The 118,637-nt window shown below is 41.6% G+C and overlaps 8 protein-coding genes and 2 non-coding genes across 13 annotated transcripts; 5 read left to right on the top strand and 5 right to left on the bottom strand.

The window, feature by feature from the left end:
* Positions 1-744: 744 nt before the first annotated feature.
* LOC117494343 lies at positions 745-3,700 on the top strand. Its single transcript, XM_034145208.1, has 5 exons — positions 745-886; positions 2,159-2,267; positions 2,820-2,939; positions 3,206-3,284; positions 3,392-3,700. The coding sequence occupies exons 1-5, from the start codon at positions 789-791 to the stop codon at positions 3,481-3,483; spliced, it is 498 nt and encodes a 165-aa protein (XP_034001099.1). The 5' UTR covers positions 745-788; the 3' UTR covers positions 3,484-3,700.
* An 11,701-nt stretch (positions 3,701-15,401) lies between these two features.
* On the bottom strand, positions 15,402-18,083 carry dtx3l1 (deltex E3 ubiquitin ligase 3L1). The gene is made up of 5 exons (XM_034148026.1): positions 17,951-18,083; positions 16,979-17,061; positions 16,732-16,883; positions 16,001-16,212; positions 15,402-15,900 (listed from the first exon to the last, which is right to left on the bottom strand). The coding sequence occupies exons 2-5, from the start codon at positions 17,058-17,060 to the stop codon at positions 15,831-15,833; spliced, it is 516 nt and encodes a 171-aa protein (XP_034003917.1). The 5' UTR covers position 17,061; positions 17,951-18,083; the 3' UTR covers positions 15,402-15,830.
* A 17,229-nt stretch (positions 18,084-35,312) lies between these two features.
* On the bottom strand, positions 35,313-41,632 carry c1ql3a (complement component 1, q subcomponent-like 3a). Its single transcript, XM_034149270.1, has 2 exons — positions 41,018-41,632; positions 35,313-35,776 (listed from the first exon to the last, which is right to left on the bottom strand). The coding sequence occupies exons 1-2, from the start codon at positions 41,606-41,608 to the stop codon at positions 35,597-35,599; spliced, it is 771 nt and encodes a 256-aa protein (XP_034005161.1). The 5' UTR covers positions 41,609-41,632; the 3' UTR covers positions 35,313-35,596.
* Positions 41,633-45,159: 3,527 nt separating this feature from the next.
* rsu1 (Ras suppressor protein 1) lies at positions 45,160-66,371 on the bottom strand. The gene is made up of 9 exons (XM_034148118.1): positions 66,264-66,371; positions 65,983-66,096; positions 65,051-65,101; positions 61,172-61,292; positions 59,329-59,447; positions 57,678-57,760; positions 57,147-57,261; positions 56,908-57,040; positions 45,160-47,079 (listed from the first exon to the last, which is right to left on the bottom strand). Exons 2-9 carry the CDS (start codon positions 66,089-66,091, stop codon positions 46,977-46,979), a joined length of 834 nt encoding a protein of 277 aa, XP_034004009.1. The 5' UTR covers positions 66,092-66,096; positions 66,264-66,371; the 3' UTR covers positions 45,160-46,976.
* Positions 66,372-66,991: 620 nt separating this feature from the next.
* Positions 66,992-70,871, top strand: trdmt1 (tRNA aspartic acid methyltransferase 1). The gene is made up of 11 exons (XM_034148271.1): positions 66,992-67,074; positions 67,588-67,697; positions 68,422-68,498; positions 68,665-68,736; positions 68,933-68,998; positions 69,187-69,256; positions 69,346-69,426; positions 69,625-69,926; positions 70,089-70,146; positions 70,256-70,385; positions 70,533-70,871. Exons 1-11 carry the CDS (start codon positions 67,011-67,013, stop codon positions 70,631-70,633), a joined length of 1,131 nt encoding a protein of 376 aa, XP_034004162.1. The 5' UTR covers positions 66,992-67,010; the 3' UTR covers positions 70,634-70,871.
* Positions 70,872-71,561: 690 nt separating this feature from the next.
* Positions 71,562-71,634, bottom strand: trnaa-agc. The gene has a single exon. It is a non-coding gene; the product is annotated as a tRNA-Ala (tRNA).
* A 221-nt stretch (positions 71,635-71,855) lies between these two features.
* Positions 71,856-71,941, top strand: trnay-gua. Its single transcript is given in 2 exon segments — positions 71,856-71,892; positions 71,906-71,941. It is a non-coding gene; the product is annotated as a tRNA-Tyr (tRNA).
* A 2,508-nt stretch (positions 71,942-74,449) lies between these two features.
* pde7a (phosphodiesterase 7A) lies at positions 74,450-92,386 on the top strand. Of its 2 annotated transcripts, none has more exons than XM_034150847.1 (12): positions 74,450-76,102; positions 84,325-84,385; positions 86,781-86,867; positions 87,420-87,583; positions 87,694-87,757; positions 88,115-88,311; positions 88,403-88,534; positions 88,625-88,716; positions 89,388-89,532; positions 89,714-89,810; positions 90,369-90,449; positions 90,638-92,386. In XM_034150847.1, the coding sequence occupies exons 1-12, from the start codon at positions 75,965-75,967 to the stop codon at positions 90,880-90,882; spliced, it is 1,503 nt and encodes a 500-aa protein (XP_034006738.1). In that variant the 5' UTR covers positions 74,450-75,964; the 3' UTR covers positions 90,883-92,386. The 2 variants fall into 2 exon arrangements, with proteins under 2 accessions (XP_034006738.1, XP_034006737.1); XM_034150846.1 differs by having other exon boundaries at positions 86,778-86,867.
* A 258-nt stretch (positions 92,387-92,644) lies between these two features.
* mtfr1 (mitochondrial fission regulator 1) lies at positions 92,645-97,047 on the bottom strand. Its single transcript, XM_034150845.1, has 8 exons — positions 96,966-97,047; positions 96,095-96,204; positions 95,889-95,987; positions 95,183-95,313; positions 94,856-95,088; positions 94,448-94,706; positions 94,060-94,243; positions 92,645-93,832 (listed from the first exon to the last, which is right to left on the bottom strand). Exons 2-8 carry the CDS (start codon positions 96,128-96,130, stop codon positions 93,791-93,793), a joined length of 984 nt encoding a protein of 327 aa, XP_034006736.1. The 5' UTR covers positions 96,131-96,204; positions 96,966-97,047; the 3' UTR covers positions 92,645-93,790.
* Positions 97,048-97,310: 263 nt separating this feature from the next.
* Positions 97,311-107,667, top strand: armc1 (armadillo repeat containing 1). 3 transcript variants are annotated; one of them, XM_034150844.1, is made up of 7 exons: positions 97,311-97,657; positions 98,229-98,437; positions 100,193-100,284; positions 102,228-102,420; positions 104,492-104,608; positions 105,126-105,200; positions 105,663-107,667. In XM_034150844.1, exons 2-7 carry the CDS (start codon positions 98,276-98,278, stop codon positions 105,852-105,854), a joined length of 831 nt encoding a protein of 276 aa, XP_034006735.1. In that variant the 5' UTR covers positions 97,311-97,657; positions 98,229-98,275; the 3' UTR covers positions 105,855-107,667. The 3 variants fall into 3 exon arrangements, with proteins under 3 accessions (XP_034006735.1, XP_034006734.1, XP_034006733.1); XM_034150843.1 differs by having other exon boundaries at positions 97,312-97,577; positions 98,226-98,437; XM_034150842.1 differs by having other exon boundaries at positions 97,314-97,577.
* Positions 107,668-118,637: the final 10,970 nt, after the last annotated feature.

Raw genomic sequence — 118,637 nt, 5'->3', positions numbered from 1 at the left:
TAGAAGACCACACCGTTAAATGAGAGCAGGGACATCTGATAGGGCTGGGAAGAATATGAGAAGCCTCCGAAGCTTGGACGTTAGAAGATGAGTGCAGCCCTTATGAGGGTTAATAAAGGATGCAATCTTATTATATTTCAATAGAGCAATAAGTCATTAGAACTGACTTGATAACAGTGTGCTTGGGTAGTTTTTAAAAAGTCGACTGATAGAGGAAAAAGACACTGGATGGATATATAATATTGTACGCTTTCTGTCAGTGCTCAGCCATGAGTGAAACACAGCAGACTGTTCAGAGCTGACAGGGTGGAGGAGTTTAACTGTGATCACTCCGCTTCATCATTACTCCTTCCAGTTACTGAGGTATAAAAGTGAGACGGGTTGTGACATACCGTCTTTTGTTGAGACACGGCTGTCAAGTGTTACACACACACATGCCATAACACACAAGGGTTGAGCAGCCAAGCAGAAATGAAGCAGAGTGTTCTCCTGGGAGCATAGCGGGTGGAAGAAGCTGAATAAAAAGTTCCTTCCTAATTTATTTGGTCAAGTAGGAGCTTTTTATTTCAAAGAAGTGGGAAGTGAAAAAGCAATAGAACAAATAGTTTCTGTGTAAAACAAGTATATCTGCAGCCTCTCTTCCTGGCTCGTCCTCTGAAGTTAATTGAATTTCCTTTTTAGAAAAGCACATGACCATCCTGTGATTTGATGTCTCTTGGTCATCTGAGCTGTTGTCAGTGTGAGGATTACATCCCGGCTGAACTTTACTGAGGAAGTTTGAAGCAAAAATGAATCCATCTCGGTGGTTGTTTGCAGTTTTCCTGACAGTTGGTGCCTCTGAGCTTTGCTGTGCCGGACCTTTCCATGCCCAGTGCAAAGTGGATTGGTATGCTTTTTTCTCTGTTGTACATACTTTATAGATGTGTTATGTTGAGTTTTCGTAACAAAAACTGACGAATATTGCATAATTTCTAATATTGTGGTGAATGTCTAGTTCATTTTGAAATTATTGCCATATTTCTGTCACAATTCTTTCAACTTAATGTGTTTTACTTCCATGAGAACATTTGTAATCATATGTAAAATTATGATAGGGTTAGGGTTAGGGTCAGAAAATCAAAAACAAGTCAAGGTAAAGCCCATCAGAATTCGCTAGAGTTCCTCAAACATACTGAGTGATAAACAGATCCAACTACATGGTGACTATAGTTACTTGTTGCTATTTGTGCAGCCAGTTTGTCCATTGGGTGGCACTACAGGGAAGGCCATGAGGTACAATCTAACTTAATTTAGGATGCAGCCAGCAATATTCACAGCAATCTGCCCATTAGTTGTTAATATTTCCTGTGTGCGGCTGGAAGTTGGGGCCTGCCAAAGGCATTTGAGAATTGCCAGGAAATTTCATCTGATGAGCAGAAAACACAAATAATGATATAATTATAAAGGAAAGACACAAACGGATTCAAGAAAATCAGTATGTCTACAATTCTTTCCTCAATCAACTCTCTGACACATTCTAAACTTCACTACGGTTGGATTTCTTATTGTGTTAGACAGTATTATATTTTAAGTGTATATCAATTTCTATACCAACTGAATATTCTTAGACAATTCTTGTTTTTGGAGTCAGAACAAATCTGTATGCATTTGGGAATATGTTGGAATTGGGAAAGAACATGTGATCTTCTTATCATCTTATTAGCTGTAATTAACTTAACCAGCCAGTCAAACCACAGAGCACGACACTGAGATGCCATTTCTATTGTGAGCGGAAAATCTCCTTCTTCTGAGCTCAATCACGTGACTGAACTACGACAGTTTCTTATTTTTCTCTGAATTTCTATCTTTATTTCAATTGTGTGTGTTTAATACAAATAAAATACAAATAATTACAAAAGAACAATGGAGACATTATGTTTAACACCAAAAAAGGTTAGTACTGTTTTCATCAAAAATAATGCTGTAAAATAAGTCTGCATTTCAAAGGCGTCATTATTAAAACAGCAAAAAGTGATATAATTGAGTCCAAAAACAACAGTGACAGATAGTTTCCACTAGATGGCACCATTTTGTTTACAACCGCAGCTTCAGTTGTTTCTCAGAACCAGAGCTCAGATGAAGGTAAATGCACATTTAGTGACTTGTTTTTCTCATACAGGTACTTTGGGATACCGTGTCTAAAGGTTTATGAGGCCTTGGTCTCACAGATTCAGACGTGGAGAACCATGGCCGGCTGCACCTTGGGAGGACAGAAGTGCCTGTATAAGGTGTGTGTGTGTGTGTGTGTGTGTGTGTGTGTGTGTGTGTGTGTGTGTGTGTGTGTGTGCGTGTGTATGTTTTACTGTACTTATGAGGACAACGTATTAAGAAACAACCTCTTTTGTCAGGACCTTTCTGACATTTGTGTTTTTGACTAAAATATCTGTACAACAAGTCACTAATGGATTTGAAATGGAATGACTTTGGTGATCCACTGACTCTTTCTCTTAATGTTAAAACATTTTGGGAAATATCTCAACATTTTGTGATGCTTTGAATTTTCCTCCAGTGCCAACAGCAAGTTTTTAAGTGATCAAAATAAATCCAAAACTTGATCCCAGTGAAATTAGGTACACATATGAGCAGGAGAATGTGATGCATAACGACTGTGACTCCCTCAGCGTTTGTAGATTGTTGGTCTTGTTGTATTCTTTAAACTTTGTACCCCACCATTTGGTAAATCAGATGTAGCAAATACTTTGTTCTGTGTTTGCTACACTAAAGAAAGTCAATTTAATGAAACAATTAAAGTCTTTAAATATGAATTGTTGTCTTTGCAGCTGCAGTCTGCCTCTGTCCACTTCATTGCAGCCAAACACATCACTCCCTTCAAGAGGTCTGTGGACGACATCAACTTCCGGCTGGTCCCCTTTCACTTCTTCACCTGCTGTCACGTTTCGGTAGGTTTTCTCTCTCAGATTATTTATTATCTTAACGTATCTGAAAACCAAACTAGCAAACTGTTTATCATGATTCCTATAGTCTTCACTTAAAGTTCACTTCTCTCTCCTCATATTCCTTTACCTCTCTTGGTTTGTATTCTCATCTGTTTCCTCTATGTCTCAGCCTGTTTTCCTTTCTTGGTATCTGTCCTTATTCCCATTCCTGCCTGAATCATGATTATGTGCAGCCTTGTTGTTTATTGTAGTTGTGACTTTGTTTGTAGGCTATGTCTGTTTCTGAGACCTGGTACGCCATGAAAGACCACGGCACCAACTACTGCAACCTCTACAACCTCATAGAAGGTAGGTCCATGCACTGGCCAGCAGTATTACTTATTATATATCGGAAAAGGACTTTACACAATATTAGACGCCTCTCGTAACTGTCTGTCTTGTCGTTGGCTGAACAGGAAGCGGTCTGACTGAAGCCAGAGGTTACAGGGAGGTCACCAGTGACTTCCTGTGTACCCAACGCTACTCTGCTAACTGCACGGTCTACTGACAAGAGTACTCACTTACAATTTAGAAGTTTTGATTACATTTTTAATTTTGGATGCCTTTCTTTTTCATTGCCTGCTTTAACTGTTGTATTTGGGGACACATTTTTCTGATAACCTTGTGAATTATACATAATCACTTGATTTAAGTATTATTCAGTTCAATCTAAAAGTATGAATAGAGTAACTAATGATTTATTAATTTGACTCTTTGAATTACAAAGTGCAGGCAGTTTATTCTTATGTAGCAGGAGCATGTAATAAACATAATAAAATGTAATGTTTAAGGGACATCCATTCAAGTTAGGTTTTCTGATTCCTGTACTTTTAAGGTTTTCTGATTCCTGTACTTTTATGAGTTTCTGAACTGTCAAAAACGTGTATCTCTTTTGCTTGTTCTTCAGCCAACTGGATTGGATTGTTATTTTCTAAGCTTTATTGTAGTATTCTCTATTTTGGCAATGTTTTAAACATTTATTTTGTAAAATAAATTGTTCTTATTATTTCCCACCAACGTGTTCAACAATCAAATCAGTCAGTTTTCCTGGTTCATGACCTCCAACTCACCAGATCATATTTCCAAGGCTGTGCTGTGGCTCCTGCCTGTCTAACAGCCAAATAAAGACGGAACCATCATTTTGGTTCTGAAGTCACCGGTTGAGATTTTGATGATGCCCTTTGTCTTTCTTGTTTGTTCTTGGCCTTTGGTAAAAACAAGAGCGAGAAAAGAAAACAGCGCACATCATCAGAGAGCCTCTCGGTGTGAATATAGCTGTGGATACCGCTCAGAGGTGAGTCACAGTCTGACGAGGGGCATCATTCTTTCTGACACCTAAACCAGTTTTCGCTCTTTAAAATGATGGTGGAGTGAGTAGGGCGGAGGGAGCCACCAGGAGAAAATACACCCTTAGCTGCGTGTGGATTGCAGGGCAGCTTTTATTAAGGGAGCAATATGCTCAGCTGGGCTTAGCCATCCATCACTAAGACCTGCACCCCCAACCCCCCCTCCTCACTTTGTGGCTGGAGCACGTGGACTTTGGTGTCTCTTTTCTCAGGGCTGAGCAACTGACTGGCAGGTGAAGTGAAGCAAAAGGGCTCGCAGTGCCTACTGACTTCCAAAAGGTTCTCAATGCATTCTGGAAACACTCTCTAAACATCCAGTCAAATTCTGGTACTGGATCATTCAGGAAATGGTCAGTTCGCTGCTCAGTGAAGCAGGGAACTGTCTGAGGCACACCCAGAGAGAGCAGAGAGAGCACGACTGTGTGGCATTTCACCCGTCTTGTCCCTCAAAATGTCGGCTGGCACCCAACATGAAATTTCAATCAGACGTTTTCTACATTTTCGGTCATTTACTGAGTTTGACTAATGTTCCTAAATTGTTTTGTTCCTCTACTTTAAAAGGTTCCTTTGATAAAACTGAGATCTTTGTCTAATAACTAACTCTGCTCATCAGACTTACATTGGGAGAGGGCAGAAGTAGGTCTGACTTCAAAATAGCTTTGGCTTTCAGAGATCATTTTTAATTGACAGTTTTCTGTCCGGCTGACACGTTTTATCTGCCCCTTCTGTCTCCGCATGTGAATGCATTTCACTCCACCCCAATCTGTCCAATTTGAGGGATACTTTGCATGCGACAGGCATTACTGCGCATGTCAATATTGTTTATTCAAGAGTAAAATGCATACTGTTTCAAAATGTCAGTGGTATTGCTGCATGTGTTTTGTTTGGTTTTTGAGGATGAGGACAGAGAACTGCCCAAAAACGACCCCCCCCCCCATCCACACAAACACTCCCTCCACCTCTCCCCTCTTTCTCTGTCTTTCCATCTCTCTGCCTCACTCTCCACTTCCCTCTGTCTCTCTTTAGTTCAAAGGCTGCCAAATCCTTCCCAAACCAATTAGAGTGTATGTAAGGTCCTCAGGGAGCCCCCGCGGTGACAGTGCAGGGTACGGAGTGGCAAGGGGTCTGAGGAGGCAATCACAGTCTGCAGTATTCAACAATATCAGGGAGGAACAACAATAGCAGGCCATAAATCAGCCCTGGAACAGTGAATAGACATTGACTGTTTGATATGGGAAGACGAGAATAGTGGCTGTTGAAGGAGCAGAACACACACAGAGAAACACAAAACCAGAGGCCACACAGGATGTATACAAGCATGCATGTTCACAAAAATCACTGTGATAAGAGTCTCCAAATTACTATATTCAAGTTTGATATATGTTCATAAGGAAGCTTATTTGCAGGCTTGATTTGTCTATCAGTCAAATGTTAGGGTAAGGGTTAGAGAAATGACTTACAATGAATGCAATGTTATATAATGCAATGGTACAAGAGGTAAAGGTGCTAAGTCACAACACAGCTTACTACATTTTCTTGATTTGAAAGGGTAACACATTTATCAAAGCACTTTGAACCAACTGACAGTCACCTGGCATTGTTAATAAGAAAATTGATGTGACTTAGTTTTACTATACCCAAATAATAATGTAGCGTTCAAAAGTTGTGGGAAGATTTAAATGCTGTTGTTGTCAGAATATCATATTTGTTGGATAGATAAGCGAGAATAGCTTACACTAGTCACTAACTAGGCAAGGCAGATGCTAAATGTTGACTAGCGATCCTTAATCTGTTGAGGGTTGAGTACCATTTTCACCTGTTTGGTTTTTATGCAACATACCAAAAAAAGAAATGGCAACAGAATAACATCTGGCAACAATGTTTACCCTACCCTACCATACCAACTGTGTGTAAGTTAAAAGATGATTAACTGTTGAACTTCCAAAGGTTCATTCCTCCAACAAGAACGCTTCTTCTGGAGGTGTGTTCAGTCAGCGTAAATATAGCTAAATTGTGAAATTGAATATCTGTTCATTATTCAGCGTCTGTTAAGCAGAGGATCTGGATCCAACAGGCTTCCTGCAGCACTGCTCTCTGATCCATCACTCAAGCCTCCACCAGCTCATTAATCCTGACAGAACATGAGCTCAGCAAGGAGGAAGAGAGGGGTGAAGTTCCACTTTGACCCACTGACTGCCTCACAGCAGGATCACTGTACTGTTGGTGTGTGTTCCTGAATGACAGTTCTCCTGTACTAAACATGGAGACGGCTGAAAGCGCTCATAACATGTTTGGAAACACCTAATTTAGTATGCAGATTCCACTAGTACATACATGCTGTGACAGTTTGATGAAGGGCTGTCTCCCTTGAATTAGTTTCATGTGCAACTTTTCCGCATCAGTGATTTATGCTCAGTGACAGCTTTAAGTGTCAATGGAGGATGTAGGGGGACATTAATAAGTAGCAGTGAGATGTGACTGGAGTGTGAATGATCATATAAAACGTTTTCTGTTATGATCATGTTTTATAGTGTTAGATGTCAACATGTTTTCATAATGAACCATGACATTGATCTTTACCTCACCTTAACCTTTTGAAGATGGACGTGGTCTCACCCACTGGTTTCTGGACTTCCGTTTTGAAGCCTTGAGTTTGGCATTTTTCAACGTCCATCTTGGTTTTTAGCTGTCGCCATCTTGGTTTATTGGAGTCAGAAGTCGAACAAAGGAGAGGGTTAAGAAAAGTACAACCAAACACGAACAAATTGTTCAATTTGACTTCCATGAACTAAAACAAAACATTGTGGGGAGGGCTCTAAAAAGAAAACCACATGCAACCCAACAGAAATGTTCAACAGAAAAGTACCTTCAATCAGTAGAGCAGGACAAGGCAAAACAAAAATAACAAAACTCTCTCTAGGAAAATCCAGACACTCCCACAAATGACAACAACTAACAGACGACCAGAACTTAAAAACATGCAAGACTAATCACAAAGACAAGGTGGGGAGGGAAGTGAAAACTCAAAGGCACCAGGTGATCATAATCAGGTAATCAAACAGGAGGGAAAACACAGAGACAGGAAGTAAAAACAGACACGGGGGTTGATGGCTTTTCAAAAATAAAACAGGAAACTGGTGTGACAGATGGTGATAATATAAGGATTGAGTATGAATAAAAAAAATGTATAGGATATACTTGGTTTAGTCATAATACAATGGATCAGACTCAGTTTGATACGTGAAATAAATATCAAGAGTAATCCCCTACTTATCCATATGTACATATGTTTTCAACAATTGCAACATATTTCTGGATGGATGGTCAAATTACATTTTCATCACACTTTCTAATCGTTTTGATTTGTTTTCAAGTTTAGAAAGTGATTGAAGTGATGGTATCAAATCCAATTCAATCACACAAAACAATCTCCCAGTGCCATTACTTTATGCCTCGTTTGATGTTCCCCAAATGACAGCAGAGTGGCCAAATGAATCACAGGCCGAGCACCTGCTCAGGATAATGACATTTGTCCTCATTAGGATGCTCCGTACCTCCTTATCCCCACCCGCTCCACATATCCAATCATTCTTTCATTTGGCAAGTAAGTGATACCACCTCCTCCAGTTCTGCTGAAGCTTTGATGAAATACCTGTGTTTTACTCAATCGCTCCCTTACACAGATGATTTAATTTAGTATGGTCAGTAATAGCCAGGGAAGTAATAATTACATTCAAATATTAATCTGTGTTGTCCAGACAAAGCGATGAATCAAAAGCCTTGACTTGTTCTCATCCCATAGTCCCTCCTCCTGTCTGATTGCCTCCACACACCCCCTGCCCCCTGCCCCCCCCCCCCCCCCCCCCCCCGCCTGAGCCGCCCAGCAGAACAATGACAAATTATTCTAATACCCTTTCACATCAAAGAGGGTTGGATTTGAGGCGGGGCTTCGAACAACAATGTCTAGCGGGTGTGGAAATTAGTGGAGGGAGGGGTGGCCGAAACCAATATAATCAGACGGTGTGTGTGTGTGTGTGTGTGTGTGTGTGTGTGTGTGTGTGTGTGTGTGTGTGTGTGTGTGTGTGTGTGTGTGTGTGTGTGTGTGTGTGTGTGTGTGTGTGTGTGTGTGTGTGAGACCTGATAGCAGTCCTCTCCATGGCGTCGGCAGAGTCAGGGACAGGCAGCTCGTCGGCCAGGATCTCCTCAGAGCTGCGCGGGTCGATCCCGATCCCTTTGGGTTCAGTGGAGCCGGCGTGTGTATGTGTGTGTGTGTGTGTGTGTGTGTGTGCCAATTACAAAGAGCTGCAATGTCAAATCATAGTGTTTAAAAAATTGCAAAAAAATCATCAAACATACATCAAACTTGATCAGGTGGCAAATCCGAACCTCAGTACATCCATCAGGAAATAGACGGCTCATGGTCACGGACAAATTGGTGTGATTTACATAGTTGTTGATGTCCCTTTGACCTCTAGTCACCCACACTGGGCTACAGCTCGCCCATTAATCAAACATAAATGGTTGTCACAGCTGGATTCTGTGCTCATCCAACATGGCCGGCCCCTGTCAGCGGGATGACAGCCGGAGAAAAGGGGGAGCAGACAGAAGGTGAGTGTGAGCTCAGGAGGGGGCTTCAGTCTGAATGATGCTCTGACAAAAGATGCAATGATCAGCCCTTACATTTGAATTTGAACGTTTACTGTATATCAACATGCATTATATTGATGCTTGTATGTAGTATCATCACATAGATAACATGTTAATATTGTTCCCACTTTCACTGTTCAGAAAAACAGTTTTTTAGTGTAGTATGAATATACTTGCATTCCAGTAAACCCATTTCGTTTTTTAACAAAACAGCATGGCATTAAATTAGCTGCTGATTTGGCCTTTTTGACTGCGTTTGGATTCTATTATTGTTTTTAATTCTATTATTCGGATAATACCTGTTGATGTGCATAAGGATTATTCCCGCCTTGTTAATTTAAACAATCTACTGTGTACTGCTTTGCAATAAAACAATCATTTTCTTTTCCTGGCGATACAGATTTAATTCTAACTGACTGAAATCTTGCTTTTTTTTAATTAAAGCTTTCATTTTCAAGCAAACATAATAAATGACTCTTCTGATTTGATACAAGGCGACTCCCTCCGTCACCACAAGTTAATGTAAATTGCTGGATGAGGTACACATGCCCTTATACTACAGCATTTTGTGAATTACCATTGCTGTTCCCTGTAGATGATAAACCATTTCAATGGGTAAATATTGCAATGCCACAAGGGGCTCAGACATATTGCCTATATAGACTGCCAACATCTAATATAGTCTGTTTGTCGACTAAACATCTGACGTAAAAATTGCATTTCCTCTGGGAAGGTGGCCACCGCTGTGATTCTCCCATTGGACTTTCTATACGTATTTGGTCATCCAAGCAAATTGCTATTTGAGCCTTGAGTATAAATACATCAGGTTTTTTGCTTTTTTTTTATAGAACCTACTTCAAGTATTTTAAAAGTCTTCACTATTAACTTAATACAATTTATTTCCCTCAACTGGCATTACACATCGAAAGCACCGTTAACAGATTGGGCATAATGTGAACAGAAACTTCCTTGGCATATCAAAAACTCTTACAATATTTTGAGACTATTTATTGGATACAAAAAATGTAATGTGAGTGTTCGCACCTTGCACAACATCTGTGAGGCCAATGGGTTACGTGGATGAACGTGAGTCCTGCCATTTCTGTGGGACTACTTGGTCAAACATCTAGCCATGGTATTCGAGTCGCAAGAGGTATGCACTTAACAGAAACCGTGCAACAATCCAACAACTTAAAATCCCAAACAAACTGTGGTGGGTGTATCAAACCATGTGCCATCGAGAGGGGAGAGTGTGCAGGTTCTTTGTCCGGCCGACTCCAACTTTTGGTCTTCCATGGCAAACGGTTTAAGTGACCTGCAAAAGCACCATTTGTCTCTTTTATTTTGTCCATCATCATTTGTTGAATGTAATAAACATTGCAGCCTCAAGGAGCCGCTAACACAAGACATTTAGTCTTTCCGTAGACTTGCGTTTATCGCCACAAACAGTGGACAGCATCAACCAACCTGATGATAGATGGTGATGTATGAAAGGCAATTTAAAAGCCAAAGGCATCTTCACTCTTTCCGTAAACCATCACCCTCAAAGCCCCAGGAGAAACTCTTCCACATTTCCCAGTGATTCATTCATTAAGTCTCTCACACATGCTAGAAATATTACCTTTACTCCTACCCAGAGTAAACCCCCCAGACAAAAGTGCTTAGAAAAGGGACACCACTGCTTTAAATGCAAGCTATATAGAACTGACACTTAGAAAGGGGGAAATGAAAGAATGATGTGGTGATTAGCTACTGTAAGGGAGAGACACTGAGAAGAAGAAAAAAGGTGAGTATCATGGAGGACGGTGGATAGAAAGACCATGATGGAAACAGTGAGGGTCTAGGTAGGATGGATTGCCTCTTACCATAGGCCATATCTGAGGCGTCTGGATTCGGAATTGGCCGCCGGTCAGGGTGAATGATGCTGGGTGACATTTATTGGAGCCTAGAGACCAGAATGTGCAGATAGACAGAAGCTATGAGAGAAAGGAGGTGAAAAGAGTAGCAAATGGGTGGAAGAGACCAAATGAAAGCAAAGGGAAGTGTGGAAAAATGTCCGACTTATATCATCTTAAAGAAAGACTGCTACAGAATATAACCCTCCAAATGTTTCCATCTGTATTCTATGTTCTCACTGCCACTCCACTAAGCAGAAGAGAAAAGGTAAATATATTTAAGGTGGTGAGGTGAAATACTTTCCTTATAAAGTGAGTGCAGGAAATAATCTTTAAGTGCCACATTATCCATTTGTGACCTCCCCGGACACCAGAGTTCACCAGATATGGATCCTTCTTTTGGGTTTCTTTAGGCGAGTATAATTGAGCAGGTCACCCACATAACGTCTTTCAACATTTCGATGCCTGAAGGCTTTGGGTTGACGTCTAAGAGTCGAAAAGTCTAAGAAGCTTGATTGCACACTGTCAATTCAACAACTCACCTTCAAAACTGAATTCAATATCTAACGTCCGGTTTATCCCCGTGAGACTGATGCATTATGACTAGAGCCTGCCCTAGAGCTCTCTCGGTCCCAATACCGGCAACCCCCTTGTGAAATGACTCTCCCCAGACCCCCCTCTGTTGAGAATGACCTCATGTTGATCATTGGTATTGTTAGTCTCGGATTAATCAGCTCGCCCTGTTTGTTTAACCTGAAAAACACCCTCACAGAGAGGATGGTCGCATTTATTATTCAATATGGAGGAACCAATCTTCTCCAGGATTTGACCTTTGTGTGTGTGTGTGTGTGTGTGTGTGATGTGTGAAATGTAATATACTAATAGCGTTATTGGCAAAATACAAATGATGTAGTTGTAAGTTGTAGTTCTATCTAAGGTTATACCACAGTGTTGCATGTTACAATCTCAGTTAAAACACAATTACTGCCAAACGTGTTCAGCAGGTCTTTTGTTAGACCCTCATAATGGCTTCAATTGTCCTTATTCAAACAAGGACAAAGCAAAATATATGACAGAGAATAAGGAACTCTTGGTTTTCATTGCTGTCACATGATTTGTATGTTGAAACTCTCATAATGTTTGACCTTAAAACATTTTCTTCAAAAATAACCCGTGATGGGTAAATGAAAGCATTAAGAACTACTTTATGTTAACTGAAAGTAAAGTTAGGACACAGATACTTAAAATGAAAATGAATGAAAGTGCAAAAAAACACAGCTCTGGCTCAAAGGAGGGAAAGAGAAACCTTGTGGCATTGATTGTCTGGCAACCATTGTCTGTCTAGCTTCCCCGCTTCTCAGGGGTGATTTGTCAGCTAAAAGACCATTAATCACTGAATGGGAGGGCGGAGGAGTGCTGTTTAGAGGCAGAGCATGACCACCCATCCATCTACACCGAGATCCAGACACACACACTGACCCAGAGGTGCAGGTTCAGGGCCGAGGTGGAGGACCATCCTCAGGTGGTTACAGTGTTAGAGGCAAAGCAGAACAAAACTCTACAGCCACGAACTGTAACCTCCAAGATAAAAGTCCTGTGCCGTGTTGGGCTGTCAAACAACACAAGTTTAGACTTCCAGAACAATTAATCAAACGCTTTCATACAGTTGTCAATCTAACTGAATCTCATCGGTTGATTGTAAGAACTACACTGGATAAAATGCTGCTCCAAAAACAAGTTAAGCAATAATGAAATCAAGCTGTTTTCACTTGAAATAAGTACAAGAATCTGCCAATAGAACAAGTGGAAATTAGCTTGGTAAGATTTCTTGAAATAAGAAGGGATATTTAGATAAATCAGATCTTGTAATTAGCTGGGAGAACACATTTTGAACTATATTTCACCAGAATCAGGAAATGTTGTGTAAGCCGCAAATGCTCAACAGTTTTCTGATTTCTGATGGTTGGTGATTTTCCAATAAAAATGTAAAAGAATATATGTTTCATCTGAGATACGACTCAAAATAAGATTCTTTGACTTAACAAGATGATGTCTTAAAACAAGACCCGATATCTCACTGCCGTGTTACTTCTGAAGTTATTATGTCTTATATCAGGTGTAAAGACATTCTGACTAGATATTAGACAAATATACTTGGCAAGATTTCCAGTTTTTGTAGTGTAACCCCAACTATTTATCTCGATTTGAACAGGTTCTCCCATGCATATCCAGGCATATCCATCTCTGACATTCACTCACTCTTAACCACATTAAGATTCATGATTTTTTTTCTTCCGACAGTCAAAGGCCTCCATCTCCCTCCCTTAACTCCACAAAGACCGAATGCAGCTCCTTCACCCGGGATGAATAAATGTGTCCAGAGGGAATCAGCATTCAAAAAAGTCCTTCTATTCTCTCTGAATAGCGAGCAAGTCGGCGGAGAGTGTAGACATTAAGACATTCTCATGTATATGCTATCACACTTCTCCATCTGCAGTGGGGAGAATTCTTGAGCAGAAAAGGAAAAAGGGTGAAGATATCATCACATAACGGAAGATCTGGAAGCCTCTGCAAGGGCCAACACACACACACACACACACACACACACACACACACACACACACACACACACACACACACACACACACACACACACACACACACACACACACACACACACACACACACACACACACACACACACACACACACAGTTTCACTTAGCATGGCTGGAGTTAACCTCACTGTACAATGTGTCTACACAGGTCATTGTTGAGTCTTTGTGAAGGGATAAAGTGAGGGCACAGGGGAAGGTGAGTGTCTGTGGCCTTGGCTCTGATAGCATTGTGATGAGCGAGTGGGCCGGGTTGGAAAGAGCTGCTTATTGAGGGATAAAGGGTGAGAAGATAAATGTAGGCAGCGTTATGGTGACTCCTTTGAAAGATTGCCCCTCTAAAAGGTCCACAGCCTTTGAAATAGCTTTGCTTGCTATCTTATCCCAAAGATTTTAGATATAAAATACATAAGCTGGTCTTGGTCTTTGAATTCTTTAGGTTAAATTAGGGTTAGGGTTAGGGTCTGGAAATGAGTGACAGGAGTCAACAAAGTCACATGCTATCGATCCATCTTTCTGATTGCTAAATGTTATGTTGGCTTTCTTTGGGAACAAAAGCTGGATATCTAGATTACATCCATCTTAAACACCCACCATCGTCCAGTCTTGTAATTACCAGCCGCACAATCGGCTTTGTCTTCCAAAAAGGGAGGGTCTCTAATTGTGGGCCAAATTAAAGAGCTTAATGAAACACTGCTGTGAACCATTCATCACCACTAACAAAAGGACAGTGATGACAGAGGAGGAAGGAGAGCGGCGATACATAACATATCTTTGTAGTGTTGCTTCGTTTGAACTTCACACACCCCATGCACTTGGTATTTATTTTAAACGCTGACTTAAAGGAAATATTTAAAGGAAACTAAACAATTCTGATGTAGCAAAAAAATATTTTGTGAGCTTCCTCTTCCCTCAGTTCAATAGCCTGGGATTGGGTAGCTGCCCCTCGAGCTACAAACAATACTACCTCCTTGTGTGTCCCTGATGTGTGTGTTTTGACAGATTTGACAGACTGTGTGACCTGCCAGTGGTGGACAGATGAGTGTGTGTGTGTGTGTGTGTGTGTGTGTGTGTGTGTGTGTGTGTGTGTGTGTGTGTGTGTGTGTGTGTGTGTGTGTGTGTGTGTGTGTGTGTGTGTGGAGAAAGTGGTTTAAGAGGCTCCGGGATGACAGAGGCCTCCCAAATGAGATTATACTTTATTGTGAGTGCTAGGACCTGGCTGTAATTCAGTTTGAAGAGAACATCAGGCCTGCATTAAACCGGGAAAGTTCACACTCTGCAATATGGACCAATAAGGGAGCAGTAAGGCTTCAGGTGGGGTATAGAGGTAAAAGAGAAAAATAGAACCAATAAATAGCAGAGTCCTTGCCGCCGCCATACTGTAACAGTTGTGCAGTGGAATCCATCTTATTCCATAATGTGAAGCTTTGTGGTAAAGATACCAGATTAACAAAGAACGATATTTCAAAAAATGTAATGAAATCATTTGGAAAACAGCAACTCTCTACAATGGACATCTCAAGGTTAAACACAATGCAATATCTTCTTCCGAAATAACAATAATAGTGATTTTGGAATAGTGGCTGCATCTTCCAAAGTACTGACGTAACAATGGCCCATTAAGTGTTTTCCCTATGCACAATCATTTGAAAAGGAGGTGTCGTAAAATTGTGAATCAGTATTTTTCTAAGCAACACAAGCCTCCCGAAGTAACTCAACAGATTTTGAATAACTCCAATAACAATAAGGAAGTATTTCAGCAATTAATTTGTCTGTAAAGCTAGAAGGAAGTCAGCAGTTCGGCCAACAGAGCCTGAAACTAGATAGTGGCTGAGCACAGTTAAATATGAACAGATAAACAAAATAATGTTCTAAATTTGGATCTGTTAGACAGAAATGTAAAAAGACAAGATCGCAACTGAAGTATTAGTTAAATAATCGTTTAATAGCACATTATACTTTCAACGCATCAATGACGTGAAACATCTGTCATAATACAGGATCAAATCTTATAAAACAACTGGTGGAGTTTGGATTTCACCCTCATCAGGAATATGAGCCTTAGAACAAATACAATATGACTCCATATTCTGAGGTTTAAAAGTATGCTTTGTAATGATACAATAAAATAATGTCATGTCATTAGACACCATCAAAAGATGGATTTAATACATTAATAATAATATTTATAAAAAAGTATAGGAACTGTATTAATCTACACAGACTGCACTAAACACAATACATGACAAACATGGTTGATCTTTTTTTAAAGTACATTTCCTAGTTATTTTTTATCACAGGTTCATTTAGAGATACAATTGTAGTTTGAAGCCCTCACAGTGTGTGCTGAGGGTTATTCAATGCCTTTATCCTTCAGTATCTTTCTCACATTCTTCAGGTAGTCAGGATCTGGGTAGCCATCACTGGAAGAACACACATTACACAGAGTGAATAACTATAGTGCAGAGTGTATATGTTATATAAACCAACTTGTAAAGACTGTGGTTGTACATTTTTACTCACACTTTGATTCCTCCTTCTGCTTGTGTTTTTAAGGGGATGGAAGCAGGGGTGACGACGTCCTGCCCCACATTATTGGTGACCACAGAGAACAGCAGCTCCGTGTGGAAGGCCTTGTCCAGCAGCTTGAGGACCCTCCGGCCGTCGCGGCTGTCCGGCAGGTATGCACAGAGCCGCAGCCCTGCGTAAGGCTGGCCCGGGTGAGGGTGTTTGTCCTGGAGGAAGAGAAGTGAGGTTTCAGTGGCTTCTCAAATAACATTTACAGTACTTGCATTGTTTTTCTTCTCCCTCAGTTGAACTATATGTGTTGCTTCCTTGTCAGATTCCATTTTCCCGTAGCGCTGATAACCAGACCAACCAGATCATCAACTTCTTCCATTGAAAGAATGCTTCCTTTAAAACCTGTGCTGAGCTAGTTCAGTGTCTTTATTCAAATCTAATTATGCTATACATTACTGTGTCAAGTCTTTTAAGACAGGTTACTGATCCTGTTTGTTTATTTTAAGGTGTTAATTCATTAATTGAGAATGATGCTTTTAAATACTTGTATGTACAGTTTAACGACATCATCTATCATTCAAAAATATGTTACGTAACTCGATGCTAAGATTTGTGTTATGAAATAATGCAAGCCTCATCAAGACCTCCACATATTTCAAGGGAATAAACAAACCTGGAGCATAACAAATCCTTTATACAGTTGATGGTTGAAAGTTGGTTGAAGCCTAGCTTACTGTCTGTATTCCATCGGGGAATATGTAGTTGATCTGCAGGGTGTTGTCAATGGGGTGCCCTGGCAGGTCTCTGTGGAGGATCACCCAGGTCATCTGGCCCGGTGGCTGGGTGCCACTCAGGACTTTGTAGATCCCATTCACCTCTGCATTAGCTGCAAAGACAGGAGGCCAGGTTCAGTCAAATCATCCAGAAGAAGTTAAAGCTCAACAGAATCAGACAATTGGTTTGCATGTGTGTGGGAAGGACCTTGTTGTACCAGTGATGGAGGACCATTTCCATCCAGGTAGCGGTTGCAGTAGAGTTTTTCGCTGCTCTGGTTAGAGCCCATTCTGGGAGACAAACACACAGAGATTAACATCACCGATTAAAAATAACATTTCATATGTTCAAATCTAGTTTTAAGACCTTTTATTTGTAATGCTATTTGAGCTCATCTGTTCCATGCAGGTGTAGGCCATTTTCTATAAAAACATGACAACAAAACTGCATCGTCAATAACGTTTTGATGTATCATAAGTAAGTCTTGTCCTTACCAAGGTCATGTAAAAAAGGCGGTTGGGTGGGTTTAAAAAAAACACTGGATTTGTACCCAGGAGACAATTGGTTGTGTCCTATGTGAAACCTAAAGTAAATGTTTACTATTTTTAGATTAATGTCCCTAACATCAATCATTCATGAATCTTTTACTGAACCGTAAAACTTGCAAGTTGCACCACTTGTAATTTCCAGTAATGCTAGGTATGTTAAACAGTCTGACAAAGAATTCAGACCTATCCTCTGCCTGCTGAAACACCTGAAGTGAAGGTATTCACTCTGCTGCCTTTTCTTTCAAAGCTAAATTGGAGCACAAGGGCAGAAATCAAGTTTGTCAACACACACTTCTCTGACATTAAACTGCCATTAAGATGTTTGATGACACAAAGAAATCTGATGGTCTGACTCACTGTTGACATGCGTCTTTTACTTTGACTTAATAATGTGACTACATGTTCAGTAAATATTCCAGTAAAGCAAGGAACGCTTGAGTCCTGAAAATGCAATGGATACAAGTATCATGAAATCATGTAAATGAAAACGACATCAGAAGTTTTGCTGAAATCGTGTTTTTATAAATCTGCCAAACATCATGCTTGCCCCATGTACCCAACACACAGGTTTGGCACAGGCAAAGAAACATACAAACTATCATTACAGTGAAAGTTGTACTGTCATCCATACCTTTTGAAGTGCTTTTCTCCTCCACACTTTGGTTACGTTTCTCTGCTTCACTTCTGTCTCTCTTCTGTGCAGTCCCGTAGTTCAGATGTCTTTCCCATTCATGATGCCCACGAGAAAGAAACCGAGAGACAGAGGCAGGAAGAGGGAGACAGAGAGGGGCGTGTCAGGTGTTGTGGGTAGATACTGCGTGAGTGATCCGTTCAACTGGTGTAGCAGCTTTGACAAGGAATGTGTGTGTGTGTGTGTGTGTGTGTGTGTGTGTGTGTGTGTGTGTGTGTGTGTGTGTGTGTGTGGCAAGAGAGTAGAGTAGTAAGTATGCAGGAGTTGCAAGTAAGAGGCAAGTGAACATCACACCAACACGTTAGCACAGGTTTGATATGTCATTGTCTTTTTTAAGAATTGATTGACAAAATTACATTACAAAATACGGCAGTCATTTTATAATTTCAACGAGGAAATGAAAGGCATTCAGGGACATTAGCACAACAATAGCCTGACTTTGTGGCTGCTGAGCATCCAAGCCCAAAGAAAGCAGATCAGCGGCTCCATTAGTTTTGGTTTCAGCGGAAAGTTTGGCACAAACCTACATTTTGTGAAGACCGTTGTTCTCCTCTGCCTCTGGACTATTGATCGCTCTGTGGTAACTAACCCTAACCCCAACCCCAACTCTAATTCTCGCAAAAGGAAAGCAAAACCCTAATCATTTTTACAATACAATTATTAACATCTCAGAGTTTTTTTATTTTGGAGCCAGTGGTTCAGCTCTCACCCCTGATGACATTCAGCTCTTTATTCCTTGTTTGAATGCACTTGTTGGGAGACACGTTGGTAAAAAGTCACTGCCAGATTAATGTAATGGCGCTTTTCTATTCTGACACCAATCATTCTGGTATTTCATTGAACTTTGAGCACATTTTAAAACATTTCAATCTTACAATTTACCATGCCGATATCGGCCGTCTTGCGTTGTTTGGCGACAACGGGTTCCTTGTCGCCCAAAGTCCATTTGGTGTGTCCCGAACCCTCGGCCGTGACACGCCTTATTTGGCCTTTCACCGTCGGACACAAGCTATCGGGCCAAGAAACCACTCTGATCAGCTGTTCAGCTAGCAAATGAGAAGCGAAACGGAAGTGAGGGACGTAAACAAACGATTTAAGGCACAGGACAGCAAACCCTTAAATGTCCTCTCTTACCTCCCACACATAGCAGGGACATCTCTGATATCGGCGGGAGCGTCCCCGGCTGTCCTCTGCTGAGAGCTCCGTGATTTGTTTGGTCAAGTCCGGTTTTTCATCTCATCGTAAATGTAGCAAGAAGTGGCCATTATTACATTGCTGACTCAATAAACTACACACCCGCCACAACACTGCGATCATCAGATGCAGGTCTATTAACTGTGATTTTATAGTATGTCTGCACTTTATGTGCTCATTTCATCATTCATGTATTTTTTATATTCTAAAACATGTTTTCGATGGACGAGAGTGAAAATGGAACGCACACGCTATTTGTTTGTTTATATCAGTCTGTTCTTCTTCTCTGTCTTCCGGTTGTTGCCTATTTTGAATGACGAATACACACTACCGCCGCCTGCTGGTAAGGAGAGTTATTGCCACTCACGCATGCGCAGTTCGTACGTGCTCGGCTGAAGTCTTTGCGGTGATTTCCAGTGCGACACACGGCCAATACGCAGGAGAACTCGTCGATGGAACTGTCGGTGTTGGGTGTCGGCGAGTTCTCTGGTGACTGCCTGGTGTGTCAGGGCCTTACACCCTATGACACTAGAGTGTTAGGGTCCAAGAAGAAATTAAGGAATTCTAGTAGTATGGCGGACATTGTCCTGAGGGTTAGTTACTTTACGAAAAGCTAAATAATCCAGTCAGTTTCAGTACTACTGTGTGCTTGAATCCGTTTTGATAGCTATAATTGCTTATTACAAATCAATGTAGTTGCATGGTAAGTCAAATGAAAAAATCTTACAAAGCCGGTGTAGCTGTATTGATTAAAACATAAGCGCATCTGTTCCATCAGATCAGCGGGATAAGGACGACTTACTAAAACACATCCTTAGGAGACAGAGGAGCTCGTGACATTCATATTAAGATGATTCAGCTATCTCAGTTAATCTGTGTGGGGAAATACTGCTCTTTTTTAGGCAGTTTTAAGAAAGTGTGTTGCTGTGTAAGTGCTGAAATAATAAAGATTTACAGTACACCGGTAAAGCGGGGTTAACTGGATAGAGTAAGGCTTTCCTCTTGGGATTTGTGCAGCTCAACATGTGGATCTATCTGAGTCAGAGCAGACATCCAGTCAGTATTTTAGGTGCAGGAAAAAGATTTTGTGTTTGGGCTTCTCGTCTTATCTGTACTTGGTGTTTTTATCTTTTCCATCTTGATCCTGTTGTCTTCATCTGTGTGATATCTTGGTGGGTTTTGAACATGATGCTGTCAGAAAGTTCAGCTTCACACTCAATTAAGTTTAGTTTTCTACGATGCTCTCGGAAGCAGAGGATTCAACTGGACTCTCTCTCTCCGTCTCCCTCTCAGAGTGCATGCTGGGAGGGGTTGTTGTGAGGGCCGCTGAGAGTACGAGGGAGTTTTCTATCTTTTTGATGTCTTACTTTGTCTCCGTTTCTGGGTCTTTAGCACTCTAACAGTGTTCAGTTTGCTGTGTTTTGATCAGTCTGACTGCAGGCGGTGGTGACAAACTGACACCGACGTGTGATTAAACTTTCTCCAGCTGTCAGTGGTTTAGCAGTGGGTGAAAAGGTTGGATATGGCAGTGTTAACTCTGCTGATATTGTGATCTTATTTGGCATCATTAAAACAGTTAATCAAGTGCTTGAAAGAGGTCTAGCTGGGTGTTTCACCCCCATATTGCTGTTGGGTTAAGCTGAGAAAAGGAATAAACTGTTTGGAGAAATAGTGATCCCCATTATGAATCATAAAGTCAGTTTTAAGACTCCACAAGAAGCTGGACCAATTCACTTCTTAGGTCGCATTCACATCTAATAGTCCGTTTTCAGGTGCGCACCAGACGACAGTTTGTTACATTTTTCAGAAGGTTCGGCCTGACCAGCCAGTCAATATTAGGCTGGATTAGTTTGCTGGTTTAGAGGGGTTTTGGACACTTAGGATAGCTGGTTTGGTCACAGTGGTCTAGCTGGTCACCATTAGCTGGTCGGGATAGCTGGTTTAGCTGGTAAAAGCTGTTGGTCACAGTGGTCTAGCTGGTCACCATTAGCTGGTCAGACTGGTATGATCTTGAGTAGAACTTTAGCTGGGATTACTTGATGGTTAAGCTGGTCATATATGATGATGAAACACTCTCACCCAATTGCAGTAGCTCAATGAACATCTATCATTTCAGATCAGAGCACCTACCTTACCAGAAAGGTACCAGAATGTATAGAATGTATTGTCTGTAAATAAATACTCATATATCAAATGATTAGAAGCTGGAAAATAATTTATAACGCACAATGAACATTTGAAAACATTTTCAAAACAGCCATTACTTCATATTTTTAAGCAGTTTCCTTCAACTGTTTCTAAATACCAGCTTCACCAGCATAGACCAGTTTAACTACCAGCTAAAACCAGCATAGACCAGCATGACATCTATGCTGGTTTAGCTGACCAGGCTGGTCTTGAACCAGCAAGAACAGCCTGGCCAGCTTGTCCAGCCTGGTAAACCAACTAAACCAGCCTAACACCAGCTAAAACCAGCTAACACCATTAGGCTAAAATACTAGGCTGGATTAGTTTGCTGGTTTAGAGGGGTTTTGGACACTTTAGCTGGTCAGGATAGCAAGTGCTCCGAGACCACCTCTTTTAGGCGGACCAGAGTCCGGTTGTTTAGTTCACTTCAGAGGTATCGGACTGCGTTCACATCAACCCAAACTAACCGCACCAAGCAGCTAAACGCACCAGGGTTCGATTCAACCGGACTATACAAGGCTGGTGTGAATACGACCATTCTATTTTAAGCACCATATCTTGCCTTCGATTCCCCCCCCTCCGCCGAGTTGACGGACACATCCGACACCATGACATGAGACAGTGGTATCCCGCTTTAAAGAGAAATCGATCCATTCAAGTGTACCTTTTGTGCTGCTGAATAACACCTCTTGAATTTCTTATGACCCCCTTGGCTAACATATATTTGCCATAGATGGTATATCTTCTTAATAACACCTGACATTGTAGATGTTAGATTCAGGCATATACGATGGTCTCTAGTGATTGGTTAGGGAAAATCAAATCCATGTTCCCCATGGAAATCAATTACAGTGGAAGCAATGTCGGACTGAAGATGGAAACGGACTGTAACAGGTAGACAAGTCTGATATCAGGCAAGACCATACTGGTGTGTTTTAGCTCAATTGGAAATTCGATAAATGTAGCATTGTACAGTGTGTTGTGCATTTCCTGCCTACATTCATTTATATACAGTATAAAAGTCAATTTGTAGATTGAAACTTGCTTTTGTAAGCAATTCGTCACAATGTCAGATGTTGTTTGTTTCCACAATTATAAGACAAACGTGAACTTTTAACAGGTACATAACACCAAGACCAAGCAAGAAAATGGGTGAAAAAAACACCTCTAACACTTTCTTCTTCACTTTCTATTTCACAACACTCCGCTATATCTGTAAAGGTGACTTCCCTGGAAAGTTACAGAAGAAACCTTTATAGTCTTGGAGATAGAGTTCACTTTGCTCTAATGAGATTAGTCTTGCGATGCTTCTTTCAGTGCGAGCGTGAGCTTGATACTCTATCACGGTGAATGGCACAATTAGCTGCAGAGCTGCTGTCAGGTATTAGCGGCATCTGCAGTGAGAAATCAGGCTAAACTGCAAAATAAATGGACAGCGGCCGTGTTCTCCCACACAGAACTCATCCCCCCCCCCCCCTCACCTCCCCCTCCCCGTCTTACTCCCCTTCTCCCGTCCCTCTTTTCCTCATTGCCTCCACTTTCACTCCCTCACCTCGTCTTCTCCTCTCTCCTATTTCTCTTCACCTCTCACTTGCCTCCCCTTTACCTCCCCGCTGCCTTCCTATTACCTCCCATTTGCTCCCCCACACCCCCATCCTTTCGCCCTCGCCTAACCAACCCGTGTCTCCTCCTCAGTTATTGGATAATTTGGCTTTCTCCCACGTGTCTCCGTGCTAATTAAATGTGGTGTACACCGTCTGGAGAATGTCACAATTGATTTTTCTTTCTACAAGGAAGTGGGGAGCCATTTAATTTTGAAAAAAACACCACCCACAAACACACACACACACATATTCCTTGTACTAGAATACTAAAATGAACATCTACAGATTTACTCAGTATATACAATCCTACTTCCACTATACTACCCCTCTGTCTGTGCTGAAATGATCCACTTTCACACATGAACTGCATCCCTGCAAGCATGTAGACATTGACCGTAGTGTGTGAGAAAAACAAAAACATCTGAACAGACATCAAATGAACTTTACCATGCCAGGTCCCGAGTTCAAACTCTTGTAAAATCTCATCGAGATTCGCTCATTACCCAGAAGATTAAGAGCTATGTGTAGATTGAAATTGGCAGATAAGATTCAAAGAACTCAATACATTTGTATACGTCCAAATTACAAAACGACTGCGTGATTGCAATAAAATCCACATTTTGTCCTTCGTCGTGCAGGGGCCAACCTTTGCCAAAACAAAACGAAGTATTTCCAGCAAATGTTTGACCATGGGAAGCTGCTGAGGCTTTTCTCCTGCTGGGTGTTTGAGCTACTGACAAAGAGCTGCTGAAATACTTAACTGCAATATGTGTATATTACAAAACAAACCTGTTGACAGAACATGCATATATGTTTCCAGGGATTGTAAGGTCCTTTATCAGGAGCTTTTTCAGTCACAGATATAAACATAGGCAGTGCATTGATTTCACTGTCACTGAAGGAACATCTCTCAGTTCACAGACACATCAACTGCGAGGACACTTAGCCCCAAAGAATCCATGATGAACAGCTCTGTCAGCCCTCAAGCCACATCTGTTTTATTTGGCTTCGTGCCATATTGACCTTGCACGTACAGACTCAATCTTAATGTGTTATGCACCTTACACATACAGCTTCTTGATTGTATTGATTAGTGGATGCTGTTGGACTTCCAAAAGAACAAATACATGTGAAGAAATAACTAATATACAACTTTAAAAATACACAATTTAAGGATTTTATGAACACATGTAGCCATCACCAACAGACATTAAGACTCGTTCCTGCTCTTATTGATTGTCTTTCAGCTATAAAAAGTGTTCCACTCTTATCTTGTGAGACTACAATAAGGTCATGGTGGAATAAGAAGTACACTTGTGTATTGTACTGAAGCACTTATTATATTTCTGGTTGACATCCTTGATTTTAAATGTGAAAAGCCTTGAGAGAACGAGAAAAATAGTTACTTCTTCAGAGTTGAACAAATCTGCTCGTCCATAAAATGTGATGCATAATGACAAAATGACATGATTTGATCGGTGGAATAGAGAGAGAGAGAGAGAGAAACAGACTGTGACAAATGTGCTTTTGCTATCTAAGCGAGATGAGTCCTTTTACACCCTGACAACAAATGGAGATATCAGTGATATTAAAACCGACAAGGCCCCCTTTAACCTACTTGGCACAATTTGCTTGGAGTTAATAGTCTGTTGTTGGAGATTTGATCAGCACAGAGCCGAGTGTATCACATTCAGTCCAAACAGTCTGCAGAAGCTGTCACTTCTCATCACGTCAGCCCGCTGCGAAACCCAGGCTAACTAAGAGAGGAAAAACTGCTGCTAAAGGAGGGGCGTGTGTGTGTGTGTGTGTGTGTGTGTGTGTGTGTGTGTGTGTGTGTGTGTGTGTGTGTGTGTGTGTGTGTGTGGTTGTAGGGTGTGTGTTTGCAGCAAGGGTGCACTAAGACAGAAAATACCATTCTTATACACTTATATATGTATCTTTTATCTCATTTTAAAATGATTTATAGTTGTCTGATATACTTCACTGATACTTTTAACTCGTATATAATTGAGCTATTGGTTGCATTACATTAAAGGGGCCCTATTGTGCTCATTTTCAGGTTCATATTTGTAATTTGTAACATGTTTACATGGTTTAATGTTCAAAAAGCTCTTTATTTTTCTCATACTCTTTTCACCCTCTGTCTGAAACCAGAGCCCAGTCTGCTCTGATTGGTTAGCTGGCCGGCTCTGTTGTGATTGGCCAACCGCTTAGAGATTATTTATACATATCTATCAGTTACAGTGGGCCCCGACAATATATATCATTCATCTTCATTCTAATGTATATGAATGTGTCATGCAAAGAATATGTGAGAATGTACTTGTTTACACTCTACTTATTGTGTTTCTTCTGTGTTTATCTCCTGCATCAAGTTGTTTACAAGAGATTTAGCAGATTGGCGCCACTCTGTGTGTTTGAAGGCGATGTGCTGTGACAGCGCTGTCACCTTCCTGCGGGGCCTGAACACATCTCAGCTCGACCTTATCTCCCGCACCGCTCACTCATGTGCAGCTATTTTAAATTAGCAAAAGGATCTCTTGGGAGGAACATAATATTGTAAAGCCAACTTTTCAATTGAATATTGCTTGGATATTAGTGTTCCTGCTTAAATGGTTAAGGCTCATTGTAAATATGGTACATTTTGGTCGATTTGTACTGATTTCCAACAAAAGATACCAAATAAATCAACTTCAGACTCAATGAACCCACTGAGGTTTTCAGTGGCCTCATTGCACTCTTTCTAGGCCGATGTTGCATACCACTTGAAGAAGCGTTGTGTTTCTTCCTCATTCCAGGTATACACACAATACACACAGAGGAAGGCCTATTGTTAGCAGTACATCATCCATCACAGAAAAAATCACTATGTGGACCACCATCTGAAACCGTTAGACCGGGTTTATGAGCATTTTAGAAGTTTGTCTCAGAGGGTCAGAGAGGCCCGTCTGTTGGGGGGCCCACAAAGTTCCTGATCAAGTGTTTTTAGCAAATATCCAGATTGAAGTACTTCAAACTGATTTGTTGGTTTAATGTGCATCTGATACAAAGAAATGCTACAGTATGTTGCCTGAACTTTTGCCTGTTATCAAATAACTCACTGAATGAACAGTAATTAGCAAAAGGTGTTTTGTTCTGCCACTGACAACAAGGTCCTTTTAACAAGTGAGAGTGCGAGGGAACAAGTGCCAGCTAAAGAAGAGAAACTGCAACTTGAATATTTTTTATTTAGATTTGTTTTATTTGTACACATGAAAAGGTCCTTCTGAAAATCAAAATCAATCCTATTTTCCTGATTTTTGGGTTGCCATGGTTGTTACGTAATAAGACATGCAGCACAATTGCCAATGGCAGAATTCAGGCTCAGAAAATGTCCGTCTCTTAATAGAGGTGGAAGCCATTTAGCTGATTCAAATAATTTTGTCCACTTTCATTTGAAGATTGATAATCAATAACTATGTTGTTCCTTTCCCAAGCAATCATCCTAAATGGACTTCAATACGTAGAGCAGTAAGTGAATGCATCACCACTCCTACAGCTGGTTAAACCCTGCGTGAGGGTTGGACGGTGGTATAAGAGGAGAGTGGTGGCTGGAAACAGAGAAGGAAAGGTTACAAAGAAAGGGAAGTTCAGAACATAATTGGACTTTCCTCTGTGTTTCCTCCTCCTGTCTGGATTAGAGGAGGGAGTCAGGCAGGATTTGGGACACATGGTAATTATCCAATCTGAGATCCCATCTGCGACCCCTCCTGTCCCCAGCCTGTTTTCTAAACCCTCCCTAGCCCTCTCAGCTTAAGCAGGATTGTCTTTCTCTGCTCCACAGTCTCTGAGGTCGCTAAAAACAAGCCGGGCTTTTGAGTCACAACAACAAAGGATTTCAAATGAAGAAGCAGATACCTTTTAACTCCCTCTGAGAGGAGCCAGCACTTGTTTTGCTGCCTTAACAATTTCAACAATGCTTGAGTTTTGTGTGGGTCGTGTTGCGCGTCGGACATACTTTACAAAAAAATAAATGTCTAGTTTGAGATCTAAACACTCATTGACCAACGTGTTTGTCACGTTTCTCAGCCAAGTCAGCAAGAATGTCATGTAGGGTGAATTAACTACAATTATGTCAATAACAGCTTTTGTACAAATGTGTGTAAAGTTTAGAAATTCAAAGTATTAAAGGTACAGCCACACAGCTGTGCCAGGTGGGAAGAAGAAGCCCTGTTTTTTTTTCTTCACGTTGCTGTTATTTATCCATCTGACAAACCAGAGCAAGCCGGATGCTTTCTGGGACATAGAAGCTGGAAACCAGGCTACTGGAGTCTGTTGGAAATATGAAGTTCATGCATCAACCAGAAAACACCAAAATAGAACATGTCACATGTTCTCTGTCAATATTGAGGTCTTTGTCCACATCACACATAGTAGTCTCCCCTCAATGTCCTCAAACATACAACTCTGCTTGTGATAATCAGCTTGTTTTTTCTTCGAGTTAAATTGCTTTTGTCCTTCACCAAATTACTCCAAAACACCTTTAATTGTGTAAGACATTGATTGTATGTGTGTACTTGTTTACTTAGCTAACAGTGGACTGCCCACATACAGGGGACTTGGAGGCAAACAATGGACATTTCGGAGGTCCCCGGACATGCACATGTAACGGCTAATATATGAATAATACTAAATAATAGTATTGAAAAATGTCATGAATGTATGAACACTTTACCATAAAGCTAGTCTTTTATAACAAGAGGGCCACAGTCAATGGCCATAGTTTAATTGGCTCCATATGGCTCAAATATGCCATCTCTGAATTGGTTACTGGGAAGAGTCCACTCAGCTGAAACATGAATTCACACATGGATGTTGGAAACCATGCACATTATTATACGTGCACTGTGGTAATGGCATGACTTGTGTGAGTGTGTGTGTGTGTGTGTGTGTGTGTGTGTTTTCTGTGCTGCTTCTCCCTCCTTTGCACAGCCACACACCTGCTCTGATTCAGCCTCGTTAGTCTCCCCCCCCCCCCCCCCCAGGTGTCTCACATGCTAATCAGCTCCCTGCCTCTCCTCCTTTTAATCACCTCATTCCCCTCTCCTGAGTTCCTCCACCCATTTCCACACCTGCACTGCATCCCCTCGTAGATTAGCTTGTGTTTAATGCCGTGGTGAAGCCTGGGAACTCTTCTAGTTGAAATGTCAAAAAATAAAAACTTGGATGACCGTGACAAACTGATGTTTCTTCTGCAAATGTATACACAATAGTCCCTTTTCACAGCGGGCAAATTGACTTGTTTATGGATTAGTTGGAGGGGTTGAAATTGGGAAAGCTAACAGGTTGGAGGGGGGGAAAGAGACAGAGAGAGAGAGAAAACTTTCTTATGTGATAGTGACGGAGACAGACAGACGGGTTGAAAGGGGGAGAGAGGGGTCAGCCTGTGAGTGAAAGAGAGACAGCTTGTTGGGTGAAGCGTGTCCTGTGGAGAGACAGTCTCAATAATATTGTACTACATGAGGTGCACTACTGTTCTCTGTTTTTGTTTCAAGTTTGGTCACAATTCATTAGTCCAATTTTCCAGGGTCTCTTTGGTTTAGTTGCCAAATAAAGCTAAAATATCCCTGCTTCATAAAGCAAGCTTGTGACGAAACAAAACTATTTTGTTTCGTCTGGAAGTTGTTTTAATTAAATGTGCAAAATTAACCCTAAAAAATGTGTTAAAAACTATTCTTTGCATGATGATAAGCCAACAGTGTGTCAGATACAACGTGGGTGCACTGCACATTTGAGGATGAAAGTAAATGTTTGCAAATTTAAAAAGTATTATTTACCTGCCTATACCAAATTCACCGCATTTTTCTCTGGTATTTCACACTTTTATTAAAATAACCTTCACTGATTTAATCCAATTTTTTAAAGAAGACAGTTGTATTTTGTCAAACATATTTTGTGTGTTTGTGAGACATGCCACGGTAGAATAACCCACTACATGTTTATTGGGTTTAGCAGAGACTTGCCTCGAGTCTTTTTCTGGTGTTTCTCAGCAGTTCTGCCGTTATAAACCTGTGTTCTGGGAGATGACGGGTGTTAGAGGGGGGGTGGGCTGTATATTTTAGCACAATGAGTTGTTGGACTATAAGCAGGCCCCGGTGCTGATGTGCTGTCAGCCTGGCCCCAGCCTCCATCTGGAGCTCCACTGGAGGTGTGAACGTCTCCTTCACTGCCCTTCACCACTGGATGCACAACATGCAAAGATATGAATATGGCAAGTTTACTCCATCCTTTCCTAGGCCATAAAGAGTTATGATGTTATCTGTCGACATAGCTACAAATAAGAGAACAATTTTAACGTGTCAGATCTGGCAGCTAAAAGCATAAAGAAGATTTCAATGATAATCAGACCACATTGGACTATCAGTGAATTCGAACCAAGTCATATGTTCAAAAGCCTCAGAACAGAGAAGATTGACCTTGAGTTAAGAATTAAATACATTTCATATTTACTGCTTAATCTATCTCATTTTGAACATTTTGGTGGTTCATAATCAAAAGTAGGCATTCCTGTAAATAGGAAATAGTCAACTGTACCACTGTACTATTTTTTTAAGTAAGCCTTAGCAATATACAGGTTTTTGGCAAGAACTGGGATATTTTAACCCACAAGAACCCGGACCCATTTCTACTTTTGAGAAAATTAAGGGGAACATAATTTAGACTAAATGGACCACCTAGAACACATTTCTGACAAGTAACCCCCCCTAGTGTCAAATATCTGAAATGTGACATATGTCACATTGGGCTTTAATGGTAAAATAACTATTTATAACTTAATTAATGAGGATGATTTTCTGGTTTAAATTAGCTTGAACATTCTTTGAATTGAAGAATAAAGAATATATTAACTAAATATAATTGAATCAGCTAAATTAACTGAGCAGATCATAATCATATTTCTAATTGTGCATATATGTCACTTTGGGTTTACTGTGAAAGTTTAGGGTTAAAGTCCCGATGTGACATCAGTGTCACAGCGATGTTTGTCTCATTTGTTTCATATCATTTTGATCAATAAATGTTTCCACAACAGGTTAAATGTAATAAAGGACATGTTATGTAAGCATTTTAATTCTTAAATGGCTTGAATTTTACCTTTTACAGTAGCAACAACAAAAAAAGCTTCTGAAATGTATCTAGTTCTGTCACATGTGTTAGCCTGGCACATGGACATCTTGGACATGTTGTTATGGGAACACAAAGTCACATGACCTGGCCCAGGACCCACCAGATTGTTCAGTGTGTGTCACTTAGGGACTTCATGAGATCAAATAAAGGCTAAAGCTGTATAAGGAACTTTCCAGAACATTTAAAGGTCATGTGACACCCGTGTCACGGTGGGTCCTTATGGGTTAAAAATGACATATCCTCACCACGTTAAAAGTAAACCAATGATAACATCGTGCAAATAATCCAGAAGCAACTAAATCATATCAGTTTCCTTTTTATGTTCTGCTTTTGTTATCGTGGGAGGCGTGTGGTGCAGTGGGTTGTGCGTTGATGTTCGGATCAGGGGGGCACAGGTTCAAACCCCACTGCAGTCAGCATGTCGTTGTGTCCCTGCCAAGACACTTCACCCCAAATTGCTCCTGTGGGGATTGCCCACAGTATTGAGTATGTAAGTCACTTTGGATAAAAGCGTCTAACAAGTGACATGTAATGTAATCATTAATCATTTGGCCATGATAATCGTTTACCGTAAACCTTGACAGACCTTTTCCAAAGTCATCTGGTCATCTAAAAGCAAATTAAAAACCTATCTTTTGAATATGGCTTTTCATTTGGGTTAACTTTCAATTGTCACTAGTATCAGTGTCCATGTTTTACTGTATTTGTTTTCTGTTTTTCTTTGATTATACTTTTTTAATTTTGTTTTTTAAATTGTTTTATTTTAACATTTTATCACTGTAGAAGTTTTATCTTGTTCTGTATTAATTTTAATATTATTTTAATATTGTTATGTTTTCTGTAAAGCACTTTGGGCTGCTTAGTATGGGCTCAGAACAGTCTCATAATACACACATGCACACAGAAGGATTCACACTTGTATTTCACGATCCGCAAAAGCATTCACACTTGTATTTCCGGATCCACACTTGTGTTTTTCAATGCACACACAAATGTGTTCCGTTTCATATACATGTAAATAAAATCCAAATACAGAAAAAAGTTTTACATATGTATTTTTGATCCTCACATATTTGTTTTCCGTTTAAATCCCCTGAACCTGCAAACACAAACCGCTTTCTGTGCATGGATCGCTGTGCATTCGTGTGTGGGTTTTTTGAGACTCCCCTGACGGTCACCCGATTCGTACTTGTAATTTGTTCTATCTATAGCCAATCAGATGTCTCCTCAATTCTAAGCCAATCACATGAGCGCGCCCCCACGAGGGTAGATTTCTTGCGTTCATGTCACTTCATATACACATTTTGCGTAGCTAAAACTTCACTCGCGTTTATGTCCATATCGATCAGATCCAGCTCTCCTGATCGGCCTTTATAGAGAGCACCGATCAAACTATTAAGAGTGAATATCGGCCGATAATGACCGGCGGGGCTCCCCCCGTTGACAGTTCACTGTCTAGCACTGGCTTCGTAGTGCACTGATCGATTAGGCTAAGCTAACCTGTAGCTGCTCCCTCCACACTCACAACAACTTCATACAGACATAAATAAAGCAGCTGTAATCGCCATACAGGAAACACACATTTAAAACAGTTTTGCCTGCCGTTTTTGTGTACACAAGCATTCATTAATGGTTCGGAAAGTGGCACTGTACCTTAATAATATAAAGGCTTGTATTTGCGTGCATTTCCTGCTCGGAAAGTGGCAATGTACTGAGAGTGGAAGTGTCCTGAGATTAGCGCCTGCAGGCAGGCTCCATGGACCTGTCAGCTCCGGACAGCGCAAAATGCGTACATGAAGCGCTACGTCATGAACGCAAGAAATCTACCCTCGTGGGGGCGCGCTCATGTGATTGGCTTAGAATTGAGGAGACATCTGATTGGCTATAGATAGAAAAAATTACAAGTACGAATCGGGTCACCGTCAGGGGAGTCTCAAAAAACCCACACACGAATGCACAGCGATCCATGCACAGAAAGCGGTTTGTGTTTGCAGGTTCAGAGGATTTAACAGAAAACAAATATGTGAGGATCAAAAATACATATGTAAAACTTTTTTCTGTATTTGGATTTTATTTACATGTATATGAAACGGAACACATTTGTGTGTGCATTGACAAACACAAGTGTGGATCCGGAAATACAAGTGTGAATCCTTTTGCGGATCGTGAAATACAAGTGTGAATCCTTCTGTGTGCATGTGTGTATTATGAGACTGTTCTGAGCCCATAGCTTTGTGCATGAAAGGTGCTATACAAATAAAGTTTATTATTATTATCTGAGTACTTGCATCTTCTTGAGTACACATTGGGAACTAAGGCTATATAATACATGTATATATTTATTTTAATATAATGTAGATCTGGTTACTTGGACATAGTTTTAAGTATGTCTCGAGGAATACTGTTAGAAGGTAATCTGTACTTTGGAGACTCATGGTAAAAACACGGAAGTCCTCCTATGTCCCCCCCATTTGAACAACAAATAAATCAGTCAACACATGTTACATTAGTCCATTTAATGGAGACATTTTTGAGGTAACAGTACACAGGTGACTGTTGTCAGACAGAAGAGAAGTGCAACATGTTTTATAGTATTGCACACACCTGACACTGTATCTACCATACATATGCCTTTCACACCAATACACTGGTGAGGCTGGAACTTCAAGACAATCAGTGGTTACTGAATAATGAGTTGATTAATCAAGTATTTAAAATCATTATACACTCTTCTAGCATTCTGTACATGGGGTAGGCAGAAAAAATAAGAACAGTTTATATCACTACAGTATTTACACATGATTCCCATTACAGTGATGCACACTTTCTATCCTTAAGATACATGTACATTGATACATTGTTATTCTCTACTTCTGCATAGTGCTTTCAGTTCACAAATTTGGTCAGGGCGAAGGAGTGCGATCACACACCGGGGCTGAACCACAGCCAATCAAGCAACACTATTTCAATACACATCCTCAGAAAGGGTACCAGGACACACATCAGAGGAACACACACATTGGAGCCACTCAGTGTGGGTGGCTCCTGCCTGGTAAACAACTTTTTCATTTGCCATATCTGTTTCGATGCCAGGTGAAGAAACTCAATTTGGAGTTTCCAAATGTTGCAGTCAGTTCACAGCCATATCAAAGCAGCACTGATTCCAATACGAGCATCCTTTCAGTCCAAAACACCCAAAAATGATCAACTGTGTTTAGGTCAGAGCTGTATTTGAATAAACTTTATATTTTGTTGTATTATAATTCAAATCAAAACATAAATCTCTATTTCTTTTGAAGCCAAACTGTGATAAATACTGAAATGTCATGTATGGTGAGAGTTAGGTGGTTAGCAATTTATGTAGCATCTAACACGCTAACATTTGTCAAGTCACCATTCAGTCTGCTCCTCTGCGAAGCTCTGCAAGTTTGATGCTTTCTCAAGGGTTCAACCTTTACTATCATTTACCAACAGCAATAGTAAGATACTGGTTCATTCGAATAAGCCTTTCTGTCAGCACACATTTAGATTGTGTCACGGCAGGAGAAGCACAGGTGTTGCTAATGACGCTAACGATGTTGGCATGTACGATACCAGGCACCTAAAATCAAAGCAGCTAAATGGGATCCAGCCATCGTTAGTTTTATCATTAACACCTGTGCTTTTACATTTGGGACAAGTCAAATTGTACTCTGCAAAAAAAGTCACATTTAGATGACTTAATAATCAAAGGGGTGTCAGTTTTTGTGTCCTAAACAACACACGTGTCTTCTGACAACTCAATCAGCACGGAGTTTACAAACTAATATCATTCAGTATACATGAAATATTGTTAAGAAAGGAACAAGTCTTAAATCTCGTGAAATACACTTGTTTCCTTCCAGCAATTTCCTTAATTGAATGTTAAGTGTAATTCAGCACAAAGACTTGAAAAGCTGTGGGTGTTTCTCAATGTCGAGTAAAGCTGCTCCAGAGCCACTATTTCAAGCACACTACGTCATCGAGTGCCGCCGAAGGACTGTTCCAATGTCCAGCTAGCATACTTGGAATTCTACCGAGCCCGGCGTACTTCGTAGCGAGAAATTTCGAGGCTGGACATGTGTAGACTCCGCGGTCTTAAAATCCCCACAATGCTTTGCGCACGGACCAATTTCCCAAAATCTGTGGCGGAAAATGTAAGAGGCGGGGCCTCTTGTATGACGCACACCTGCACACTTGCTCGCCTGTTCCACTCTTCGTTTTCCGCTTGCCAGGAAGGATTCTTGCCTCGCTTCTGAAGCAAGTGACTCGGAAGACATGTGCTACCAAGCAAGCGTCCTCGACATTGAGAAACACCCAGTGTGTAGTCAGCCTGGATTTTTGGACAAACTAAGGTCATGTGTCCAAAGTATTCCAATGAATTCCACCTTTCCTTATTTTATCTCCCAATATATTTGTAATATAGTTTGAGAGAAAATACTTAATCCCTCCATTTAGATCAATATAATTATAATACTATGATTTATAAATATATATTGAATTAAAATACATACAGAAAAAAATAAAGACATGAGATCTCCGTCCTCAATGGTAGCTACTTTGGGTAAAACATATATGTGTATCTCTAGCCTGTAGCTTTTATATCACAAAAATATGTATTTATATCTGTATTTGCAGAGGGCCACTGTGAAATGTAAACAAATAAAATAAAATAAAAAGAAAGCCTTTGAATAACACTTGCTGGAAGTGGTGCTACAAAGCCATGCTAAGATATCAGCACATTATTAAATCATCATGATATAGATTGATTGTATAAAATTGTATTACATGAAAAATAATAAATATGAGAAGATATTTCATTTGTTTTCTAATCTATGAAAGACGTGATTATGTTTATGATGGACGTGAGAGGCTGTTGATAGTGTTTCAAAATGTGCTTCAAGTGTTACCAGCTTTTCCTTAATATAATGCATGATATCTGGGGGCTTTCTTATAAATAATCACCATGAATATAGTTTATAAATTAGATATTGCACACAATCATCCCACTGTCAATTTTCAGATATACTCATTAGCTCCACCATTTCTATCCGATGTTCTCTTTCGACCAATCAAATGTAAGGGTGATGACACACCAGTGTGACTCATTTCTCTTAATGTTGCCTATTAACACCTAATGTAAGACCATCACCTCATCATAAGCTACAGCTAACTGATGCTTCGTGCACTCCTCCCCATGTGACAGCATTCCACACTTTGATAATCCGATCGTTTCATTAATGCGTTTGTCCGAAGTCACTCGGACAGTGATGTTGTCAAAATGAAATAATATGCAGGTGATGACGGCGAAAGTATACTGGTTAGTCCACATTTTAAAGAGGAAGTCTGAGGAAGATTCGGTGAAGGACTTGGCCACGCGGTCTGCATTATCTGAGGTCAGAGCGTGTCGTTGCGTCTAGTCAGCGTAGATGATGAACCCAGAGAAGGTGCTGTACTTGTTGTTGTTTCCTCCGTGAGCTTTGCCCCCGTCGAGTTTGATGTACACCTCGTCTCCTGGCTCCAGGTGCAGCACGGCGCTGTTACTGGCATAGTCATAGTTCTGGTCCGCATCCTGGGCGATGGCACTGGCACGCACCTGCAGGGATGCACACACACACACACACACACACACACACACACACACACACACACACACACACACACACACACACACACACACACACACACACACACGCACACACACACACACACACACACACACACACACACACACACACACACACACACACACACACACACACACAGTTACACATTAACACTCAAAAGCACAACTGAAATCACACATCTTGGAGGGTGGTGCACCTTGTCTACACTGGACACTTTCAGACACTAACCAAAGACCGAAAAACTAACTACACAAATAGTATTCGATATAATTTGCTTGTGATTTAAGTGTTGGATTAAGAAATAGAATATAACAGAGTTTTTAGTTCGATTCTCAAAATAATAACAAGCTTCAGAGATTTTTTCGTTCCAGTAAATACCCCACTGTTGAATGTCTGAAGCTTCATTACGACGAACATTAGCCGCCTTTAGCTTTGCGGAGTTTGACGCAAAGTCATGTGACCGCGTTTTATAGCCTAACATTAGCTTACTGCTGGCCATTGCATTTATGCTTTAACTAACAAAGGTGGTGTTAATGTGTGGAGATTATCCTGCTGAACAAAACGTGGAAGTATCATAAAAGTTTGTTTGCCACAGATCTTATTTTCTGTATTCAGCCCTACCATGCTAACTTCCGGGTTCGCCTACAAATATACGTAATCACTGCTCCACTCTATAGAATGAGAGTAAAAGGGACTTGTTTGCAATGATCTCTCGATTGGTTTTAAAGAAAAATGGCCATTGTGTTAGTTGGGCTTTACATCAAAACCAACTCAGAGAAAGTTGTGTCAAAGGAAAGCAGAACAGAAAATATTAGCAGAGATTTAACTTAATGGTAGTGCACATGTTTCGCCTCTATGAGGTCGCAGGGTTCCTTCTCCAACATCTCCAAGAGTTTGGTTGTCCTGTTGCTCACGTCCATCAAGGCTACCCTCTGTTGTGGCTCCACAGTGGCTCTAATGAACTCTGCACCAAGGTCAAGACAGCAGTCACTGCAACACCCTCAACCACACGCTGAAAACCAAGCCTACATTTATTATAGTTTCTTAAAACCACCTTTTCAGACAATGCCTACACACAAAATATACAAATATTGTGAACACATGTTTAGCTGTACATGTATGTGGGTTGCTTCTGATATATGATGACAGCTAGCTCTTGTTCAATGAATGGACAAAGGCCATTAGGGATATATTGACCTCTCTAGCAGGGTTACATTACCTTAAAGTAATCAAATAATATAACCATATGATATTGTTAAGATAACTCATTGTCTAATAACGGCCTTTGTCTTACTTTTGGCCTGCATACCACCCTCTTTAACACAATCTAATTAGGACCATAATGTCAACTGAAGCAGCTGGAATAAGCAGAGCTGAAAATATGTTCATGAACATTCGGAAAATACTGTAGCAGCAATTCACATGAGCCCGTTTTATCGTCTTAATGGCTGATCACTGTGCTTTGCCTTGAAGAGGGAACAGAGGGAGACTGTAAATACATCCCTGGTGACGATTTAATTGCATCACTTAAGGTCAGGTCCCTGGGTTACAAAGGGATACAGCATAGTGATACTATACAGGGCTTGGAATCTATGGTAAAACGACAGAATATGACTGACATGACATGATTTTTAAATTGGATTAATCTGATTTAAATCTGACAAATCCTAATCTTATCATTTAGTCTTCTGCTCTCATGTTGGATAATCCTTTCAGTAAAATGCTCGATATCCTGAGAGCCTGATCTTTACCAGGTTCCCCTCTTAATAACGCACACAGGAAGCATAAAGCATCTTTCCTGAGAAGCTAGTTATTTTTTTATCTGGTGTACCAATCCAATAAATCTGCACTTATTTTTACCAGCAGTTTATAACAATATCCCAGGGTTGGCAGGCACAGAGGTGTTAATCTCAAGTTGTTTTTAAACGGCAGACTTTCCCATTTGTCCGTTAGACACACATTCGTTTTACTGACAGCAGGTACCATCTTCTTTAAATGTCTCACATTGTCAAAAGGTGGGTTTCCATGTCTATTTTTTCCCATAAAGCAGGACTAGGTGCTATATAAATACTGTGGAAATGATCAAAATGCTCAATCCACAGGGAGATATAAACAGCCTGTGCCTTCAAATGTGCTTTCATGACTTCTGTAAGGTTGTGATGTCCCATCTATAGATAGAAAGACACGCTAGAGTGCCATTACAGTCATTTCGCTGGCAAACAGTGATTACAATTTTTGACAAATAGCCAAAATAAACAAATGAAAAATAGCCATCAAATTGAGGTAGGGCAACATGCAACCACTTGGCATCGAATCCGTGCAATCTGCTTTCATTGCCAAAGACTTTGGGCATGATTGATGTTGTTTTCCCACACTTGTTGCACTTGAAATTGCGAGTATAGGCTAATCCTACGTAGCAGAATATCATTTGATGATTTGGTCCCTGGCCAGAAATTGTGGGCATTGCCAAATGGCCCATAACTATTTGGCTATTGGGCCATCTGCACATCCCAACATTTTTTAACAGTCATTCAGCTCAGCCGGACTCCAGCTGACTTTATTTCAGATTCTACAGCCCTCGGTTTGGTCCAGAACAGAGGAGCTCGACTCCCTGACCTCCTCTTGTAAAAGTAATATGACCTTCGCTGTGGGAACCCTGGCCGCCCAGCTGAATTCATTCATATTCTCTCCTGTTGGACACTGTGACTCCCAATTGTGAGAGGATATATACTTCAGCAAGCTTTGAGATCTTATAGTGAGTTAAAACAACATGATTTTAGCCCTGACTTTCCAATAAACAACAACATTTATTATAGATTGCCAACAAAAGCCCCACACCAGACGCATGTCAGCGCTTGCTCCTTCTTGTTGAATGAATATTTGCCTAATTACCATCTTGGGTATTGTTTTTTTTTTTTAAATGCGTAGTGCTGGTGGAAGAAGTCCTGCATTAAATGTATTTGTATTAAGTTTAAAGAGCCTCGTATGCTTAGCAAGTACTCATTATGCAGCTGAATTGACTGTGTCCAATTTATATTTTAAAAACGTATATGATTGGGATATTATTTTAGATTTGGCGGCGCCTGCATACAGAGGACGGGACAAAGACAAAGATGGCTTCAGCACATCTGTTGACAGAATCTGGGGAAATAAGAGGCTGCTCAGCTTCACCTTCATCTGGCAGCCTGCGCCTCCACGCTGAGTTTGTCATCAATCCTAGTCTAATAACAGCACATTATTATTGGTGCCTATTAAAATACAATCTGATAGTATAGCTTTTACACACATTCTGATTTATTATTTGTCTTGTATGCAATGACTGCCAGATGTCTCCAGATGTTATTCAAAAGGGAGAGAGTCAGAGTGTCTTCGTAAAGCATGTTACCATCACCGGTTCAATTCCTGCCACGGGTCCTTTGTTGCATGTCAAACCCCCCAATTTGCAGTCTGTCTCAACACTGTCAAACAAAGTCAGGAAAGAGTGAACAACTCTAGTTTCAATATTTGAATCTCCATGTGAATTCATCACTCTGGGGGTTTCCTTAAAATAAGTCAAAACTATGCCAGTGACTAATTAAAGTGTATGATCATTTTAGAAAAGTGTAAACAAGTAGGATGTTTACACCAGGACAAAAAAATGTGGGTAAAATTGAACTATTTAAATAAAAAGCAAATGCATTGATTTTAATATGGATCATATTCCAAGGCACTGGGGAGTTCCTTCATGTGTTGATGATGTTCACAGTGTTTTCCCTCTCTGACCAAAAGCCACATAGTTCTTATTGAAACCTGTGTTGGAGCAGCATCTGATTTGTCACGGTGTGTGGCTCCACTGGTTTAATCCCAGACATGTTTGCAGTGTTCTGTCTGCAGCAGCGTTTCAGCAGCGGGCTGACAGCGGGGGGATCTGCTTGGTGGAGCGACGCTGGAAACTCTGGTTTGCCCCGCGGATTAGATCTGCTGCTGACAGGCTGATCACTGAGAGCAGGACACTGTGAGGGAACACACAGCCGAGCACACAGGCAGCAAAGGGCCCCTCCCCCCCAGGCCTTATTATTGTTTTATTTATCAATTACTTCTTGCACTAAATAAATTATTCTACTATTTTATCATGACTTTATAGTGTCAGCCAGCAAACAATTAGTGGCTGCAGGTTTTTTTCTGAAATCCTCCAAGGAACACTTTCCAGATATTGCGCAGGTATTTAAAAAAGCTGACTGCACATTTTACATGAATGCCTTAACATAACAATATTTTATAAACTAATGAACTAAACTGGAAAGGAGCTGGAAAACACTTGACATTTTTAACAGGATGCTTTGGGGAGTCATACAGATACAAAAAAAAAAGTGTACATTTTTGTCTTGTATATATTAGAATATAATGCATGCATGGTGTTTGATATAATTAACATATTTTATTACAATTCTTTAGGTCCTATTAACTTTACCATTTTTAATGCATGACTAAGTTGAGTGTTTTTAAATTGTGGCCTTTCTATTTTACCTTTACAAAATAAGGTCACCATGATTATTGGGCGAGATGGAAAAGATTGAGAAATGTTGAGATCACAGAGAAACCGCCCCTTTTGTTCTGATTTAATGAAAATTGAAAATGGCTAAAGAGAAACCAGATGAAATGAAGATCATATATCAGATGTGCAAAAGGCCACAGGGCTCCGCAGCACTGCTGTCCTGTGGATTCATTTTACACTCTTACAGAGAGTTCAGGGACACTTAATCTTCAGTTCATTTACCAAATGTTAGACAGCCTCTGCACAGAGAGAAGTCTGAGCACTCTGTTCAGACTCAGTGACGGAGAAAGGCTACCCTGACTCATAAGGGCCACAGTAACAGTAATTACCCATCTCCTCTTCAGACCCTGACCTCAGACTCTCTGTCCTATTAAGACCATTGACCTATGGTCCATTACCTACCACACACACACACACACACACACACACACACACACACACACACACACACACACACACACACACACACACACACACAAAATAATAACAGCTGCTCTTAGATGCCTGAACTGCAGTCAATAGTTCACTTTATATCAGGCCGTATCTGAGATATGAAGGCTATAGGTGAATTAAATAAAGTGGTAACTCCATTAGCTCGTGCATAACAGGTTTATAAAACAAAAACAATAACCTCTTACAACTATAACTATGGTAGATTGTGAGCTCAGTTTGTTACCTGGTTGTTTTTGCACAGATCTGCCCACATGCTGGTTCCGTCTCCTCCGCGCATCAGGACGTGGTAAGTGAAGAAATAAATCCCGGGGATGGAGCATGTGAACTTCCCCGCGTTGGGGTCGTAATGGTTTCCCAGGTTGGTCACCACGTCGTCAAACTTGAGCACTTCGTAGCCCTCGTGCTGCTTTTTGAGCCCTGCGTAAAAGGCGATCTTTGGCACGGTGCTGTAGGTGGCCGCGCTGATCGCCCCTGCAGCTCCCCCGGACCCCGGAGGTCCCGGTAACCCGGGTCTGCCCGGCTCCCCTCGGTCTCCAGATGGCCCCGCTGGACCGGGATGCCCCGGCTCACCGGGAGGTCCCCTCGGTCCTGCCTTACCCGGACGACCCGGTTCCCCTTTTGGACCTTGGATAAAAGTGGGTAAAGACTGCACGAGACCGTTGTCTCGGGCCGGGTCCGACGAGGCAGTGCTGGTGGGGGGTTTGGTTCCGTACGGGTCGCACACCATCCTGCAGGTGCCGAGCATCTCATAGTGCGCCGCCGTCCCCGCTGAGTTGACCAGAACCGGGATGAGGATGACTAGAACCAGGACCATCACGACCCCCAGGACCCCCGCCGCTACTAGCCGTTTCCTGCCGACCAGCCGCGTCAGCGCAGGACGATCCGGCTGTCTGCTTTTGGGTGAAATGTTGCTGGCTGGAGAGGTACCCTTTAAAGAGAAAAAATGTGTAGCGACGCTACACTTAGTATGTTTAATTAACTTTTTAAAGCACAGCCCCCCTCCCCTCGCGTCCTCGTCCCTCTCCTCTCCTCTCCACACTTTTTCTGCTGATGTGCGGAGTCTCTCTCAAAGTTCTCACTGGTCGCTGATTTTCAAAAGCTCTGGATTCAGCATCTCTGAAATCCAGACTCGGGGTCTGGCCCCTCTTTGATCCACAGGTCCCCCAACAAAGTGTTTATACAGCAGCTGCACTCTTAAGGTGGATCAGTCTGTCTGATACAGAGCTGAGAGGGAGTCAAAGCACATAAACACAGGAGGAGAGAGAGAGAGAGAGAGAGAGAGAGAGAGAGAGAGGAGAGAGAGGAGAGAGAGAGAGAGAGAGAGAGAGAGAGAGAGAGAGAGAGAGAGAGAGAGAGAGAGAGATAACAGAGAAGATCCTGATGCTCTGTCCTCCAATAGAAAGAGGGCAGCAGGGTATCACATAGAGTAATACACAGGGTTAGGTAATTTTATCTGACTCCAGATATACTTTAGGCAGATAAGATTCCTCACAATTTATAGTGTTTATTGAGGACTCCCACACATTAGCCACTGCTCTATGACATCTGTTAAATCTGTCTTTTGAAATGACTGTATTGGTACTTTTACTTCTGTAAAGGTAAATTGTCTGTCCCCAGTATTCCCCTGATAAAATGACGCTTCACTACCAAACTTATTAGACAAGCTGTGGCTGTCAAATTCTATAAAATGCCAATGCTCAATAAACAATGACCCTACTGATGTCAAAGCTGATAAATATTTGGACAGACCCCTCTGTCACTGACGCTCTGGTTCTTGCTCTGATCATGATTTTATTGCTTTGTAAAGCACTTTGAAACTTTTGTGTTGAAAACTGCTCTGAATAAAGTTCATGAATATTATCGTTATTATTACTGTGTCCACTCTCAGTCCCTGGACTTGTTGTGGCTCGTATAAGCCCTCCACAGCAATTCATCATTCAGCGTGCAGATATTGAGTGAAGTGCCAATGCAATGATCCTCCGTTACCTTCACAGCTCATTTTCAGGGACTCTCGATAAGTGGACGTTTGGAAGCCTAATGAAGCCAGAGGAACGAGGTTTGATTTTAGTCACATCGATACCGCCTCTCATTGCCTCTGTGTTCTCCTGTTCCACAAGACAAATGACTCTGTTCATATCTGTAGATTCAGGTATGGATGGTATGGACATGTCCCTATAGGAAAGTCAAAACACTGCCAAATTGTCCCGATATTCCACCAGATATGAAATCATTTGCCATTTTAAGTCCGCACAGTGTATCGCATTTACCTCTGATGCACAGATTTTGATCCTGATCATTTTTTAAAGCTGATTCTTGCGAGTCACCCACATTTTTTAAGTGCAATACTAAATCACTAGAGTTCAGGTGTGTTGTTCCGCTTTCATTTCCCATGACAATGGCAACAATCCAATACTGACAACAACAAGATCAGTGCTGCTGTTAACAAAATGTTTTTATGCTTTTCTGTATTTTTCTAAAGGTACATGTACGAATAGATTGTTTCGGACGAGTTTAGGCTAAACATGCAGTGGTTTGTTGTATTGGGGTATCCAGTAAATGAACACGTTATCAAACACCAACTGTAAATCTGCTCAAAGACTGTAGGTCAACCTTTTGAGAAAACAGGGTATATGAATTGTTACCATACAATTAGAGATACAACGTCCCACGAATAGATACGTTTAAAATCATTAAAGGGGCCCTATTCTGCTCATCTTCAGGTGTATATCAGTATGTTGTGTCGCTGATGCACATGTGTCAAACTCAAGGCCCGGGGGCCAAATCAGGCCCGTGGTGGATTTAATTTTGGCCCGCAGGATAATTTTTAATTACTATTAGATCTGGCCCGCCGGTATATTGCACGCACACCTTCACTCCATCCTGAGGGTCTCCTCAGCTCAGAGCCTGAGCCCAAACATTGATGACCTTGCACCCAAGATGAGATGCCAAGTATCTGGCTTGAACTAGCATCACAGAGCAGCAAACTGAGTTTCAATGGATGTTTCCTTCTGCACTTTTTCTCTCACGACAACAGGGCATGTTTGGTTTTTTCTTTGAGGGAAATAGTTTTTTTGAAGCTGTTGTTGGCCTGTGGGAAAATGTAATCATAAGAAATGACTCTGGAAAAGCTGCAGATAGATCCATAAGAAATGAATGCAACTGATTATTTAATGTTTAATGTTGTTTTTATAGGCAATCATTTAAGCTTTGTTAGTTCCAGGTTTAATATGTGCAATAAGTTCATTTCAATAAGTTCTGCAATAAACATTGAACCAGTCCGGCCCTCGACTAGCACCCATTTTTTTATTTTGGCCCACTGTGTATTTGAGTTTGACACCCCTGCTCTAATGTGACATGTCTCCATGCTTTAATGTTCAAAAAGCTCTTTATTTTTCTCATACTGCCTGTGCTGCAGCACCTCTTTTCACCCTCTGTCTGAAACCAGAGCTCTGATTGGTTAGCTGGCCGGCTCTGTTGTGATTGATCAACCGCTTAGAGATGTCCTGCCCCTTAGCCTATCACGTACAATGAGTTGGAGCGCTAGCCAAAAGAAGCGCAAGTGTTACATAGTGATGCTGCTATGTTACAGGAGCAACAAGACAGCAAAACCTGTGGAAATATGAAAAGGAATTGGACACAATATGAAATAAAACATTTGAAATTAATTAATGTTTAACGACAGATGTTTGCCTTTGCTCTGTGTAAATGCTGCGGTCATTAAAGCAGCAGCTGTATATCAGCGGCTCATCCTCTGGTGGGCGGGGGCTTGTTTCTCTGCCCTGTGTCACCACCCTCATTAAAGTGGCACTGTGCAGCCCACCTTAGACAATCGAGCCTGCCCTAACACACACGCCACCTATAAATCACCTCGTGAAAATCAATGGGCTTTAGTTAGCCTGGGACTCATTGTGTCCTTGGAAAGGTGTGAGATGAATTGAGATGAAGTGAAGACAAAACAGGAACAACATCCACAGAAAAGGGACGGAGTGCAGGAGTGAATGTTTTACACTTCAGGGTGGAGGTAATACTTGGTTACATATAGGTCACCTTTATTTGATCAAAGCTGACATGTTTCATTTTACATTTATTTACAGCCTGTGCTTTTAAACTGGTGAAACAGTTGAAAGTCAACAGAGGATGAGTCAGGCTGCCATTATGACTTTCTCTCAGAGATGGATGGAGGTCTTAAACTAAGGCTACCGTATCGAATGTTGTTTTAATTCAGGAAACTTTGGAAACCCCGCCTTCTTATCAGCCAATTACATTAAAACCCCAAGCATGACTGCATTTAGACACATCTTACAATTCTTATGGCTTATATTGTACCGTATTATGGTTCTGAAATAGATGACACAAGAGAAAACATTGATTTTCATTGTTTAATATAATATTTTGTAAGTGTTCAATACAGTGAGCATGATGTACTTTCAGTATATTTTTGGCCTGTGATAGAAGCACAATGACTTTAAAACATGATTACAATAAATCAGCTTCGGTACAGGCTGAAATGTGACGGACACTTGGTGAAGCTTTCAAAGTAACACAAAGAGAAAGTGAAATTGAAGGCAGAGAGACTCTCAGGGACCAATTCACCAAAGGATTGTTCAGCAGCATCAATCGTACAAAAAGAGACGGCAGGTAACTTTCAAAGCACCCGCAAAAACGGTGACATGCACCCCTTATTACACAGCCAATTTAAATCAGATGATATGCATTCATTTGGCGCAAAACTCACCTCTTTCTATGCAAATGAGCCTAATTACGAAAACAGTCCAATTTACAAAGATGCCGCTAATAGCCTCACGGAGTTAAAGTGAAATATTAGCATCTGCAGAGAGGTTTCGGAAGCTGGAGCACTTAAAAGAGTCCAGTGATCGTATTAGACCCGAATCTGGTTTCTTCCGTTTGCGTTTAAACTCCTCGACTTAGGTTTTGAAGAATGCGTGGGCATTCTTGTTCTGCCTTCAGTGTTCTTGGTGCAAAGGCAACATTTACTCTTAATGATAATTGCAGTCAGACGCAAAAAAGGGCAAATTGCAATCAGCTGCGAGAGGTTTTCATCATGCGGACGCAATCCATTCTGTGTGAATCGGCCCCTCAGTGCTCTCAGAGATTGAACACAGTTAATGGCAGGTATCACTGAGTCAGACTGCTTCTTCAATCTTACAGACAATAGTACAAAATTATTTGAATAGATCGTCAAATACAATAAGCTGTCTTTCCATCTGGCATTGATTCGGAACTTGCTGCTCTTTTCTCAGTCATATCTTTACATCAAAAACAATCATAACTGTAACCACGTCTAAATGACCCGCACATGTGTTAGTAGAAAATGCATTTCCTGTAGAGAATGTGTGTGAATACTGAAAGCTAAAAATAAAGTGCACAGCATTGGTGAAAAGGCAGTAATGTGAAAGAAATGTGTTTTCATTGGTGAAATAAAGGTTGAAGTGTGAAACTGGCAGAATTTGAAGCTAACGGCATTACCTAAAGAAGAGCTAACATATATACTTTTTCATGTGACGCGTTTTTAAATAAAGCCTGCCGCTCACCGTTAGCTGAAGAAGAAGAACTTCAAGGGGTAGCGGGTGTGAAGAGAATTAGAAAATTCCTTTAAAAAAAATAAAAAGCTTCATATTTCATTGAAGGTAAAAAAGTTGAATTCAAGGTTAATGAACGCCTTCTGGAGAATAAAGGGTTAGAACAATGGAGTGAATGTTGCCGAGTCAGCAGAAATGTGGACATCGAGCTGCTGTGAAGTGACGCCGCGGCATCAAGAGGACATCTGTCGTTTTTAGACTACTTTTACTTTTGATTATCATTCAAACGAAAAGCTGGACTTAATAGTTGAATATTATCCTTTGGTATCATAGCAGTTTAACAGCCGTGTATGTCCTTATCATTTAAGTTAAAGTACCTTTTTAGGATGATTATAATACATTCTTACTTTTGAGTCTAAATTCTGTTGGTGTTATCACTAGTCTGAGCATTGTTAGTAAGTAGCACCGAAAACAAAAATATATATATACTCAGGCACAGTGGAATACAGTCCAAACAATATTTAACACGTTCAGAAACATAATCCATACATTTCAATGTAATACAAAATGTCTTAAAAAAGAGGGAAGAAAAAGGCACATGCAGTGAGTTTGACCGGCATCGACTCCATCTTTGTTTCCTCTCTATTTGTTCTTGGCGGCCAGAGGTTTGCGGCTGATCTTCTTGCTCTTATCGTTGTTCTTCTTCGGTGGTTCTGGGTTAGCCTGCATGTGTCTGCCGTAGAGACTGAGGAGGAAAAAGGGGAAGAGAAAAAAACAAGTGTTGAGTGGAGAGGGGGGGGGGGGGGATGAAAGGCAGTTGTTGTACCGTTTGCGAATAGAATAATTGTCTCTTTATGTTTCAAACATTATCATATTCCTTTTTATACTGTCTTCTTCTCTTAGTGCCCACCATCACCCATCCAGGCAATTTAACTAATACAACTGCAGGTGTCAGCAGCATCACTGGCACGCTGTGACGAATAGTGTCCGACAGTTTAATTGGAACAAACACACAAACACCAAATATCCACACGGCACACATAGAGTCATTACTTATTAGTGTCCGTTACCACGGGCACACGGACAGTGTCTCTTCCACCCCACCCCCACCACCATCACACACACATACGCACACACCACCTCTGTCTGTCACTTTTTCTCTCCCATGGGTGTCTCTTGCTCACAAGCAGCAGAGCTCATTGGAGTGGAAAAGACTTATTCTTCAGTTCAGTCTCTCTTTGCTTTTCCCCACAGCCTGTTAATAATTGTGTCTTCTTTTTTCCTCCTCTCATTGTATTCATGCTTGGCCTGGGTTTAAAACAAGCTGACTTTAAAAACTGGGGAATGTAGGAGCCTGCCCAAATAAATCAGATAATACAATAAACAGTGTGTATTGTAGCCTGTTTGTATAGATCATTGGTCGTAGGGCTAAGTTGCTTCATTTCCATCCGGTAAGTTCATTTATTGATAAGTCAACCCATGTTTTAAGAGAAAGCTGGTTTGAAAACTTGGATAACGATAGTGCAAACAGTCATCCTATTTCACAGCCAATTAAAAATATCAAAAAGTCCACACACACATTTCTCAATCGAGTAGCAGTCTCCAAATATCCACTGTCCACCCACATGCTCAGTATATTCAAAATCCTCACACTTGCCACTTGCTTCTTGTCCCTTCTACCATAACCTATGGTTCCAGAAGAGGAAAACTAATACATAAACATCCCTTTAAATAGCCTGTAAGTGATGGTATGAGTACACACACACACACTGAGGATGCGTTTATACAAATCCACAGTGGTGTAACTGTCACTCTATGATTGAAGTGTCTTGTACTTTCCTCTCCTCTCCCTGCCTCCATCCCATGTCAACACTCGCACTTGGGAATTAAGTGCTGCCAAAGCCCATAATATCTGCTGCCCATCAAACCCCCAGCAGGCCGACGGCAGAGACAGACAGACGGAGACACAAAGAGGAAGGGGGCGGGGGGACGACACAGACACAGCCAGAGGAGTGTTTGAGTTTGCTTTAAATGTCTCTTACTGTTCCTCTTTTAAAAAATCTCGCCCCAGCTGCTCTCAAACTGTGTGTAAGTGTTGCATTACGGTCTGCTGTCTGCAGGGAGACACATTTGACAGAGAGCGGTTTAGACAAAGTGATGCTGGGACTCTGCAGAACCTCCTGCCCCCGTCGGATGGGGGGCCAGGTCCCAGAGGAGAGGTGGTGGGGGGGGGGCAGAGTCTGGATCAGCCGGGGCCTGGGGACAGTTGACAGCTTTTAGCCATGATAGTGGCTGTAGTCTAGGGATGGCATTGGCAGTTTATATGCCGTTAATAACCCTGCTAAATCCTCAGAACTGTTACGGGACGTGTATTTTGTAAATTGTGTAACTTTTTTTACATAATGTTTTTTTATGCATGCTTCTTAGGTAGCATATTAAGCTCTATTTGGCTCTTTTCTGCTGTAACAATGTACATTTCCCCTCTGTGGGACTAATAAAGGTATTCTGATTCTGATTCTATCACTTTGGTCCGGACTGAAATAACATTACATATCATTTAGCCAACGCTTGTTGTATCCAAAGCAACTTAAATACACTTCGATTCCTTTGTGCCTACGGTAGCAATTACAGGGTTAAGTACCTTGCTTTAGGACACTTTGACATTTTTTTTTGGGATGTGCGATATTAAGTAGGCAGATGAACTCAAACACATCATGTTACAATTATTTTGCTGCTTGCTACAAAAGGAAAACTCGCGCGGCTCTCATGTCAGGGGTACTTGAGTGAGTGACATGCAGACTCTGCATGCACAGAAAACCACCAATCACAACCATTCTTGATCAGATCACAGCAGGATAACCGAGCTAGCTCAGCTTGTTGCTCTGATAACTTGAGATCCAGAAGTCCGTGACTAAAATCCTTCATCCGGTTAAATATTGTTAAAAAAATACCAATTGTATAGCATTAAAGTTCAAGAAAGGATGGTTTGTGGTCTTTTCTTCAATTCCTGTATTTTTTCATATCGCAATATATATCGCAGGGGAAGAAAAATATCGCAATGTCAGTTTTTTCCAATATCGTGCAGCCCTAGTATACACCCATTTTGTCCCTGAGCCACAGCCACCCCGAAATATCTCCACAACTTCAAGATTAATTGGCATTTTTTTGTACATTCATGGACCCCAAATGATGAACCCTACTAGCTAACTGTAGCTCCACCAAATCAGCAGATTTTCCTTATAGAAAGTTAAATACTGAACTTTTGTGTAACGACCAACCGCCCAAGAAGGAAATCCACCTGTCCTCCTGTCGCAAAAAAAAATAGCTCTGATAATTTCAGGACAGTGAGACAACTGTTGAGCATCACCGAAAAAAAATCAAGTCAGTAAAATGCCATTGGAAGAAAGTCACAATTCAAATAGGATCCTAATTCTTTATTTATCCCTATGGGAGAACATGAGTACCCTTATACATATAGGACAGAGTGAGAGAAGACAAACATGTCTAAGTAATACAAAAATAAGAGGAGAGCATACCACCGTGATAAGTAACTAACAGTGATTTATTATTCGTTTTTACATATAGCCAATTTGTGCATGTATGTGGACCGGAGGAAGCAGAGAGAACACAAGCAGAGGTGTAATGATCAGAGGAGGACGCTGGTGACTGATTGTGTGCGCTCCCTTTAAGAAAAACCAGATTATTCATTTAGTCAATAAGTGGCCAATGCGGCACACTCAGTGCTGTCATAACAAGCTACTGTTAGCATAATTGTGGCTTCCTAGCGTTGATGGATGAGTGGAGGAAGGAAAGATGGAAAGGGAAGAGGAGGGGAATGATCAGTCAGGACAACATGAATCAATGTGAAGAGGGGAGAATAATGCAGCCTAATTGATGATGGAGTGTTTGCTCAAAAAGGGATGTTTATGAATGTTTTTTTAATCACTTCTAGTATGTACAGAATGTGTTGCCATGTTGTTAAGTCATACTATTGACAGTTGAAGACACAAAGGCAAGCATGAACAGAATACTACCTATTTAAAAAGCCTTATTTATCTTTTAAAAATGGTCCGTATATGTTTAAATTGTATAACCAGTGTTGTGCTGGAAGTATCAAGTGGTGAGTAAGCAGGATTTTTGAGAGGTTTTAGTATGAGTAGAAAGAAGTGAATATAATCAAGAGACAACCTGAAGGGTGCTTCTATCTGCAATTTGCACGATGAATGTTTTTTATTTTAGAATTTGTTAGACCCGCATAATCCTGCTTTTGCCTCATCTGCCTGACGAGGTTTCCACATCTCACGGCGCACTATATTGTGTCTTTAAATTGAAGTATTATGCTAAAATGCACGTAGTGAAAGCCCCGTCTTCCTCTCTTATTCTTAATGAAAATCTATGGCATTGTAAAAACTAACAGAAGACAATTAGTCCCAACGACACACACACACACACACACACACACACACACACACACACACACACACACACACACACACACACACACACACACACACACACACACACACACACACACACACACACACACACACACACACACACACACACACACACACACACACACACACACACACACACACACACACACACACACACACACACACACACACACACACACACACACACACACACACACACACACACACACACACACACAATGCTTTTATCCTAGCGAAACAACACTTAACAGTTCTAGCTAAAGATCAACATAAAGATTTCCCATTTCATTTACGTCTGCTGGTGTGTGTGTGTGTGTGTGTGTGTGTGTGTGTGTGTGTGTGTGTGTGTGTGTGTGGCTCTAGTAATGAACTGTTAAGGCCAATTAAATGCAGAAGAATGGAGGAGAATGGATTCAGATTCCTGATGATGTCTTTATGGAGCTCTGCTATTCCACACGGCTTAATTAATCATGGCAAAAGTCTGCCCTGTGTGTGTGTGTGTGTGTGTGTGTGTGTGTGTGTGTGCGAGATTGAAAGTTGGTATGTTCTTTTCTTTATCGGGATATGTGTATGTGTGAGTGCCTGTTTGATAAATGCGCAGGGAGGCCAAAGGCCATCGATCTGATGGGGGGGGGCCTTCCTCTCACCTCATCTTCACCAGAGCTACAAAGCAATTCAGTAACTTCCTTTACAGCCAGAGAAACATTAAGGAGAAGAAGGAGGGAAGCGGTGAAGATAAGGACGAGCAGGGAGGGGGAGTAAAAGGCAGAGGAAAGAAGTGGAACAGATACTAATTAAGATTCATGACAAACAACTGGTGCTTTTAGCCAATGGTGGCAAAGATCTCTGTCCTCATCATTAGTTAGTTACATTCCCGCTGACTCTGCGGGACGTCTGCGTGAACATACACTTTTTTTTTATCCATAAGTGAAATCAGCAAAAAGAACTTTGTTAACTGAACACACAAAGTGCAGCTCACTTTTATCTGCGTTTTACCTCCAGGCTCCTGCAGGAACAGTTAAAGCTCGGATTAGTCTCAGATAAAATGACATTAAATATCTCATTAACCACATTAAAAAGGAGATTAGATGATGAAACATCCCACAACAACTGCTGGTAAATGTTCTGGAAGAGGATTTCAACCCAAAGCCATCTCTCTCAAATAAAGAAATATGTTGTTTAGCAGTGAATTTCACAACTCTACAGAGAGACGTGTCACTGTATATTAAAGCAACTCTAACAATTAGATCATGTGCCACTTCGGTACACAGTGGAGAAGCTAACAGGACAACAGTGAGTTATACACACACAGGGAAACGTGTTAACGTCCAGATAAATAAGACAGTTATGGATTCAATAATCAATCGACCACAGATCATTATTTGCTGAAGTTTGGAATGTGTCTTCAGTGATTGATAATTATTCATGCTTTTGTGCCACTTGACAGTGACGGAATACGGTCAGCTCGTTTGCATTAAAGTGGTTTATTACTCGACTCATTTTGGGAGCAAACCAAGAAAAGTTGTTGCAAATCAGTTGAGTCTATTTGAGTAAAACGTTTTTAAAGTCAAGCATGAATGTGCCACTTCAACAAAGTACAATTAAACTGCTGATCAAACTAAAATTGTTAATGTAATTCACCAAAAATGACGGTTTGGAGTTTTCCTTTCTTACTTATCATTCTTATTATTATTTTGTATTAACTCTGCAATCATTTCAGAGCCAGCCCCTCCCATTGACCTGCCCTCCATCAGTGATTACCTGCTCACACTCTCCCTCACCTGCTCCCCATTCGCTAATCAGCTCCCCCAGTATATATACCAGACCACTTCCACCAGTTCTGTTTTGGTGCCGTGAGTCTTAGCTTGCACCCGACTCTACCTGAGTGTTTGACCTTTCACAGTTTCCCCCAGACTACGATTTAGCTTGGCGTTTACCTCGGTTGCCCCTGCCTGAACCTGCCTTTGTTGAGTCGTTGTTTTGGGGTTTCTTTTGTTCTTGATTTCTGACACATTGAGGTATATAAAATAAGCTAAGATACCATTGTTTTTGTAAAGATGGAGCAGAGCTTTCACCCTCTGTGGTGCAGGACTGCAAACCAACTCGAACACACACACACAGAGTGTTGAGAAAGGGACAGATGCTCCAGCTAGTTATAAAAAGTCCTGCTGGATAATGAAGGAAATCCAGTTTCACACAGAGAGACCAGATGATAACTAAAAGTTTGGAGGACTAAAAAAAGAACAGACTACGTATAATGGCCGTGGTTTTTGGTCTAGTTTGTTTATCTAGGCACAGTATTCATATGCCTCATTCAGTGTCTTTGTTCCAGAGAAATCCAGAGGGTTTAATCAGTTAATGAGTTGCTCTTCCTCCCTGTGTTCAGCAGACAGGTGGGGCCCTCTCACTGTACGACCCCCCCCCCCCCCCCCCCCCCCCCCCGCTGCAGGGCCCCTGTGCAGCCCTCTCTGTTAGGCATCAACGCGTGAATATAATTAGACAGAAGCAGAGAGACTGCACTCTGCATCCAGAGGAACTAACCAGGACTAGTTGAGCAGCAATGGCTACAGAATGACATGGAAAGGGAAGAAAGAGATGTGAAGATGATTTCAACTGCGGAAAGATTGCAGGCATTTTATTAAGCATGCCAGTTTGTAAAAAAAAAAAAAATCATACATCCTAGGCGGCCACTGGCTTCAGTTCACTTTAGGACAATGTGAAATCAGCTCTAAAACTCAAATATTGTTTGTCAAAATGTTTTTACTGAGACTTGGAATAAGTGAAAATGTACTAACAGCATTCTTCCAAAAGCAAATTAGGGAAAAACAAATAAAAAATCCATACCAATAGTTGCATTTTCTATTACTGCCAAGAGATTTGATGGCCTTACAATGATTGGTTTATTTGAAATATGGCTAAAACCAAATATGTTTTGCTTCCCACCCAACTGTATTAATGCCAATGCCTTCTAAACTAGGTGGGGTGTTTCTTTAACCAATATTTTGTATTTCACATCCAATCCTGATCCTGATCTCTCCTCATTTGAAGCTCATTTATTAAAACCATCTCAACACAAAGTTGCTTTTGTCACTTGCAACAGAAGCCAACCCTCACCCGGCTCCGATTCTCTTTTTATTCAATATTTTTTTTAAATTTTATCTACAACTTGTACCTCACTCAGATGATTTTATACTTAACGCAGTTTGTGGTTCCTTTCCTGAAACAAGTATTGACTGAAGTCCTTTCAAGAACACAGTATTGTTCAGGCAGAGAGGGATGAAAAGTCAACATTTCTTCAGTCATTCAGTATGGAACGAGAAAGGGAGACAGGAAGAAATGAATAAAACATAATTGTGAGGAAAGAGAAGGGCTCTCTCTCTACAGTATGTTAATGTGCCATGAGATACAGTCTGCAGCGCTCCGTCAGGATAACAAGATTACTGATGAAACATGTATGACAGGCAACATAACCCCACTCTCTTCCTCTCTCTCATGCACACACATCATGATGAAAGACGCCAGTGTTTAAGTATTTAGATAAATACATATTTAAAGACTTCATCAATCAAAACAATAGCAAACCCTCACCAGCGGGATACACAGTTATATGATTACATGTATATTGTGCATTACTAGGCATGGTGATGTGAGCACTCTATTGATATAAATACTCACCGTAATGCCGTGACATTTAGCATCAATACAAATGATTCTCACGAGTTGATGAATTGTCTCCTTATTTTTGGTGACCTTTGACCTAATGCCATATTGAGTTAGGAAACGCCCTCTAAATCAACATTTTAAAAGAGTGTTTTGAGAATTAATGAGCACATTGCCGTCGCATTGACATTCAATATTGTTCACTTGTACAGAAGAAGTCTAACTGAACACATCCATTATGGTTTCTATTGGATACACTTTCCATTGTGCCTTCTCCATAATTTCCCCTGCTGAAAAGTCTATTTTGAATTCCAGATATCTCTATTAACTTATAGTCTTAATTAGCCTCCAGTAAATAATCAAGGTTTCAAGATTAAAACTTGATTTCGCTACTAATGTCTCTAAAATACAGAAAAGCCCACATCTATTCTGCAGGGCCACCCTTTTGTAGTTCTAAATATATTATAAAAATCTATTTACAATGTCAAACCCATTCAAGGAAGTGCACTCTCGGTGTTTTTTTAAGTTAAATGACAGGTAGTGATTGCCCCTGAAATCAATGTTAGTAAAAGGTTACCATCTGTTGGCCCTGGTAACATTTTTGGATACGACTAAACTAAAGCCAGGCAGATCACAGTCTGGTTACTTAAAAAGCAGAATTAAAAAAATGTTTTGCTTCAGAATTCAAAGCTTGGAACAATGTCCAACTCTACTGTAAGTCAGGACAGACAGCTCTAATACAAGCAGCAGTCCACTCACTGAGACAGAAACCGGAGATGCAGACAGGTGTGTGTGTGTGTGTGTGTGTGTGTGTGTGTGTGTGTGTGTGTGTGTGTGTGTGTGTGTGTGTGTGTGTTCACAGAGTTGGAAGCTGAAGGACATTTAGTCAGGTGTGAATGAAGCTGTGGAGACACAAAGATGATCTTTTTGGGATATTATTTAACACCTGCCCAGAGACAGGCTGCTGCTAGGTGTGTGTGCATGTGTGTGTGTGTGTGTGTGTGCGTGTGTCTTCTTCACGGTTGCGCTTCTTCACATGTTTCTCGCCCTCACATATTCTTACAGTCTCATTTTAGAGTGTCTCTCACAGGCTGAGGGGGTATGCTCAGTGTGATGACCATCAACACACTGATAATAAGCAAGTGTGTCCAAATATTACCCAGATTACTCCCTACTGTTCAACACTTACCCAACAATAACTAAACCTCCCCTGGAAGTAATTAAAAAGGGAAAAGCACAGGGCCTGTGTCTTGGGGAAAACACTTGAAGTCAAATCTTCCACAATGGCCCATAATATCGGCTTCAGATACAGTATAATACTAATATGTTGGACAGAACAAGGACTGTGGATTCTTTCAGATGTCTTAAAGCCCAGAAAATAAATCGTAGCAGCCACCATGCCATTGGAGCATCTCATTTATGCTTATTTGACGATGACATCAAACAACAGGGACTTATTAAGGTTTGGTGTGTGTTTGTTGTTGTTGTGTGTGTGATAGACAAATGATGCATCATTGACAGTGATTGAGTGGCAGTCCACGATACAAAGAAGCTGACCTCTCCATCATCCGGCTTGACAGACTCAGGTGACTGACAAGTTTGATCACTAAACTCAGTATTTTATGCCAAAATAAAAGCAGAAATGGTTCCAGTGTTTAAAATGGCCAATCGGTAGTGCAGTCTGTATGCAATGATTGATTGATTAGAGCGGAGAAATAAACATCGTTGTGCTTCAGTGGGGATTAAAACAAGCGCAATTTGCTTTTTGCCTGGTTGTCGCTCGACTTTTGACCCCTTGACCTTTTTCCTCTAGGGCCACCAGCAGGAATAATATCCAATTCAAGAAATCCTATTCATACGAAGAGCTTAAAAAAAGCTATAAGTGTACACATGTCCGCAGATCTGTCAATATACAGGAAATAAGCCGATATCTGAATAACTCATATTGATTCAACGTACTATGGAAAGATATACACCAAGATAGAAGACTCCCTCTCATACAAGTATGCAAACAAAATATGGGATAAAAATATGGTTGGGATGCTCTGTTTTTTTGTCTCGCTCACACACACTCACACACAGTGGAGGGATCAGTTCTGGAGCATGCCTCAGAGCAGCAGTTTGAAGCATTCACACAGAGGATTTGCAGCATCTCCTTCTACTGGAACAAAGAATTAATGGCCGCACTTTGCTTCACAGTGCAACCTCAAACACAGAAAAATGCCTAGACTTGGATTTCTGTGCTCGAACATACACACGGGTACGTTTAATACTGTTTTAAACTGATTCGCTTTTGACAGCAACTCTGGAGATCTGGACTGTCTTTTTAAAGATGTTGTTTAGGGTTGAAAACTAGAACAGTTTCATCTGACTTTGACATCGTTTTCATGACTTGGCCATTGTGTGAAGTCTACTGTCAATCTGTCAGTGTGGATGTGTGTTCAGTTGGTACTCACTACTTATAGGTCTCCGAGCGCACATATTCAAAGACGTGGGAGACGCCCAGCTGGAACTGGTCTGCGATGGGAGTGACCCAGGGATTATTCTCTGCTTTGAACACCTGTTTCGGACCGGTCAGATCCAGATTACCTGCAGGCAGAGAGACACACAAAGCATGGTTTACAAATACTAATCATTTGATGTCATCAATCTAGTTTGGTGGTGTGTGTGTGTGTTGTGTGTGTGAGGTCAGTACCAAGCTCAGGGGGCAGGACAGTCAGTCTGTTGCCCTGGATGTGGAGCTCTTTGAGTTGAGCCAGGTCCCCGATCTCCTTGGGCAACGAGATCAGATCATTATCCCTCATACTCAACTGGACAGGAGGAAACAAGACACACTTATTAAACACACAATATCTGAAACCTCCACACAAAAACAGCATTGTGAATGATTTTAAAGCACACACAATTCATCCTTTAAAGTGACAGATACCAAACAATCTAAACTCCACTTCATAATTTCAACTGAAGATGTCTAAAGTGTGTATGCTTGGTCTGAAGTCCCCATGAGGTTTGTATTTTTCTTTTAAAGATTCAAGTGGAAAAAGGCCTGTTTCTTCAGTAAGTACACGTCATTTATGCGGCCCCTTGAAACTTCTATATATATATTTTAATCATAATAGAACTACAACAATAACGGGATCTTGTTATAAAGAGAGACTTCCTGTCTGACACATATAAAGATGTCTGAGCAGAATACAACTTCATTGTGTCTGTCACATTAACTTACTATTTGCAGCTTGCCCAGCTTCCCGATGTCGGCAGGCAGGGCCTCGAAATCGTTGTCACTCAGATAGAGGGCACGGAGAGTAGCTGCAAAACGAGCATCTCTGTTAGTGAGTGTGTGTGTGTGTGTGTGTGTGTGTGTGTGTGTGTGTGTGTGTGTGTGTGTGTGTGTGTGTGTGTGTGTGTGTGGAGTCATAACCAGACTGGATTCTGATCGATACCGCCAGTCAAGCCTGATTAATAATAGTGCCTCACAAACTGGACAGAATCAATCCACGCAGACCTTCTGCACGTCTCACAAGACAGCCGACGCACAAGACAGCTTTGTCAGTGTGCGGAGAAAAAAAAGAAAAAGGGTCAGCCTCTCTCTATGTGGGGGGAAAAAAGGATTGTGCAAAGAGGGAGTGACAATGTTGTCTCATAACTGTCTCGAGGATACGCCTTTATTTTGAAATTCCCATGGCATGTACGTGTCACCATTTCCGCTGAAGCGCAGCTCAATCCTACAGAGACAAATCATTTTTGGTGGGAATATGATTTCATTTTAGGTCTGTTTAAGATATATAGGTATTGTAATGTGTTGAAAAATGTGATTACCACCCCTAGTAGTTCCCTTAACATGACTTACTGTATGGTACATTTTGAAACACCCTCTTTTGCACAAATACAAAGTTACAAAACCAATGACTAAACATATTGCCAAAATTAAATGTCTGTCCTGGGTGTACCTCAGTATCCAGAGAGTGATCTTTATGAACTAGGATATATATATATACTCATAAACATGAGGTCATCCGACATGTTGTCCACCTTATTGGATGTTGTGCGGTTTGATGGAATGGCAAGACGCTTGTGATCATAGTGAAGGGATGGATTATTATTAACCCCATGTTGTCAGTTTCACAAACTTGTATTTCCTGACATGTTTTATATTACAGCTCCATTTCAAAATGTGGATTCGAGGTGTAGGGGAAGTGCTGTGGTGTCCAAACTGCCTGACCTGGTGTCTGTGAGTGGAACACTTCTGGATCATCACTGTGGACATGTGGACAACCAGAGCTGTGGTGAGGGTGAATAATAAGCACCGACAGTGAGGAGGCATAAGAAAAACAACATTTGGAGTGCTCTCTGGGTTAGGTTAGGTATTCTCAAGAAGGCCCAGTCACACCAGTATCTGGGACAAATAGTTGGGTTAGTTAGGGTTAGTTTTAATTCATTTGAAAAGCAATCATCAGTGGTAAACTTAGGCTGTGATTTTGCAAAGAGTAACCTTGTTCAATTGTTTAAATCATACAATAAGCAAGTCCACCACAATAAATATTAGGATTAAGAATTTGACATGTCTTGTAATATCAAAAGAATGTGTTTGGGGAATACAGTTTTTTGTTTTGCTTTCATGCCGATAGTGAAAGAGAAGATTGAGACCACTGTCATAGCAACCTCTCTACAGCTCATTAAATAACGCATTTAGACTAGTTTGTGTCATACAAAAATGTTGAGTGTGTGTGCGTGTGCGTGTGCGTGTGTGTGTGTGTGTGTGTGTGTGTGTGTGTGTGTGTGTGTGTGTGTGTGTGTGTGTGTGTGTGTGTGTGTGTGTGTGTGTGTGTGTGTGTGTGTGTGTGTGTGTGTGTGTGTGTGTGTGTGTGCGCACTCACTGAGGTAGAAGAAGTTTCCGGGCAGAGAGCTCTGGTTCAGGTTGTTGTAGGTGAGGTCCAACACTTCCAGAGCTGGCAGTGAACCGAATCCTCTGGGCAGGCCGCTCAGACGGTTCATGCTGTACACACACACACATAAAATATACATTACAGACACAAACCCACCGCTTTAGGATTAAGCAACACTCTAATCAAACAAATTAATTGCATAATTTCAAAATGTTTTCAGACCCAGCTGAGCTTTTCCTCACAGAATGTCTGAATTTAACAAATTGTCAAATTATCAGCCGTCAGACGTTGCCCTGCGTGTGGGTGTGGGTGTGTGTGTGTGTGTGTGTGTGTGTGTGTGTGTGTGTGTGTGTGTGTGAGTCAGCTTATCCTCACATCCTGTAGGTGTCTGAATGGTGTGGACTGGAGTGCCGTATTTAGCCTTTTTAGAACACTTTGTGTTAGATAGTTAGATGGATCGCTAATGTAATGAACTCTCTCTAATCCACTGTTACTGCTCTTTGGTCACATGAGGCTACCATTTAATAACTTCAAATCAAAAATGTTGCTACCAAATGTTGTCTGTATATCCCAAGCATAGTAGTAGTTGTAAGACATTGTTGGTTTTGGGCTTAGTTTATTGGGTTTTTTGACAATAGAAAACAAGGTAAGTGGTCTGCTACTTTATAGCCTAGTGTTTTTTTATTGGACAAAACACTTTAAAATCATTTGAACACAAACTCTGGAATCCACAAAAGCACAGTTATAGACAGTTATGTAAGAAGCATTGATAGTTGAACAAAATAAATATGTTCCAAAAAAAAAGGTGAAAAGCTAGCATATCCAAGACATCAAAGTCAAGGATTACAAAATACTGACATTTAAATATTAGTATGTGATTTGATTTGATTGAAACATGTATTTTTGTGGCTTTTTGTTGTTGTCTGTACACATACTTGGATTCAAAATAAATGCCATTGTTAAAATGCCACTTCCGTTTCCAGCTAGTAGTGCCTATTAGCTCACTGTGCTATAGTGGAATTTAGCTTAACCCTAACAGAATTGACTTGTTACACCAAACACAGACATCTTCTGAAATGTGCGACCATACTCATAATTCTTGACCTCGTCTTCCCAAACTTGTCCTCCAGCTTCTTGCTGTTTGTTTGTTGCTCGCCCTTGTGGACTCACCCTCACCACATCCAAATAAATAAGGAAGCAAGGACGGACAGATTAGCAGCCGGGGGGGGGGGGGATTTGATGATGTAAGAAACAGCGGCTGAGTGTATGCACACATATCTGCCTGTGTGTGTATGTGTGACAGGTCGCAGGGACGAATGTTCAATTTCAATTCTATGATGTGTGTTTGACAAATGAGATTAAGCATTTACAAGGTTCAAACACACATATGCATGTCCCTCTGATAAACACACACACACGCGCACAGGCAGCAGCAAAATAAACAGCGGATGAAAAGTGAATGCGCCGCCTGAATAACAGTAGGGGGCTTACACTATCCAGATGATGTTTGTCTGTGGATCAATACACACCAAGGCTTCCCTCCTAATCCTCCTGTCACTGACACTGTGTAAGCCTGCACTCACATCAAACACACACATGAAGCATCTCCAGCCAACAGGTGAACCTCCCTCACCTACTTGTTAAACAAACACACTTCCACATCTTTTTGAGAATGAGAGTTTTTTTATTTTCAAATGACAACTCTCAGCGTCAGGACATGTGCAGCCCAGTTTTGAGGTCTGAAAAGGGGAAATTAAGTATCAAACGGAGGTCTGATTAAACCTGCAGTGACACCACCCTTTTGTGTGTGTGTGTGTGTGTGTGTGGGACATACCCGAGGTTGAGGTGTTTGAGCTTCTGCAGACTGCTGATCTGAGTCGGCAGCTCTTCAATCTGGTTGTTGAACATGTTCAGGACCTCCAGGTTCCTCAGCTCAGAGATGTTGGCGGGCACCGCTGGAGGACACACACAAGGGAGAGAAAAGAAAAGTATATCAGACACACACATACACAAGTGTAGGCAACCCATCATTACCAGTGGCATTCAACACCATGCCATGCAATATGGTTAAAAAAGACTAGACTCATTTTGATTTGACTGAATTGACTTAAATGTCTGCTGACTGTAATCTGATCAAATCCCTGATAATCTGATTACTAAAAAGGGACATTTGACACAGGACTACGACTCAATAAATAGAAAAATGCTAACCAAATAAAGAGAGAAAACATTTTTGAATGAAAGCAATGACTATAATTTCACCTAAATATTATTACTTTTGGTCGAAAACCATGAATTCATGATTAAAACGGGACACAACATCGCCATCTCAAAAGTAGGAACTGGACGGAAATCTCAAATAGCTGCCACAATTAACACACACACCTTTTCAAGATGTTCCTATCTGTTAACAATGTGTTAGCTCTCATCACCAGCCCTAACTCCTGACAACAGGCTCTCATCATTAGCCGCGGGACAAACCTCCGTCATTAAGTCTATTAGCGGATGTGGTGACATTTCAACAGCACACATATTGCAGTTTCTCTCCTCACTTCCATCTTTTATTCCCCCGTGGTGCGCGGCCACAGAGGCGGACACAGATCAATGGGCTGATAACAAAGAGCAGGACGTTTATTGGATTATCACACTGATCAATGGACGCAGCGCTGAAGAAGAGGAGGAGGAGAGTAAACCGGCCGGGCCCTGACCTGAATGCTGCCGGGAGAATGAGTGCCGGAGAGGTGAGGGCTGGGCATACTGATACTATATCAGAGTGTGTGTGTGTGTGTGTGTGTACAATCACACTACAGATGTGTTTTAACCTGCTATTTATGAAGATGTAAACTAGCTTCCTTAAAAAAAAATGACATTTGGTACACACACACACACACACACACACACACACACACACACACACACACACACACACACACACACACACACACACACACACACACACACACACACACACACACACACACACACACACACACACACACACACCACACACACACACACACACACACACACACACACACACACACACACACACACACACACACACACACACACACACACACACACACACACACACACACACACACACACACACACACACACACACACACACACACACACACACACACACACACACACACACACACACACACACACACACACACACACTAAAATTCCTTTGCCTCTAACATTGTGAATAACACTGCAATAGCAATATCAGAACATTAGTAATTTGTTCAATATCGTGCAGCCCTGGTTTTTTATTTATCTATAAATTAATTAATTTCTTTCAATAGGAAACAGCACAAAACCTTTTTTCATTTAGACACTTTACAAGGGGAACAACACTATTTCTGTACCCTTTAAGCAGAAGCCAAAGCTGAGACTAATCCCCCCCAAAAAACTCCAATTGGCCAATTCTTGACAAATGCCAAATGTGGTTTACATCCTTAAATGTGTTAGCTGTGTATCACAATATCTGGATAAAGGATAGCATCACAATATCCTCCATTGAAAGGTGATAAATCATTGTATCGCCCTTCTCTCTCTCCTGTTGGTTACAGTACAGCCAACAGATAGCTGGAGAATCAGTGAAGACTCTGTCTGGTTCTAAAGGTCCCTCTTCTTCACCGAGGATGTCTGAAATCAATTTCATTTAGCCGGCATCTCCCTCTGCGGGCCACTGACCAGAGTTCAATCGATGCAACACCCCAACCTCCTCTCAGGTGGACAACACAGTATTTACAAGTCTTCCGCACAATATATGATATTGATTTCCATATTGTCTCATCTGCCCTGCGTGCTGGTGTGACCTGGGGGAGCTGCTGCATTATAAGCTTGTTTGTTTCTGTGCTGGAGGAAGAAACCCCCCCCCCCCCCCCCCCCCCCCCTCGCGCGCAGTTATGCGTGAACAACATGACAGGTGTTGTAGTGTTAGTGAGATGGGATGCGTTGTGAAAATGTACGATTTGATCTCGGATCGAATCTTGTTGATTGTGGTGAAAATCCATTTTAGGGATATTGGTGGACTCCTTCACGAGTGACTGAGCTGTGTAGTTCACTATTATGGTAGAAAAGTGAATAATACACTGCGATTTTATAAAAATACTGGAATTATCATGTAAGAAAAGAACAGAATTGCATACGTTTTCATACAAAATGTTAAGCAGTTATGTTATGATGCATGATAACCCTGGTACCTTCCAAATTGACGTGAATATGTACATAAAACATAATTATTCATATATGTAAACCCTGTTAGTTTTCATTTAAACTGCTCCTTACATTCTTATGATTTGATTTTATGATCCTTGTGTAAGCTCTTACCTCTCCTATCCTGTGTTTCACTCTTATGGCTGTTGCTGCTTTGAAACCTGAATTTCCCTATGGGGATTAACAAAGGTTTATCGTACCTCATCTTATCTTATCCTGTCTTACTCGAAGACTGATTGTGTGTTTCTTGAGAAAAAGGATGTCCTATCTGTGATGCAATAAAAATACGTTTCACAAAAAATATTTAGTAAAGTGATTTCAGTTTGTTATAGAGACATTGCATATGTTGATGATTATGGGGATACAATCAGGAGTTGCAATTATGTCCCCCCCCTGATAATCAAGTTGTGACATTTTAACATCGTCATTGATACAGGACAGTCATATTAGCACCATCAGCAGCCAGTCGAGCCCCCTCTCTCCCTGCTAAACTTTCTAAATATTACAATAACTCTCCACTACATCCATACAGCAGCAACATCGCCTCCTTCCTGTTGGCTGCTGAAGCTGTATTTGTAAAATCATCAAACTACACTGGATAAGATCAAGGAGAGGAGCAGATGGATCCAATATTTCCCGCTCCCTCCTCACACTGCAGGCTGAGAGTCACCTAACAAGGCAGGAGTTACTGAGCATACCTCTACAGTGCCTGCAGGTCGGTAACTACGCCAATTATGTTATACCCCATTTCTGTCTGATCGGGGCTATAAATAACCTCGCAGTGTGTTATCTCTTCATCTCAGATTAGAAAGCAGAAGGTGGATCACAAGGTGCATGTCAAATATATTTGATCAACGACATCAAACAGAAATCATGCCCACCTTAACAGGTTATTTACTGTATTCATTCGGTCTAACAATCCCCTTTATCTAGGGTTTTTCCTACATGTCTGGATACTTAGTACTGATTGCATTACGTTCAGTCTACGGTGACCTCTGCTGGTGCAAAAACATCCCTGCATCCCTTCACTCCAATGGACTAAAGATGACCACAATATACATTCTTCCTATCAGTCCTCCTATTATTTACAAAATAAGCTAACACACTTAATGAGTCTCACTGTTGAAGCAACCATTCCTTTAGCAATTTACCAGTAATTCATGATTGCCAGTGAAGCCTCAATTTTATTTTCCTCATGAATCCCTCCTGTGAAACTGTTGTGATAGTAACATGAATTGTAATATTTCATCTTAATGAGCTAACAAAGTAGTCTGCACATTTCTGGCTACCGTTGCAAAACACAGCTTGAGAAAAGGCTGAGTAGTTCTGCTAATTCTAAGTCCTTATAAGTCCTTTTTACTCTGGCTTTTTGATTTAACCATTTAAGGGTCAGGGTGTTGATGTTGACCATGTTTACTCCACAGGGTTACTTGCTGCTGTGGGGCAGTGTGAGCTGTGTCGGGGGGGCGGTGGAGGATCTTACCTGTGAGCTTGTTGTGGCTGAGGACCAGCTGAGTGATGTTAGACAGAGTGACTGAAACCACAGGAAACATCAAGTCAACACAGCAGACAACTGATACACATGCATCCTACCACTGATACATACTACTTTGTAAGAACAGATATGAATAATATACAAGCAGTAAAGTTATTATTATTTAAGCCTAAACATAGTTTGATGTAAAATAACTCAAGTAATACCCTATTTATGTAATGACATAATCAAAAGCAACAGCATAGTACACTATTAATTTAATGTCAGCGATTATTATGAGGGGTACTGGCATAGCTATATATTCCACGCTGATTCATCATGAACAGTATGTGACATGCCAAATCTGAGAACTAAAATATTAAGGGTTGTTCACATCAGTAGTAACTTTATCCTCTGATTCGAGGCAAAATGTTGAGTTATTTTGACAAATGGTATCTTCCATAATGTATGATTTAATAACATGTGAACTTAGCCTGATCAGAAATGTAATAACTTAACCAATAATGCAATAAACTACCTGATATGGTAATAACTTCCTAATTAATAGTCATTTTAGAAGATGAAGTTATTATATTATTGGATTTATTTACATTTTGATCTGGTTCAGTGCTAATATAAAACAACATCAGGCGTTTTTACATGTTCAGGATTAAATTAATGGATGCTACATTAATAATAAAGTGTTATTTGGTTAACAGGCTAACGGTTTTAATAAAGTTTTTTCAACACTGTAGACAAGGCAGGCTGGGTGACGTCACCATCACTGAGTAATACGTTAATACCACAGTTTTTACCTATTTTATCAAGTCTACGTTTCTCACAAGTATGTATAGTATTCTTTATGTACAACAGGTTAGCATAAAGGCGGTTTTAACAGCAGCAGATTCACTAAAGTGTTGTGGTGAAAGGAAAAGCCTTACACAGTCCTGGGACGTCCAACATGTTGGAAATGCCTCTGTCGCACATCTCCACCTCCGGGATGTTCTTGTCCCGACTCTCCTCCACTATCTTCTTCAAAGACTTGGACATCTTTTCTGAAAAGCATTGATATAAAAACAGTACAGCGTGTTACTGAGTTGTAAAAGTCGTCCTTCGTTAGCTACAGTGTAACGATAAAGAGACCCTAACTCACTCAGTCGGGTACCAGAGGAACTGAATGTGCTATGTATGCTAACACAAAGAAAAACACTTATTTACTTACCGTTTGTAAAAGATGAATGAAATCAGAAATGTATACTAGCTTTTTTTAATTCCTCATAGAGTACGCTTGAAGCTGACACCCTTCCGGAAGTTTATTTGTGAGACACCATTCCTTAATAGGATACTTCCTGTTCCTGAAGCCGCGCCTCCGCGTCAAATTAAGAGCTCCTAAACCTCCAAAGCAGTCTCTGTTTCAGTCCTAAAACTGAACCAAGATCCAGGGGAGAGACAGCAGCTGCAGGGTTGGGAGGTGTAATAATGTTAAAAATAAGTAAACAACAAACAAAGGTTCTTTTCCTACCGATTGTTACTTTATCTTGATGGAAGCTGGATGAAACACTGTGTATTTGTGTTACAAAAGCAGAAAAAACGTGTATTTCAATCTCAGTTTTACCTTTTTATTAATTGTTTTAACAGTAATAATATTTGCTTGATATATAGAAGTCTACAATATTGCTTATGTGCGTTTATCCTGTGTATTATCACAATTGTGATCACTACAGCAAATATTTGATATGTGTCAATAATGAGGTAATTTGTTTATTTTATCATAAAATTACATTTTTGCTCCTACAGTGTAGGAGATAATTGAGGAATAGACACGTTTGTAGTATGTAGCAGTCACACCTCCACAGTTTTGGGTGCAGTCCTGTCTCCATTCCACATGATGGCGGTAATGCGCTGATCCGTTGTTTGACAACCTTAATAAAATACCACGAAGAAGAAAAACTGTAAACAGAAATGTGCCATGGAGAGTCTGCGTGTGCTCGAGCTGTACAGTGGGATAGGAGGGATGCATTATGCTCTCAAAGGTTAGTTTATCGTTGTTAAATACTGATTTTAGTTTGTTACTGATACTTTAAAAGTTATAAATCGTTCAGGATGGAGATTGGACATGTTTCTACCACGCTGCAGGGCTGAATGACTGAATACAAATGTTCCTGGGAGTCCTAAAGTGTCCAAATCGCAAATCCTGATATATCATATCCCCATGGAGCCTTAAGAGGACTGTCTGTGGATAACTAGTCTTTATATAACCATACCCCAGCCTGGAGTCCCCCATAATCTATACTAATTTGTATGTGACGATTTGTATGCCATTTCAGCTTGAGCTGTCCTGTCCACAGTTTTTCTGATCATATATTATGGTGTTCCATTGACAAAGTGTTATAAACAACTAATGGTACAAAAATAAAAATTCTGTTAAAGGAGGAATGAGATTATTTTACGCATATTGGTTTGGGTTGAGCTAAAAAACAAAGCATAAAGTAAAACAGTAGCTGATTATTTTCCTGTAGTTCATTTTCAGTTTTTTCTTCCTCCAGAGAGTGGCATACATGCTGAGGTCGTGGCTGCCATCGACATCAACACCACAGCCAATGAGATCTACACACATAATTACCCTGACACCCCCCTCTGGAACAAGACCATTGAGGTGTGTGAGAGTGGAGCGTTTGGGTATAACTGCATGCATCCAAACAAAGCTACAGAGATCAGAATCAGAATACCTTTATTAGTTCCACGGAGGGGAAATGTGTGTAGTTACAGCAGGAAAAAGAGCCACAGACATCTTAATGTTACGTATGTTAAATATGTGACATGCATTAAAAAAAAGTACTAAGTTATGATAAAAAGTTACATAATTTAAAAAATACACATCCTGTAACAGTTCTTAGGATTTAGCAGCCAGGTATATATTACACAGTTATTAACGGCATCTATATATATTGCACATATTGCACATAGCTGGTTGGTATTTAACAGCAGCAAGTTACACAATTTACAAAATACAAAATACACACCTTGTAACAGTTCTTAGGATTTAGCAGCCAGGTATATTACACAGTTAATAACGGCACATATTGCACATAGTTTGTTGGTATTTAGCAGCAAGGGGTGATATAGTCTGTTGTGGTGTGTGTGTGTGTGTGTGGGGGAGGGGGGGGGGGGGGTCTGGTGCTGGTTGTATAGTCTGACCGCTGCAGGAAGGAAAGACCTGCGGTATCTCTCTGTGAGACAGCGGGGGTGCAGCAGCCTATCTCTGAAGGATAGGATTCACACCTCTATTCAGCTCGATAATGGGATATTGAAGATGAAGGGACAGAAATCCATCATTCCTTTGAAAACTCTAATTTTCTGTATTTTCTTTTACCCTTTAGGGAATAACGCTAGAGGACTTCAATAAATTATCTTTTGACATGATTTTGATGAGCCCTCCTTGCCAGCCTTTCACCAGGTAGGTCTTGTGTTTTGGGATTTCAGTCAGATAAATCTTTTTTGTGAAGTTAACATGTTTTGTACCTAAACGTTATCATAGTAACCTTCTTCTAAATCACTATTACATGTCTTTAATCGATTTCAAAAGGTTTTCCTCTGAAAAAGTTATCCTTCTCTCTGTGCAGGATAGGACTTCAGGGTGACATTAATGACCCCAGAAGCAAGAGCTTCCTCTACATCCTAGATCTTCTGCCAAGGTCTCTTTTTATTCCCAGATTCAACTTTTTATTGCCATCCTGTCAACCTTGATAAAAACATATTTTCATATTGAAATCACAAAGTCTAGCCAAGCCCAAGAACAGAGTTATTATTTGTAACTAGTTATAGCTTTGTGAACGTTTAACTGACACGTTTTCTCAACAATAATGTCCCTTACATATGACTGTTTTTCAGGCTGTGCAGGCTGCCCCGCTACATCCTGCTGGAGAATGTGAAAGGCTTTGAGACCTCCGCTGCCAGGTAACAATGGAGGCAGCAAGTGTGCATTAAAAAGACCAGAAACGTCACTATGTCAGCATGCAGCCACATTCTGTTGTATACTTAAATTATTGTATTTATTATGTGATTTGGATTCATTCCAATGTCAATCTCATGTGATGATATTTACCTTTAGACTTCATCTGCCATGTTATACTTCCAATCTCCAGGGATCGTTTGGTGAAAACGCTCACTGAATGTGGATACACTTTCCAGGAGGTCATGGTCTCACCCACAAGTGTAAGAAAAACAGAGTATGAAAATGTCATTGAATACATCTTCACTTTAAGTTGTATTTATTATATTTCTGTTCTATTTTTTAAATCCAGGTTGGGATCCCAAATTCAAGACTGCGTTATTTCCTGATCGCTAAGATTTCAACAGAAAACCTCAGCATCCAGAGTTCAAAGGTGAGACTAGCTGTTTCAAATACAATACTAGTTAGCTTCCAATGTTGACCTAATTTGGAGCTCGCATACCTCTGTACCTCTGGTACAAAACATAGTTAAAATATAACATATCTATAATTGTTGGATATTTTTTTATGTTAGAACCCCAGAATAGTGTTTGTATCCTCATGCGTCTTTTGATAAAGCTTGTAATCTTAGATTTTAGATGCCTTCCCACATCCCGCTGAGCAGCCCAAAGTCCTGAGTCCCAGCGCAGACACCTGCCAGCCTGAGGAGGAAGTGCAGGAGGGTCATGTCCTGTACAAGCTAGAGACGAAGACAGATGCCCAGAGGAAGATGAGCCAGAACAACGATCTGTCTCTCAGGCTGATCCAAGACTTCCTGGAACCACAGATAGACATGGAGCTGTATCTCCTTCCTCCTAAAACCCTGCTGAGATACGCTCTGCTCTTAGACATAGTTCGGCCCACATGTAGGAGGTCTGTCTGCTTTACCAAAGGGTGGGTACTCTTCAAAATTACTCCATTAGTGCAATTTTGGCAGAAGAAATGCATGGCAATTGGAAGCAAAACTCAGTGACACTTATATGGGATAACATGGCAGAAAAAAACATTAATTGAAGTAGTTTTTTTTATTGATTTGTTAATGTGTTGTATCTCTAGATATGGGCGGTATGTGGAAGGAACTGGCTCAGTTATGCAGGGCTGCGTGGAAACAGAGGTAGGTTTTGATTTCAGTACAGGCACATTTATATTATTAGTTCAAAGTTTGTTTTGCCACATTTGTAATTGTAAGTGTGTTGAGGGGTTTTGTTTTGTGTGCTCTGCAGATGGAGAGTGTGTTTACAGGTCTGGACCAGTGCGCTGAAGATGAGAAACTCCAGCGGCTGTTGAAACTGAAACTTCGTTATTTTACTCCTAGAGAAGTTGCCAACCTCATGGGCTTCCCTCAAAGCTTCAGTAAGTAAAAAAAAGACAGATTTATATCGATTCCTCTTTTTAACTTGTTCATAATGTGATATTGTGTTTTTATTTGTATTTAATGGATTACTGCACATACCCAATTGTGTATATGTTGTCTAAATATTTTTTTAATGAATGTTTCAGCCTTTCCGAAGAAGACCACTACCAAGCAGCAGTACAGAGTTCTAGGAAACAGCCTGAATGTCGTGGTGGTGGCCAGACTCCTGCAGGTGCTGCTCTCCTAGCACTCGGCACTCTCTGAAGGAGAAGACCATCCTGTCTTTGCAATTCTTCTAAATGTGTAGTCCAATTTTTTTGGGAATGTTAAGTTTGATAAAGTGGGCCAACTTGTAAGTGAACAGTTTCATGATTCTTACATTTCACTTCAAACAGTACATTTCTCTTTCTGATGGACATTCATATGTTTGCTTATATGCACAATTAAAGCTTTTTTTAATTAAATTAAAATCAAAAAATAAAACTAACCTGTGAAGTACTCATTGTTTGTGTCTCTTTTAATGTATATTTGCCTGCAGTCGATAGATGTGCTTTAGTTAACTTGTTCTCTAACTAGATGTGATGTTAATAGATGGACAGATAATGTTACGTCGATATGAGTGAGATTATACACTAATAAAGTTGTTAGTTTCAACGAACTAAGACATAAACGTCTTTAGACAGTTTGACCTCACCATGTAAATGTTAGGCTAACATGAATGCTAACTTTTTAGCATGATGCTAATTAAAAGACAAACATAGATCTATCAAATGTAAACATCGAACGAACGTGGAAGCAGCGATGTTTCGCACCAGAAGGAAGTACCTGAGTCTTTCAAATGGTAAGTTAACTTTCTGTATAACCTTATATATCTTATAAAGTATAAAAACAGGGGGAAAGCAGTATTTTGAAAATCAATCAAATATACATAATTAAGGAGTTACCAAGTTTGTGTTCAGTAGCTAGCTAAACAGTTAAAGTTAGCTATTAGCAAAGAGGACACATTAGTTAGTGCACGGGCAACTAAAGCTGAAGCTATCCATGAACGTTCCTGTACTCCATACTCTATCTATTTACCAGTTAGGCAAATATAGACAATTCGTATTTTAAAAAATAGTGTGTTTTCTTCGCCCACTTTGGTTTGCTGAAATAGTGTTGAAAAATAAAAAAGGTATTGGAGAATGCGGGCATCGATCCCGCTACTTCTCGCATGCTAAGCGAGCGCTCTACCATTTGAGCTAATTCCCCGTCCGGATCTATTGGTGTCAAAGTGCGTATTTGAAACCACCAGAGGACACATTTATAACTGAAGCTAACGTTTGAAAAAGGGTATCAAAATGATTTCGGACAGAACAGACGCGGCTTTTTAATACTTTAGCGAAATTGTATTCGTTTATTTCTCTATATGGCTCTACGTTAAATGCGCATTAGATGTTCAAATAGTTATGTTTCTGGTGTTGTAGCAGCTCCCTTCGATAGCTCAGTTGGTAGAGCGGAGGACTGTAGTGGTTACATGGAAATCCTTAGGTCGCTGGTTCAAATCCGGCTCGAAGGAGGGGTATCTTTTCCCTTTTCAACTGAGTACATTTACCGCATTATTTTAGCATAACAAGGACAGAGTTGTAACTTGATTCTTTACATTGAAAAGTAAACAATCAAAATAAATGTCACAAAAACTGGCTTATCATGGTTGATCTGCATTGTAATGATTGTTCTTAACAGTAATTGTAATCTGTAAAAAATGTTATTAACAATGTAGCAAAGAACAAAACACTTCTCTTGTGTTTTTTAACTTATTTCTTAATATAAATTGACATGTGCACACCACAAATGTTGCATTAATGCGATAGGAGTAAATGTAGTTTGGTTAATCCCTTAGTCGTTAACATTGCACTTGTTTTAAATGCTCAATTTAAATATAACAGGGCTTGTTTACTGTAAACTCTTTATACCTAAGCATGTTTTTGACATCCAGGCACATGTGTGTATGATAATGAGATAAACAGGGATACTTAGGTAACTATTTTCCTTTTTTTATTTTTAGATTGTGAGCTTCTTCCGTGACAGTGAAGCCAGTATAGCTCCAGCATAAGAAGCTTCCCATTGGCTCGTGTGCAGGACTTCTTCAGCGCCAGGTCTTCCTCTTGAGTTGTAGATAACACCTCTACGCTCAGATCAGACATCCTTCTGTATCATTACCTGCTACAAAAAGCCAGGTAAATGACCATGTACTGAACATCTAACCAGACATTACAAAATGCTACTACACATTTAACTCAAATCATACTTGTGGTTATGCTGTTACATTTTGATCTTATGATTCATACTCCTTTGTGGATGGAAACAAGAGATGTGTCACTTCAGTAACACATGAATAACAAATCAAGTTTTCACACATTCATGAAATCTGGGACTCATTTTGTTTAGCACGTCAGGACTTATTATTTTATACTAGCACTACATGCTTTTTCACATTGCACTTTTCCAAGTCTGGAAATGCAAACTGTAAGTGTTAGTAGAAGGTGTCAGGTTTGCAGCATTTCGTTTTTTATTTGGCAGGCATTAGTCTAGTATTGGAGAATATAAACCTAAAATCAGTTTCACTCCACAATTAATACCTTCTGATTACGAACTAACAAAACATATATTTTCAAATATTCTTAAGATATACTTTATTTAACCTAAATATTACTTGAATTCATTTTTGACTCGACAAGCACACTGTCCATGCAGTTACTCTTTTCACCACCAGGTGGCTCCAAATACACACAATACATTCTTATGCGTTAGTAATCTAATAGAAAAGTATGCTACAGTATAAAAATTCGGTTTATTTCTTCTAATTTAACCAGATAATAATAGCATCAACTTAAAAAAATTATGAATTAGTCGTGAAAAAAATGAAGAGCATATGATGTTAGATCAACGATACAATTGTAAATCTCATGTGTGTTTTTTTTACAGATGCACAAAGAATATGTATGTCAAAAAAGCATAATAGATGTAGGATGGGAATTTGAGCGATAGATAATGACTCTTGTATACCAACAGTGTCATCAGAGGGTAACAGGTAAATCAATTAGGGACACCTCAGCGGATTCCACTCTCTCTCCAGAGAGCTCGGCTAAAGTGCAGTCAGGGGATCGGGGTTTCAGATACTGTACCTGCGACCTCCAGGGGAATCAGCAGGTATGCAGCTCACCCGTAACCAAAGCTCCAGAGGCTGACGCTCGAGTAGTTAAACACAGCTGCCATGCTTCAAAGATGTGTGCTAGTTTCCGTGTATGTGGCAATATAAATGTCTGTGGAAGAAATTAATTAACAAAAATGCCTCCCCAATGTGCAGTGAGAGGAGTGTAAAATATGTGCAGTCCGGTGCACACACACGTGATGGGCCATTGACGCAGTTTCAGAGTTGTGTGGCAACAACAGGTTGCAAAAACTAAACTGCCTTTGTGTGTTTGACCTTCTTGCTTTATTTGTAGCAAAATACTTTCAATAATCTAGATGTGAAAGGTCCTTTTTTACCATCAGTCAAGCTAAAGTAAGATAAGATAAGATAAGATAAGATAATATGGACCTTTATCGATCCCTGTTGGGAAACTCAGGTCTTATAGCAGCAACAGTATAAGACAGAAACACAGGGATAATAAGAATACAAATGAAATAGTTCAAAATAAAGTAGCAGTAAACAATTGAATGGCTTCAGTATTGAGTATTCTGCTCCATCTTACAATCGTTCAAAACAGTTGATTTTGTAGTTTTGTTTAGTAGTTTAAAACATGAGTACCTAATTTTAGATAAAATGTAAGTCAATACACATTTTTACCTCTACATACGTTGTGTATTCTAATATCTTTACACCCCTGCTACTGTCTGTGACACATTTGTTTTTGTGTTTTGCAGTGTTGCCTTAGTTGCCTGGAAGAGATGCAGGACCTCTTTGTGGGGGGTATGATTGTGGGGAACTGCATTCAGACCCGTGGAAATGGGGAGGGGGATTATGCCTCCATTGGCACTGGGCCTGTCCGTTGCCATGGCACGTCCATTGTCCCCCCCCCCCCCAGCACATGGGCATGGCACAGTAACCTCCAGTGAAAACATTCATTTTCTACTGCTCTGTTCTTCTTGGGGAATTGATTCATGAAGACACCTTATCATGCAACAACAACAAATCAATGGTCATTATCTTGTCACATTTGGTGCCGACAGACATACCTAGACAGTAAAATGAGTCACTCTACAATGCAATCAGCATATGTTTTGAGTCACCACAAACAGTCATATGGATCAAATTGCCTTAGCCTGACAGAGCTGCAACATTTTTGCTGTTTTTTTTCTAGGCTGTATTTCAAACTCTCTGTGACTCTCAGCTCCCAAGTAGTATGAGTCATGAGAGGAAGGTAATCACAGGCAATGATGTGGACCGCTGCAGGGCAAGCCCCGTTGTGGAGGAATACCCTTGAGAAAGTCCACGCCGTTTGCAAACGACTGCTCATATAGGGCTTGGGATCGCCCTGGCTTCATAACCAATCGCGTCATTCGGCTCATACATCCTACGCGCTTCTATCCAATCAGCGTTGAGTTTATAAAACCAGCCTTGCCGCTATTGGTTCATTTCAGACAAGGGCGTTTTTTGCTCGCTCCAACAGCACCATCTCTGGCAGGTGGTGTGTGCTTTAAAATCATACAGTAGGGTAATGTTTAGGACGATAGGTAGGTAGTTATAGGGGAATAAGCACACTTTAGGTTGTTAATTTGTCGACTTTTGTTTCGTAGTTTTGTTTTACGTGCCATTACGTCTCCTTTGAAGCAACCGGAATCGCAGCGAGTGAGATTACCGTCGGGGTTCCCCTCTCTGAGACAGACACTTTGTGCTTTACAAGCGGTGAATTGCTGCTCCTTCATCATGCAGAAGAAAGAGGGAAAAGCCCTACATGTTGATTATATTTCGGCTCCGGTGTAAGTCTGAATGAGCGAAGAACCTCCCGGCGACGACTGAAACCAGGGGCTCACATCCCGGATCTGCCTCACCTCATCCGCCGGTGTAGCAATATACATTATGTTGTGTTGATTTTTTTTGTGGAAGTGGTCGTGCCTTTTGTTTTCATTTCGGGATATGTGATATGCGGATCCGCGAACGCAACAAAACACAAATGAGTTTTTTCTTCTGCTTTGAAAATGAGGAAGCGTTTTCATAAAGACCCAGAAAATGGCAAGAAGGTCTCGTCGTCCGTGGGCCCGGATTTGAGTAAAATGAGAAAGAAAGGAGCAAATGCAACAGCAGCATGATATATTTTTTTTGCCTACAGAATGACACCAAAGGAGGTAAAAAAGGTGGCGGTAGATAAGACGCAGCATCAATGAAGGCGATCTGGACAAGTTTTGAGTCGCTCATAATGAACAGAATTACTTTGCAGCTCGACAGCAGATCCTTTCCACAATATTGAAGATTGTTTTCGGCTTGGGAGATTTTCTAATTCACCAGTATTCTGCATTTGTTAACAATTTTTGATAACATTTTAGATTTCTCTGTTTTTTTAAATACTTTTGATCCGGATCCAGCCCTGACTATTCAATGGAAGTATGTTATCAGCTGCCGGTTTTGCCTCTAGACAGGCTGGTTCCCAAGCATGTCCTCAGCCGGAGGGGAGCCATTAGTTTCAGCTCCAGCTCTTCCCTCTTCGGGGCTCCTGATCCAAGACAGCTGTCACAGGTAAAAGACCTTTTACAATCTCTTTATTTATCATTTAGTCACAGTGTGTTGAGATATGTGAATCACACAGGCCTTAAAACCAGCACCTTCTTCTAAACAAATATATGAATAATCCACAGGAATCTTGCAGGTGGTTGTTGGATATCTAGGCCCTAACACACACAATGAGCACTCACTTGCACACACAACATTTTCTTATCTCTCAGACCCAAAATACAACCTAAGACCACTTTGCATGTGTGCATGTTACCCACAGATAAAGGCCCTCTCACTTTAGCCATCAATGTCAATTTACTGCCAGAGTAAAAGCAGTTTACTTTTGTGACTCTCTGTATTGTCAGGAGGAACGTGCCACACTGTTATTTATGCAACATCCCTTGACACATTGACAGAAGAAACATTAATCATTGAGTCATACTTGAGCTTCCTGAACTCTTGGAAATGTGCCTCTTGTAAGCCTGCCTCTATATTTCAGCTGTGGTGAATGAAAGGAAAAGGTAGGCCACAACAACAGTCATCATGTTGTGGCGTCACGTTTTGTTTGACTCTTTTGTCTCTGATAGAAAAACTTGACACATTACTTTGTATCTCCAATGTATTTAAGCCAAACATTGAGTCACTGCATATCTGAGATGATCTACTATGCATTAGGCCTTTGTCTTGTACACTTCCCTAACTGACTGTAACACAAATGTTCCTGTAACCTCAGCTCAGATGGTTCCACATCAAGTCATACATCAGTTCCTCCTCTGCGTCACAGTTTTAAAACACTAAAACCCCCTTACTATTGCTTCAGTAGATTTGCACAACAGCAGCCGGGGTTATACTCCTCTCTCTGGCTCACGTCCTGCTAGTTGGTCATGGACAGTAACTCCCACAGCGTTGCATGGCATCCCCCGACACATTAACTAAGCATTAAGTCACTGTGTTTGACCGTGTGAGCGTGCTCTTCAATGGATCGTCCATTAGTGCTTTGTGTGACACGCTGCTCCACATAACCACCCATGTGTGTCCGCTTTGAACCTACCACACCATCACTGGCCGCTGCATCAAAGACTAATGCATAGCCTTGGCTACCAAAGGCCCTCAGTGTTGCTCGTTCCTCACTGGTCCTTTTGTCCGCTGGGTTATTGGTGCTTTTGACAGATGTTGTAAGAATAGTGGATACGCTAGCTGGAGAAGACCTTTCTGTTCCTGCACTCAGTTGTTTATGACCAAATTACAATAAGGCCTGCACGCTCTACCTAGGTACCACCGTTAGCCTAAAACCAAACAAAGTATTTCCAGTCAGTTAGAACACGTCTCAAATGAACAATGTCCCGTTGTGTGCTACTTTTATGAAAGTAAGACTAATCCTAAGGCCTGAAGCTGCCTTTTGTCTTTGTGGTTCTTGGACCTCGCTTCTAAGACCACAGCCCCAAACAAGGGGTCCCTTGAGAGGGCCTAGACATCAGGAGCAAACCCATCTCGGCATAATGCTGTATGCTTATGGTCTGCATAAAAACCCAGATGTAACGCTATTGTGTCTTTAGGTCAGATCACCAGTTGTTTTCTCTCAAGTGAGCCAGAGTTCATTGAGTTATTGTGGTGTGGTTTGTACTGTTATAATGCCCCTTTGTTGTGAAAGAAAGAGGAAAAGCAGCACACTTTGTAGTGTTCAATGTGTTTCCAGTGAAACCATAATGATTTGCATGTCATTTTTGTGGAAGAATATTTAAATGGCACAAGGTTTTACCAACGCTTTTATGCAAAGCAAGAAGGCACCTTCAACATAAAGACCTGCTGACATGGACATTTGCCTTTTTGCTTCCCTACACAGTGGCAGAACTGGGTGGACATGTATACACACATACGGCAGTGTCACTCAGCCTTTGTCACAGCAATTACACTACTACAAATATTGTGTTTCGGGCCCTATTCCTGACCATAAGGGTGCATTTGTCCTCGGTGGCTGCTGTGTTTTTGTGTGTGGTTCCACAGGCCTGTTGTTTGTGGAAGCATTTCTGGACTACCATTGCAGAGAAAGGCAGTTAGGCATGTGCCCGGGCTCTGTGGGCAGTGGTTTGGCTCGCTGCCAGACTCCCAGATGGCCGGAGTCTCAGTCTCTTTTCTTTCTCTGGCTATCTTGTTCTGCTCACTCACAAACTCCCTCTCTCCCTCTCTTTCTTTCTCTTCTGCCCCCTCCCCTTCCCTCGCAGATGAAGACATTTCCTCTTGTAAACAGAGGCAAAAGAGTAGGGTTGAAGACGCAACAGGGTCTCAGAAGAATATGTCACTCTGTGGTCCTGGAATGTTTATGATGGGGTGTAAATATGCTGCCGAAGAGGCGTTGAAAACGGCGACGACATTAAAACAAATGGGCTCATTTTTTATCTAGAACAATGCTTCTATTGTTTTTATTGCAATGCATGTTGGCTGCTTGTTGATTCATTCCTTAAAATTGAAGATGCTGGTCCACTCTGCTGGCTTCTCTGGAGTGAAGGCTAAACACAGTCTGAGATTAGATTGGTGCAGAATGGAGAAAGTAGCAGTAATACGAGACAAGGAGTAAACAAAGTCATGTGGTTCCCGTCTAAAACACTTACGGCACATAACGTTAGTTTGGCCTTACTACACACATTCACGAGACGTTACACATGGCAGCAGTAAGACCCGACGGCTGTCTGTCATGATGTGTAACACATTCACACACAGTTCCATGGTGTTGATGAGGCTGTATTATTGACACTTTCCAAATACAGAGATACAAGAATCGATAGCGGTATTGATGCAGGCGCATGGCGTGAGATGATAATACGACTTGGACCTGAAACACGGATCTAGTATGTTGACCATACTGACCCCAGATCAACTCCGACGTTTGGGGGGGCAGGAGATGGTGATAGGCCTGTGTGTAAGAATGGGAGATATCGCTGCTTGTTTCATCAACACTATGGATGTTTCTGTGCACGACATGATAAGAGAATACACCACAGTGCTTCTTTCTGAGGGAGTTACTTTGTTGATTTGAACTGAACCGATAAGCTTTTTTTTCTTCTTCTGCACATTGCCATCGGATTGACGTAGTTTCAGGATGTGGTAAGAATGCTGAAGGAGCCGTTCAGACACACTGAGCCTGGTGTTTCACAACCTTTCACAAAAACGTTAACCCTCTCCCCGCCAGACTTTGCCTTTCCGCGAAATCTGCGCAAGCGAGCTGGCACAGTTTACCGAGCGAAGATGTGTATTATTTAGTCAATAAACACATCCTGTCTTCGTTTATACATACACACTCCTCGTGTCTCTGTCTCTCGGGAAGGGGGCCCCCTCTTATCACATGACCATTCTGTTTTTGTGCTTTAGTGTTGAGTGCAATCGGCCGTGAGATTGTGGCTCCGTACATCAACGGACACAATGTCAGGGGGGGGGGGGGGGGCCAACTGCGCCTGCTGACTATGAATCATGTTAACTGTAGTCCTATAGACATATGAGATGAGCACATACAGGATGTAGGAATTTATATAGCCCTGTTGCTAGATTTAAACACCAAATAGTTGTCCGCAGACGCAACCGGTTGTCGACTTGGGTTTTGTTTACTCTCCTCAGAAGGTTAAGAGTTGCAAGGGGGGGAGCATTACGCTGGCCCAGAGAAGCAATTAGAGCCTGGGGATGATGTTTTAGATGAATGAAATTCCTGTGCCGGGTAGACGGCCTGTGAGAATATGAAATCTACCTCCTCCCCCACTCCTCAACTCCACTTGTGTCATCGAGCACCGCTAAAAGCACATTTTATACAAGGCCCCCTTTTTTTTTTAAAGCTGTCTGCTAAAGAAGGCTTAAATCATTTCAACACACTTTCCAGTAAAAGAAAACGCCATCGGTTGCAGATATATCGCAGCCCGACAAGCACGCTGCTTTGTTCTTTAGCGACAACACTGCTCCGTCATTCTCTGGCTGAGGCATCGGGCCAATACACCCCAGGCCCCCCCCCCCTCCCCCTCTCAGAAACTCACTGCAGCTGGAGTGTGTCAGAGTGGAGAGAGTTCTCATAAAACACTTACAACAGGTAGACTCCATCTAGGGCTTTTGTGTATGCAATGGCTGGTGCACGAATGCACACATACTCACTCACTCCAAACCTGTCCACATTTATGGCCTAGCACTCAGTTACTGGAATGTGCCGTCCCACACAGCACAGCGCTGCAAGAGGTCATAACTCAGAAGGAAGCTTTCAGTTTATGAAACTGCGCTGAGTCCGGCTGCTTTTATCTTGAGTGTTTATGTGTGTGTGTGTGTGTGTGTGCGTGTGCGTGTGCGCTGCTTTGTTTCTGATAAGTCAGTTTATAGAAATACTGCTAGCTTCCTCATTTGCTTGGCCTTAGCTCATTTACTGACAGTGCAAAAGGCTTGTCCTCAGCAGAAACCTCATTTCAAAGCTAAATGACGTCATAAAGGCAGCTTGATGTCTCATTTTGTTTGGAACAAGGAAGTGTGGGAATGCGACACTGTGTACTAAACCGTTAAATACCATTCAGAGGGCATCAGACTACAATATCTGCTCAGTCATAATGCTCAGATCATAACAAAAGAGCATGATTAAAACGCTTTTTAGTTCGTAACCAGTGTCTTTTGAATCAAACACACAATGCATCAGGCCGTCTGCTTTGTTGTCAGCATTCAGTCCGATGATAACAAACATTGAAACCTGGCGTTACTCACACAGTCAGACATTTTGACATCGTGTGCCCTCCTGACCTCAGAAACCTAAACGCTGTGGCCCCCTGGCAGCCAGTCTAATAAGCGCAGATAAGAAACAGAGCCGTATGTAAACGAGCTCACGTGGAATAGCAGGGAGCACAATGAGCAGACTTGTTATGCGAGTAGTAAACTCCAAACAAAACTTGAGTTGGCTTGTGCTGCGAGCAAACACAACCTGGCTGCCACTCCAGGTGCTCAGTTAAAGGCACGCAGAGCATGTTCCCAGAAAACAATGATGGAGTTTAAGTTGACTTTGTGAAGATTTATGGAAGTAAATAGAAAGAAAATGTAGCCTGTAACCAATGTTAAACAGGTTAACCCTCAACCACACAAGTACATTTACAAATCCAGGTGGTAGGGTTTGGGTAAGCACTTTGCTAGTTAGCGACAACTGTGCATTGTTTGGACTAGATGCTGTACATATGCCTTTTACAAAATATGATGTTTGGGCTGATTCACAGAGGTTGTATTTATTTTAAAGTAATCACTATGCAGGATTCTTTTAGAGATAGAATATTGAAGACTTTACTTAATATCCCAGTGGATCGCATTTCTCCCAAGCTTTGCATGAGCCTGAAGTAAAAACGAAAAATGCCTTGTCCAACAGATTGGTAGGAATTGTAATCCTGGCCCTGCCTCTTTTGGTGCCAGAGGCTGTGGGTCAGATGCAAACTGGAAGTCAGCTCAAACTCAGCACTGAAGCCACAGCGAGAGTCTCCCAAGCTTCATTTTCCCTAATGGACACTAGACACCAAGAACCTTGTATTAAAGGGTCTCTATACAGACATCAGAGCATAACACAAGTTGCCTAACAAAGACATAAGAACCAAGCTGGCCTGTCTGACCTCTTCATACCTGTGCTGGGACACACCCATGAGCAACCATGATGGACAACCACGATATGGGCTGGAGATGCACACCATGTTCTATCAGACAAAGGAGTTATCAGTCAGTCACTGTTTTTAGCTCAATGACGGAAGCGAGCACTACCTGCAGGCCCTTCATAGTTAAATCGTTCCAATAGGTATCTGGCGTGCAGGCTATTCTTATTAAGAGGCTGGTCAGTCTATTGTGGCATTTCACAAATGAGATTATACTCTGCTGGACTACATTCCTAATGTTTCATAAGACTGAAATGTGTGTGCGTCAAGTAGGACAGCAAATCAGACCAATCGCATTATTGTTTGATAACCTCTTTTGATGTGAATTTCCTGCCAGTGACACATAAGTTCAAGTCGTGCCTCTGACATCCTGCTTCTCTCCGTCTCTCCCTTATTTCCCCCATCACCCTCGGCTGTGAAGCATGAATGACAGAAAAACAAAGCTCACAAGGGGTGCTCAAGTTCATTTTGGACCATGACAGGACCACGGGTGATGGTTTTGTGTGTGTTGGCAATACAAGGCGTGGCAGGGGTGTGTATTATGGGCTGCACATTTCAAGGGTAAAACGTGACTTTCCCCTCCGTTCACAGTGGGAATGTGACATTGACAAAGTGTTCGCACGGCCGCCTCCTTCTTACCAGCTCACATGGGAGCACATGCCAACGTCCACTTAAGTGCCAACTGGTGGCAGGCCCTGTGTGTGTGTGTGTGTGTGTTTGTGTTTGTAGAAAGCTCTGGCCAAAAGGTTTGTTTGGGCAAGTGTTGGCAGGGCTGGTCACTCTTCCATTCCCAGACCTAGAGCCAGTATTACACAGTTCCCACGCATGTTACAGCTGATACCCAGCCCCCTACACACAAACACCGCAACAGCTCATGCACATATACACACACAATCTATAATATTCCCTTTAACCACTGGTGCTGTGTGTAAACACGGAGATAACCCACCCCGAGTCAAGCTGTTTGCTAGCCGGTAAAATATTAGCTTTTGGATTGGCGGCTGTCATGAGCCCACAGGATGGACAGTGTCAGGTGTGTGTGTGTGTGAAGGAGATTCTGAGTACTCCTAAGGATATGAAGTAATGAGTATACAAGCATGGACATTTGTGTTTGTGCTGTGGCCAGTTGGTCGTTTGTCATGAAGGGCCAGTCATGCAGGCTCCCTGTGGAATGGGTAACTCTAGACCAGAGGAGTCCCAGAAGGGAGAGGGGAGTCGGCCTGATCGGGGGGGAGGGAGGAGAGGAGTGTGGAGTGCATGGAGAGGTGAGCCAAGGTGTAGCCCGGAGCAGCTGTTTGTTGGCAGAGCAAATATTCAGTTACCACAGCCGTACCGCTACAACTACCACTGTAGTGCTGCTGAGGGAAACTGTTGGCACTGAGTTGTTGACACAAGCAAAGATAAAACACACATCTTATCAACTTCATTCTAAAGTCAACAGAAGCACTGTTATTCACAATAACAAAATTACATTGTAGTTTATACATTGAAGTAGCCTAGAAGAGGAGGCAACCATATTTTGGAAGCACACAAATGCTACGAGATAAAGATCAAGAAGACCAGCTGGTAGAGAATCACAGCTGGTCTGAACATCTCCTATCCTCATACTCCATAAGCCTTCCCTGATTTAAGACAATTTTGGAAGACACTGGCACTATTTACAAAGTAGTTTAAGTGGTTTATGATGTTACTTGTTCATAAGGCCTCAGATTCAGCCAGGTCTTTGTGTTTAGTCGTCACATTGTTGCAGAAAAACCTAATGTAATGTCCAAATGTAGATTAAATCAACTTTTTATGGAGCAAACCATTATGATCACTTAACTTGGTAGACAAGTCGCCGCTTCTTAGAAAAAAGTATTCTCGTGATGCAGTTCCCAGAAATGTTGAGTTTTAGTGATATTAAACCTTCAAGGGTGAGAATGTAAACTGAAACATGCTATTTTTTGATTTAATAGATCATTGGGTAATAGCCATCGGGGAATGGTATGGATTTTTCAAGGGTTGCATCTGTGTCGTTATTAGTTCCAGCTATCTCTATTCAAATTGCATTCACCTGCTGGATGAGGAAGTCATTATATACAATTTAATCTTTGTGCATTTTCAAACAGTTTTTCGTGAGAGACTTTTTAAAGGGAAGTAAAAATGGCTCAGAAAACTTATCGGGTGGGAGGGGACATTTCTATTTGGATAGGACTCGAAGTAATTTCTATTTATGGGAAACACTGTGTATGTGTGTGCGTGCGTGCGCGGTGTGTCCACATAACACATGCGTTTCTCACATGACTGATAGCACTGGTGTAAGTGCCGTATCAGGCTGGTGATATGGCACTGGAACATATTTATCAGTGTTGCCGTTTGTGCACATACACACACACACACACACATCACACATAAACACACACCGCAGCACCTCCCTCCACTTATCAGCGTGTGTTTATGTTAAAAATAATTGCCTGTATTTTGTGTTTTTGAGTCGTGTGTTTGCCGAGATGTGGCTGTGATACCACCCACATCCATTTTTAAGATGTATTTCTTGTTTTTTAAAAAAAACATAATTCATTACAAACCTTGCACAGCTGTTTATGTTCCTTCTTGTTTGCTCAGAGACGAGGGGCCATCTCCTACGACAGCTCCGACCAGACAGCACTGTACATTCGCATGCTAGGTAAGTGTTTCCCCTCGATCAGTGCATACACACAACCATTTACAGCACACACACACACACCCATACACACACTTCCCAGACATCAGCGGGCTTATCTTCTCCATGATCATTTCTTAACCCACAATGGCTTTAAAAGCAGCCAGATGGAAAATGGAGGGAGGGATGGAGACATTATGAAGAGATGGGGACACACTAGAGTGCACCGTCCACTCAAAAACCCCGGCCTTTCAGTAATCTCTCCATCAGAATAGGTTTACATTGTGTGTGTGTCTGCAGTGTTGAGTGCCTTTTTTTTAAAGTTTGCCCAGGTTTGTTAAGAGTACAGATTGTTGTGCGTGCGTGCGTGCGCCACGTGCTCGCTGCCCTCGGCAACCCCAAGCAGTTCAGAAAATGGATGAGAGGACGGAGGGCTCATAGTTCAGCCAGGCAGATGGAATCAAATTCATCCAGGAAGCAACCGGAGCGGTCTCTCCTTCCTGATCAATAACACTATTGAGTATAATGGTGCAATTAGAGCCTGGGTGGACCCCCTGACATCAGTCCACCCTACACAGATGTGCCCTCGCATGCTACTTTGGCCACCTTTACTCATAAATCAGACGGTGTTTGACTGGTAGTGAGCAGCAAAAAAAAATAAAATCCCTTGCACTGTCATCCTTTCAGTTCATGGATATCAGATTGCTGCTGTGAGGCATAGTGAGTAGGCAGGGAGCATCAAACAGCCGGGGCAGTTTAGGGCTTCTCTGTTCAAATCCTGTTTTCTGTAGCCTTCACGTAATGTTGTGATACTTTTGTTTTCTCTCTCGATGGATGATGCAAATCCTCGACTGCCGCTATGCGCGTCTCATCACAGCAATTTTACAGCGCTCACTGAAGGAGCCTTATAATCGTTTCACTTCAGTGTGATGGCAGTCTCATATGTCACCGGCGTAAAAGCAGCTGCAGATTTGATATTAGAGTGTAAAGGAGAGGCTCGCTAATGCAGACTGGTGTTTGCCTCGACCCGGGGTTCAGTCTGCCAACTTAATGCTGATGTGCTTTCAAATAGCAGGACTCGGAGCTTTCGCCGCATCAGATATAATGACATGACCTACATCCACCCCGGGGCGCCAGCACTAATGCACCGCAGGAGAAACATGGACCCTGTGACTCAGAACACACACTCAGCACACACACACACCTTAGCATGTACAGGTTAATGGGACAGATGTATAGTCATGGGATCACACACACTGCCAAGGAGGCATAGTATTTGGTTTATTTTATGTTTTGCGCATGAAATGCCACGGATACACTCTGATGTAGGGCTGTGCAATTAATCGTATTTTAATCGCAATTACGATTTTGGCCTGCCACAATTACGAAAACAACATAATCGAAAAAAACAATTATTTTACTTTGCTAGGTTGTGACATATTTGATCTCATTAATTTTGGTCTCATTTATTTTTATTTATCATATTTATATATGTTTAGTAGCTTGTGGAAGTGCGCTCCAAAATATTTGTTGATCTTGTTTATTGGTATTTATTATTTTGATATTATTTATTTAAATGTATCATTTTATTTATTTATTTTAGTATTGGTTTTTCAGTTGAATTTTACGTTCAGGGTAATCAACAGTTAAAAAGATACTGTTCAAATTATTATTTGTATTTGTTTTAAAGTTCAATAAATGGATTTTTTCAAAGTCAATGAATAATCGTATTTAATAATCGTGATGTCAATTATTGACCCAAATAATCGTGATTATGATTTTTGCCATAATCGCACAGCCCTACTCTGATGCCTTGAATTGTAATTCTTAGTTTTTGGTTATTTTGATAGGAGCTTGTGTAGTATTCAAACAGCTGTTTACAAGTAAGTAACACTCTGGTTGGCGTGTGTGTGACTGTGCCATGCTGGAAACCTCCCATTGCACTGTTGAGCTACTTGACGAGTGTGCTGCCTTTACAGAGTCTTGCCGCATTGGAGTGTTGCCTGGAACGACACACTAGCATTTTTACTGCATCAGTGTCATAGCAGCATCCCGTCACCTCTCTGCACTCTCACTGCTCCTGACTGCGGTTTCAAAGCTGGCCCGCCGTCTTTTCAGTCCGAGCCTGGAGCTCGATCCACTGCCTGACTAATAAAAAACAGCCATAGGTGTACTATAGATCCCCGTCAGGGACTCGGAGTATTAATAGCAGAGCGGACTGTCCTGACGTGGCATTGCATGCTCAGCTGTTTGATGTCCGCCCCTCTGGAAAGTGTACACCAGTCATGTGGCGCTTAAACAAGATCAATCACTGTATATGATCTAACATATCTTTAAATACTACTTAGCCTAGCACATTCAGACACATTTACTTTCCAGTTTGAATCTTGAGGAAATAATTGCTGATTTCTTCTAGGAGATGTGAGAGTGAGAAGTCAGGTTGGGTTTGAACCGGAACGAAGAAGCTCCCATCCGTACCTGTGCATCGACTTCAGAACTCTTCACAGTGAGTACAAATAAGTTGCCTATCAGCCGTAGACATTCTCAAACACTGCTCCACTGATGTCTGTGCACTGCTCTCATGCTGTATTTTTACATGATGATAAAGAACGAAGTGAGAGGCTTTTTATCAGAGCTTTGTGAGTCCATAAGTGATTAAATAACCTCTTTTAAAATGTCTTTAGAAAGCATCAAGCATTAACAGAGAAGCAGTGTGTGTGTTGACATTCTGACCCAAAAGTAATCCTACCTCATGCTGACGTGTTTCCGGATCGCCACCACGGTTTATTCAGACACAGTGCTTTTGTGTTTGTATGTGTGTGTGAGTGAGTGAGTGAGAGACCACTGACAAAGCATGTCTGCTGTGTGATCCCAGACGAAAGGCTTATGAGTGGGCGGCTGTGTCAGCAGCCACTGTTTGCATATCACCGTGTTGGTGTCACATCCCCGCCAAGTTTGTGTGACCCGAATGATTCTCAGGGGCCTAATGATCTTGTGAAATGAACATAAAACCTTGTTTAGATATTTGACATCTTTTTTTGTGTGTGTGTGTTTGCAGCACGGCCGAGCTCTGGATCCACGTCAGCGGACTCCTCTCCTGAGAGGAGGGTCCACAGACTGCTCAGCTTCCAGAGGTACCTGCACTCCTCCCGGCTGCTGCGGGGCATCCCCCAGCAGATCCCCCTCCACATCCTGGATGAAGACTACACTGGACAGGCCAGAGTATGACACACGCATTATATATAATGATACTTCAGTAAAATACATAAAACCTACCTTGTTTATTTTGTTGACATTTCGCATCACTAATTCTGCACTTCTCTCTTTCGTAGTGCATGCTGGAAAAAGTCGGGACCTGGAATTTTGACATTTTCCTCTTCGATAGGTTGACAAACGGTATGTTAAACATGACCATACATTTTTAAAAGTCCTGTGACGCAGCACTGAGGGCATTTAACCAACCTTAGATTCCATGTACACCAATGGTGCCATCTGTTGGATTCTGGCCGACACAGAGGATTCACTCAATGAAAAAATAATTCTATAATCAAATCAGTGAATTTGAGATCCCGTCAGTTTGAAAAATATGTTGTTATTTGTCCATTGCCGCTGTAATGAAGAGAATAACTTCCTCAAATTAAAAACAAACAGAAATGTCATATCTCATCACTCCACTGATTTCCACAGTTTTTATCACAAGGTCAAAAGAGATGCACGAACCAGCAGAAAGCTCACTCTGTTCCTCTTGTTTAGGGAACAGCCTGATCACCCTGACCCTCCACCTGCTGAACCAGTACGGCCTGGTGGAGCTCTTCCAGCTGGACATGCTCAAACTGTGGAGGTTCCTAGTCATGGTCCAGGAGGACTACCACAGCGACAACCCCTACCACAACGCTGTCCACGCTGCCGACGTCACACAGGCCATGTACTGCTTCATGCAGGAACCCATTGTGAGACACGAGAATGAGTATAGTCAATGTGTAGTTTCAATAAAGGACTATTTTGTTGATTAATCATCATGATATGTTGGTGTTAATGCAGCTTGCCAAGTCTCTGACCTCCTGTGACATCCTGCTGGGACTCCTCGCCGCCGCTACACATGACCTGGACCATCCGGGGGTCAACCAGCCTTTCCTCATCAAGACTGACCACTATCTCGCTACACTCTATAGGGTACGACCACGTAACAGTCTTTAACCTGCCAGAAATGACCCGGTGGATGTACTGAAGTGACATTGTATGATTGTATTTCTTCATGTGCAGAATAACTCAGTTCTGGAGAACCACCACTGGAAGTCAGCAGTGGGCCTGCTCAGAGAGACCGGGCTCTTTTCCCATCTGCCCGCCGAGGACAGGTCAGTCTGACACCGAAGCCATGTCAAGTGCAACGGTAGAAAATTGGAAGTTATTTCAGAAGGCTTCACTGATTGGGTAATGGAGAGAATTCCATCCAATGCCACAGTCAGTGCTCAACAATGCGGGGCTGTATGAAACTTGGCAAGCTGAACACATTCTGAGAATACTCTGAGAGCTCTTAACATTTCGAGCAATGAGTCTTAGCTTAGGAGGGATTTAAGAAGGATTCTCAGAACAACTCTAAACAAGGAAGGGACGAAAAGTTTTACCTTGAGGAGCTGTGGTTGACCCTGGTGCTCGTTATGATGCGTTCTTTAAAAAAGCTTTGATGGTTGCAAATTACAACAAAAATCACTAGATATAATGATATGGACGGCTGTTTCCGAAAGAATACAAGATATCCCCAAGGAAAGTCAAAACTACAAGATAAAAATGTTGAAATTATGAGGTTCCATATAATGGCCTTGTAAAAGTCTTCAGCCTCTTGAACGTCCCTCCCTACTCCTATCAGTGTTCCACCTCACTCAAGGTCTGAGATGCTTTATGAATAACTTTCATCTTACCCAAGAGTCTGAGATAACAGGAGAATTTCTTAGAATTTCGTCACTAGGACTTGGTCACATGACTTTCTTAACACCACCACCACTGATCATCTTTTCTTTCCAAGCAGTCTGAACATGGAGAGGGAGTTGGGCTCCCTGATCCTGGCCACCGACATCAGCCGACAGAATGATTACCTGTGCAGGTTTCGCAGGCACCTGGACCAGGACAACCTGTGCGTGAGCAACGCCAGCCACCGCCACTTCCTCCTGCAGGCCAGTTACTTTCTCTCACACACACACACACACACACACACACACACACACACACACACACACACACACACACACACACACACACACACACACACACACACACACACACACACACACACACACAACTTCAGCATCTCAGCGAAACTGAACTCTTGATTTGTCTTTATCCCCCCCCATACAGATGGCTCTGAAGTGCGCGGACATCTGTAACCCCTGCAGACCCTGGGAGCTGAGCAAACAGTGGAGTGAGAAAGTGACTGATGAGTTCTTCCAGCAAGGTAATCATCATCTCTTCTGCTGCATAACAATGATTTTATAATGACTTCCAACTGCCAACAGAAGACACAGATCTGCACTGCATGTTTAACCATAGGGGGTTAAATAATACGTTTAAGTTGAATTATGAGAGCCACCAATTTGGCCATAGCAAGTTAGATAGCTTACATTTGCGAGCTAGCACGTAAGCAAGCTAACTAGTAGATAGCGAATGTTAGTTAGCTTGGATAGATGGCTAACTTTCTCTAGCTAGCTTGTTTAGTACATAGCTAACATTCACTTACTAGTTTGATAGATAGATAGTTTACGTTTGCAAGTTAGTTTGTAAAATTAAAATGGTAACTTTCAATAGCCAGGCTGTTAGATAGATAGCTAACACTCGCTAGCCAGCTATGGAACACTAGCTGTGCTAAACATTCCCCTTTCATTATGAATTTTTGCTCTTTTCTCTTATCATTTGTTCATTTTGTGTTTTATTCTCTGCAACAACATGTGTGTATAATAGTAGAAGATACAGTATCACATCTCATATATTGATTCTTCTTTTGTTATACTTTTAGGAGACATTGAGAAGAAGCACAAACTTGAAGTAAGCCCAGTTTGTGACAGAGAGATGAACACCGTCGGCAACATTCAAATCGGTAAGAAGGGGTGTTTTTAATGGTGTGCATTCGAAGTAAAGTAAGAAAGGAAAATACAGCACTTGTAAAGAATGATTAAGACTCAAGCTTTTTGTATCCGTGTAAGCCGTTTCCACTGTATTCAGCATTCTCTTCGCTCATATCTAATCTCAAACCCTTATTTGTGTCTGCCTCCCCTCTCCTCCCAGGCTTCATGACGTACGTGGTGGAGCCGCTGTTTGCAGAGTGGACCCGCTTCTCCGACACACGGCTCTCCCATACCATGATGGGCCACATGAGGCTGAACAAGGCCAGCTGGGGGGCCCTGCTGCGGGAACAGAGCTCCGTGGCGGCGGGGCCCAGCTCGCCCGGCACCGACCCAGAAGACGGCGGCGCCGCCGCTACCGGAGGAAGCAGCTCCAAAGAAATACCTCAGGGAAGCAGAGAATCCTGACACTCCTCGTGAGCCCCCTTCACCTCGACCCCTGACCCCTGACCCCGGGGCCTGCAGCTCCACCTGATCCCTAACTCATGTTTTTTTTGCTTTTGCCTCTCATCTTGATAAACCACTGATTTTATTTAATTTATTTAATTTTTAATTCCTCTTTTTTTGGCATAGAGCAATACATAGATACCTCATTTGGCTACTGCTGTATTTTTCTTTTATTTGCTTTGTTTTATTTATTTGTCCACTGTAGTTGTTGGCATTACTGACTGAACACACCACTTTGTTTGTTGGTGAACCTTAAGGGGAAAGCAGTATAAGAACTTTTTTTTTTTTTTTGTTCTGGTATTTTGAAGTGCCATTTGAAAACAAAGATTTGAAGAATGACTGAGACAACTGGAGTATTCTGACATGAGACCCTCCTAAGACTTTAACTCAATGCCGTGTTGCATTTGTATTGAAGATTCTTCCTCATCAAAAAAAAAAAATGTGACAAGCCCAGTCCTTTTGCTGCCTCTACGAAGACTGTTTACGCATCTCCTTGTTTGTTGTGACTTTCCCTTGAAGTGAATCACGTCGGCTCCACGGTTTGCCTTTCGACGCACAGATGTGAAGAACCACTCGTTTGAACTGTCATCCCACTGTTGAAGCCATGAGCAGAACCTTACTCGACCACACCAGATGCCATAAGTAACTCCACCCGTGTGCTACCATGTGTCCTTTGCACTCCCGAATAAAAGACAGTGGTGGATGTGCAGCGACCCGCGAAGGTGTTGTAGTCCTTCTCCACGTATCTTCCAGTGCTGGTTGAACTCGGGGGAGCGTCCCCAACCCCCCCCACACCCCACACTGGAAATCAGATACTCACTGCACATGCATCTCACCTGGAACTCGCTCAGGGTCTCTTATCACGAAGGAGGAGGCGACTGCGGACGATGCAGGGTTGCGTTCCTGGCGAGGATCTACTGAAGGAGACCCTCCGTCTCCGCAGAATGTCTCTCTCAGCCACATGCAACCTAAAGGACTGCTCGATCGATGCCTTATAACTATGCACAAACTATGCTAAGTGACCAAACCAGCTCCTGTTCCCATCAAGTGCATGGTGTGCTTGTCTTTTGAATGCACTGTCCAATCCCTTTTTGCCTTTTTGTTGTGAGGAACAACTCCAGCTGTCCTTCTTTTTTTTGTACCGAAACAAAAATGGTCGAGTGACTTTGAACATTCCACTTCTTCGTGTTTGGTTCGTCTACTCCGATTCTGTATAGTGGCACAAATCGTCGTTTGTGTTTTTTTTCGAAAGATAACAGGTGCTTTTCTTACTTTAGCTGATTTGTATTTTTGCTGTAAGTGCTGTAAGACTGTTGATAAAACTGTTTACAATTTGTTGCGACAGCCATTTTTGGGAAGACTTTGGTGTCGAGCCAGATTTTGTAAAGGCTTTGCTGTATTGACCTTTTTGATACATGCCTGTTGCAGTTACGATTTGAATAATAAAACCTGTTGTTGACTAATGTTTTCTTTAAGTTTCACGCTGTTTTAACATGTCGAATACTGAAGTTTAACGGGGTATATTATGCTTTTTGGGGTTCCCTCTCCTGTAGTGTGTTATTTTTTTTATTTGTGCATGTAAAATGGTCTGCAAAGGCTAAAATCCCTGTGTCCCTCCGGGGGATTTTCTCTCTGATACAAGTCTTCAAGTTTGAACCTTACAATTTAAACCGAAGGCATTTGACTTTCAAGAGGTTAAAACTCAATGACGTACAACACCAGAGAAAGTTAAGACAGAAAATAAACTTTATTTAGAGATTTGACAATTAAACAATTTTGATGGAAGACAACTCTTCTACAAAATCCTACTACTGACACACCCAGTCCACCTTCCCTTATTAAAAAGGTAATACTAGTAGAGTTGACTTAAAGCAGCAACTACTCTTACATGATCGACAGAACGGAAACAAAGCAGTCAGTCACTTTGAACAAAATACTAAAAACCTCACGACCCTGAAGAATCTGCATCTTAACAGGCATGGAAATGTGATGATTACTGGCACCATTGGAATGATACATGAACAGTGGGTACCTTAGGACCCATGACTAAAACATGTCAATATAGTGTTTCTTACTGAGATGAACCGAAGCATGTTTTGTGATAAAAAGGCACCTCTTACTGCTCCTTTTCTGTTAATGACCTAGACATTTCACAGTGTCTGTTTTCATCACTGTTTAAGCATCGTCTGTACACAACGAGTACATGGAAAGATATTTGGCAGAGAAAGGCAGAATCTCTCAGATCGCTGGAATGTCTTTGGTTCTTAATCACAGATCGCACTGAAGAGATCATTTCAACAGAAGACACACAACACAGATAAAGTACAAACTCTTTTTTAAAAGTCACCCGGAATTAACACTGGGAAAAATCAACCACATAATAACTTGTGTTAAACTCTTAATTATCTACTACAACATAAATAAAAGGACCCCAATCATAAATTAGTCTATTATACATGTATACAGCACTATATTCCACGAGTAAGAAAGTGCTCAATTTCTCCTGTTGAATAACTCAGCTTGACAAACGCCTTCGTAACAAGGGGAATGCAAACATGACCAACTGTGATACGTGCACTTATTAATATTATTCTGTAGTGTTGCTGCCACAATCACTCTGGGCTGATATATGTTGAACACAAAACAATAAGACATTCAGTTAAAGTAAATCATGTTCTTAAAACAAAAAGCTAATAATATAAGTTATAAAAAGTGCAAAGTCAGACGGTCAAGGTGACTATCGGGTACAACGCTGTGAGATGACTGGTACTCAGAATCCCTTGTTCTTCCACAGAAACTGCCCTTATTTAAAAAAAGGTAGGTAAGGCACTTTAAAGTGTCCGCAGCACATCTGCAGCTCGAGCTCAGATCAACTTCTTTTTGCCCGCGATTTCAACATGTGCTGTCCAAACTGTGGAAAGAGAAAGACAGAATAAAGTACATTAGATGTCAAATTACATTACACTTGTTTCCAACGATGACGTGAAAATAATAACCTGAAATTCCATCTTAAGAAAAAAAGCGTTAATTTATCCAAACATGTTTCAGTAAGAGTTGTTGTGCTCAGGATTAATAAAAGGCTGATTTTGAGGTGTCTGTAGCTTCAGATAACAGCGATTTAAGAGTAACTTCTCTCACCAGAGGGAGAGCTTCCGTTCGGGGTTTCACATCTGGAATGGGAAGCTTGAAATCCTCCTTGTCTTCTGACTCACTGTCATTTCGATAACGATGAGCAAACTTGCGTTTCAGGGCTTCGGCGATGAGAGAAGCGGCATCTAAAGGCTCGCTGGACTTCATTTTGGAATCACCTTCTCCTGGGCGACTATGGAAAACACAGTTAGGCAAAAAAAAAAAAGATACTAATTTAATTAATTGTGTGGTTTACAAACAGGTTTTTCATTACAGTAGCAAGCAAGTGTTGTTTTGACCACCTACTGTTAGCTTGGATAAACATGCATCCTCTTCAAAAAAACCTTTATCTTGACATTTGATCATTTTCTAAATCTGTTTATTTATTCCCTCGTACCTTTTGACCGATCGCAACTTCACTTTGCCGATGTCTTTCAGGACGTCGAGCATGCTGGGGACTTCTGCTGGCCTCGAGTCCAAATCTGTGTGACCCTCCGTCTTCATCCCCCTGCGCTGCTTTATCAAATCAATGGCAGAAAATGTCCGCTGGAGGCTTGAAGGTGGGGGCGGCAGCGGAGGGGGAGGGGGCGGTGGAGGAGGGGGAGGCAGGGTGCCACAGGGTGGAGGGGGAGGTGGAGGTATCCCTGTGGTAGCAGCTGAGGTGAAACAAAGGAAAGAGAAGACTCAAAGCTGTGTGACATTTAAAAGTCTGCTGCCATCTAGAGGACATTGTATGTTACTGCAATGGATCAGGCGAAGGGAAAACAAAGCAGTGCATTTATAAGAGATTAGTGAAAGGAAATACCTGGCTGTGTGCTCTTTTCCTGAAATAAAACGATTTGTGCTATCTGAGCTCGGAGTTTGGCGAGTTCTGTCTCCAAAGCGCTGATCTTCTGATTGGCCTCATCGCTGGTGTTTGTCTGCCCCTGGGGGTCCGGGGGCCCCTGATGCAGGCTGGGTAGTGACATCTGGCGGGACAATGACCTCTGACGGTGAGTCTCGCGGGCTCGAAACACGAGTCCTGCTGGGACCGCTGACCTGTTTCAAAAAGGCATTAAAATGTTTTAGACCAAAACTCACAGAAACAGTTCAAGTGAAACACTCTCTCCGCTGTTAGCAGACAGAGACCCACCTGGGTCTGCCGATGAATTCTTCCTCATCCTCCTCGTCCCTGTCGAGCCAGCCGACATCAGCCAGAGAGGCCAAACCACTCGGCCTGCTGCCGCCAATCAGGATACCAGCGTCCTCATTGTACGGGTAAAGCTGTCACAGAGAAAAGCGATAATCAAAAACACTGCATTTCAACAACTAATACAAGTAAGTGTGTGAAAGGAAACGGGGCTAGTTCAGAGAGAGGAGGTGTGTGGGGGGAGGGGGGGGATCTGTACGATGCTAATGAAGGGTTCAGGTACTCAGTAATCAGCTGGAGGTTTTGGAAGGTTGCTGAACACACTGACCTAAAGCAGACACACTGCATTCCACAAAGCTAGGGGGGGGGGAGCTGGAGACAGAAGGACAGAAGAAAAAAGGAGAAAGCACGGTGTTGAAAGAGACAGAAAAGGAAAAGCATTTCAGATATGCCTCTTTATAGAAATATCTAAAAATGGTGACCTTTAAATAGTTTGGTGAAAAAACATATCTCTGTTCACATGGCTCTGCTTATGGGTGATACATGGAAACAGTTCTGAGGTAAGCAAAAGCTGGATGAGGGCTGTGATTTATTGTCACATGACTCCGACAGTGAGGAGCGACAGGCAGAAAGACAGAGGAAGAGATTTGGAGACTAATTCACTTTGACACACATATAATGAATTTGATGATTATGTAAATGCCCTTACCTGAAAATGAACCCTGGGGCAGGGTTTAAAAGGAAGACTAGAAGCTATTCTCCTCACAATACTTCTAGAGGACCCGTAGGTCTTGTCTGATCCAAAAGCCTGCAAAACAAAACATGAAACGCATCATTTAGAGAGATGGAAATAATACATTTAAACATTTAAACTAAGGGCTTGTATGTATTTAGCAGACAAAGGTTGTCACGTACCAGGTCCATTTCAATCCGTGGATTGTCTTTATTCATTTCTGTTGATGTGTACTACGAGGGCATTCAGACACATGTCCTAAAACCAAAAGGCATCATCACCAAATGGTCACCTAGAGGAAACACAAAGAAAGTGTTTAATTTGAATCATGTTGAGTCAAGGAGAGGAGCTACAATAGTGCAATGTGTAATAGTGATAAGATGCTCCAAAACAGACATATATTCTTTATTTTTCTGCAATAAAATACTCTTTCCAAAATGACAATTGCTGCCAATAATTATTATATTATAGAATGTCAATCCTCATCAATTTCCCCCAAGTGTTTAACATGTTTAACAGCTGTCAAAATCAAAGTTAAGTAAGTAACATCTTTACAGGAATAACTTTAAAACAGTTCAAGCTTTTTAATTGTTTATTTTAGCAACAGGATTAGATGCACAACACTGTAGGAAAAGTTTAACATTAACATTTGCAGCACAGGCAGGGACGCTAGCATGATAGCGTTTTGAAGCTAGGTTCATTTTTACCGCTGTTTGTTGTTTTAAGGGTTAAGAAGTTAAGCCAATAAAGCGGTAACGTGAGTCGGTCGCAGTTGTGTGGCAGATGTTGGCTGATAGCGTGCAAGTGACAGGATTAGAGGTTAGTTGAGCACAATTAAACAGGATAATCTTGACTTTAGCGGCTAAACGATGCTAACAAGGATAGCTCCGGCTAGCTAACTCCAGACAACTTTACAAACACATTTATTACGAGTCGACATTCCAAAGACACCCACAAGTCTAATCACATTAAACGCCCGGGAGGCAGATGCATATGTAAACGTTACAATATAATCAAAGATCGGTTGTGTGTGTGACTTTGAAACAAACTTACCGAAGCTGTAGCTGGCAAACAACTGTCTAAGTTTTTCCACCTTATCAACCGACGGACATCTGCAGTAGGGGGCTAATGTGGGAAGACTCAAGGAGTGCATTTTGAGCCAATTGGATTATATAGATTACAATGGGTAGGTTGTGGCCATGGGATGCTACGATTAGTTGTTCACATTGATTGACAGGCGCCAGCACCAACCGACTTCGACTAAGAAAAGAACACTAGCTGCTGATTGGGTGTAATATCAGTCAATCAAAGTATACCGTCCAATTATTTGACAGGAACTTTGTGTGTGCTCGTTATACTTCCCTTCATTCCCCGGCGGTGATGTGTCCTGTTTAAAGGGCTGGGAGCTTTACGGAGAATTGGGATGTCCGTATTCACAAAACAGCTGTACCCATTGACGTGCCACAAAACCCAAACACTGTGCACAGCTGCTAGCTAAAGAAGCATAGAAAGGAAAGGGACGCAGGCCTAGCGTTTGTGAAATTAATTTGTGACATTTGTTGTTTAAAGGTGGTGCCGGAAGATTTTGTAACGTCGTGTTAGCATCTGTTGTAACTGAAGTCAGCAGGGGTTGTCACATGGTTTTACTGAAAACTGACCAAAAAGGTATGCTATCATTGTCAAGTAACGTTAGCTAGCTTAGCTTAGCTGCCGACTCGCCTCTGTACCACAGGGCGTGTTTTGAGGTGAGGTTGGGGGTCGTAGTAAGTGTCTTTGGTAAACACGAATATTTGTATTATAGCTTTCTGAAATATATTAATTGTGTAAGAAGTAACTCATGTGATGAAATGTCATGCTAAGCTATGTATACTTTACTGTGAAAACCACAGTCCTATCAGTCACTTATCAAGAGTCACTTATCAGTCAGATTGTGTAGGACTACATTTCAGAGGCTATTGTTTATAAAAGAACCCGAAACTCAAACACATCATTCAAATGTGGTCTAAGGTAATGGGATGGTTGTTATAGTGTCATAGTGCCTGCCAAACACACTTGATTTTGCAAGTTGTTTATTTTTGCAGCAAATAAAAAAACAACAACAGTAACAACAACAGTTTTGCAGGAGATTGTGGATTTACATATAATTTGTCTACAATTTTGACAATAAATTAATGTTGTGATAGTTATTTTTGGACATGTTATGCATTTAATAAAATTACCTACATGTGTATCGATTCGTAAACAATCATTGGCTGCAGTTCTAATGTGTTTAATGTAAGCTCCCTGGTTGACCACATTTTTATTTTTCTCCAGCAGAGTGAAGCGGTTGGTTTGATGTGCATGGCATCCGGATAAGAGGCACCATGAGTGCGGAGCTGGACGCCCTGACCGTGGTGAACCAGCTGCGAGACCTGGCTGCGGACCCCCTGAACCGAAGAGCCATCGTAGAAGACCAAGGCTGTCTGCCGGGCCTGATCCTGTTCCTGGACCACCCCAACCCACAAGTCGTCTACTCGGCACTATTGGTAAGCAGCATCCATTTATACACATGGTGCATTTGCAATGTTCTAGCTGAACTATCTACTGCAGATGTTTGATTCAATTAGTCTTGGTTGAATAATCAGTTGTGTGGTGGAATGTAACAACAATGTGATATGATATGTAACGTGCTGTACTATGAAAGACCCCAGTGTTTTAGGTACTTAAAATGTCTTCCTCATTTACAAACTACTACATAAAAAATAAATATTCTATATTAATGCAATACTGTAAAAAGAGCCTATCTGAACAATGAGCACTTTTACTTTGAATACATTAAGTACATTTAGCTGACTTTTAGCTGCTTTTACTTAAGTAACATGTTGAGTTCAAGACTTTTACACATATTAGAGTATATTGAGACTGTAGCATTTCTTCTTTTACTAAGTAAAGATTCAAAGTACTTCTTCCAACACTGCTCTTCTGCTGCTCTGTGATATCAGTGTTTTCTATACTTGTCATATGTTGCCCCCCCCCCCCCCCCCCCACACCTCACTTCCTGCTTTACAGCAGTCAGAGCCGGTTTCAGTGGGTGCGTCTCACTTCGGTTAAATGGATTCCTTGCGTCCCTCACTTGCGTCGTTTCCCTGCAACTAGTCCCTCCCACCAGGGAAGCATGGAGAGACGCAAGGAAACCACGAGAAGCAGGGAAATGAGTTTTAAGAGCAATGGGAGGTCGTTTCCTCCGGAGCGTCATGTGAAGCGACGTCCGTTTGTGATGACGCCGCACAGCTGATCGTCTGACAGCAGCCAGATCAGTGCATGCGCTGCATCGTCCAATCAGTGAGTGATACACAGTAAGGGGGCGGGGCGAGTGTCTGAGGATTTCACCGGAGGATGGTCTGGTAGTTCCTCGATTATTGCTCCTCCGTTATCGCTCCTCGCTCCTCGCTCCTCGATCCTCGCTCCTCCGGCACAAATAAGGCCACTGGGACGCTACTCAAGATGGCGCAGACAAATCAACTTCCGGTGATACCGAGCCCGAGGAGCGAGGAAATGAAAAATAACCGAAGTGAGACGCACCCAGTGACAGTCTGAGGGCCATTCCTGACACCATTGTGTTCCAGTCACATGCTTACATATGGTCTCTTTAAACAGCTACATTTAAAAACACTGTACTGTGGTGACACCTGCTGTCTGTTTTGGGGTGTAAACGTGATACCATGTCTTCATATAGCAACATCTTTCCACTTCCAACTCTAACACCTTTTAGCAGTACATTCAAAGGCTTTATTTGTCATAAGCCCAACAGCTGCAGCGTAGTTTTGGCTCAAGTCTCGAGCTCCAACAATGCAACATACGATAAACATGAAGACATCAAATAGTGCAATAGTCAAAATGGGTCAATTAAGTTGCATAAATAAGAAAAATATGTACATATAAAATAAAATTATATTGTACAGAATGAGAAATGAAATACTGCAGAGTAGAATAAATACTGTATGGATATCAAGACTATAAACCGATGTATAATTCTACCGTGTACTTCACAGAGCTCAGGAGTTAAACAGTCTTACATCCTGGCTTGTATTGCGAACACTCATTTTAAAGGCTTTATGTAACAGTTGCTCCTTGGCGGTAACCCGTGAAGTGTAAACACACCGCGTGTTTCTCATGGTTACGTCATATTTTCCCATTGCACATGCTCACCCATTTTAAAGTCTCCTCTCTCTCTCATGATATCACAAAGGGTCTGTCAGCTTTCAGCGGCAGATTGATAACCGCTGCCCTTGTCCTTGCAGGCCGTGCGCTACCTGGCAGAATGTCGAGCCAACAGGGAGAAGATGAAGGGCGAGCTGGGCATGATGCTGAGCCTGCAGAATGTCATGCAGAAGCAAGTCCCTGTCACCACACACACACACACACACACACACACACACACACACACACACACACACACACACACACACACACACACACACACACCACACACACACACACACACACACACACACACACACACACACACACACACACACACACACACACACACACACACACACACACACACACACACACACACACACACCACACACATGCTCACTGTGCACTTTCTTTACATAAAACCATAACCTAGGATTTCTTTGTTTTGCACAGACAATGTGTGCCAGTCTGCAGATTTTCTCGTTAGAATGATGTCCTTTCCTTCGACATGTCAGGATGAATGTGATTAAAGATGAATTAGAGTAGGGTGCTAAACAGTTAAACTGCTGTTTCTGCAGCTTTATAGATTTGAATGTGTCTTGCCACATCTACTTTTCATGTTGAGTCCACTTGCATGTTTTTAGCTTATATTTGCACTTGTTTTGTTGTGGAGTTAGCAGGTTCGATGCAGAGGTGGCTTATTTTGTGCACATGCTATATCAAGCATATTTCTTAGTTTTGTATAATTTGTAGGCTTTTCTGGTAGGCTTTCTACACAATATGTGTTTATATATAAAACACAGTCTGGTCAACCATTAAGGCTACGTTTATGCTGCGGGTTAAACTTGGAATTTCTTATTTATTGCATATGTGATTGAGTGTGAACCGCACAAATCATAAAATGTGATCTTTCCGATTCTGATTTGGGCCACCTTTTCTTATGTTGTACTAAATCACAGCTCTGATCGTTAACATGTCTTCTGATTGACATTCGTCACAACTTTGCGTCTTTTCGAGAGGCGTAATCCCACCGCTCCTGGCTTTGACCCGGCATCCACACTCACCTCCAAAGTTGTAGCAGCTATTCCTACACACAAAGCCATTATTAAAAACTAGGGATCCAAGTTTTTAATAATGGTTTGTGTGTAGGAATAGCTGCTACAACTTCGAATGTTAATGTGACTTCACTGGCCTCCACGTTTACATCTGTTCGTCTGCGTTCTGCTCTCTTGTTTTCTTCGGGTCAGTTCAGGACCGTAAGAAGCTCACACTGGAACCTGATATGAGCCACATCATATCTGAGCAATAAATCAGAATTGAGGCTTGCAGTGTGAACGCAGCCTCAGTGTTTGGCAGGTCTGTGTTGAGGAGGTGTTGTGCTCCAGATAGCTTCTCTCACCAGAGAACACTACGCGACTGCCGGTCATCATCAGCACCCTGATAGGAATAGACCTAATGTTTAAGTGGCCGGCTATAGCCTGTATGATTACACCCCGCCTCCTCCTCCTCCTCGTCCTCCTCCTGCGGCAGAGCTCTCTTTCTCACCCTGGAATGAGCGCGTCACTTTAGCTCGTCAGGCATCAGAAGCCGCCCTGCAGGAACAGCTTCAGTCAGGCTGACTTTGGGTGGAGGTCGATCATAGCCGGACAGAGTGGCAACACATGGCAGAGGACGGGGGGGGGGGGGTCCAGCATAGTCGCACCAAACAAGTGTTTTTATTTACTTTACACTCAAGATCTGGAGCTCAAGCAGCCTCTTATTAAATGCATGGAAGTAAAGAATAGAGTAAGATATCAAAGAGGGCTTCTATGGATTTGGAGCAGGATGTGTTGTTGGGGGGGGGGGGGGTACCCAACGCTCCCAGAGGGCAGCAGCTCCAGACAGACGGTGTCGTGTGTGGTTACTATAGAAGGACTGATGACTTGATGACATATGAAGCCTGCAGGTTTATCTCAGGATCCCTCTCAAAACATCAGCAGCCCCAACTGACCTCATGTGGCTTCTTCATGGAAATCCACCCACTAATAACAACATACGACTGCATACGATCACATATGTTCCTGCAAACATAAACCACAGTTGACAAATTCGGTAATTTTTTCTTCTATGATCTTCTCCCCACTCTCCCTGAAGGAGCACGTCGCCCGGGGAGACCAAGCTGCTGGCCTCTGAGATCTATGAGATCCTGCAGCTGGCGGGTAAAGAGGAGGCGGAGCAGGCGGAGGCGGCCGCTGCGTCCTGCCAGAAGAAAGCCCAGTTCTTCCTGGGCTCCAGCAACAAGAGGGCCAAGACCGTGGTGCTGCACATCGACGGACTGGACGACTCCGTGAGTGTCACACAGGCTGCATTCAACACTTATAGGGAGAGACTCCTTCTTTCAGAGTAGGGTAGTAATGGGTTATTATCCATAGTTAGTATTAGGAGTGTCACAGTATACCGGTATACTACAGGGTTATTCAAAATGAATCATGTTATTATTATCGTTAGGGATGTCCCGATCACCTTTTTTTGCTCCCGATCCGATTCCGATCATTTGATTTTGACAATCTGCCGATACCGATTTTTCCCGATCTTTATGCAATGCATTAAGAGAAAAAAAGCATTCAAGTTGTCCCTTAAACCTCACGTTCTCCACCACAGATAACGGCTGGTCATCCAACGCGATGAATTCAGCTATCTTGGCTGTTATTTTTTTGGCCTTTTCACTGTTCTGGGGCAGTTTCTCTTTCCTTTTAAAAGTCTCTGAAAGTGTTGGTTGTTTCAGTGCCGTTACCTGAGTGGCCGCTGTGTACTCGTCGTGTTGTTGTTGGTGGTGTTTGTATTAGATTGGTCGTGTTGAACGTAGCTCTGTTCTTTCCACCACGCGGAACCTCCGCCTTGCAAACATTGCATCTGGCTGTTACACTGCCTTCGCTTTCAATTTTATAATACTTCCAAACTCCTGACATTTTCTCTGTCCCAACTCCCGAGTCACCAGCTGAACGTAGCCTCTCGTTAGCTTACTGCTACTATTAGACACTGCGCCCACTCTGTTGCCAGATTTGAGAGAAATAAGCAACCAGGTCTATGAAAACAAGCCCAAAAGAAGCAACACATACATCATGTTGTGTAATTTTAAACCAAAACTAAGGCCTCAGGATGACTTTAAGACGTGTACATGGTCATTTTTGTTTTGTAACATTAAGTAAAATAATAAAAATATTTAATAAAAAATTAAAAAAAAATCCCGATCCCCGATTTTTTTCTCCCGATTCCGATCTTTTGAAAATCATGTGATCGGCTCCGATCCCCGATCACGTGATCGGATCGGGACATCTCTAATTATCGTGTGTATAATCCAACGTCTTTTCTTTTCTTTATTTGTCATGCTCTCTTATTGAGATTTAAATCCATTATGCAAGGGGATTTCAATTTATGCTTTTGTATATCGTTTATGGCTGGAGACTCTCTTGACCTTCGTATACTTGTATTTTTAGTGCAATTAATTTACAAAATGCTCAAAACACAAAATGAAATATGATTTAGACTTTTTATCTAACACTTTGAATGTTCTTGGCCATGATAATGATGTAGTGAAAATCTGATATTGTGACAGCCCCTTACTGTTTGACCTTGCTGTCAGACACCTCTTTCAGACATGGAACTGAAGCCGTTTTAAACTAATATATATTTTCTTTAAAAGCCAGCAGACGCCTTGGACAAAAACAATCATTTTAGCAGACAGAACGCAGCAGTTGCTGGTTTACCGCTGCCATTATGAAGTCAGTTTGACACACCCAGAGCAACTGAGGGATCAAGTACTTGATCTTGTCCTGCAAGGTTAAATGACTGTTTCTGTCAAAGGAGTCTGGTGGCTCTTTGCAAGATGCTTTGCCACCATGCTCGACCTTCATCTGCTCCTCGAAACTATACACACCAAACATTATTGATGCAAAGACATCTCTCTTTTGTTCTACAGTGTTTGCCGCTGTCATTACGAGTGTTGTCAGTGCAGCTTAGCCATATCTATGTGGCACAGGTTGGTGGGGGGGGGGGGGGTGTAGGGGTCAGGTTGTAAATGTCAGCCATTGAACAGCAGGAGGCTGGGATTGAACCTGAACGCTGCTCTGCAGGAAGCTAGCAGCTAGCCAGATTACATTACAGCAGACAGACGGCCTCTGGTGGGCGGCCGCACTATCACTGCAGCAGACACACACACACACACACACACACACACACACACACACACACACACCGTGTCATGTGGACTGCATTCCTCAACACCATGTTGTATGTAGCAATATCATGTTTTGTAGTGTGTATTTTTTATGACGACATTGTTACATCTTACACTGTATGACGATGCCCTTCCCTTAACCAATGACATGTTAATAACCCAGTTGTTTCCTGTGTGTCAGTCTCGACGGAGCCTTTGTGAGGACGCGCTGCTGAAGATTCGAGGAGTGATCAGCTTCACCTTCCAGATGGCCGTCAAGAGATGTGTGGTCAGGATCCGCTCTGACCTCAAAGCTGAGGTGGGTGCAGGAAATCCTCCAGGAACTCTGGGTTGCACCATGCTCCTGCCTGTGTCTGACCACAAATAAATATCAGTTGGTATTTTGGTCAAAATCAGTTGGTAAACACGCCATCTGTCCAGTTTCTTGTACCGTGTCTGACATATAACCATTTAAAACACTTCCAAACATCTAAGGGCTGCCACTTTTCCTTTGAACATTTGACTTTTTTATTGTACTTCTAATACTATACTACTTCTTGTATATATTTGACTCTTGGCTGATAAAGTAAATCAGATTGTTGGAGTTATTAAAGGTAGGGGAACCTGCTCCCTTCAGTCATAGTTCTTAGAGCAGAAAGTTAGATATCAACTTATTTATTGGTATGTGAAACTGTATAACCTATAATTGATTATTTAAAGCAGAATTTAGCATCAACATTTAATAAAACCATACATATTATATATATATATTATTATTGTTTTAGCTGAAGACCGAAAGAGAAGAGTCACAAAAAAGTGTTTCCTTTTCCTCACAGGCGTTGGGCACAGCAATCAACTCCACCAAAGTGATGACGGCTCAGCAGGTGGTGAGGACGGAGAATGGAGCCGAGGTAAGGACAGTTAATATGAGAGAAAGAACTGTATTGTTTACTTTAAATTGCTGTGGACTAATTTCCCTGGATGTAGTGTATGCTGTGTGTATCTGTGTGTGGCCGCCCTTGCCTGCGGCTGAGACTCATTCACACTGACATGATTAGCTAGTCACATCTCTGCCTCCGCCTCCAGGCTACTCCCTTTTTGCCAAACACACACCAGTCCCAGTCGTACCATTTCCCAGCAGTGTATGCTCTTAAATGTAGCGAAGCTGTATTTAAAACTCATAAATCAGGTGGGATTCCAAAGTGTTTGTTTTCCAATCATATGTTAATTGTTCTTTAAATATTAACAAACAGTTGCTGCATTTAACAGTCATATATAAAGTGGCCAGCAGGGGGCAGACCAGGCTCAGACATGTCATCTGACTGTGAGGATGATGACGGAAAAACACATATTTCTCTTTTGTCTTTCCGCAGAGGATCTTGGCGTTCAGCGAGGACTCGGAGGAGAAGGTGGAGGTGAACGAAGACATCCCAGAATACCTTCCCGAGGAGGAGAGCCCGTCCGAGGAGCAGGACAAGGCGGTGACGCGCGTCGGCTCCATCACAGACGGCATGGGCTGGCTCAACACGGCCGCCAACTTCCTGACCCGCTCCTTTTACTGGTGACCACTTCCTGTCTCTCTCTCTGCTCCTGTGTCTCCTCTAAAGTACCATCCAGCTGCAGCCTTAGCGTCTCTCAGCCTCGGACTAAGCCAACACTAGCGTATCCCCCCCCCCCCCCCCTCCCTACACTTCGCTAAGCACACCACGAGCGTGCAACAAGTTGGCTGGACTGCCGAGTGGAACCTGCAATAACTTTAACTTGTGTATATATCCAGCTACATCTCACTACTACTGGCTTTTATGTGCACAACTAGCTGCGTATGTATCCCACCAGACATAGAGGACTACAAATCGTACCAAACCAAATTCTGGACATATTTAATTTTGGCTGATACATTAGAAATTGGGAGTTCTTATTTTTTTTTTGTGTGCATGATTTTTGGTTGCTTTTCCTCATCGTGTCTACTCCCTATCCATTTGACTATACATTTTTTTTCTTTTCCCCTACAGTTTTATTTAGCATGCTTTTTCGTCTTTTGTGCCAACCTCGCCTGATGCCTAGATCTGTGATTATTGTGTGTGCCTTTGTGACATTTTCTTTAGCTATATATATATATATTTAATAATATTTTTTCCATCGTTCGTTTAAATAATTTGAGAGTCAGATGTAACAGCTGTGCGGGGCGGCTCTTAGCTTAGCGTGGGACGTCTCCTCAGTAGAAATAGTGAACTAGACGCCGGCTCTCATGCATTACATACTGAATGATAAACCACCACTAACTACATTACCTGAACTCCTCTGGACTGATCCAATCACAGCAGCAGTGATTTGATTGACAGCTTGTTTTTGCACACACGTTAGGCTACCTCTGCTTTCACATCAGCTTTCTAGTCTTCTGTAGTTTTCCCCCCTCAGCATGTCAAATACCAACGTGTTAGCTGCCTGCTTATTGAACCCTTCCCTGGACTCCCACTCCCACTGTTACAGTATCGTCGCCCCACCTGTTTAATCTTCAGTTTAGCCAGCAGTGTCCTTACAGCAAACATCATGTCGCTGCATGCTCTCACACACACACACACACACACACAGGACTCGCTGTGCAGTAGTGGTAAACTGGAACAACGGTGTGGTTATGTACATTTTGTAAATGGTGCCTGATTCCCTAAAGTCTCGGACCTTACATGTGAAGGATTGTTCAGTTTTTGTCATTTGATTGGATGTCACAGAACAGCTAATGCTTAGTGAGTTTATTCCTTTCCTTTTAGCCTTTACGACCCCATGACTCACACCAGGTTTAATCATGATCTCCTCCGACTTGTGCGAGTGTCATTAATAATTATAATTTCCGCTGCTGACCAGGCGACTTTTATTGTTCTGATGGTGCATAGACGTCACAGTCGGTCGAGGTCAAACAGATAGAGGATCGGCACAGATTGACCTGAATTAATCACGACTACTCTGGAAAAGCAATAATATTTTTTTTGCGTTAAATGTAGTAATAGATCAGCCTTTAAAATAATGTTTTTGGATAAAAGGTATTAGTTAGGGTTATCATCAGTATTAAAATGTCTTCTTTATTTGTCCATTTTGCACAGAATCAATCTCTAAATTGCATCATGATTTAATTTGTAATATTTGGTGTCATACTGCGAACAAATACTTGAACGTAGTTTCTTAGAACTCTTCTCATGTGTCAGTCAAAGTGTACATTTCCCACAGCTGTTAGATGAACCTCTGTAAGGTCGACAAAGACAAAGTGTAACTGTACAGACTCGCTCGTCTGTCATCAAATGTAATATACTGAATGCAGATCTTTAAACTGTAGATCCCTTACACTGTTAATGCAAACGATGATAAACTTAAAATCCAAACGTGTCTCTGGTGCTTTTTCTTTTTTTTAGCATTATTTTTTGCTGAATATGATACGGTCATCGTGTTCTCGCTGTGATCATCTTCATGGCGTTTGCAGTTGTGCAGAGCTCACTTCGTCGAATCAAATCGCTGAAGGCAGCAACCATTCGTAGCCGAGGGAGAGGGGAAATCCAGTTCTCTTTACTGGTGCATAAGTGAGGGGCCCCAGGGCGATCCTGTGGCCGCCCACCACCTCCCCCCCCCCCACCCCCCCAGCCCTGCTGCTGGTAGGCAGGCAGCAGCAGCCCCAGCTGGAGGCCCCCCGAGCCACTGATGCTGCTGATGCTGCTGCTGCTGCTGCTGCTGCTGCTGATCCTCCAATGAAACGCCAAGCTGGAGGGAGGCTTCACTGCCGCTGTAATATCTGAATGGAGTCTGGCTACAGAGCTTGTTTAACGGCAATGTTAATACATGATACCGGCACGTCATCGGTGTCTGCAGAAATGATTACTTCCTCTGCTGGGACTTACCGATGTGTTGCGTAAAATGTTATACAAGCAGCGTTTCCCAACCTGTGCCGCCAAATAATTTGCAAAACATTATGATTTGTGTGGAAACATTTCATTATTAAGATTTTTTTTTTTTATCTGAACCTCTTTTCCTTTTCTCTTTCTTGATCCTCCTTAGCAACGGTCATTACAGTCCTTGACAGCGGTCTGTACTACTGGATTGACAACGTGTCACATGTTCTGAATTGACCAATCAGAACTTTATTTAGCCTCCATATTGTTGATGGTTGAATGTGGGCCACGACATTTTTTAGATTCTTAAGTGGGCCCTGAATTGAAAAATGTTGGGAACCGCTGTTATACAGTATGGCATGATTTACATGTAACCTCAGTTGAAGTACTTTTCTTAGTTTTCTCAGTCTCAGAAAAACAAGAGCCAGTAGGCATAATATCATTTTTATTCCACTACAGAGGACACTTGATGTACTTTGCATTTTGGCTGAAAAAGTGTGTGTGTGTATATCGGCATCTGCAACCGTCTAAAAGGAGTTTAGGAAATATTGACTATCCAATATCTATATCCCTAAAGCCATTTTAAATCTTTATTTGTACAAGGAAAATCCTCAGAGAAAAGTATTCAACATCTATTTTCTGCTCAATACAACTTTTTTTAACTACATAGAGTGCACGTATCAAAGTGTAGAGCAGAAACCACTAGTGAAATCTTTTTTAAGAGGGTTAACCTTCTCATATCTTTTGACAATATAATCTCCCCTCAAGGTCTATTTTGTAGCAATAGATGTGCCCTGTTGTCAAGGAATGTTAGATGATTCTGACTTAGGGAACCTCTTGGCCATTGACACTGACAAACATGTATCTTGGTGTGATTTGCAGGCACCCTGAGCCCCTCTGAGCTCAGTCTTCTCCCTTCTCACCACTAGAGTGAGACAGTAAGCCTGACAAGTGATGAAGTGCTGGGTCCAGTGTACACTCTGAACACTTGTTTGTAATTAGATGACCTCAGAGCCGTGCTGAAACTGCATTTCCATCTTTAGACTGAGCGAGAATCCTCATCACCATTAACACACTGACACGCCTCGCTCACCTCCTGTAATATCTGAGCGCTAATGCAGCCATAAGGTTGTTTTTAGGAGATAATGCACCTTTCTCTGCATTCCTGAGCACTAATGCAAAAGGACATTTTCACTTTGAAATGATTTTTCTCAAAGCTTCATGTGCTGCCTTTGTGAAATGACTCAATTCACCTCTCGTTTTTTAATCAAAGCCACAGATAACTTTCCCTCCTTGAGTTCTTTGGATACACCACCTTGCTTTTCCCCATGTTTCACCCCCATCTGATAAAACACAATCAGCCTGTCTTGTGCACATTCCCCCCCCCCCCCAACCCCTCATGGCCATATCAGCCCAGTTGCATATATGTGCATAAATGTGTTGGCGGTATCATCCTCCCACCTGTGTGTATTTGCATGGTTAATCTGCGTTAGATGGGGGGGGGGGGGGCTGATGGGGGGAGAGATAGGTGCTCCTCTCGTCCCCGGGCTCTTGAGGAATTGTATTGGAGGTTTAGCTCCCCGTCAATGGGATCAGCCGTAAATCCCGCTCAGAGTGTGGCAGGAAATGATGTGACTCCGGCAATTTATGTCAAATAACTTTTGAGGATGTGTGAGTGCAGCGATAACTCTCCGGCGGGGGGCCCCGGTGAAGATTTAATTGAGACATTTTTCTTTATCCGGAGCGAGGCGCAGGAGCCGTGTTGTTGTGTAACGAGATGTAATGTCTCTCTTTATACGGGGGTCAACATCCGGGATGAGTGAAGGTCACGGACTGACTGTTTGAGCATCCAATTTGCTCACGTAATACCCGCTCTGCAGGGAGTAAAAACATCAGAGGATTAACTTACACAGTCCACATATCACAGGCAGACATGACACCCTGTGCTGCGCAGTATTACCCATCCTTATGGCTTCATGTAGTCTCTTGAGTGTAAGAACAAAAATGTTAAATGATGAGGTTACTGAGTCTGAAAATCTACATGGTGACAGAACTGTTGACACCATTTTATAGTAATAAAATACAACACACAAATAGGTTTAATGGGATGTGCAGGCACCAAAAATATCCTCTTTAAACAAAGGTTACAAGACGTTAGACCTCTAGGGTGCCTGAACCGAAGTAAATGTACTTATACTCATAAGTACGCTTAATGCAGAATGTCTCCTGACTGTTATATGGTTATAATATAAATATATATATGTGATCATTATGAATAATAAGTAAGATTTAAATTATTTAACTAAGTTAATTTTAACATTTTCATAGCTTATTGTAGGGTAACTAATTATATGACACTTTCTTTACAAAATACAAATATGTCAAATCTTAATCCACATAGTAATACATTATATAATTTCCATCTTGAAATATTGTTCAAGTTGAACACAACATAACATAATGTGCTAGTAAAATGCAAGTAACTTCAAAATCTTTAACACAAATGCAGTACCTGTTTGATTAATGTTATTTAAGTTACAGTAAAATCCAAGTACTTCAGAATCTGCAATTAAGTACTTGAAAACTGCCTGAATTGACATAAAAGGCACGTTTTAGTTTTTTAATCAGTAAGCAGAAGACACATATTTGGTAGTAAATATGCTGGTTTCTTTATACACTTATTGATATTTCTCTCTTGTATTAACTTGTAATTGACGAAAGTAAATCACATTACATTTCTATTGTGATACTCAGGTTAGATTACTTTTTCTTACAGGTATCTTGTAGTTGTAACAGAATACATTTGAAAGACACCCTCCCTCCTGCCTGTTCATATATGAAAGCCCTGATGTGTGCGTCCTGCATTGTGTCTCTGCCCCTCCTCCTCAGCAGCATGGGGGCCTCTGATGAGATGCACGCTCACACAGGCCGTAGCTCATTATTGTCCCCGGGATGATTTGGACCCGCCGTGGGAAGGGAGGGGGGGGGGTGAACCTCGTCCTCTGACACCGCCACGTCCGACAACCACTCCAGGCACTGATTGGTGGGATGAAATATTGCCGGCGAAAATTAAAAGGTCCCAGTGTCAAAATAATTCATGATATGCATATCTTCCCCGGCTTGATGAAATCGCTGATATCTGGATTAGGAGGATAATAAAAGCGATCAGGCTACAGTTAAACTGTTCCAGCAGCGGCGTGGAAAGGAGGGGGGGGGGGGAGATCTTCTTTATGTGTCAAGAGATTTGGGCTGAGGGGTCAAGATACAACAAGTGTGTGTGTGTGTGTGTGTGTGTGTGTGTGCGGTGCAGCTCCACACACACCTAGACCTGCGATTTGAATATCCACTGTAATTGTCCCAAAACGGCTCATCAGTGGATCTGCCTGCTGCCATTAGGGTCCAACAATATGGTGTGACATTCAAATTCCCCTCAATGACAGGTTATTAGGAGCCCCGAGCAGCCGGCACATAATTAAGCACCGTAACGCTGACCTGTAATATGAAGTGATGGCTCAGTCGTATACTGAGAGGACGGAATAGGTGCTTTGTTAAAACTCAGGACAACTGGGGGGATTTTTCACACATGGACCAATCATAAAAACACGACAGATGTCAGTGTAAAAACTCCACTGTGGAGGCAAATAACACAGGCTATGGTTTTAAAAACGGCACACCAGCTGCCATGGCAACAGCTGACAGATTAGAGGGATGGATAAATCTCGTCAATAATGTTAAATATCAACAAAAGTAATTTCCCTCCTCTATAAGATGCCGGTTTATGTTATACAATTCACTCATCCTCTGGGAGCTGCGGGAACAAATCTTCTACAGGAAAAAAAACAACCTGAGAAAAAAAAATGAACGTGTGATTTTCATTTGTGACACTAAAAGCTTATTACACAACTTAAGACGTGCTGTCGGAGGCCCCCGCTTTCCCCTTTAGAACAAGTGGACGTTGTGATGAGCAACGGCCCATCTGCTGTGCCCTCTCCTCCAACTGGTGTGTGAATGTGAGGCAGTCCGGAGGTGGTTCCAAGTGGGAATATAATACCAGTGGCACCTGGAAAATATTCTTTAAAAAGATGATTAAGTTTCACGTACATGCTCTGGAGCTGAGCAGATATCACGTCTCCGCATATAGAACTAGTTTTCTTTCTTTTTTAGTACTTACTGGCTTAATTTATTAAGCAGATGCACTTTGTTGAGAATATAAACTCATGTGTTTACATACAGTAAAAGAAAAAAAAAGGCAAGAATTAAACTGAAATACAAAATGAACAACTAACGAAAATATAAGCAGTAATGTTTTTTTAAAGTTGGATTTAAGCTGATGACAAAGCAATGGTTCATACAGTTACATACACCTGTTCTTATACTTTCCTGTGAAGAATAAGAACACAGACTCTGTACTTTAGAGCACCATTTCTCTGTCGTTAAGACAATGTTTTAATGGGCTTTTGACTCCTGTGAAATAATACCAAGTGCACAAGTTTTATGACCCACTTCCTTGTTTTTAACTGGACCCCCGGCCCACCTTCAGCGGGGGCAGAGCCAGCCTTTCTGTTAAACTGTGGGCCAGAGGCCTGTGTAAAGCTGGGTCTGTGTGGCAGGGCTGTTGAACAGAAGGTCTCCCCTCCCTCCCTCCCTCCCTCCCCTCCCCTCCCTCTCTCTCTCTCTTCCCCCCCCCCCCCCACCCCACCCCACCCCCTCCTCCACTTTCATAACGGTGGCAGATGGCGGCAGATGAATCCCTCATAATCATGTCAGGACGGCTCCTCCGATCCCAATTCATCTCTTTAAACACTTTTCATCAGACGGAGAATTACACACAGATAAAGGCGGCCGGCAGACAACAAAAGCACACAAAGATTGTCCTTGCAAACAAGTGTTCTTAGTCCCTAACACCACTTAATCATTTGTGCTCCTGTTATTGCTCCTCTCCCCCCTCCCCCCGTGCAATCAAATCCCATTTTCCGTCGCTCACTCTTCCACTCTTTATTTTGCAGTTAATTGTCTCCATTTCATGCTACCTTATAAATCTTTCTAACAAGCCTTTTTTTTTTTTTGAAGACAGGTGTGTAAAATCCTCCCCTCCTCTGATGGTTGCCCTTTTTCAGAGGGGTGATAATTTGCCACAAAGTGAATTGTGGGTTTTTTCTTCCCTCCCCTGCCGTGACCCCGTGTCACCCATCCGCATGACGCCGTTAATTGTGGATCAGGTGAAGTTTGTCTCACCTCATTTCAGGGCCATGCTCTGCTAGGGCCATTCTCCCCACTCAAAGGCCACATAATTTCACAGCCTCCTACTTCTCATTAATCCCTCCTGAGTGGCTGCTCTCCCAGTTCCAGATCACAGATTTGTTTTGCTCTTGTTTTCTGACTCGCTGCCCTCCCTGCCCCACCCACTCCTCTCCTCCGCCTTCACATTAACCCCTTTAGTGAGACCCCTCCCTGCTCACTTCACTGTACGCTCCATTCTCATGTTTCCTCCAGCTCCTCTGTCATGTCATTTTACAATCCTTACACTTTGACAGCTTATATCTCCACTGTTTTTTCTGCACCCTTGTTACAACATTGATTATATTCGTGTGTGTGTGTGTGTGTGTGTGTGTGTGTGTGTGTGTGTGTGTGTGTGTGTGTGTGTGTGTGTGTGTGTGTGTGTGTGTGTGTGTGTGTGTGTGTGTGTGTGTGTGTGTGTGTGTGTGTGTGTGTGTGTGTGTGTGTGTGTGTGTGTGTGTGTGTGTGTGTGTGTGCACGTGTCTGATCAACAGTCAGACTCCACTCACTCCTTCCCCGCGCAAAACTTTTTTTTGTTGATTCATAAATGATTCATGAGAGAAAGCTGAAGATCTCTCATTAACATAAAATAACAATTTGCTAATTTATGGAAACTCCTAATCACTTGCCTTATTTGCCATGACCATATTAAATATTCATAAACATGTGATTATTTCTTTGATTTGACTGTCGTTCAGTTTAATCTACTATTCTTGCTCTACATTAGCGCCTGTGTGCACCAACCAAAACAAAAACCCAGGAGAGAACAATGAACGATATCGTGCCTCATAGTAGGCGTGTGTCATTATGGATTATTTAATACAACACACCTCTATTTTACATTTTGCTAATTTAGTGTCCTTGTTCTTGTTGATGATTGGAAACATTCTCATTGAGTTGAATTTGCTAAATAAAGTAATTTAACACACTTATCCCGTGAGAATTAAATATGCTTTGTGTTTTGAAATGATTTAAATACTGCTTATATTGGAATAAGATCCCTGCTGACAATATTTTCCTTCAAAGAAAGATCTGATATTTACCTAACTATAACTAGATATCAAACATATCGTTAACTGTTATTTTTTGGATCTATTGTAACATAGAAATGAAAGAGAGCAAAAACTCTGACTACACAAGCTCGTAAATAATTGTGCGGCTTCATTGCAAGTCAAAATCAAAATGCATTCATTCATTTGGCTCCCATCCAGAACTAATCACTTCATTTTCCGTTCTGTAGTCTGGAATTCTGCTTTCCCTCCAGTTCATTTTGATTTACTCGGAGAGTGTGTGCAAGAAGAGAAGAAAAAAAACCACACAAGTCTATCTTTGAATATTTCCTCTTGCCTTCATATCTGCAAACTGTCGTGAGAGGAAGTCTCAGCCAAGATCTTGGAGAAAGCGGAGTCGTGGATCCCATCTGGGACGACTCGATGAGGTCTCTTGCTGTCATCGCGTCTGTTGTCAAGGCTGCATTTAACCTCAAATGTATGACTTTGTTATATCAGAATTAATTACAGATATTTCCCCCCAAACTGAGTGACGTTGACGAAAACGCTAAGCACAGGCAATTTAGCTCTATTTGCAGATTAATTTGGGCCCACCTGTGATGCTTGGTGTGCTAAGTAGGTACATCAGTTTTAATTACAAACCTCGCAGAGTGGGTTTAGTTAAATTACAGTATTAATTATCACATTTAACACATATCAGAGTGACAAACGGTTGCGGAGAAGCACTTCCCTCAAACCTCCTGTTTCTCCAGACGATGGCTTCACTTCTGTCCTTCAGGCGACCTTCAGACAGGTGGATGTGATGGAAGGCTTTGTTTCTGAAGGAGAAGCATCCACCTTAATTCATCACTGTCCACTCACTGCCAAACATGTTCACATCTGACGCTCACAACTACAATTTTATGGGTTTTGACGTTGCAACACTTCCACGTCTAATGAGAAGTTTTCCTGCCATATGGTAAATTAGTCTGAATATTTGTAAAATGAAAGAAACACCTCACAGAAATCAAAGTAGTTCTTCCCATCATAAAGGGGGTTTAATCGGCCTTCGTCCACATCATTACCCCCTTCATTCAGTCTGCTACATTAATCTCTTCAAGGATAATATGATTCACGCCTGACTGCCACTCCACCAGTCTACACCTAAAAGAGAAAATAGCGACCTTTGACCCATAGTATCATTATAGGCCTCCTTAAACGGATCAGCTGAAGACATGAATCTTCTTTATGTTTATATGAGGTTAACATTATGGTTCACAAAGTAACAATAAAATAGGAGCAGCTTTTTGAGAGAAAAAACCATGAGAATAAATATTGTCAAATGCTATTAAGCTAGCACAGCATCTATTTGTTGATAATTTCAAGTACTATTTCTTTATTCTAGAATTTATGCTTTCCTGTAGACATTAATAAGATAACTCTTAAGTTAATATGAATCTAGCCAGCTACTACTTAGCTTAGCTTAACTTAGCTTAGCTTAGCTTAGCTTAGCATAAAGAGTGCAATGAAGGGGGAACTGTACGCTACCTGCTTAGCACCAAAGAACGGACAAAATTAGCGACTAGCAAGTTAAGAAAGTGGAATATTTAACTTAAAAGCAAGATATTCCCCACACAAGGCCAAAAACATGACTCCAAATGAATGCTAATGTGTAAAATAAGCAAATGTTTGCTAACATGTTAGCCATATCCACTTAAAAGTGCATTATATGTCAATTTATGTTGTCCTGAAGTTGCCCAAAATGTGTAGCCTATGTTGCCATGCAGAATATGTATGTAGTGACTTATCCGACCGGCCCACATCGTTCGACCGGCCCACTTTAGAACCGGCCCATCGGGACGTTCAGGACGAATCCCGATGGGCCGGTACCGAAGTGAGCCGGTACCGAAGTGGGCCGGTCGAACGCCACTGCCTTTGGACATAACAAGGGTAGCCAATACCTGTGTTTTAACTTTTTATGCTACGTAAGATAAGCTAATGAGCTACTGGCTGCCACTTCTTTTTCACCTCGGTTTCTTCACTAGCTAACAGCAAGGAAGCGAATAAGTGCATTTCCCTAAATCAAACTATTTCAATCTAAGCTAAGAGACAGAAACAAGAGTTGATCAGAGGTCCAAGCAGCGCTGAAATGTGTCCAGGCCTGGAACCAGAGAGAGGAGGTCCTCATTTAGCCTTTGGCTGGTGTTCTCTCTCACCAAAGTACTATATTAATCATAATCACACAACACCATTAGACTATGTCATTCTATTAAAGAAATCACATTATCATACATTTCATTAATTAAACTCGAACCCAGTCTATCCACTCTGAGGAGCGACCCATAAGAGCATGAGACTCTGGGTTATAGGACGGAGGAGGAGGAGGAGGGGGGGGGGGGAGGAAGGTGGCAGAGGGCAAGACACTTCACCACACCACTCACCATCTCTCCAAATCAAGGGGATGGATTTGCATGTCATGGGGTGGGGGTACGACTCAAACAACTGATGATGGAGGTGGAGAGGGGAGTCTGGGAACAATCGAGTGTGGATGGAGGGAAGCCAGAGGAGGAGAGGAAGGGCCGACTCCCTCCTTAACGGGTCACAGGGTGATGCTAATGCTGCGATACACAAACACACCTCAAGTGGCTTTTAGGAGACACTAGTGTTTCTGATTCCTCTTGGCAAGGGGGCTTGTTTATCCACAGAATGCAACCCCAGGCCCTTTTGTGTTAGAGTTTCTGAGCCTTTGAAATTACACAGGAAAACAACAAACATCTTAGTTTCAAATGTAATTCATAATATCATTTATTTTTATGGAACCTAATTGAATTAATGAGGCTTCACAAATTCTGTTTTAGTGGACAAGGTAAACAAATTAAATCTGCCTTAAACACAACTCACATTTTTTCCTCATGTATTTATAATTTATTTGATATACTAAAAGGTTTCGCCCCATTTTATTATTTTAAATCTAATTATTTTACAGGGAAATATTTTTAAATACTAAGGAAGCTGTGTTATAAAAAACCCTTTTCTCATTGGTCAATTTCAGTTTTTGTGATTGCTCTGTTAAAGGGGACCTATCATGCAAAATGCACTTTTTGATATCTTTTATACATAAATATGTCCCCGGTGTGTCAGGGAACTCACGCAGCGTCAGAAAATAAAACCCTCTACTCTTTTCCTCCGTACCCAAATCTCTAAAAACGGGGCTACAACGGAGCTGATCCAGATTTGCGTCCGATATGACGTCATATCTGAAATGTGGATCCACTGCCCTATCAGAAAGTTGCTATCAGAAACAATGCCCGACTGTTTTGGACGTAATATGGTCGGTGTTTACATTAGCATCGCTAACACTCAGAGCTAACCTGTACTGGAGAGAGCATGTGTGTTAAGAAGCAGGAAATAAAAAGGAACTCACCTTGTGGTATAACCGGCAAGAGAGAAAGCCTTTTTTAAAGCTTTATACATAAAATCAGCACTTTTGAAACAGGAAGTGAAACAGAGGGATATGAGGCATGGCTAGAATGGGTGATCTGTTTGGTATTTTGAGCAAAACACTTCATAGACATGTTTTGTATATATTTTTATATATCTGAGACCTATGCTATTGCCTACAAATAGCATGATAGGTGACCTTTAAGATATCATCCTTCATTCACATCATATTTTCTGATCAGCTATTTGCTGAAAGTCATCTTGAATATGCATCTTTTTACTATACGAGCCTTTCCCCTATTTTCACAGTTTTCCAGTTCTGTCTTGACAACAACATCCTCTTCGTTGCATTTTTATATTTATCTTTTCTTTACTCCTGTACACTTATTTTCCCCTCCATCTGCCCGTCTCTCTCCTCCCTCGTCTCTCCGGGTCTGATTAGCATGTGTAGTGTATGTTCCGTCACGCTGTAGTGTTGACCTGCGCTGTCATCTCCCTGATTACCTCCCTGATTCACTTTCCTTGTTTAGTAATGTGCAATCAATCATAATCAATTAGCCAAAATGTTGAATCATTAAAACCATTATCATTAATTAAAATAATTATCACTTTCTGCCAATGCTTCATTACCAGTGTTGTCTAACGTGTCTGCCACACACCAGACTTTCCTGCTGCTGCTTTTTTCTTTCAGAAGTCACATTTCTGAAGTTATTTTTAAAGCTCTGCTGATGATGCAAACAATCACTTCCTTTTGATAATAATCGAC

This window comes from Trematomus bernacchii, unplaced genomic scaffold (assembly GCF_902827165.1).
Source record: "Trematomus bernacchii unplaced genomic scaffold, fTreBer1.1, whole genome shotgun sequence".
NCBI classification, from domain to species: domain Eukaryota; kingdom Metazoa; phylum Chordata; class Actinopteri; order Perciformes; family Nototheniidae; genus Trematomus; species Trematomus bernacchii.
Note: the sequence above shows the minus strand (reverse complement) of the source record. Positions and strands in the feature narration are given on the sequence as shown.

Coding starts and splice junctions, on each gene's coding strand:
- mtfr1 (XM_034150845.1), bottom strand. CDS start 96,130: ATGAATAAAGACAATCCACGGATTGAAATGGACCTG. Junction 95,089..95,182: donor GAATTCATCGGCAGACCCAG/GTGGGTCTCTGT, acceptor TTTTTGAAACAG/GTCAGCGGTCCCAGCAGGAC. Junction 93,833..94,059: donor GAACGGAAGCTCTCCCTCTG/GTGAGAGAAGTT, acceptor CTCTTTCCACAG/TTTGGACAGCACATGTTGAA.
- dtx3l1 (XM_034148026.1), bottom strand. CDS start 17,060: ATGGGCTCTAACCAGAGCAGCGAAAAACTCTACTGCAACCGCTACCTG. Junction 16,884..16,978: donor TCCATCACTGGTACAACAAG/GTCCTTCCCACA, acceptor CTGTCTTTGCAG/CTAATGCAGAGGTGAATGGG. Junction 16,213..16,731: donor TCCCCGATGGAATACAGACA/GTAAGCTAGGCT, acceptor CTCTTCCTCCAG/GACAAACACCCTCACCCGGG.
- trdmt1 (XM_034148271.1), top strand. CDS start 67,011: ATGGAGAGTCTGCGTGTGCTCGAGCTGTACAGTGGGATAGGAGGGATG. Junction 67,698..68,421: donor TCTGGAACAAGACCATTGAG/GTGTGTGAGAGT, acceptor TTTACCCTTTAG/GGAATAACGCTAGAGGACTT. Junction 69,927..70,088: donor TCTGTCTGCTTTACCAAAGG/GTGGGTACTCTT, acceptor TTGTATCTCTAG/ATATGGGCGGTATGTGGAAG.
- rsu1 (XM_034148118.1), bottom strand. CDS start 66,091: ATGTCCAAGTCTTTGAAGAAGATAGTGGAGGAGAGTCGGGACAAGAAC. Junction 61,293..65,050: donor CAGCCACAACAAGCTCACAG/GTAAGATCCTCC, acceptor TGTGTCCTCCAG/CGGTGCCCGCCAACATCTCT. Junction 57,761..59,328: donor CGGAAACTTCTTCTACCTCA/GTGAGTGCGCAC, acceptor CTCGTTTTGCAG/CTACTCTCCGTGCCCTCTAT.
- pde7a (XM_034150846.1), top strand. CDS start 75,965: ATGGAAGTATGTTATCAGCTGCCGGTTTTGCCTCTAGACAGGCTGGTT. Junction 76,103..84,324: donor ATCCAAGACAGCTGTCACAG/GTAAAAGACCTT, acceptor TTGTTTGCTCAG/AGACGAGGGGCCATCTCCTA. Junction 87,758..88,114: donor CTTCGATAGGTTGACAAACG/GTATGTTAAACA, acceptor CCTCTTGTTTAG/GGAACAGCCTGATCACCCTG.
- LOC117494343 (XM_034145208.1), top strand. CDS start 789: ATGAATCCATCTCGGTGGTTGTTTGCAGTTTTCCTGACAGTTGGTGCC. Junction 887..2,158: donor GCCCAGTGCAAAGTGGATTG/GTATGCTTTTTT, acceptor TTTCTCATACAG/GTACTTTGGGATACCGTGTC. Junction 2,940..3,205: donor TCACCTGCTGTCACGTTTCG/GTAGGTTTTCTC, acceptor CTTTGTTTGTAG/GCTATGTCTGTTTCTGAGAC.
- armc1 (XM_034150844.1), top strand. CDS start 98,276: ATGAGTGCGGAGCTGGACGCCCTGACCGTGGTGAACCAGCTGCGAGAC. Junction 104,609..105,125: donor GCTCTGACCTCAAAGCTGAG/GTGGGTGCAGGA, acceptor TTTTCCTCACAG/GCGTTGGGCACAGCAATCAA. Junction 105,201..105,662: donor GGACGGAGAATGGAGCCGAG/GTAAGGACAGTT, acceptor GTCTTTCCGCAG/AGGATCTTGGCGTTCAGCGA.
- c1ql3a (XM_034149270.1), bottom strand. CDS start 41,608: ATGGTCCTGGTTCTAGTCATCCTCATCCCGGTTCTGGTCAACTCAGCG. Junction 35,777..41,017: donor ATCTGTGCAAAAACAACCAG/GTAACAAACTGA, acceptor GCATCCCTGCAG/GTGCGTGCCAGTGCCATCGC.